Source organism: Neopelma chrysocephalum, unplaced genomic scaffold (assembly GCF_003984885.1).
Source record: "Neopelma chrysocephalum unplaced genomic scaffold, ASM398488v2 Primary Assembly neopelma1_96814, whole genome shotgun sequence".
NCBI classification, from domain to species: Eukaryota; Metazoa; Chordata; class Aves; order Passeriformes; family Pipridae; genus Neopelma; species Neopelma chrysocephalum.
The window spans coordinates 1075811-1216727 of NW_020925458.1; the positions used below are offsets into that span (position 1 = coordinate 1075811).

At 38.2% G+C, this 140917-nt stretch overlaps 2 protein-coding genes and 1 long non-coding RNA gene across 5 annotated transcripts; all 3 read right to left on the reverse strand.

Moving 5' to 3' along the window:
• Positions 1-1107: 1107 nt before the first annotated feature.
• On the reverse strand, positions 1108-11196 carry LOC113981917. Its single transcript, XR_003538565.1, has 3 exons — positions 10881-11196; positions 3259-3390; positions 1108-2679 (listed from the first exon to the last, which is right to left on the reverse strand). It is a non-coding gene; the product is annotated as an uncharacterized LOC113981917 (long non-coding RNA).
• On the reverse strand, positions 4353-5714 carry LOC113981916 (heat shock factor protein 5-like). Of its 2 annotated transcripts, XM_027709616.1 has the most exons (3): positions 5069-5711; positions 4651-4740; positions 4353-4504 (listed from the first exon to the last, which is right to left on the reverse strand). In XM_027709616.1, the coding sequence occupies exons 1-2, from the start codon at positions 5653-5655 to the stop codon at positions 4677-4679; spliced, it is 651 nt and encodes a 216-aa protein (XP_027565417.1). In that variant the 5' UTR covers positions 5656-5711; the 3' UTR covers positions 4353-4504; positions 4651-4676. The 2 variants fall into 2 exon arrangements, with proteins under 2 accessions (XP_027565417.1, XP_027565418.1); XM_027709617.1 differs by lacking the exon at positions 4651-4740 and having other exon boundaries at positions 5069-5714.
• A 4423-nt stretch (positions 11197-15619) lies between the features above and the next one.
• On the reverse strand, positions 15620-121270 carry RFX3 (regulatory factor X3). 2 transcript variants are annotated; one of them, XM_027709576.1, is made up of 17 exons: positions 120978-121270; positions 70263-70387; positions 64292-64389; positions 52617-52875; positions 43783-43857; positions 39564-39745; positions 38886-39005; positions 36551-36672; positions 35220-35332; positions 34364-34479; positions 33609-33763; positions 28738-28835; positions 28302-28451; positions 26629-26837; positions 25500-25653; positions 23398-23440; positions 15620-22472 (listed from the first exon to the last, which is right to left on the reverse strand). In XM_027709576.1, the coding sequence occupies exons 2-17, from the start codon at positions 70377-70379 to the stop codon at positions 22234-22236; spliced, it is 2250 nt and encodes a 749-aa protein (XP_027565377.1). In that variant the 5' UTR covers positions 70380-70387; positions 120978-121270; the 3' UTR covers positions 15620-22233. The 2 variants fall into 2 exon arrangements, with proteins under 2 accessions (XP_027565377.1, XP_027565378.1); XM_027709577.1 differs by lacking the exon at positions 43783-43857.
• Positions 121271-140917: the final 19647 nt, after the last annotated feature.

Sequence of the window (140917 nt, forward strand, 5' to 3'; positions counted from 1 at the left end):
TTGGGATCTACTTTTGGACCTGCCTGTCCAGCATGTCATTTTAAATGCTAGATGACATGGCAATTGGAAAGGCACAGAAAATGACGAGGCACCTAAAGGCTGAATCAAATACAACAGCTCTTCTGCTGTTGGCACCAACGTCAACCAGAGACAAAACAAGTAACCCAGCTGTGGAGTACAGGGAAAGCATTAGTCTTGACATGTGCACCAGGTATCCTCTCTCTGGCCATCTGGATGCTGGGAAAGGCTTGGAGCCTCATAGATGGAGTCAGCCAAAGAGAATACATAAAACCTTGAAAAGGGGCTGGTGGCTGCTGCATGACTTGTAGTGGCTTTTCCAATCTACCTTCACATGGTAGAGTAGCTTTACAGGTGGCAGAGGTAAGGCAGAACAGGCCGAATAATCAAAACACATCCAAATGACTCTGGACAAGCATTCAGCTGGCCCATTGGATAGACTCATAGTCACTGAAGCTCAGCAAAAGGCATACAGCCTCCAGGAACAATTCCAGAGAGAGAGTTTAAGCCCTGTGCCAGCAAGAAGACTGCAGTATGGTAGGAACTACCCCGTCATAAGTACGTACAAGCAACAGTGCAGACTAAGTAAAGGGAGGCAAGAGGAATGCAGACCCTTCAGGCAAGGTGTGCTTCCTCTCAGCATACACAGATCATCTGCACTCTCAACTATTCTCAGTACTGAACTATTAAGGCTCTGATTCTGCTGAACTTAGATGTAAATATCCTCTGAGTAACCTTACTGAAATTATTAAAATTACTCCTGACAGTCCCAGCTCACTGGCAATTCTTAACACAGCCAATGTTTTCAAAGCTTATAATTTGTTATTTATCAGTCTCATCAGTAATCTGTCATTTTGCAGGTGTAACTATTTTGGTCAAGACACAATGTAAGCAGAGAGCTCTAAAAGTTTTAATCCAACTGAATGTGAACTTGAGGCAGTCAATATCAGGAGTCAGTAAATAAATTCAGGAGCTTGCTTTAGCATTCTCAAGCTACCATAATGAATAGGAATCAAAATTCTGCTTTGTTTTGACCGACACTGCTGTAACAATGGGCTGTGCTTTCACTTTCTGCTGAAAAAGAGGATGGATTTGAATTAATCACTTAATAAAATGATTCTGTAGCTTGACGTCATTGTCATAAAGACACTACGGTTGCTTAATTAAACTGCTAGAAACAAAATCAGGGATTCACAAACTGACATTTTATTTCAGGCACATTTTTTACATTTGTACAAAATATTACATAACTTTTCATTTTCTGCAGAATCTAATATATATAGTATAGCTTTTTTCTATAAGCTTATAATAAAATAAGCATTACAAATGAAATATTTGTTGCTTTAAGGGGAAAAGAAACAGTTACAAGAAAACACAAAAATATACCTGTTACAATCCATGATGAAGAAATACACACTTTAAACTGGCTGAATACAATCTTCATACATTAAAGTTTACTACAGCTTGTTAGCCTTTTTTTTCTTTTTTCATCATGTATTTTATCAGAATTTTAAAAATCCCTGTTTTACAGAAAAATGGCAAAGTACTGTAGTCTCATTCCTATTAATGGGTTCTTAAAACCCACAGTAATGTATTTAAGCCTAATTCAAACCTGTAAATATCAGTCAGTCTTTCTTTGATTGTTTTTTTTTAATTACTCCTCATATTTGGTTATCAGTACTGATAAAAAAGAGTGTCCCTCAACATCCACTAAGTGCAAAGTGCAAACTTTCTTTGAAAATGCCTCACCTATTGCTGTAGGCAGTGTTCTAGCGTGGCTGCTTCTAAGAGCAGATTTAAAGCTAATGAACATTTGGAATTCCAAGTATGGAATTCCAAGTGTGTTCTACAGAAACAAAACTGCTGTTGTGATTTTTACATTTCAGGAAAAAAACAAAGATGACAGTGCCATTATGCTTTATTTATTCTAGAGTGGGACAATCAGATCTTGGGGAAATTTACATTCCTTTTGTCAGCAGTAATACTATAACATAGTTATATTCCTTCCATCAGCTGGATTCCATGGTGCTTTTATTAACGCCATGCAGACATGGCAGTGAAAGCACTAAAGGCAGTCCAACAATTTAAAAAGTTGTATTTTATAAATGGCTTATAGATGGTTTACAGATTGAAGGTGAGAATTAACCTTTTTGAGGCTTGTAGCATTTTGGCCACTGACTTTAAGCAGAGCCAAAATGTCACTGAGACAATGCTCTCTGCTCTAAGTCTGACCGTGATGCATGGACCTGCAGCAGACAGCTGGTCAGGTCAGGGACAGACTGTTCCATAAGTCAGAGTATATAACCAATTTCTTTGCTGGCACTTAAGAATGTTCCTCCATATTTCTCTCATCCCTGCTGGCAACTTTGTCTAAACTAAGCAGTCTTGCCTGTTACAGACATCCAGGTGTGAGTTTTGCTTCTGCTTCTTCATAGTGTGGTGCGTAGGTATGTCCCTGATTCTTCCTTTGCAAGCCTGACAACGTCCTCCCAACCTCCCTTCTCTTTCTGTGGTGTTGCTCATCCAACTTCCAGAAAATATGACCACACATCATCTTGGCCACTGGAAATTTCCTGCACAGAGATTATCAAAGTGTCAAGTCCTTTATCCCCATGCATTTGCTACCTACATTTCCGTTCTTGGTCCAGCGAGGTGGAAAACCTGAAACAGTGTAGGCTGTACATTAGCTAGTTTGGGGGTTATAAACATCTTAATTCAAATACAGAATACAGATTAAATGAAGATTAGTTTCCAGGGCAACACCATGACTATCCCATCCATAAGCAAAACCTGAGATTAGCTCAATTGGTTACAGCATGGTGCTAGTAACACCAAGGTTGTGGGTTTGATCCCTGTATGGGCCATTCACCTAAGAGTTGGACTCAATGATCCTTATAGGTCCCTTCCAACTCAGAATATGCTGTGAAAAAAATTAACTGAAGGTTTTATGTTCTCAGATATTTGGGCCTTCCAAATTTCGAAAAGCTGGCAACAGTTTTCTGGCTATATCAACTGTTCATAGTATGCCTCTGTCTACATACAGGCATGCAATTTTCACAGTTGTTGGTGTGCTTGGGTTGTTGTTTTGGTATGCTTTTAAAAAGCTTGGCTGACACAGAACCCTCCCAATTCCTTCCCTCCCTCTTTACCTTAGAATATATGTCTGCATTAAGTACAATTAAGGTATGAGTGCCTCCCACAGAAGAGAAATGTGTGTTTGAGGTATTTAAAATGCCTCACCATGTCAGATGCACATAACTATGGTTCGTGATAATTTCATTCGTTCATCTTCCTCACACAGGGGGTTGCCATGGACACACCAGGCAGAAGGTAGAAAGATGGTGTTGGCTAAAAGTTTTTCATTTATGTCCACTATGAGAATATCCAGAAGGAAAGAAAAAAACAGGTCAGTGACTTACAACTGATGAACTCTGTTGCAACAAGACTTCTAAAGCTATATTTAAAGAATCTCATCCATGTAGTCTTTGGGTCTAATTCATGGGAGCTGAGCCCAGAAATCAGCATTATGATCATCTAGTCTGAACCCCATACAGAATCATACAAGTCACAGAATCTTCTCTAACAGTATCTGTCATGAACACATTAATTTTACTTAATTCGCCCCAGCTTTTCTTTCTGAGTGTGGCACAACAACTGTGAGATCTGGAGGACCCACAGCACCCTTAGGTAACATCAGGACTCAGTGATTTGCAATGGTAAACTCATGGAAGGACATCTCATGCTTGTGAATTAAGTGCCTGTTTGGCTATTGTACTTAAACCTCTAACAAAAGCCTTACAGGTTTGAGGGGCTTACTTAGTTTCATTTGCTCCTCACTATCATGTCTTAGCAGAGAGAGATGACAACATGGACTGAGGACTTTGGGTAGGAACTGTCTACCTGTGTGGAGCAGAGCGCAGTGAGGCGATGCTGGCTGCAGCCAGTCCGTACATACTTCAGAGAAACAGCTCCCCTGATGATGTGAATCACACACAGCCTTTTGCACAAGCTTTACAAAGACTCTTTTGGCTCTCTGAGCTCATTCCCATTCCAAGATCAGGAAAATCTCGTGGACTGCCTCATCTGTTTCCCCCTGTTGTGCCAGCACAGGGCACCAATGTCACATCAGTCTCAGCCCATCCTCAGCCATCCCAGTGCTGGGTCAGGTAACTGTGTTACCATGTGTCACATCCTGGGCTGGGGAACTTTTTGTTGGATGAAAGCTGAAAATAGTCTTTCAGATACTTAAGGCAGGCCACATGTTAGCCTTGTTACTTAATTTAAATTTTAGATAACCAGTATGTGTTGAATAATAGCTCTTAGCATATTGCATTACGCAACATTTTTATTAACTCGTGACTTTTCTTTAAATTTTTTTCCTGAATTTGTTTTGAGTTCGTTGAAAACTAGTGTCTTCCTAAAGTAGATCTCAAAGTCTTCCTTTCTCCTTTCCATTCTTCTCTATGTTGTATACAGTTTCTCACAGCTGAAAATACAAGATGCAAAAAGCAGAACTGTTGCAGAATTTTCTTTTGACTAGCCACTTCTTTTCTTTTTCAAAGCACAATAAACTTGTGCTGCTTTGGGCAACTTTTTTTGAAAAAAAAAAAAAAAAGAAGATTTTCAACATACCGAAGGATGCATGTTGCACCTTTTATCTAGCGACAATTTGGCATGTATATTAGTTTTAGGTCCCTGCTGGTGCTGTAGTCTATGGGCACACTGAAACACACATGAACCATGTCATTTATTGCAGATAAAACAAACAGAACCTGTGAGATATACAGCTATAGCTATACGGATATTCAGATAGATATATTGATATTTGTGTATATATAAAGGCAGTGCATTTGTAGGAATCTATAATTACATTCCCTTTTGCTTACTGGCAGCAGCTCAACCTCCCGTAAGAACGACATTTTTCCTACACCATGTGAATTAAGCAGCCAGCAGCAAGGGCAAGCAAGCCCTTTCCCCCAGGGCAGTGGCGATTTCCTAAGCCCATGCCACCCTCTCACCCACCGCGCCCCGGTGTCCCGCCCGGTCTCACCGCTCCCGTTGGCCTCGCCGAGGGTCGAGGGCGACAGGAACAAGTCCCTTCCCAACAATGTGCTGCAAGTCGTCGAGCAGGCGGCTGGGCACTTTCAGGCCAGCGTCCAGCTTCTCCTTATTGGCCTTCGTGAGTCTCTTGATCCTCACCAGGAGGTCGGGGCGGTTGTGACGAAAGTGGGGGTTCCAGAAGTGGTGCCGGGGCCCATCGGGGCTGTCGGGACTGTCCCCCGCCGCGGCCGGCCCCAGCCTGTGCCCCAGCGCGGGACTAGCCGGCCCCATCGTCAGCTTGTGGAACCCGTACAGGTTGAGCTGGCGGATGATGCTTCCGAAGTTCTTGGTTTTGAAGACCTCCGCCTCCCCGGCAGCGCCGGGGCCCCCGCCCAGCAGCTCCCGCTCGAAGAGAGCCTGGTCGATGAACAGCCCCTCGCCGCGGGCATCCCAGCGCACGGAGCGGACGCGGGGGTTATTCACCAGCAGCCACAGCTTGGCGGGAAAGGTGCAGGGCCGGGAGGCAGCGGGAAACAGGCAGGGCCAGAGGGCGGTGGAGCCGGAGCGGAAGCCAGCGGGCAGCAGCGGCTCCGCCATCGCGCCTGTCGGCAACTGTCGCGACACGCGAGGGCGGGCGCCCAACGCCCCGGCAACGACAACGGCCGCCGCGCGAGGGCGGCTCCGCCACCGCCGCGCCCCGGCACGCGCCGGGTGCACGATGCGCTGCTCGTGCCGGCGCCGGGCCGGCCCCGCCGGGCCCCTCGGCCCCGCGTCCCGCAGTCCCAGATGCCCTCGGTGCCCCTGGTCCCCTCGGCCCCGCGTCCCGCAGTCCCCGGTGCGCTCGGTGCCCCTGATCCCCTCGGCCCCGCGTCCCGTAGTCCCCGGTGCGCTCGGTGCCCCTGATCCCCTCGGCCCCGCGTCCCGCAGTCCTAGGTGCCCTCAGTGCCCCCGGCACCCTCAGCCCCCACCCATCACCCCAGTGCCCCCCGGTCAGTGCCCTCAGTGTCCCCACCCCACACCCCAGTGCCCCCAGTGCCACCAAAATGTCAGGAAGAATAAAACTCTCTAACACTAATTTCAGTATTAGAAGGCAGGCATCACTTTATTTCAGCAAGAATCACTCTTAACATATGCACTCGACGTTTCAAAACTATCATTTATCTAGGCAAACCACATATACATTCGTCTAAATTCCCGGAATTCTCTTCCCCCGTCTCAGGAATCATTTACATAGATAGAGCTGTACACTTTAATAGTTGGGCATGCTCATACAGTTTGGGGAATGGTCTCAAGAGGGTCTCTGGTGGTCATTTGGGGAATAGCCCCCACCTCACTTAATCCTTTCATGGTCACAAGTCGCCTGAGAACATGACTCCGGAGCTGGTTCATGTCCTGCTGGCTTGGTTGAGCAATTTGTCTCCTGGGTCAGGAAACTTTTTTATGGTTTATGAAACTTCAAACAATGGTTCTCAGTTTCTCTTGTCTCAGTTGATACTGCAAACAATATGCCTTTTGAGTATTTATGTCATCAGTTCCCTGCGGTCCCCTCAGCACCCTCAGGCCACACCTCAGTGGCCTCAGCCCCTCCCTCGTCCCCTCAGCCCCTGCCAGCCATCAGTGTCCCCAGCCTTCACCCCAATCCCTTCAGTCCTCCCTTTTGCCCCTGCCATCCCACATCCTCCAGCCTCCACCATCCCACTGAGCTACCTCTCAGCCTCCTCAGCCACCTACCGACCCCTCAGCCTCACCGACCATTCAGTGGCTCCCTTCCCCCTTCAGTCCCAGCGTCCCTGAGGAGGATGGTGCCCTGGTGCCACCAGCAGCTCCCACTGCTCGCATGAGGGGATGGGGGGCACCAGCAGGAAGGGGTTCAGACCTAATGGGACCTGCAGAAAAATTGCTTGGCAGCCCCCGTGTCTGGCATCCCTGAGATGAGGCATCCTTGAGATGAGGCATCCCTGAGAGGGCATCCCTGCCCAGCCGTGGGCATGGCAGGCCAGCTGTGCTCACTCTGGTGAGGCGCTGGGCACTGTGTGGGTCAATGGTAGCACAGCTCATTGACCGCTCCTCAGGCACAAAGGTCACCTATGCCAGGTGCATCAGAGCATCACCTCTGTCTTGAAGCAGTGCTGGTCAATGACTGCAGATCCTCATTACAGCAGGAAAAAAAATCAGCATGGAATCTATTGTGGCAGAACAAAGGGAATAGGAGTGAGGTGGTCACCCTAAAATGGGTTTAAGGGACTTTCATAAAGGCCTCAGACACTTATGGTCTTGACTCAGAATGCAAAAGGGGAGTGGTGAAACATAAATCAGAAGCTGGTTTCAATGTCCAGGGCAGAGTTATCTTAATAAAATGCAACACAACTGCTGGAATGCTGTATGGATGACTAATTGCCTCTGTTACCATGGAATATCTACTTGCTAGGTGCTGCATATTTATCTATCATAAATTACTCTGGAGCCATAATTATGAAATTATAAAGAAAGGCTCATAGACCCCTATTTTAATGCAATTGCTGTGGATTTGATAATCAGAACCTGCTTTTATGCCTTGATCTTTCAGAAGATCTTCTTAAATGGTTTTGGTTTGTTTTGTGGTTGGTGGTTTGCTTTTTGTGTTTTCTTTGGTTTTTCTCGTTGTTGTTGTTTTCTTGTTGTTGCTTGTTTTTTTTTGTTGTTGGAGGGGTTTTTTGTTTGTTTTTGTTTGTTTTTATTGTTATTTAGGGCATTCTGTGTTTTTGTATTTGTTGTTTTCGGGGGTTTTTGTTTGGGTTTTTGTTTGCTTGGGATTTGCTGGGTTTTTGGTGGTGGTTTGTTTGGGTTTTTTTGCATGCATGCTGACTAATTTTGGGATCGAAGGTAAATTCCTTCTATAATACAGGGTATGGAAGAGACTGGCCTTCAGTTAGCAATATGTCAGTGAGACACAGCTGAGCCATTATTAGTCAAAAGAGGAACAGCCCTGCAATATGTGGGCGGTCTCTGGCTGAAATTCAGTAGAACCAAATTAGCCCAGATGGACAAGAAGGTACTGAAGAATGAAGAGTTTAATCCTCTAGTACAGTATTGCATGGACTTTGGGATCACTCTCATTGCAAGCAGTTTGTATTTCCAGCAGAAGAGGTCTATGTGCAAAATGCACATGCAGTGGGGACAGCACATCCACTGCCACCTGCAAATATTGTGGCTGTCTGCTCCATTTAACCTTAGTTATGGATACTTGTAGGGGCTGTGGGATTAAAGCTTACAGAAGAATATCTACCAAACAGTCTGCCTGGGCTAGCACTTTTGCTCTTGCCCTGAAAAAACTGATTATTCCCTGGATTCACAGCAGGAAAATCAGACAAACCTGCATAAACACTGCTGACTGCTGCCCTCTGCCCTGGTTCCAGCCGGAGAGGGTGGAGGTGGGATAAACTCACAGACGGATGCTGGGCCAAGTGTGTGTGATGCTTTTGCCTGCAGATGTGGAGCAGGAGGTACAGGGGCTCTGCAGCTGGCGGGAGTGAAGCAGAGCAGCAGCCAGCACCAGTTCCAGCAGTGAAATTTTACTAAGAACAATTGCTCTGAGTTTACAAACAGGTGGTCTGGCACCAGGCCAGTGCAGAAATGCAGCTTTGCTGTCTTTCCTCTAAGCCATATGTGGCTTGCAAATTAGAGCCCTATTGATGATTTCTGCAAAGTTCGTCAGGGAAAAGGGTTCAACTTGCTTTGTAAGAAACAGGCCTAACAAATTGTCAGAGGTCTCAATATGCTATTTTGTCATGCTGGAGTTCTCACACATGAGGGGTCTTTTATCTTTAACAAACTACTCACTTAAACAAAATAAGCAGACCAAGCATGCTCAGTCTGCTCAGCCACACACTGACATCTTCAAAGGCACTGAGGTGTCCATTACAATCAGCTGGAAGCAATGTCTGAGACTTTTTCTAAGGGCTAATCAAAAATCCCTGATTTGCAAACTGTCTCGAGCAAATTGCTGCTTACTCAGGCAAATGCTTGCAAACTGATTGCACATTACTATGATATAGCTTCATTCAGATTTATGTGTGGAGGTCATTTATCACCTCAAATAGCTGCAGAATCAGAACAGATGTCTGGAATGCTAATGTCAGGTTAATTTTACTTATATTGTACTTTGCAGCCTTTCAACAGTTCTTTCTTCTCATTTGCCCTGCTGCCCCTTCTTTGTCATTTCACAAGCAAAATCAGAGTCACTAGTCTAATGGCAGAAGCTACTAGACTAAAAGCTAAACCCAAGCTTTTTGTCATAATGAGTAGTTAGCCATAGCTGTGCCATCCTTCAGTTTCTCCTATAAACCAGAGATGATTGCATTTTCTTATTTATTAAGGCCGTTAAGATGAACACAGGAAGGGGTGGAAGCACTCAACTGTTTTCATGAGGCTTCACAAGACAAATATATTTTCTTGCTGCTGCACCAGTCTACATTTCAGAAGTCTGAAAACATCTGAAAACCCCTCACTTCCATGACGAGCTTCCACTCTGAAAGTCTTTGTGGCTATCCACATGTGCTCTACATGACATAAAAACTCATAAAGATATGATATCGACAAACTTTAAGAGGTCATGATAATGCCTACAGGAATGAGATCTAGTTACTGAGATTCATTTTGAAAAACCAAAGCCACAACAAGCATTGCATGTCTAGAACAGCTCAGGATTGGACTCATATTCGCTCACCTCACTGAAAGCATTTCTAATTACTTTCTATACATGCAGCAATTTCAGGTGGTTTTTTTTCACACTCCTAGAGTCCAGCAGTTTGTTTTATTTTAAAATGTCAGCTATTCTAATACCCTGTAAAGACAGAAATCTGAAAGAATGATTGCTTTTAAGAAAGCCCGTAAAGGTATGCATGCCGACATCACCTGTGCAACTTAACAGAGCCTATCTACAAATAGTAGAGCCAGAGAGGATTACTTCAGGGCTAAAAGCACTATCCTTCCGGACCTGTTTGGACTTTGCCAGCAGAACAGCGCATCCCAAGGCACCGCCGCGCTCTGCTGCCCTCCCAGCACAGCGGTCCAACCGGCAGCCTCAGAGCAAAACAAACGCAATTCTGTTCATACAGCTACAGACTGGCTTCCATTACCTCCTTCCCTTTCCGCTTGGTTAGTCTGTCTTTCCCATTTGTCTCCACAGGAAGAAATCAATACTCGGTCTTTCAGGTGAGGGGGAAAGACCTCTTCTGACCACCCCTGGCTGAAGTTTCAAACTCAGGAACGGGAGGAGAAACGACCCTGACACTCCAGTCTTGTACTCTCCCCGATGGAGCAGTTTCCGACAGCGGAGCGGCGCCTTTCCGCCGGGCTCGCCCGTATTCAGTACAGCCGTGCCGGGACAGCGCCTGGCAGCGCCGCGCTCCCCGCCTAACTCTCCTCTGCAGTCCCAGATGGCTCCTCGCCACCGCTTTAGCGCCGTCACATTCCCACGGCCCCCCGCGGAGCCCGGCGTGCCCGAGGGGAGACCCCGCTCCAAGGGCCGGACCGACCCCGAGGGGGCCGGGGCTGCCGCTCCGAGCCCGGCACTCCTCGGGGCGGTGCCGCGCCGCAGAACAGCGCACACCGGGAGAGACGCGGCCCATTCCCCCCGGCCCCGCTCACGGCCGCCGGCGGCACCTGGAGAAGGCGAGGGAAGGCGGCGGGAGCCTCTGGCACCGCGCCGGGGCTGCGAGCGGCGCTGGCAGCCCGGCGAGACACGGCGGCCCTTCCCCGCCGAGCCGTCAGCGAGAAGTGCCCGGTGCACTCCGGGACCAGCTGCTTCCCGGCGGGAAAAGCCGAGGGGCTGCGGTGCTTACCCGCGTGTCACAGTCATCTTCAGCTTCAGGGCGCTCTGGCCAGGGCTGGAGACCTGCAGCCCTGCCGGCAGCCCCTCCCTGGCGAGGAGCATCCTCACCCTTCAACGTTGCGGCGTCCTCTGTCCTCCCTGTTCGTGTCGCTCCGCCCTGGAAAAGCAGCGGGGCTCGTGTGGCGGGGAGGCGGTGACGCCGTGACACCCTCCCTTCGTCCCTGCTGAGCCCCCGCGGCCAGTGGGGATGGGCCGTGCGCGGGCTTAAGGGCATCCCTCTGCTGGGACGGGAACGAGAGGTTGGTGGCAGCGATAGGAGGAGGAGGTTCGCGAACCCCTTGAGCTTGGCTTCTCCCTCCGTGGCGTTTCCCCTTCTGCTTTATTTTCGAAGAGCGTAAGGGTGTAACTGTGATATCCAGCAGTGGGTGTCGCTATTTTGCTACAGAAGTTTTCCCTGGATTATTTGCTTGTTGTTGGGATTAGGTCGTGCTCCCCCCGTCATGGTAAAAGTTAAAAAAACCCATACTTTGGTATGTATGCCTCTGTGTTAAAAAGACACTAAGAAGGTTAATTAATCAGTATTTGGAAGTGCTCTTGTGTTTAAAGGTACCATGTGACGTTTAAACTGGCCTCAGCTCATTCTGTTTCCAGACTTTTTTGTAGGATGTATGCCAGTGCTCTCTGGACCCAAATGGTGACTTGGGCTATACTGTCTAGCTTTCTGGAAAGAAAGCAGATTCACCCCCCCCGACTGTGTTCAAAGGACTGTATGGTTGTGCAAAGAGAGGATTTCCCAGCTACACTGAGCCAGCTACGTGAATTGGTGATTACAATTAAGGTTGGGTGCCTATGGGCAAAGACCACAGGGAAGGTCAGCAGGGTGGATGTCATATTGGTGGTCTGTTACAAACCACCCAACTACGAACAGACAGGTGAGGCACTCTACAAGCAGCTGGGAGAAGTCTCACATTCACTTTTGAGCAACTTCAACTTGCCAGATGTCTGCTGGAAATACAACACAGCAGAGAGGAAGAAGTTCAGGAGGTTCCAGGAGTGTGTGGAACTCAACTTGCTAAGACAACTGGTGAAAGAGCCCACCAGAGGAGGTGCCCTGCCAGACCTGCTGTTTGTGAATGGGCTGGTTTTGGCTGCACTAGAGTTAACTTTCTTCACAGAGGTTGTGTAGACTGTGTTTTGGCTGAACACAGGGTTGATAACATAGAGATGTTTCTGTTGTTGCTGAGCAGTGCTTGTGCAGAGCCAAAGCCAGAGCCAGAGCCAAAGCCAAACCCAAAGCCAAAGCCTGTTCTGCTTTCCCTACTCCCACACTGGTGAGGAAGTTGGGGGTGCAGGGAAAGCTGAGAGGAGACACAGCCTGGACAGATGACCCAAACTGACCAAAGGGATATTCCAGACCATATGGCATCATGCTTACTATATAAAGTGAGGGGAAGAGGGAAGAGTGATGGTGTTTGTGTTCCCAGGTCACCGTTATATGTGATGGTGCCCTGCTCTCCTGGAGATGACTAAACACCTTCCTGCCCATGGGAAGCAGTGAATGGATTCCTTGCATTGCTTTGCTTGTGTGTGCAGCTTTTACTTTCCCTATGAAACTGTCTTTATCTCAACCCATGAACTTTTACCCTTCTGATTCTCTTCCCGATCCTTCTGGTGGAGGAGTGAGTGAGTGGCTCCATGGGGGTTGGTGGCTGGCTGAGGTTAAACCACGACAGTGAACAAAGAAGGACTAGTGGGTGATGTGGTGGTCAGTGGCCGTCTTGGGCAGAGTGACCACAAAAGGTTAGTTTTCAATGCTGGGTGAAGTAAGGAGGGGCACCAGCCCCCACTTCCAGTGGGCAGACTTTGGCTGTTTAGGACATTGATTGACAGAGTCCCTTGGGAGTCAGTCGTGAAGGGCAAAGGTGTCTAGGAAGGCTCAATGTTCTTTAAGAAGGAATGGTTAAATTTTCAGGAGCAGGCTGCCCCCACGTGTAGAAAGACAAGTCATTGTGGAAGAAGACTGGCCTGATTAAACAGAGAACTCAGGCTGGAACTTAGGGCAAAAAAGAGAATCTATTGTCTCTGGAAGGAGGGCCAGGTAACTTGGGAGGACTATAAGAATGTTGCAAGATCACGTAGGGAGAAAATTAGGAGGGCCAAAGCCAAACTAGACCTTGATTTGGCCACTGCAGTTAAAGACAACAAGAAAAATTTGTATAAATACACTGGCAGCAAAAGGAGGGTCAAGGAGTGTCTCCATCATCTGTTGAATGCAGAGTGTAGTGTAGTGGCAGGGGATGAGGAAAGGTTAGTGACCTGCTATGCCAATTAGACACTCACAAGTCCATGGGCCCTGGGGGGATCCAGCCCAGACTAATGAAGGAGCTGGCAAAAGAACTTGCCAAAGCACACTCAATCCCCTACCAGCAGTCCTGGTTAACTGGAGAAGTTCCAGATGACTGCAATTAGCAAATGTGACACCCATTTACAAGAAGGGTTGAAAGGATGATCCGGTGAACTAGAGGCCTGTCAGCCTTACCTCAATTCCAGGCAAGGTTGTGGAACAAATCCATAACCCACATTACACAGCATGCAGGACAACCAGGGAATCAAACCCATCCAATATGGATTTATGAAAGGAAGGTCCTGCTTGACCAATCTGATCTCCTTCTATAAAAAAGTGACCCACTTAGTAGATGAGTGGAAGGGTGTGGAAGTTTCTACCTGGACTGCAGTAAAACCTTTGATACCGTTTCCCACAACATCCTCCTAGAAAATTTGACTGCTCGCAGCTTGGATGGGTAGACTCTTAGATGGGTAAAAAAGTGGCTGTATGGCTGGGCCTAGAGAGGGGTGGTGAACGGAACTAAATCCAGTTGGTGGAAGGTCATCAGTGGTGTTCTCCAGGGCTCAGTATTGGGCCTGTGTCTTGGGTTCTGTTTGACATCTTTATTGATTATCTGGATGTGGGAATTGAGTGCACCCTCAGTAAATTTGCAGATGACACCAAGTTGGGCGGCAGTGTTGATCTGCTGGAGGGTAGGAAGGCTCTGCAGAGGGATTTGGACAGACTTGATGGTCTGAGGTTCAACAAGGCCAAGTGCCCCATCCTGCACTTGGTCACAGCAACCCCAGGCAGCGCTACAGGCTGAGGGAGGAGTGCCTTGAGAGCTGTTCATCAGAAAGGGACTGGGGGGTGCCGGTCAAAAGCAGCTGAACATGAGCCAGCAGTGCCCAGGTGGCCAAGAAGGCCAGTGGCATCATGGCCTGTATCAGAAATAGTGTGACCATCAGAACTAGGGCAGTGATCGTTCCCCTGTATGCAGCATTGGTGAGGCTGCACCTTGAGTATTGCTTTCAGGTTTTGGCCCTTCACTTCAAAAAAGACATGGAGGTGCTGGAGCATGTCCAGGGAAGGGCAACAAAGTTTGTGAAAGGTTTAGATAACATATCTTATGAGAAACAGCTGAGGGAGTTGGGTTTGTTTAGTCTTGAGGAGGCTCAGTGGGGACCTCATTGCTCTCTACAAGTACGGGAAAGGAGGTTGTAGTGAGGTGGGGGCCAGTCACTTCTACCGTGCCTGCAGTGAGAGGACAAGAGGAAATGGCCTTAAGCTGACAGGGGAGATTCAGATTCGATATTAGAAACATTTTTTCACCATTAGGGTGGTCAGGCATTGGAATAGGTTGCCCAGGAAGGTGGTGGAATCACCATCCCTGGTGGTGTTTAAGAGGTGTCTGGATCTGGCACTAGGTGATGGTTTAGTGGTTCAGGGGTTTCAGTGTTAGTGCTGGGTGGATGGTTGGATTGGATGACCTTAAAGGTTTCTTCCAGCCTTGATGATTCCATGATTCTATGATTCTATAGCTGTGACTGGTCACTGCTGAAGTTGTAGTCTTCTTTGGCAGGATGCATTGCAGGGACCAGTACTGTACTAAGCTTTTGGTCTTTATTTGAAATTAAAGAACAGGCAATAACTGGACCATAACTTACAGCTGAACTTCCTGAGAAAAGTGAGCTTGAGGATGCAATTTTTCTACTTTTACCATACTTTCATGTGAAATACCTGTTTTAAGCTTGGTATGCAATAGTTATTTTGATGTTCTAGCATCTATTACTCAGTAAGTCCTCCCCAGTTAAAATTCTGCATTTCTTTATATAAAACAGTACCTGCAACTAGAGCCCCGTAAGATACATGACCCAGTAAGATTAGGCCTTCATCTATGTTTTGTGAAACTGTCAAAATGTCTAACACATTAACGTATTGCAGAATATGTAGTGCATAAATTGCAGAACATTCAGAGCAAAAATTGCAGAAGTAGGTTCCACTGGTAACAAACTCACACCACTAATTCCCAGAGACCAAAGTCTGTGTACCCCTCACTAATAGCTGTTAACTAGCTAAATCCATAATGGGAAATTACTGTTAATATTGAAATTAATAAGAATATTACAGTCTCTATTTACTGGGAATGTGACAGCTACTTAATTGAACTGACATTTCTTAGGTGACCCTGTCTTGGCAGGAGGGCTGGACTAGATGATCTCCTGAGATCCCTTCCAATCCTAACAACTCTTAACTGTTTCTTTTGCCATCTGAGACACATTTGTTACTTAGTTCTGTTGCTGCGAAATAAAAAAATGTGATCTTATTTAGAAGGCGTAAGTTGAAATAATTTTTCTCTTAAAATCAGTAGTACAACAATCCAAAATATCTGGCTACATAAAAACTGAAGCAATTCAGATATGTTTGTAACAAGAAAACAAATTTATTGATTTTAAAAGACAAGACACAATTTTGTTTTGAAAAACACAAGAAAGCTAGCCTGAGTTCAAGTCTGAAATATTCAGAAAAATCCTACTGTCTTTAGTATGTTCCAGTCATTTTTTTAAACAACACACTAAAAGTTAATATATATTTTTATAATTATAAAAGGTCCCCAGTTATTGTACAGTACACAATACAAATTGCCCATAAACTATTATTTAGCTCCTGCCAGTTTTGAGAGGACATTATATACTAAAAGATTTAGCATTTGTCACAAAAATCACATCAGGAAATACGTATTTACAAAATCAAATACATTATACAAAAAAAACCATCACGTTATTCTGTAAAGATGTCTTCTTTAAATAATTAAAAAGTATATTCAACTGTAGCCCAAAAACTGGAAAAGAACATTACATTATCTCACACATACAATCTACAAAAAGTTGCTTACCTCATTTACATAATATATTCAGTCAACTGGAAAATAAGAGTTTGAATATGTCCTAGTCTTATGATGTTTCTGTGCTGTGGGATTGGATAATGTAATCTGCCACTTACTAAGTGAAATTTAAATGATGGCACTTAAAAAAAATACAGTATAAAATAAATGCAACAAAAGAAGTTTCCTAGAAGGTAAGAAAGCCCTGAGTGATGATAAAATTACTGATTGGTAGCTCTAGAATTAACCTAATTAAAGTTTACCACCTCAGGCACAATTTTCCAAGTTTTTGAAAGGCACTCAAAGTTTCTTTAACAGCCTCATTGGTTATTAACTGTAAATCCAAATTTTCAGTGGGGATGAGTGGAGATGGGCAACTTGCTTTGGTACAAAGTGGTATTTTCCTAACATATTTTAAATTGCTTAACTGCGTTACTCTAAGATGGATATTTAATGTTTAAATAAAAGGCAATCACTTTAATATTGTATGGAAGGAAACTTTAATTGGGGAACCCATTAAGTATTCTTTGTGTAAAAAGATTTCGCTGGTATCAGTAAGTAAAAAAAAAATTGAACTGAGTTCCTGGTAAATACCAATCCATGCAACATTGTTCCTCTGAACTCTAAATTCCTCTTACAAAGACATTTATTATTTCAGAGTAAAATTAATCCAGAATTAAAAATCCTGTAAGATGTTTGCACCATAATCAAAAAAGTGCTTAAGAACAGACAAAGAACATTTTCCTGAATTAGTGTTAAGTGAGGCTCATTTGATGCCCATAGGCTTGTTCTGGGCCTTGTTTTCTACAGTGAATTTCAGCCTTAATGAGCAATCTCCAAGAACAATTCTTACCAAATATTTAATGACTCAGGGCTTCCAGTTCCAAAATGCCAATTTATTTTTTCAACAGGAAAAGGAAAAAAAAAAATCAGAATAAAACAAGAGTTAAAATGATCATTTTCAAACTAAGGCATATTTTACTTCAAACAAACACTAGGCAGTCACTTTGTAAGTGGCTTTTACTATTTCTTAGTTAAACTGGTAAATTAAACTCAGGTCTACTGGCACATAAAATCACTAGCAGCAATGATCAAGGCATGCAAACTCAGAAGCATTTACAGTAAATTATGAATAAAAAAAGTTGTTAAATTAAAACCCTTTGAGTATTGCATTTGTTATTTAAGTATGCATTAATTTGCATTAACTGACTAAAAATGTTTACAACTCACTTGCACTATACTACTGACGTAATTCCCTTAAATAATTTAAAACTATACCCTTTCTCTTTGCCCTCAGCTAGACTTAAATAAGTACAGCTGCTTTAGTGTTTGCTGACTGATATTGCAAGAAACCAGTAGAAAATGTACTCTCACTTAGTAAGGTGGCATCAGTATCTCTAAGTTAAAAGAATCTTTACTTGCTGCTATGCTTGTTCCCTTGTTCTTGTAAGCAGTAATTGTAAGAACATAGGGCTTTCTGAAATATTTGCTCGTGCAATTTCTAGGTTGCTCTTAAAATTCTGACATTCAGTAAGGGCCATCCAAACTGTACCCCTGTATGTGAAATTTAATACAATACCTTCATCTTTTAGCTAGTCATTATTGCAGTGACTGAGTTTTAAGAGGAATATCAATATAATTGTGCACTTTTTGTTCCTGTTTCTCAAAAACACTGCCAAGAATTTCAATGCAAACACATTTATTCTGCAAAATTTATTATTACTAAGCCTTCTTTTAAGCCTAAAGATTCTCTTTTACAGTACCAGAGTATTCCAATACTAACCTACCTCAGGAGATTTTAAAAAAAGCTGAATATATTTTCTAAACCTTTATCTTCTAAAGGCATCTTAAAGTAGACAACTTCTTATTTGTAGAATCATATGTTTGATTTTCTTTATAAATATATGCAACTATGAAAACCAGGGAGCTGAAGTACTGTTTTCTATTAGACAGTACACATCAGTGGCAGTGAATATTTTGCCTACATCTATTCAGCCTCCTAGTAATAAAAAACATCCCCATATAGTATGCAAGTATTTACTTACACATAATTAAAAAAAGTTTACAACACTATCAGCTATTTCAAAGTATATGTTCAATGGACTAATTAAATTATCTAAAAATCTTTGTTCCCATCATGTTACTTACAATGCTCAAAGGGTTAATGCAAGGCATTTTATCAAATTAATTTTCTAATACTAGAACTAAGCACTGTGTGTTTATGCTTCTATTCCAGTTTTTACTGTCTCTGTTAAATCACCAAACCAATTAGCAGAGATACTAGAATTCCATGTATTGATTTGTTTTAAACCATATGCAAAGACCATGTCCTGTTAGCGTGACAAGGGCCCAATTTTCAGAAATTCACACTGCTCTCTCAAATTAATATTTTAAACTCTGAAATTATTGTTGTATACTTATATTACTAATAAATATTTTTTTTTGTCAGCATGTTTATGGCTCTCAGTGGTTGGTTTTGTTTTGTAAAAACATTCTGAATTAAACTGGACTGCAGTGCATCTCTAACATAAAACTTCCTAAACAGTGCAGACGTCAATTGGTGGGAATGACGATATCAGATCATTTCTCCTATGAAAACAAGGTGAAAAAAATAAGTGTTTCAGATATTTAAAAATACCTTGCTTTAAATTAAATTTCTATATAGGCCTATGCCTTTCTGAATGACAGAACATTATCTCTTTTTTTTTTGACCTAAAGACATTAATGCTGTAAATCATCATTTTATAGGCAAATAATTTAACATCTATTTTCCAAATTTTTATGGAACTTTTTTAAAATGAAGGTGCTTAGAGCATGCTACAGTACAAGAAAAAAAAACTGAAAAAAAGAGAAGCTTTAAAACTAATTTACCATGAGAAAGATGGAAATGTACCAACAAATTTTAATAAATGTAAAACTTTTGAAAATTGGGCCCTACTTTTGAAAAGGTAGTTCAACAAGACCTCTTCCCCCACACTGTTCACTGCGCTATTTGTGCTAATGGGGGAAATGCCTCTAAAATAATTATTCTGGATTCCATTTCAAGAGCAGATAAAACACATAAATCATGTCAGCTCTCATAATGTCCACCCTGTGGACACATGCTACACCTCTCCATAGCACTGACAATGGACTCCAGAGCTGGTGTGGCAGTGCAACCACACGCTACACATTACAGAAGACAGACTGAGGTATTGGTATCTCTCTAATTCAGTGAGTACTAAAACCCAACTATTAAATAGCAAGAGTGTGCAAAATGTTTTATCTGTTTGATTAAATTTTCAGTAAAAATAAAACAGGAAACCCCCAAATCTGTAAGTATACAATGCAGTTTACAGTAAGACAGTTGCTCTAAAAAAATCAGGTAAAATCCTTCAGAATTTAAGCATAAGAATACAGACTCCAGTCAGTTTTCCAAACCTGGGATAGTTCAAATTTGTTTTGATAACACATTGTTTTTAGAAGCTATGAAATACATTCCCTTTTTTTGTATTCAGATTTATGTTCAGTTTTGTTTTTCACTTTGTGACAGTGAACAACTGAATGGAGTGGGGAGCTAAATAATGAAGATACTCAAGTCCCATCATATTTAGCAATCTAGATTTACCTTTTACAATCTCTTTCCTCAGCAACAACAAATTCAACATTAAACCAAGAAAGGTTAATAATAAGAAAACACAAACCAACACAAAAATTTAAACAAGTACTATAGTATTAAAAAAAAAGCTGAAAATGAAAAAAAGTGTTGAATTATTTCACTTTATTTTACTTGTAAACATCTTATAATGCACAATGAAGGGGAGTAAATATTTATCACAGCTTAGTTTTAGCATTTTTGGTGAAGGGTACAGATGTGCTGATTTCTAAGGAAAAATCAGGACACACTGAGTGATATATGTGGCAACAAAATCTATAATGAGATTCAGTGCATTTATGAGTTTAGAAATAATGAATATAAACCTCATGTTTACTTTTTACTGAGGCAAAAGCCATCTACTGACATTAGTAGGAATTATGCCTACACAGAATGAGCTGTATGGGTTCACAATTCTGCAAAGGAATTAAAATTTATTTTTGTGCACCAATAATGTTAGGACATTTCCACTTATGTGCAGCTGTATTTGGAGCACATGTAAACTCTAGCAACAAACTTGTTTGCTATAAATACACTGTTCCATTTTACATGCTCTTCTCCTATTTGGTATATATGATTTTAAAGTCATTGTCAGACACAGTAGTTAACTAGAATAAAAGAATCCTAATTTTCTTACACAGTCTTTTCTGTAAAATTGATCTTTTTGTGTTCTTCTTTACTTTTTGGCTTTTTTTCTTATTTAATTCCACTATTTTAGTGTAGCAAATTCATGTGTCTGCTTAATGAAATGTTTATGAAGAAAAACTTGAGTTCTTTAATGTCAATTAATATGGTCTCTATAAACTGTTATTATTTAACAATTAAAATGTAATATCTGGCTGATACCCCACAAAATATAGAAATTGAAAACATGCACTGCATTATGTACCTGCTCATTTATTTCTTTTCAGTTTTTAAAATTAAAAGTAGGCAAGGATTTAGAAAATATATAATCATGCTTGGGACTATGGTCAATCTATTTTGACATTTGAAGTTGGTATTAAAGCTAGTTTTGCTTTCCAAATTCCCAAGCAAATTTTATTTGTATTAAAGTGAAATCCAGCTAGAAACAAGAAAAAATAGGTTTATTGTCATTCTAAGAGGGATATTAAAATCATTTAATAATAATAAAAAAATTCTTTTATTCTTTTGAAGGCTATGTAACCTGTCCTTACTTTTAGGGAATTTGAAAATGACAGGCACACCTTGTTGAATTAATTTAAGAGTTAAGAATAACAGAAAGTACTAAGTCTTAGCTTCAGTTCTGTTTAAGGCACCATGTAATAGCCGAGGTACAATGATCCCTGATGTACATTCTTAAATGGCAATGGTCCATCTAGCCACCTATTCAAATTCTACACAATTGGGAATAAGTACAAGTGAGGTGTGCCAGTTACACTGCCTTGTCTAATTTTTGTAAAAATTTAAATCCACTTTAACAACAAGGAAATGTTTTTGAAAGGAAAATGATGCAGGTTGCTACATTCCTTGCATTCTATAAATCATCTTTTCTAAGAGCAGCAGATTGAACCACTAGTAGGAAAAGACCTGGAATAGAAGAAAGTCATCCAAATGGAATGTTTTCCTGTATGTCCAGTTCAGTATAAGTAGCACATACACTTAAAATTAATAATAATCAAGTCACTTCTTTTTTAGCTTCAGTTTCTAACAACTACAGTGTCACTGAACAGCCAAAAGCATCTGTTCAGTGGCCTCACATATAGAATCAGTAGTCTTCAAAAGAGAGGAACTGGTATGCAAATAGTATCTGGAACTGTTGATTTTAAAGGAAGCTTGCATTGTTTACATCATGGTCAGATAATTAGGTACATTTATGCCATACAGATTACCACATTCTTTACGTTTCTGTCATTTAAGCACGCTTCTTCCTCACAGAAAGAAACGAGATCTTCTCAACCCTCCAGCATTATTACAAAAAAATCCCCCTGAATACTCACAATTTTATCAAAATAGTGTCTTCTCGTAGTACGATGAAAAGCACCTTTTATAACAAATTTGATACATCTGCTGTCAAATAAGTATGCCTCCAGTGTAAATCAAAGAAAATAGTTCCTTTGATATTTCACAGAAGTACATCTAATTAAAAACCTATCTATATGAAATCAGCATCATAACTAATAATTAACATTAAAATATTCTTTAAAAACTATGAAAAAATTAAATTATTATAAGAGGACAAAACATTAACATTAGGCTTTGCAAAAATCTTGCATTTGATAAGAAGAAAACCCTCGCTACTGAGTGGCCAATGTAAAATGAATCTGTTTACAAAAAAAATTTTTTTTTTTTAAACAGATCTGGCAAAATACATACACCCATTCCATTTAACAACTCCAACAAAATAATGATCAGAACAGCTAAATTTGACAACAGTCAACCTTCAGACTTATTATCTTTTTTCTTCTTTTTTTTTTTTTTTTTTTTTTTTTAGTTTTTTCATATTAAACCTAAAGGACTAATGCAATGGGGTGTGTGTTGGAGGCGAGGGAGGTTTCACATTAGACTGCAGTATATGTATTTCCAGTAGCACTGCATTGTCTGATAGTCTGAGTAGTTGCAACAATGTGCTCATTATGAATTGGGTTCAGGAGGTTCTGCTGTACTCCACTCTCGAGCACTGGCTGCATGCAGCCCACCTGGAACGCCTGGCTTAGCTCAGTTTTCTCTCTCTTGGCTTGTGGCTCTCCACTTTCATCCAGCTCTTCATCTATTTCACTTTCAACTTCACTGCCCTCATCTGCACAAACAAACCACCATGTAAATAGCACAAAGGGAAAAATTCTAATACAAGGATCTTTATTTTGCAAATAATAGTTGAAATACAAAAATACAAGGAAGACTAGCAATCTGTGATATAGCAGAAATTGAAAATTTTAAATTTTAATGGAAAAAGTCAACTATTATCTCAAATAGGTAAATGGACTCAGCTTTGATCACGTGAGTTACATGTTATTGATACAGTATGTGAAAAAAACAACTGCAACCTCAAAGAAAAGCTCTACAAAGTGTTAAGTTCATATTGCAAAATGTCTCATTTCTAAGACAGGATAAACAAAAGAGTTGTTACTCTTAGTTAGAGACAGGGAAACTGAGGCAAGAAGATTTGTGGTGACTCGATCCCTAATTTTGACATTCATTCTTATACTCATTAGTTGAATGTTCTGAGGTTAAGTCACCCCAAATCACTCAAGAATCAGCATAAGAATGTATGTCAAAATATGGCATGAAAAGGTTATAAGGAACTCATTGCTTTTTAAATACTTGGATACAATTCTGCCTTCTTTGCTTAGTAAAACATTCACTACAGTTAAATATACAAAAGCATACTCTTGTCTTTCTTCCCACAGCTGTTACTCTCCGTCCTACCAGATATAAAAAAATTCTGAACAAGAACTAGATTTTTTTTGGTGACAATAATGAACATCTTTAAAATAAGGTTCTTATTTTAAAAGAAACCTACAATATTCTAGTCAGTGACATGTGACATATTACATAGATAGCTATCATATCCACATAATAACATATCCATATAACACACGCATGCACTTTAGAGGATGATGCAGCTCTAAATTTGGTTTTACTGCGTTTTTAAAACATAACGTCTTCTTTTGCTCACATTACCTCTACAAAGAATTATACACTGGAGATATTAAAATGCTTACCTTTATCCATATTTCCAGGGGACACAGCATTTAAATCACCAAACTGTGAAATAAACAATAAAAAAACTGGACACAGTCTTAAGCAAATGTGAACTTAGCATATCTATGCTCCACTGTGCTCCACTGGTTTCACACTAGCATTCAAACACATGATCTTAGCTGCAACCACATCCACAGCAGAGCAATTCTTTTCCCATTCCATCTCAGTCTGGCGCTTATTAAGACAATTATCACTAAGTAAACCCTCAAAAATTAAAACAGAGAAGTACAAACATTTTAAAAGACTGCTTCATGAGGGCCTTTGTTGCTTGAAGCAAGCTATTTCTCTGCTTTATAAAGCCATAAATTATGATGGATATACATTCTGAACTGCCAATATTTTAACAAAACCTTTTTTTAAAATTTTCCAGAGACAACTTTATTATGCTGGAACAAAAATGAAGGTTTGTCACAGTTGCTAATCTACCTGTAAGGCAGATGAAAGGCACTGCTGAGAAAGGGTTTATAACCTGACAACTGATTTACATCAAAATCCAGACCTCTTAAAACAAGTTGCTCATAAGCTAGGAGCCGCGCAAAATGCCACCAATGAATCTCAAATGAAAGGAGCACACTATTTAGATAAACACATTTCTAACCAGAAATGATGACACCAGTCTTTTTCAGAAGAATTTTGCCAATACCTGTGTCCAAAAGTGGGAGAAGAGGAAGGGAGAAATATGTGAGTGCTTTTCTCAGCTGCAACACTATACTGTCTTACATTGTTTGTTGGGACTGTAGTCCTCCTCTTTTATTTCAGCCACACAGCCACTGAATACACAGAAATACACAGTAATGCATTTAATGCATTACTTCTATTTTGCTCCTCACCTCACCTCTAAAAGTTCTGGAACACTTACTTCCTTATTGTATTTCCATCTTCAGTCCCATAAACTTTTTAGAAGACCTTATGCTACATTTATGTCTAACACATAAAAGTCTGTTAAGGCAACAAGAATGTAGTAACTGTATACTTGTGTAGTACTTACTGCAAAGTGAAAGTAGGCAAAAAATGTAGGAGCATGTATACTGATGGTGGTTACTAAGCAGAAATGTTATTTAGTTTTTCTGAAACATGACACACAATATAAAATCATTTGACAAATAAAGCTGAGACATTTTCCAATTTCTTTTGAAAGTATATAGTCTACTTATAGTATTAAATGAAGCTATCAATATATCCTGAGGGAAGAATGATAACTGATGCCAAATCAACTAGCAAAATGACTTGCAATTTATTGGTAACATAGAATAGGATAGTGACTCCCAAGTGTAAAAATGTAACAAATCCATCCTATTAACTACCATATTTTTAAATATATCAATTTTCCAGTACTTTGGATACATAATTCTTTGGTAACAATTCATGCATTCCTCAATAGCCCACTCAAAATGAAAGGTTAGATGAACTACTGGAAAGAAGAGGGATAAAATAAACTTTCCCTTGCAGATGCCATAGATGAGTAAAAAAATTGTTATGAATTGAGGCTATAGTTCTGTTTTTTAAATCAGTAATCTCTGAAACACATGTATGAAAATCAGATGTGTTGCAAACCCCTATGTGTCTGCGCTGGTTTCATTACGTGTATGTGAACAGTATTGTACAAGACAAAATTCTGCACGTAAACCATCCTTCTTAAGTCAATATGTTTTGTGTGGGAATTCAAAACATGTGCAAATGCATTTAAACAGATTCACAGAAGTAACATTTTCCTATTGCTCTGCTCTTTTTTATTTCCACATAAAATATTCAGTTCTCAAAAACTGGAAAAAGGTTGTACATTGATCAACATTTTTCAATCTGTGCACATGAATCTGTGTGCAGATATGTAAAAGAGCAAGTTCATTTAGAAAGAATTGGTTTTTACAATTCAATGTGGTTTTAGTACTCTGTCAATGAACTGGTGAAATAAGTTTGAAACTATTGCATATATTTGTAACCCAATCTATTGTTAAACTGCAGAACATCCTACCACTCCACAAAAATGTTTAAAAATTTGCAAAGACACTTTCCTAAATTAATCACTAAATCTATCAGTCTAGTCTCTTACATATTATCTTACCTCTCCCATAACTGCAATAGGTGTCTCTCCTGTTGCCTGAGCAACACGATGTTCTACTAAGTAAAACATGTATTCATCGTAAAGCAAGCGGATCAGATGAAAAGAGCCAAAGCTAGCAGCACTGCGCAAGGTTAAATCTCGAATCACCATTGAGCTATTCAAAAATAAAAAAAATATATATTTATGTATTATATATCACAGCCATTTTAACATTTATCCATATACACATTTCACCTAGAAACAAACATTCTCAAAAGTAACATTATCCACAAATGTCTCATTTATGGTATCTTTGGAAAGAGATGACCAGAAAAGTCAATAATTTGTTTTTCTCTTTCTCTGAAGGTACTGTTGGATATCAAACCACGCAAGAAATAACCAAACTGGTTTGTTTTCTATGCATAACTACCAATACTTGAGCAAGTGTAAAACTTAACTTGAAAGAAACTTTGTTGAAAACATAAACAGCTAAAATAGTAAAAAAAATATTTGATTTAAAAACCAAACTATTGCTTAACTAGTGTCTGTTGTGTCCACCTTCCCAGGATAAAGGTTTTAATTGCCACAACTACTTTGAAACTTAAAACTATAAGAAATAGACTTGCATCCTAATATTATATGGACAAATTCAGATATCTTCAGCAAGCAGTTGCTACAGTCATGTTCAAAGAACAAAGTTTACTCTGATAACTGTTTCAATAAGCAGCTAACATTGAATGCTTCTCTTAATGTTCTTTTCATACATTAAAAGCAGGTTTTGTCTTCTTCCTTACCTAATAAACATAGATGCCACAATGTTTTAATAAATAATACTAAAACCAGTGGCTTAATAATTGCATAGTTATTCAATCAAAAAATTTTATATTATGTTTCTAACTCTGGACAAAATTCCACCTGCACTCCTTTGCAGATGCCCTTTAAAACAATAAACAAGGGCCATTTAAGTCCCTGCTCATTTGCAGACAGACTCGAGTTCAAGGTTAACAACAATAATACTCTAAAAAAACCCCCATGTTTTTCACAATGTACTAAGCCACTGTTTAATATTACATTTGTCAACCTTACTGCAGTGCACAATTAGGCAAATAATAAAACATTCAGAATGTTTTAGAAGTCTATTAAATACTACCTGTAGAAAGACCATTTTAACAGAAATTGCCGTGCGGCTTTAGGAAAGCTGGGTCTTCCTTCGTATGGTTTCAACGCTTGCATCATTACATTATCAAGCCAGGCAGCCCACTGCTCCAGAGTGCTCTGCTGTTGAAGAGTCATCTTGAAATCTGTTTCTAGTCTCTGAACCATGTTGTCATCACACTGGCACACCCAGGAAGCCTGCTCCTGTTACAGCACATGGCAACTCTTGAATTGACAATACATAAGCCAAAGCACAGAATGTAATTATATCTCAAAGATTAAGCTATTCAATGGGCGAAAAGGACAAAATCCACTTACTAGACAAACTAAGGAGTTTTTATTTTTATGTCTGTTGTAACTTTGTTGGAAGTAAATGGGTAGGAAAAGCGTAGCATGTAAGAGCAGACATCAAATACAGAAATTAGAAACAACAATGGAAGCAACACAAGTTTGTTGTAGTTTTCCACACTCATTTGCAAAAAAGACTTCTACTTTCCTCATTTTTCTACTGAAATATTCTTGATTTGTCATTCTTTTCTGGTACTTCAGGCAGGAAGAAGAGTCAAATGGGGGGGGCTAAAGTAATAAAAGAAGTAGTGAGAAATCAAGTGCAAGGTTCCTTTAGTTCTGAAGAAGCTAAGCCTAAAGATAAATTCTGTATTATAAAAGTAACTTCATATGAAAACAAGGCCTGTTCTGTTTGCTGACTTTCGGCAGTAATAGATCACATGTTACTTGAAGTACAACATAAACTGCACACAAATGGAGAAACACACTAGCGTCCAATAATCAGCAATTTAGTCAGCGTTACCAGGTTTAAATAAAGTTAGCTGATCAATTCAGAAACTGAGACAAAAATGAGGGCTAGCTAATGGCAAGTCATCTTAAGCTCTAGCTATCATGAGCCAAGTTAACACGTCATTCACAGGCTCTGCATCCATGTCCATCTATATTTAATATATTTTGTCTTTAGTCAAGAACTCTTGACTGACTTCTGTTAAGTCTATTAACAAGTACCAAAACACTCCTTCACAAAGAAAAGAGAGAAACAGAGCACTACCAGGAGTATCAAACCCTTCACTTTGCTGGCTAAAAGGATGAAAGTATTTTTTCTCAGAGGAGCAGAAACACGTAGAGAAATCAAGCTTAGTAAAAATATAAACTTCTGTTCTACAGATTCACATCTGTACTAATCTAATCCATTATTCAGGAGATCTTGTAATTTTAAGCATAGGCACTTAGATAAAATATACTAATGGTATGGGTTTTTAAATAATGGAGGCAGTCTCTACTGAAAATGTTGTACATGTAATAGCTTTAAGAGACATTCAGAAGATATGCTACTGAGATCTAATCCTAAAATATAAGTTTTGCTATTATTATGACATCATTCATGGTACCCATTCTAAGAATGTATTTGCTTTACATTTGCATAGAAGTTGGAAGAATATGTGTGTTTCAAGACAGTAAATGAAAACAGAAAATGGTTTTGAGCTCTTACTTTCCTAAAGTGTAAGCCATCGCACTTGGACTGAATCACTACATATATGAATGAGCAAAATGTTTCCACTTTACTTTCTTGATAGAATGATAGCTAACAATAAAGTCCAAAGTCACAGAGGAAATAACACTTAAAAAAAAAGCCTGTTATTTAAAATTACATTTTACCTGAACATTGGCAAAATCAACACGGTTAAGATCATTGAGCATCTGGTTGATTTGAGAAGTATTTTGAAGCACAGCACGAGCTGCTTGAGCCAGGTGATTAAGAGATGTGTATCTTCGCAGAGTCTGGGCAAAGGCACTTACAGCGGCAACCTATGAAGAAATTTATTTGTTTTTAAATACTGTATTCTGTATCTGTAGATTAATTCTACAGATTGAATCTTTACTTTCGTTTTAATAGTCTTTATTAATGAGTCCTCATATTTGAATTATGTCCATGTAGCAAATCAAATAATGTTATTTCCTCTCACATTATTTGATGCTTGATGCTAAACATGAAATTTAGCATTAAAGTTAAAATTCTACTGCTTTTAAGTTAAGATGCTACTGCCCACTTGGTTTGCCATTGCAAGAATCATATTGCAACAGTTTTGTCTACCTTGGTTTGTATCATCCTCTGTGGAATATTGTTCATGGCATTTGAAAGCCAACCTTCAAGGCTTTTTGCAAAATTGCGAATGGCTTGGGTCAAGGCACCTGTGCATTAGAGAATAAAAACAGAATGAAAAGAAAGCAGTGCACGTGTCTTGGAATGTTTTGCATCCTCAGAACTCCCGTATTCAACTTTCAGGTCCACTGCTCTTATTTATTAAAAGACAAATCTAGTTCAGGTTCAAAATGCCTCACTGAGATAAAGATTATGCAATAATGATTTTAATTTTGGTTTAATAAGCGGTTCTAACTTCTTCACCAACAATCTTTCAAGAAGTTTGTGACCAGCAGTATTGCTTTGGGCACTGCTATAGAAGAACAACAGTAACTGCAGCAGATGTGACGGAAATTTCCATCAGTAACTTTCAGCTTTCCATTTCATCTAAGCACCTCTTTTAAAAAGCAAAACTATGGGGAAAAATCCAGACAATGGAATTCTGCAGTTTCCTCAAGAAAGTCCGAAGTAACCTTAAGCCATGTCACAGTGCTGTTTATTTCAGTTTTAAAGAACAAATTCCAATATGCAATGCTTAATGATATCATCAATAAGCAAGATACAGGAGAGTGTTTCACTGACAGAAAGTGAGATTATTCAAATGACTATGGAATTCGTATGCATTTTTGTTTCTTTTCTATAGCACCCATAGAAATGCTGCGAGGCTGACAGAGATTTAGAGAGAAATCAAAGAAGCCCCTACAGCAGTCTGCACTACTAAAACCAGAAGTTTTAATTTTTTTAAAGGAGAAGGACAGAAAGTATTGTCCCAAGGAGCTGTGCCTGGAAAAAAGAAAATCACATTGTCTTAGTTGTAGAAACCTTGCTTTCCCACACCTAACACCTGCACATTGACAAAATAGTATCCACTCAAACTGTTGCAAAAAACAGGAGACAAAAAGAAAAACTACAGGTTTCTGAAGACTAGTAGAGAATGAATGCAACTACAAAAGTGAAGAGGAAAAACCCAAAGGAAATAAGACCTGTTATAATAAAGCCTTTTTTAATAATACCTTTTTTAATAAAGCTTTAACAGAAAAGTAAATTTACTAAAATAAAATCTGTATTCTTTGTGATCTCTTTTTCACACGTCTTCAGATTTGCAGTGATAAGCAGTAGAATCCATACTGGTAATTTACATAACTCACCACACATTTGGATGCTTAGCTGACCACAATTTGATCTTACAAAGCATCTGTATTAGCTGAGCCCTCTTATGGCATTAGGTTTTTTTCTCCTTTGAGGTTTACACATGAAGAACAAGCTTTTTAACTCAAGCCTGTCAATCACCTAGCTCACTTGTGCTGCTTTGTAAATTATTTCTGTGCACTTACTAATTGACTATGTATTCACTCACATTTTCTTACCTACAAGACAAGAAAATGCAAAGTGGAAGTAATAATGTAACTACTGCATAAATGGTGCTTAGTTAAGAAAAATATTTCTCCTTTTTCACTTCTAATGCGCTTATTACTCTTTTTCACCTGAGAATATATATTACAAAATCATTTGCATCACTGATGCTGATGTCCTTTAAAAATAAATATGAAAAAGCAGCTCAGGCCTTAAGAAAGGCCTTTAACTAGGAAGAAAAATGAACAAATGAAAGGATTTCTAAGTTCTGAAGAAATAAAATGGCTCAAATAGATAATCAGGCGTCAGTATCGTATAGAAAAATCACAAATTTCTAATGAGCTCTGGAGATGTATTAAATACAGAATTTTTCTCATACTCTCTCCTTAAGAACACATCTTGCCATTACCAAAACCCAAACTACCTATGTCCTCGAGTCCTTCTTCTAAGTTCATCTGGCTATCATAGAAAACCAAGAAAACTCTGTTTCAAAGAATCTTTGCATGAGGAGTGTGGTGCAAAGTAAATTGTTAAATGTTACTAGACACATACTAAATGATGTGGCAATGGCAGTTACTGGAAGTTTGATTTGCATAAGCACCTAAAAAGCTTGACTTGTGAACCAAAAACCCTGACATGTACAAAACTAGGCTTTACAGTCTTTCTAGTACTTTAAATTTTTGTCTGTCTGGAATTGTGTAATATGGTGTGGAAGTACGTTTTGCATAAATTCTTGACCTATCACAGAAACTGACTCACAAGCAAATTTGTTACTGTCCATTCTGTCACTTGTGAAGATGCAAAAATTTCACACTAAAACATAATACCTCTGGTCTACCTTGCCAAAGACATTAGATAATTATGGTCTTTATTCCTGACTCAAATGGAAAGTATTTCACTTTTCTTAGGAAAAGGAATTTTGCTGTTTTATACACAGCAATTCTTCATTCATTCTGTGGGTGTTAAATATTTCAGCTGACAAATTTAACATAGAGGTTAAAAATAAAACCATTTTATTCCTCAATGGTCTTTCTTTTCTATTCTAGTAATATGCATTTCACAGCTGAGTAGCACAGTATCTAAAAGAAAAAACACTGAAAATCCAGATTAAAAACCCTCAAACTTGAAAAAATCAAATGCTTTCTTCAAGCCCTTTCCAAATTAATATTTTTCCCTATTTTGAGCAGCTGCTGCTGCTATCTTTCCATCTATTCAGGAAAAAAAAGCCATGTCTTTAACGAAGCATTTACAGTCCCAGCTCCTCTATACAGTCCAAACTTTTCTATCAACTGCTATTTTCCCACACAGGATGATGAATTTATCTACTTCACCCAGCTCCATTACTGTCATAGTCAACCTTAAGCCATCCTTTCTGTCTCTTGTAATGACTGGAGACGCTTTTACGCTAAGGAAGGAGTTAAAAAAAATAATATTTTATACATTTAACAGTGAAGAGGAAACTTGGATGGACCATCATGACATGAAAGCAGACTGGAAAAAGTCATTTAGTTAGCTGGTCCTAAAGACTGGCTAAAGTAAGAAAATACATTAGCTGTCTTCCAAAAGTAGCTCAGTAGTGGACTTCTGAGCAAAAAACTACTGGACTGTTTACAAAACAGCGGCAGAAATCGCTTGGGAAATATTTGTCCTGGGATGTGTTTGCATGAAACAGTCTGATAATCATCCCCAAAACAGGAATGTCAAACCCAGTAGGTATCAATTATTCAAATATGACTGGTAATTCTAGAAAGAAAGAAAACAGCATGGAAAGGACATGATGCCTGTAGTTATTGATATGACATGATTGTGTCTCGTTTTCTTGAAATCCTCTACTGGCAATGCCCAGTGCGTCTTGTGAAACAAAGCAGGAAGACACCAGAAGCCATACAGCTGTCATTTAAACACTTCCGTAGAGACTGCCAGGCTGTGCAGGACAAGCAAGTGAGAAGGAAGATGAAAAGCAGGTTCGATGAAAAAACGTGTTTGCATCACCATTGTATTCAGAAATTAATATGCTTTTGCAAGTCTGAGTTTTAATTCTACCTATTAAATGTTGCAATTAAATTTGTGCAGTTTTTATCATTGCCTAATTGTTTGTAATACAGTATATTACTCAAAAATCCTACCTACTGGCATTGTCATTAGAGAAGTAAATCATTAAATATAAACCAATACAAAATAAATTATACAAGTAAAGGTTGTCAATAAGTGCATGTATTTGAGAAAACATTTTTCCTTTATTCTGCTATACAGATGCACAGATAAATTATGTCACTCTCTACAAAGAACTTACCCTTTCCTTAAAAAAAGGTAAAACTAGCTTTGTAAATGGCAAACTTTCAGATTTTATACATGTCAAGTTTAAAAAAAATTTTCCATCATACATAATTTGCTAAAACCTAAATTCCACTGACAAAAAAGGAGTCAATCAAACTTTTTTGCAAGGCAGTACCTGCAAATATTCTTATGGAGTGCTTATACTGCTGGAGTCAATATAGAAGAAGAGGTGTTCACAGCATGACAAAATAGCTTTTTTAGCTGCAGTACCACTTCAGGCTATAATTTTTAAAATAATATTAATCCAACTTTATAAAGTGAATACCGTTTTTTCATGGAAAGGAAACAATATGTAGGGGTTATGAGGTTTATAGTGAGTTGTTAACACGATTTCGTTATAATATTTAGGAGAGCATATGGGAGACAATAAATACTTTAAGGAGTTTAACTTTCTTAACATAAATTTGGTTTCTACCAAAAATAGCCATAAAAATACACTGCTGGAGCAACAATGGATTCTAGTAAAATTAAATTTGAAAAGAAAGCTGTACTTTTGGTAATGGTAGAATGACTGGACAACTACTGACTCTTTCATGCAGGATGTGTGAGAGAAAGAACAATAGGTTGGAATAATAAATTGGATTAAAAATTTATGAGCTAATTTTTCATTGCTTTAACAGACATTAGAACTGATTTCAGCAGTCACTGATAAGGACCAGAAGACTATTGTCCAAACATGAAATCACAAAAACCACTTTTTTTTTCCCAGACTAATCAAAATTTAATATGTGATACTTAAACTGAAAACTACTCAATGTAGTAGAATGACTGACTTAGTGCACATGGTCTCAGGGCCACAGGACTTCTATCAGGTAGCCTAGAGCCAGGGTAAAAGGAACACATTTTTACCTGAAGATATAACACACACAGAAAGAAGGACGTTCTAATATGAAACTGTATCTTGAAAACTAGATCTTCCACCTGCACTAAAATCCTCATGTACGTTTAAAATACAAAACACATGTCAATTCTCAGCATAACTTCTTACAAAACAAAATTAGGGGAAATGACACAAAGTACTTTTGTAACTTTCAAACTTCTTCCTTAAGTTGCCCTGTGAGGCATAAGGACACCTCCACCATACACATGCTTGCAGAAGAATCCTTACAGAATGTTTTAAGTGTTCAACTTACTAGGAATAGGTCTAAGGACGTCAGGAATGAGAATCTCCACCAAAGCCTGGTACATCACATGGTCACAGTTACACATCCATTTCAGAATAGACTCATTCTTGCACAGAGTAATCAGCTTTGCTTTTGGAAGTCGACTTTCTATTTCACTCAGATTGCTGGTGTTAAAAAAAATGAATAAATGATAATGCATATATGGCACCTCGGGACATGGTTTAGTGGTTAACATGGCAGTGCAAGGTAAACAGTTGAATTAGAAGATCTTACAGGTCCTTTCCAACCTTAAAGTTTCTATGATTCCATGATTTACAGTAGGTAAAAATCTGAAATGGGTGTTAAAATGTATTTTTTCCTAAAGACGTCATAGATTTCTCAGCTACACCCAGTATAACTTCTTTAGACATTGTGTCACATGGAAATGGATTTAAGAAATGCTCCATAGTTCTCCTATAGCTCATAAATTGTGCAGACATACGGATGATACTTTTGGCTTAAAAGAAGTGGATTGAATACTGGTAAGAGACACCGTTATTGTAGTTCTCGATGCAAAAAACCCAATGGATGGCACAACTGTTCCAAGACTGACCTTTGGCATACACCCCAGCTATACAAAAATGCCACACAACATAAATTTAACTTGGAAGATTATCATAGGAGAAAAAATTATTACTACTCAAGTAAAACTAATAAGGTTTTTTTTTCCACACTTGTATTATATTATCATGAGACACAGTAAACAAAGAGAAACATTGACTGACCTTGGTTCAGTGACAGGAGTGTCATCAGGTGGAGCAGAGGGAGAATAGCGCCAGAAAGTTTGCCACAATTTTTCTATCAGGCTGAATTGAAGATTAACAACCACATCCAGTATTGCCTGAGAAAATAAAACATGAGATCATATTGTCTTGTACCCAGCTTCCCCCCCACTCCTAACTCCAACTGGATCTATAGCTTTTTTCCTTCACCACGTAGTGGAGCAAAGACAAACTGTACATTTCTCAAGTTGTAAATGGCATCTGTTTTAATACCTTTGATATCCACAAATTATCCAGCACTATAAACTGCTGCACACAGAGACTTGAATAAGGCTAAGTGCACAAGCATGGAAGACTCCAGAAATTAGTATGGCCTATGTAAACATATCAGAGGAATTTTACCACAGAAAATATTTACTGCTACTGCAAAAAAAGAAGGAAACCTCACACTTTATTCACTTCCATAATTCCATATAGGTTTGAAAACACCTTAAAATAATTTTAAAAGACATACTGTTCAGTATCAAATGTGGCTTAAATTTCTCAATGTTTCTTCAAAATGAGAAAAGTTATTGCTTTTAATGTAAAAAAAATAATTATAATTCGACCTGATTTACATTTCCTATTGACTAAACCAAAGATCTGCATCTACAATCTACAGTCTAGTTTCTCTAACATTCTGAAAACATACACATAACAATATTTCAAAAGATACCCTCCAGAAAAACCTTTTTGCCATCCTTCTCAATGAAATAAATAAAATATCCTGGGGGAAAGTCACATGCCACTATCATGGCTACAGTATTTGGCTTTATTGTCTTGTATTGGCTTTAAGAAAGAAATTGTTTATAGGAAATACCTCACAGTGCTCTCGATAAAGACTCTGTAGTGATTTGATGTCCTCAAAGGTAGTACCATCTGGCAGAGAAGAGATTTCAACTTCTCCAAACTCTGGCAGTACTCGAGATGCATCTGTTGTCATGACAACATAATGAAAGAGGGCTGTTGTGAACAGTGCCAGTTACAGTACAATTAAGAAAAAACTTAGGGATTATACAAAGAAATAAATTCCAAAAGGTCATAGTACACAAAGAGGAAAGTCCTTCATACCTGTTGTATGCTAAAATCATAAATAAATTCAGCCAGCACTTTTTAATAAAAAAGAAATACAAAATTATTCTTGAAGACATTAAAAAGATGTAATGTACATACTACACCTATATAGAGAAGCTAACACACACTTTTTCAAATTATTACAGGATGAAGGAAAATATCTAAGCCAGAGCATGAAAAATTAATCACTGAATTATTTTTTTTTTGTTCAACTGAAGAGTTTCTATGTAGCCAGGTGTCATGGGGCTTAATAGACTCAATATATATTTTTACCTGACATTTACTAGACTTTCAAGTAGAGCCATTGTTTGCTTTTACTATTTGTCACAAATGTTTCCGAGAGACAAGTTGATAAGATAAAAATGCTGGGCTGAAAGGTACCCGGAAAGGAAGACTCAAAACACTTTAATGCTACCCTTATGTACCAAATGGTTAAGCGAAAGGATTTGGTCCCTGAAACTCCCAGCCAAATAAAACTATACCTTCTCTAATAACACAGCCAAGGACACTTCTTTACATAAACAATTAAGTAAATTACAATTTGTTTCCATTACCGAAATACATGCTTAACTGGATCAATGAATGCACGATTTAGATATTTTTAAACATGACTTTGGGGTTCCAGTTGAAACAATTTGTTTCTTTCCACTTACAACGCTAGAACACTTCCAAAGCAGCCCACGGGATGGCTAACCTGCAATAGTAATGCAATGCCATCCCTCTACCCCACCTTTCATAAAATAAAATGCACTGTAATGCACATGCAGGAAACAACTTTCATAGCAGGAATTTCAATATGCACATTTAATATAACTTTGCAAAGCAACTGCATTTATGTAATATTAAATATATCTCACAAATATAGAATTTGCATATTTTTCCTTTTATACTTATATGATGTATATTAAATATTACATAAAGCTCATGTGTAATTTAAGTGCCTTTTTGTTCAGCTGTAAGGATTTTAAAGAGGGTATGATAACCTTGGAAGCAACTACTGTACTTGTGTGAGTTGATATTCACAGTGATAATGAAGCTCATCTTATTTATATAGTAGTATAAAACCTGCTTTCATACCTAGAAACTGTTGATGATGTTGACTTTGGGCAATTACAGTTTGTTCAACAGATGTGCCTGTCTGTTGACCACTTCCTGTGAAGCCATCTGCAACTCCATCCACTTTCTGCATAGGCTTATACCTACAAAAATATCAAGTACAAAATTATCCTTTCTATTCACTTCTTCATAAATGGATCATAGAGTCTGATTTCTCCACCTCAAAATAAAATTTTGAGGAAAAGCAACAAAAGAATTTAGAGATTTTTATTTATTTTGCCAATAACAGAAGACACAACCACAAAGGGAAGCTATAGTATTAATAATGCATTACAGAATTCATAAAGGTGATATCACAGCACCACTAGCACTTTCTGATGGAATTTAGCTTACTAACAGCATACCATAAGACCAGTAAATTTACACCAAAAGGAATCAAATCCTTCCCTTTCCAAATAGCTTGGCTTCCCAGTAATTTTGTAATTCAAAAATAATGTTTCATTACCTTAAGAAGAAATGACATTACTGTCTGAGGATAACGAAAGACTTCAAATCGAATAAGAGGACTTTGGGATATTGAGGTTACCCAAGTAAAAAAGGTGCAAGTAAAAAATCAAGAAAAGGAATGAAGAAAAATGATCTGCAGCATACACTCAGTCTACAGCCTTTGCCAAAAAGGATTAGAAGTGTCAATCCAGTGAGATGTGTCTGACAGAGATGGTAGAATTGGTGTAACTACAGAAAAAAATATATTGACTTCAATTTACCACCAATTTAAAAGACAAAAGAACCACTAGAAATATTAATAAAGCTGATGAAAGAGCAACGTTACCATAATCATGCAAATTACAATATCCAGTCCTTTAGTATAAATGTAAGTGTGTGTACGTGCAAAACATGGGTTTAAAGGAGAAGTATGCACTAACTGCTACACAGTGCCATATGTGTCATTTCATTCAAATATAATCAAGGAACATATTGACATAAAGTTAAGAAAATGCCACCAAACATATCTAGGTAAGGAAAACAAAGTAAGTATGTAAGCAAATAACACAAAAAGAAATATCCACTCCTAACAGTTACATAATGAAATCTCAAAATCACTTTGTCATTGTGAATTAAGAAGATGACAAGAGATGTGACAATGTTTAGATAACTGGCATAATTTTTCCAGAAACAATTCTAGTTAGATCATTGTGGTATATGTCTTGGTGCATACATGTGATTTCTGAATGAGATTAAGTAAGCTAAAATTTGCTTGGTTGGAGATTTTGTAAATATCTATCGTCATTTCTTACTGTATTATCCTGTGATGATTTTTGTAACAGAATTTTCCACATGATAATATTGTGAGACATCTCATGCTCCCGTATGATCTAAATAAAAGATAGTTAAGATCATATACCTTACTATGAATTTGCATTTAGTGCTGTAACTACCTCTGGAAATGACAGTAAAATAATTTCAGATCAAAGTGATCTCTGTGTTTGAAGTTAAAGTTTGATGTTGTGTTTTCCATATCTCAGTTGTGTCCAAGGCCACAAAATATGCTCAGTACACTGTACCAAACTGTTAATTCAATTGGATTTTTGGGGGGTAATAGCTCTAAAGGTGTCTTGCTTGATATGCCGCTCTTCTACCTTTGAGTTTCATGAAATTATGCATCTTACATATTTTACTTTAGGGTAATATGGGAGGCTAGTGACATCAGTCAAATAAAAATTAATTTCAAAGAAATTTATCAATTTCCATTTTCCCCCCTAAAATTCCATGTTCAACATAGTTTCTAATATACATATTCACACATTCTTTCACCACCAGTAGAGCCTTGTGCCACTGCTTTTAAATACTTCTGAGTTTCACAGGTTCCTCAGAACAACAGATACTGAGGAAAAATACTTAAATCAACTTACAAGCAGATCATTATGGTCACATTAATTCTTCACAGGAAGAGGAAACAAATACCAAGCATTTAATAATTAGCTCTCTGATAAGAAGTGTGTACATAAAATGATGTAACAATGAAAACAAACAGGAATACTTGAAATTCAAGCTCTTACTGCTTTTCTTCAGCTTGTGGGACAAGAACTCAAGACAGTTGAGTCTGTTAATATTATAGATCATTTTATTACTATTTTCTTTTTGCAAATTTATGACAATTTCTAGATAAATATTCTTTCACATTGACTGGTACCTAAATTCATTGACATCAACTTGATACCCAGCAAAGTTTTATTTTCACAGCAGAGAAGCTGAACAAAAGTTACATCAGAAATTCAACTTTTCCATGTAAGGAAAAGTAAGATTTTATGAATTAGAAATATTAGTAAGTAGTTATGTTCATTTCACACTTTACCTCTGTTTCTGCTGCATGGGCTGTTGTCTCATTGCCATATATTGCATGTCCTCTTGTAGGCGATTAAGAGGAGAGTCTGGCTTGACACGAATCCCATAGTAATGATATTTGGAGTTTCCCCTTTATGAAAGAGCAAGAATTAAAAGAACAGTAACACCAGTTTTATGCATTTACATTACATTTACATTACAATTTACACTGACTGGAAAAGAATAAACACAAATCAGGCCTGACTCTCCTGTCACACCTATTTTACATGGGTGTCATTTTTACCACCTTTTGGAAATAAATTCACTTTCTTAAACAAATATTATCAGCATTTTAACTTTTCTTACTCCGTTTGAGTAAGAAAAAAAATGCAAATAAAACCAACTTATCTGGTTATGGACAGACAGTATTCTTAGTGATTTCCAAATAGCAAGCCATGTTTTATTTGTGATGCTAAAAATCTGCAGTGTAGTTACCAAAAACTAAACACATAAACTGTCAAAACCAGAAGAAATAAAACTATAAAGCATCTTGACAATGCATAAAACTGTTTAACGTTAAGAAATAGAACTGACAGAAAAACACTGTAAAATTTAAATGCAGGTTTTGTTTATTCTTTTCCCTAGCAGGCAAGTTTCCTACTGATTACATATATTTTCTATTATAATTCCAGATTTCAATAACACAAACCTAGTTCCAAGTCTTCTGGTCCGTAGTCCCATGAAGATTGACCGTATGAGTTTTCCAAAGGAGGCAGCATTGACTGGATCCAATTTGTGTTCCTGACAATGCCGTAAGTAATGGTTGTAAAGGGTACTTCTTGGAAGGCTCACTCCTTCTGCAGTTTCATAGTTGTCTAAAAGCCACTGAAGCTATATCACATACAAAACAGAAAAAAGATTTTTTATTATATACTTTATTAAAAATACCATAGCCATGCAACATTAACTTCTTACAGTCCTGGAACCACTCTTCAGGTCTATTAAACAATTACTTCCTTCTTCAGAGAGTCCTTAAAGGTTAGCTATATCATAGGGCTATAGGATCTTCAGATTACCAGGGAATAGCAGAACTCATTGCACTTGTGACCTCAGGAGTGCCCATTTCCTAAAATATTTTTGATTCAGTACCACACACCAATACTTGATAAAGGTATCTATGCTTTGGAGACAAACTGTTAGTACCACAAAAAAATAAAGTAATCAGGAATATAATTCACATAAATTGCAGAAAACAAACTCCTTAGACTAATAATAGGTAATTAATGTATTTGTAAACCTGGAATATCATACTGTTTCTCTTTGCCTGTTATTAAAAAAACATAAGAAAAAAGCTACCGCATTTAAGTCAAAGAGCAACCTAGGTAACACGTTGAAAATAACTGGTACATCTAGAAATTATTAAGGGTACCAACCCTTTCAGCTATTGCCTGCTTGCCTTTGACTACCAGGAGGAAAAGAAATGAGTTTCTTGGAAAAATAGTAATCTTTTCATGTAATTGTGGTAGGTAATTAGATACATGCAAGAAGAGACTTTATGTAATATCACTGGGTGTTCTAAGTAGAGCACATTCATAAAACACCTCTAGCTGTTTCTAATATACAAAAAAAGGGAAAAGGACAATTTAATACTCCCAGATTTAATATTACAGGAAAATGACAAAATAGATCAAAACCAATAAAGTTCGAGAATGCATTTAAATTCCACTGCTTTAGTTTTCTGACAAGCTAACATTTTCCTTTTTTTTCCCAGTACTTGTCATGGTTTTAGATCCCTGAAATTTTCTAAGCTCTAGAAAAATACAAAAGTAAGATGCAAATGCTTCCAACACATAAAATTTTTAGCTCAGTTTGCAGGTAATTTTGCATTTCAAACAAACAAACTTAGAAAGTACAGTCAATCATCAGTTATCATACCATTATTTTATGTTTTAACATTCAAAAGTGCTTCCAAACTGAGCATCTGTCCTTTTGAAATAAAGCTGAAGAAGAAGTATAATTGACTTTTGTCTGTCTGTATTAAACTTATCTCACTAATGACCTGACGTAAGCCTGTCTAGGCTTAGAAACAAAGGTAATTATATCTTTCAATGGTTGCAATCTATCTATATTTAAAATATGTTATTTCATCTATATTTCTATTAATACATTTATATAACATTTGTCATATATTACTACATCTAGAATTTAATCAGAACAGATACAGAATGTGAAGTATTTCTGTTTTCCCTAAAGGGAAAAACTCTGTCAATCCCAAAAGACAGACTGACAAAAAATAACTATTTTGCAATTAAGTTCTGTATGTAGCATTAAAGATATTTTCACCAGATGGTTTCTAACCTAGTATTAATCACTTCAAGAGCACTTCATTAATTATATGAATTTCTAACATGTTATTTCAAACATAACTTGCATTATTCAACGCACAAAAAAACTAAATCAAAAGTTAAGTGCAATATAAGAACTTTTGCTTGGGAGGCATTACTTAGTAGCAAGGGTTTGAAATTATTACTTGATGGATTATAGCCTGGAAAAAAATGCAGTTAATACGTGATTTTAAAAGAAAAGTATTTTCAAACATTATTGTAAACAATTTTTTAAAGAACCCAAACATTTTTCTACCAAATTCAAATATAATTCTAAAATTGTTCAGGTTTGAATCATGGCTTTTAAATTTACTAAATAAACTGACTACGCTGTATAGGTAGGATGGGGAAAGGTATGAAATATTTACAGAGCCAGAACTGTTAAATTGAGTGCAAATTCAACTAGGCTGCAATGTTTATAAAACACTGAACTATCAATTAATTAAATAAGTCGATCTCATGCAGAAATAAATCAAGAAAGAAAAGAAAACAGAGGAGAAATGACAAATTCCTTAAAATGAGCACTCATGTATTTAGGAAAAAAAATCCTATAAAACCTCATTGAGGTATCATAGGAGGAGGACTGAAATTTCAATCTCGAAAAAAAATTTCCCCACAAATTAATTTATCATCAGCAAAGTGCAAGTTAATTAAACACAAAATGTAGAATTCTACTTTTAAAATCTATTATGCCAATTTTTTTAATAAATGCCAAACCAAACCATCAGAAGTCAAAATCAAGAAAAGGTTAAAGAGACAAAGACTAAACCTACACTTAAATTTCCTCCATACTGTCCTTGAGTTTAAAGACAATAAACATTGTTTTTAAAACAGCCAAAACATCAAATACACTTGATCTAGATCTAAAACTTATTCCAAAATGACCAAAAACTAGGAAATACTTATTGCCACAAAAATGTGTACAAGGGTTTGTTTTTTGGGGTTTTTTTCCCCCATAGAGTCAAAGATACATCCCTATCAGAATAATTTGGAAAAACCTTCACACTCAAGAAAGAAATATCATGATAAGTCTTAACGGCTGGATGCAAATCTCATTATTTAGGGACACATTGTGAATACTGCCTAGAACTAAAAATGAGTGAAACACAGTTTACTGAGGCACTGCAGCTTATCTTGTAATTTTTCGTGATTTTATACCAAGACTGTGGACTTCATAACAGGATACACACAAACTTATCAATAGTTCTAGTGTTCCAAGTCTTAATGCAGATTTCTAAAACTATGCCAAAAAAAGGTATGGTACCTTTAAAAATGACATTTAAACAATGATTTTGATATTATCTGTCTATTACTGTTATTATTTTAATAATAATTTTTACACTGTCTTATCTTCAAAACAATTATTTTGTAAACACAAGGTGGAATATAAAAGTATATACTCTGTACATAGTGTTCCAATTTTAGATTTTCTAAAGAAATAAAAAATTTGCCTATGTTTTCCACAAAACATTTCTAGTTTTGACTTTGACATAACCAGACCCCTAGAGAAACAAAAAACCACCAACCCTGCTAAAATATACGTTTTTAATTTGATTTCTGAGGGACAGTCTCTACCATCATATTCTACATTAAGACTGCAAACTCAATTTAAATTTCTTCTGCAAAACAATAAAGGAATTTGAATTTACATAGTAAGTAAAGCTGAGAAGGAAAAAAGTAGTAAGATGAATAGAAACCAGTCAACATGGCAAAAAATACAAAATGCAAACCCACAAATATCAACAGAAAAAAAAACATTTTAGGAAAGACTAACAACTTAAAAATTAATTTTATTATTTATATAATAAGTTTAAAATTAACTTTGGGCCTTTTTCCTCTATTTTAACATTACACATCACTGTAAAGAAACTTATCACTATATTTGGAGATCATGTTTTTTCCCAAATATCTTTTAGCTTTGTTTATGGAAATTCTTAACTGTAAGACTTGCAGAGTAAGAATAAAGTAAAAGGCAGATGAACAAGCCATTTCTGTGTACTTCAAATTAAGGCAATGTTTTCAATTTTTCCCAGGTCATCATAAGGATCTTTAAGATTCTTATGTAAATAAATTCATAATAAACTCTCTAGTCAGAACAAATGAAAAAACATCCAGAAATAACTTAGATATATTATTTAGGTGTGCTGTTTGTTCCTTCTCTTCCTCTTCACATGCCCCAAAATTAGTATAGGATACACAGATCTTACTTTGCAGACAACTTTATTTAAAATGGTAAAAGCCAGCTACTTTAGAATTAATTGAACCTTAGCTTGACATTTACACTACAACCCGCAGAACAGTCAAATGTGTTAACTTGTCTTAACACAGGTGTAGAGCATAGGAAACAGGTAACACTCTGCTATATACCATAAAGACATTTAATCTGACAAAATAAAGCCATGGGAGGTGTAGTAGAAGATTACAAGCAACTAAGATGGGAAGATTAAGAGCAAAAAGTAGTAATAAAATAAAACAAACATTTAGAGGCAGGCTAAGCATGCAGAACAAGCAAGAGAGAGTGTATGTGAAGAAGAGACAACTTACATGGCTGTTGAGAAGAGAGCTTCTGTGAGTGGACAGACCATCAGACTTTTGCAGTGTCTCAATCGCCATTTCAATCTGATAATAGATGTCATTAAAAAAAGGACTCAAGACGGGATAGTAAAAAAGCCTGATCAGAGAAGTTTTGACAGACTGCTAACAGATCAATAGAAATGCCTGCTTTATTCCTGGCTAGGGCATATATTCTACTAAAAGGCCTCATTCCAGAGTCCCAGTGAAGACAAACCTCTTCAAGGAGGTCAGAAAGTCATTTTGCTCACATATATACTGCAGGATCATAGCCTCAATGTCCATTTTACCTTCCAAGCTACTCAGAATGAGCTCAAAGGAGTAGAACTATTGGTGAGCTGCATTGAAACAAAAATAACCCTGACTGAACAAAAATATCATTAATAAAGTAAAAATAAAAATTAAAAAAAAAAACCTAAATAATTTTAAGAAAGGCCTCCATATGTGTTCCCTTCAATTAGATCAGGAAGAGACATGCAGAGTTTGCAATAGGAATTGAATTAGAAACAGAACTTTAACTCTCTGAAATCACAGAATCAAATCCCAATCCAAAGTAATTCAATAGGTTTTACACCATTAACTTCACTGGGACAGGACATCAACCCTTACTGCTGCCAGCACCCTCTGAATATTCCCAGCTGTCAAAGTAAATGGAAAGTCAGGAGTTACACAGACTGCAGGATCCAGCCTTTGGAAAAGCAGATTTGTTCACAATAATTTTGTTTTTAAAAGGAAAAGAAAACACAGTACAACTAAAACACAAAATATAATTTCTTGAAATGCAAATGTACAAATATTCTCACACCCATTCCCTTTCTCTTCTTTTTTAGTAACAATAGATATTTTGATTTTTATCAGTTTGGTAACAACAACATTAAAGAAAAAAATAAGAACCTAAGTGTAATTTAACTGGGGGCTAGAAGAGCAAAAACAACAATGAAAATGACAGTGACAATGTGATGCACAGTAAGAAAAGGCATACAGTTAATTAGCTACATTAAATGGCCAAAGTGAAAGCAATGGAAACCACCATTATACTTTTCAAAAACAATTATAATTCTCTGTGTAGATATTTTTAATGAACTCTCTCTACCCTCCTTCAAATATCACAATATCCTTCAAATTTTAGTGAAATAATTTATCCCCATTGCCTGAACTCTCTGTATAGCAAGAAATTAACTGAAAAATACTATAGTTGGTATTTGAATTTACCATACATATAAAATTAGCTTCTTTTTTTACAGGGCAACTGAAAAGTATTTTATCGTAATAATGTGAGGAGTCTTTTCTTTTAACTGTTTAATATTAGCTTTGCAAGTTTTTTTTTTTAAAGTACATTATTAAAAATACACAGTTATTATGAAGAAAACATACTCTTACTTGGCAATAATGCTTTTTCTTTAAATAGTCTGACTTCTTCACTGACTTGCTTCAATAGAAACTACTATGAGGTCAAAGTATTCAATCACACAGGAAAGATCAAATTTTAAAAGCATGACACATAATAAAAACTACAAGCTGAAAAGATCATCATAGTAAGGTCAACTTGCTATGTGCTGTAGCCACAGAATTTCCCTTCCTAACATAATCCTAAAATACAACAATGAAGACCATACAGACATTCAAACCCTAAATCTGAATTTTAGGTTACTTGTTCCACAATTCTCAATCCACAGCAGTACTGTACACCGAGGTTACACTGCCTGATGCTCATTCCCACTACTGCACAACTCTCATTTTGTTGCTGCAACTTCTGGTCCTGTTTGTTCAGAGAACCAGTCTGTTAAACAGAAGTAACTGCACTTAAAAAGTAAAGTGGCATTACAGACAACATTCTTTCCTCACTGCCATATTGATTCCATGGGTTTTGGTGCTAATCTTCCATCTTTTTGATGGTTTTTTTTGTCATTTGAGAAATTTTTGTTGCTGGAATTTCTTTAGTAGATTTCACCAGTATGGCCATTGAAGACAATGAATCTCTGTTTACTTTTACTGCATAATGTAAGCCAAGCAGTACTGGTTACCACTAAACATGTTAATTACTGTAATATATGTGATCTACATTTAAAATGAGTCTTCATCATATTCTAGTAGGACAAGCTTCAAGAGAAATTGTTCTCACTACCAATTATTTTTTTCACCATTGCTAGTCTAAATTTTGATAAAATGAACTTTAACCTTTATCTGACAGATACATATCTCTTTAATGACAGAAACCTTCTTCCTAGGTAGGTTATACAATCGCTTCTTAACTATTTTTGAGCATATAATATGATTGAAGACAGATTTTCTAGACACTAAATCATTCACTTGTCCTTTCTGAAAACTTGCAGCTACCTCTTGGTTTACTTTATTGGTGCCCTGCTGGGCTCAATTCTAGGGCCAGTTCTGTTCATACTTTTATCAATGATCTGAACACAGGAGTTGAATGCACCATTAGTAAGTTTGCTGACGAGACCAAACTGTAAGGTGCTGTTGACTCTCCTGCTGGACAAGAGTTCTTGCAGAGGGGTCTGAATAGAGTGGACCACTGGGCAATCAGCAATGACATGAAAGCGACAGGTCGAAATGGATTCTGCATCTGGGATTGAGAAGGGCGACACACAAGTCTAAACTGGGACAGGTTTGTCTGGAGAGCAACCTTCAAGAGAGGGCTTTGGGGTCCTGATCAGAAGCAGGTCCTGTAGCAGCAGCAGTGTGTCCTGGCAGCAACAGATAGTCTGCAGGTACCTAAGGCATGCATACTGACTATTTAATATAGCATGTTCTCTAGAGATTACAAAAGAATATATTGAGTCAATCTAGAGAGAAAATGCACACCTAACAGTCACAGACTGGAGGAACAAAAAATGCTTGGAGTTAAGTCAGATTACCTTCTCCTTCTCAAATTTTCAAACGAAACATTGATGCCCAGGTCCCAAAGGACCAGGTCTGAAGGGACCTTGACATGATTGAGGTCGGCTGATGCAAACCTCATGAAGTTCAACAAAGGTCCTACACCTGGATTATGGCAGTCCCAGGCAACACTTACAGGTTGGGCAGAGAAGTGACTGAGAGCAGCCCTGCAGAGAAAGACTTGGAAGAGTGACAGTTGACAATAAAACTCAACATGAATCATCCACTGCACTCACAGCCCAGAAAGCGAACGAAATCCTGGGCTGCATCAAAAGGAGCATGGCCAACAGGCCAAAGGAGGTGATTCTGCCCCTCTCCTCTGCTCTCGTGAGACCTCACCTGGAGTGCCGTGTCCAGGTCTGTGGCCCCCACAACAAAAAGGGCACAGCATTGTTGAAGGAGGGCCATGAAGTTGGTAAAAGGACTAGAATGCCTCCCCTATGAAGACAGGCTGAGAAGGTTGGGGCTGTTCAACCTGGAGAAGGTTGCATGGAGACCTCATAGCAACCTTCCAGTGTCTGAAGGCAGTCTACAGGGAAGCTGGAGAGGGGCTCTTCATCAGGAACTGCAGTGATAGGACAAGGAGTAATGGGTAAAAATTTAAAGAGGGGAAATTTAGGCTAGATATTAGCAAAAAATTCATTACTGTGAGGGTGGTGAGACAGTGGAACAGGTTGCCCAGGGAGGATGTGGTTGTCCCAACCTTGGCAGTGTTCAAGGCCAGGTTAGATAAGGCCTTGAGCAACCTGGTCTAGTGCAAGGTGTCCCTGCACATGGCAGGGAGGGTTGGGACTAGATGACCAGTAAGGTCTTTTTCAACCCTTAAAATTCTATGATTCTGTGTTTACTTTCTTTTCTGTAAGTTCTCAAACATAGGGTCAAACTGATCAATTTACTATTTCTCCCCAGGATCATCAAGTTATTTGTAGACTTCATATCCATTATACATATCTTTAAACATATTCTAAACTTTTTTACTTTGTGGTCATTGCCCCCATGTTTGGAAAATAAAACAAAAAGATCGCTTTTCAAGTTTATCGTAACAACTTTTAGAATATATACATTCCACCTAACACTGAAAAACACTTATAAACACATCAGAGTTATGCCAGAAAATCAAAATAGAGAAACTAAAAAGAAAGTTCAATTCAGATTCCTATTAAAAGTAAATTTGAAAACGTTTATGGCATGACAGCCTTAGACAAAGGTAGAGTGGTCATATTAGAACAAGTGTGTATTTAATAAGAAACAAAAAAAACCCTAGTCCTTTAGAAACATGATGCATCTATGCCACTGATAATCAGATTGTTATGAGAAGATCATGGCAAGTCTTCTGGCATCCAGCTTATTATGTATTTTTAAATAAAAATAATTAGCAGAAATTCTTCTTATGGATTCAAAGACACCTATTTTTAATATCTTATTAACATCTTATTAAAAATTGTGTTTCTTAAAATCTTTTTAATTTGGTAACTGGAATGCTACATTGGAATAAACTGAGTTTCCAACAACCAAAGTACTAGAATAAATATTAAACTGCCAAAACTGGAAACAACCTATAGTTGTTAGAGGGGTTTCACGCAGAAAACACACTAAAAGCCAATGAAGCCAGCCTGTATCATAAAAGAAGCAAGGAGCATAGGCAGATAAAGCCAGAATGCAGTGAGGGTAGGTGAGGCTGACCTTAGCAGGGTCATTCCCCCTTTCCTCCACATTCCTTGTCTTGTGAAAAGGGCACAGTCTCAATGCAAGACTTTACAGTGGAGCAGCAAGGCACTCAAAGGGAGAAAAATATAAGTTATTTTGGGGACATTGCTACACTGAAACCTCTGCAAGAGAGAGGCAGAAGCGATGATGAAGATCCACAGCTCTGAAGTAGAAACCATAAGAAGAGTAAAAGCCTTGAATACAGAGGTGTATAAAGGCCCATGATCTATGGGCTATCTTTTTTTTTTCCCCACAAAAGATGTCACTGTGCTCAGTTGAAGAAATCGTAAGTAAACAACTCACGTGAATAACATGTCAGACCAAATGATCTAATAATCCCTTTAGTATAAAAATCTGTGCATCTTTGATTTCATCAGAAATGTTTTGTTTTATGCTAAGATGGATCCCGCTAAATGAAAATTACCAGAAAAGTTCTTTCTACCAAGAAAGAGATCAGTAAATAAAATCTCATCTCAAACTGTTTTCCAAATGATAACTCCTCTGCCTTTAATGGAACATTTAAACATTTGTTAGTTTTTCTGAAAATAATTATAATACTTCCACTAAAATGGTATTATCAGGATATGATATTTCCACTTGGCCTTCTTACTTCTTGTTGTTGTTGTTCTCTCTCCAATAATTACAACACATTTTTGGCAGGTACCGTTCTTCTTTTAAAGCTAACAGCAACTTTTGTACACTGTGCTTACTACCAGAACTAATAATTTGTGGTGATACATTACATCAATATTAATGTTGCTCTTATTTTCATGCACATTTAGATTTGCACTGAAATATGATGAATTTCTGTAACAGCACGACTGGAGACCTCCTATAGTTGGCGACAACTGAGGAATGACAACTGTAAATTGAAGAACAGTTGTAAAGCTCACTTGAAAACAAGACTAATAGATGGGAGCCTCTCACTGACTGACAAGCATAACAACACATTTATTGCTAGAAACTGTATGAATTTTTTAACCTTGTGATATTATGAAATATGTTGATTAGATCACCCTGTTTCATCACAAGAACACTCTTCAGATGTTTACATATGGGGAAAAAAATTGGAAGGTGATTTATATTTCATTATTAACATGGCAATCCAATTTTCTGGAGAGTCTCTTAAATGTAGCTGCTCCTTCTTTAATGAGAGCTGCCAGTAAACCAGATGACTCTTTCGTCCAGCTTTCAACATGCAAATTCATTTCAAATAGACATCCAGCTAGGGTAAATCAGTTCTTGTTCAATGCAATGACAGTCTAGTCATGACCAATCCACATATACTCATATGAAAATGATCACTTTGGAAAGCTGTTTATCTACTCAGCATCTTATACAGAAGGTCTTGTAATCTAAAGTCCTTTTTCTAGTGAAAAAGTCCTTTCTGGCAGGTAGTTTAGAAGTAGTTTATTAGGCCAGCAAAGAATATAATAGGAAGAAGCAATGAAATCAATGGAAACGAAAAAAGAAAAAGCTAGCAAATATTCTTCACATATGCTAACGTAAACCACTACTGTATATATGTTGGAATAGTTTTAATAGTGCACAAGTCCTGATATTTTAGCTATAAAAACAGTGCTACTGCCTGTCCTAGCTTAAGCAGGACAGTTTCCTGTTGAAATGTTAAATGACAAAAATTAAAATTAATTAAATACCACAACCAAAATATCAGCTCTTTATTAAACCTGAAGGAGAACTCAGAATTACATTAAACCATAACGAAAATAAAGTGAAAATAAACTTAAGGTAAAAAGTCTCTGAGTATCTTTTACTGAATTCTGCATAAACCAAACAGCATACCTGGTGAAAAGTAAATTAGAATTTTAATTTAATTTATCTAAAAGACAGTTAATAAAATTGACTTGTTTTATACATTTGACTTTTAACCTGAAACTGTTTTGTTTCTTTCTTTCTTTTAACTTATCAGAAAGAGATAATATCAATTATACAATTAATTTGCTTGTTACAGAATGTAATGGTTTGATCAGTGAGGGTGATAAACGACAAAACAAATGAAGTTACCAGCTGAAAAGAGTAAACAGAACTAGTACCTCTATAGCAAAATAAAGAGAACTTGTGATGACCACATGTATTAATAAATAAATTCTCATTAATTTCTATATCCTTTTTTTCCATATGAAAATTTTCCAAACTAATTCAAAATTTGGAAATTTTTTCTGCATATTATGCTAGCAAATCAGTCTGGACAGAGGTTATTTTGATGATTCCAATAAATTCTCTATACGAGAATGAAAAAAGTTATGATGGTAAAGACCAAATGAGGATCACAAGTGAAACAAGCTCTACCTATCTAAAGTGCAATCCAATTAAAATATTACATAGCTCTATTTTACATAGTTTGATTATGCCCCCTAGTAAAATTACAACAGACTTGGTGCTTTAAAGTAAGTTTCAACTGAAGCTTTAGTGTTTCAATTAAGTCTTGGATATTTCAGCTGAAACATATACACCGAACCTAAGATAGTAAAATTTAAAATCACTTTATGTCCCACTTCCTTAGGAAGAAATGTACTTCTAATATACTCCAACGTATCATACCTTCAGAATATTATACAGAATAAATACCATCCTAAAAAAACAGAAGAAACTATTTTAGTGTCAAAATGCAATTTAATAATTGTCATTTAATTAGAAGTATTTTTTTCTATTCTTAAAAATGAGTTGATAGAACAGTACAGAACTTATCTTAAGAAACTAAACCAGGCTGTTTTATTGACCCATCAAGCAAGAAAAAGATGTTGCTGAAGTCACGAACTTTAGATTTTGTTCAGTGTTGGCAAATTTTCTAATTTTGGCAAAAAAATCAAAACAGTTTCTAATTTGCAAAATATAGCATTGAGTTTTGATATTCAAGTCATTCTAGGATTTCCAATTTCAAAGTAAATCTACTACCCTTCACTTTTGTTTACTGAATACATTTAAGCCTCACTTGTTTTCACATTCAGTTAAGCATCTGAAATCTGAAAGAGGAATTATGCTTCTTTCAGAAACTCTGTTCCTCTACTAAAGTCATGTAAAATACAGGCAAATGTTAATATACATTCTTTTTTTGTAATTCAAATATAAAATTCTTTGTTGCTAGCTGAAAGCTCCCACTATGTTTTAGTGGGATACTATACTACTCATGAATTCATTTTTACAATTCTTGTTCTGAGAAAATAATACTGCATAGGTTTTTGGATGAAATAATAATTTCTTCCATGGTACAGGAACTTTGTCTATATCAATCACCTTAAGAATCAAAATAGAGAGAATTTATCAGATCATCTAAATTATCCAATGCTATTAGATTGGTTACTAAAAATAAGGTCCCGTAATTTCATTGTCTTTTTGAATACTGGTGAATCTATATTATTAATGATGTTTTATCTCCTTTCTATATTATTCAACTCTTGCTACCCTATGTTTCACAATTCTCTTCCCCATTACTTCCAAATCTCTAAATCCAGACCAGAATACCCAGAAGGATGAGGTAAAAGTACTCATTAGGGCTGTGCAGCAAAGTTAGACACAGTATAAACACGTTTTCCTAACCGAAATATGAGCTGATTGAGTAAGCTCTTTAGGGAAGGATCTGTGCTTATGTTTACATATCTGCAATATTATCTACCATAGTTATAACAGAATGCACCTTCCCATAGCACTGTCAGCCATTTTCACAATGAGCTTCTAATCTGGAACAGACTTTGGAGACATACCATAGATAAGTAAATAAAGTATTAAAATGTAGTATCTCAGAATTCTGAACAACTGGAAATATTTTGAAATAAGCTACCAAAACTATACTAATATCAGGCAAACAAACTGAAAAAACACAGGGAAGTTACAGATACTGATCTGTAGCTTACATTATTTAACACGTACATCTAACGTAGTTATCCTCAACAACACTGTATTTTTCCTATGTTTTCAGAAAAACTAAAAATGTTAAAATTTAAGGTATGAAATGTAAATATTTGCAAGCTATCAAGGGAAAGGTATGTCTTTAAGTTTTCATAGTATTCTTACGTCTGTATCTTAAACATATATAGCGCTTTTTTTACAAAAAGTACTATGTAGTACTTATTCTGACAACATAATACTGCTATACATTTTGTCACAAAAACTGTGTCAGTCTGCAAGAATATCTGAGTGACTAAGAAACTAGTCTCAAAGATTTTGCATCAGTCTGAAATACTTACTGTCGCTGGGGAGGCCCGTGTAGTGTGAGTCACTGTATGACCAGAATTTTCCATTGAATTCCCAATCAGATAGGTCCCTCCTGAGCTGCTAATGAGTTGTCCTCCTGTTACGCCCATCTGAATCCCTCCAGTGCCCACCATGCTATGAGACGAGACCACTGTTGTCACCTGTGCAGAACTTCCTTGAGTATCAAAATAATTTCCCCCAGTGTTTTGAGTGTACATCTGGGTTTCTGTGTAAGGGTAAGTTGTTGATCGGCTTCAAGAAAAGAAAACAAAAGCAAAATAGATTATTTGTATTTCATTTAGATGAAGGAAATGTTATAATTCTAGAAATATATTTACAATAGCTAAAACCAAATCAAGTAAGATTGGCAAACAAGCCCTGCCTCCTCAGAGAATAACATTTAATCAAGTCAAAGCATTAAATAATCAATTCAGTGTCAATATCAAACCAAGTATCCACCAAACATTATAGAAAAACTGTCAGTCTTACATGAAGAGAGAAAGGAAGTACAATAAAAATTGAAGATGGGCAGACAGAGCTCATCCAATTTATAAGCAATTTATAAAGCTCCATCTGTATCAAATTTTTTAAAATCTGACAATAAAACTTTGATTTTCAGTCAGATGTTATATATTTTAAATAATGTGCAGGTTGGAAAATTACAAACGATTCATACAAATGTCAGCTAACAGAGTCCAATGTTCAAGAATCCTATGTTATCTATTGTTTTTAAATTTATTGAAACTCTTGAATGAAGCTTGAAACTCTGAGTGTTTTGGGAAATCCACTTATCTTTAAAGGGCAGATCAAAATTGGACACGAATTCACGTTGTGATAAAAAACTGTATTTAAGAAATAAAACCAAAACAGAACTATGACTTGTAAAAAGGTCAAAAACATGAAAGAAGTTAAAATTATACAACAGTAACATTTTTAAAATCACTTTCAAGTGTGAAACATTTATGCCTAATTAACCAGTTTACCCTAACAAACTATTCAGCTACTGAAAGCTTCTATCATGTTTCATGTTCTTATTTACTTATCTTGAATCATTACTCTTCATGTTATAATCTATTTATAATTTTAGAATGTGGATTTGTTCCCATGTATTAAATTTGATCTTTAAATCACTGTATTTCATAATTTTTAAGTAAATATCGTTCATTATTTCAAAGACTGAGCTTTGTATCTTGGCAAGCATGACAACAGGTAAAAAACAGTCTGTTTACCCAATCATTAATTTTCTTATTTAAGCACAAAAATCTGTAACATTTCTTGCAATCCACAGGCAATACTATTTTGAAATTCAAAGTTCTCCATTAACACAGAGTTGCATATGCTGAGGTGCACTTAGTCCATGTAAATGAATTTCAAAAGTATTAAGATTCAGAGAAAACAATCTCTGCCTAAGTCTCCAATTTGGTTAGTACAACCAAACAAACACAAAGTCATGCAACATCACGCAACTAAACAAGTTAAAAACCCACCAAAACAAACAAAAAAAAACAACCAAACAACAAAGCCCCAGATACTTTTGTCCAGAAACACAAGAGGTGGAAGCAGCACCCATGTTTCATGCAGTAAGCTGGTGATTAATACACTTATCCAGGAACCTGAAGTCAGGCTTTTCTTCCCCTTTATCTGTACAATGTCTAGTTTTTTATCAATATATAGTAAAGGTCAAGGCAATTTGCTGGTTTTTGTTGGTTTGTTTTGTTCTGTTTTTTTTTTTTTAATTATGAAAGCCTACATAAGATGAATTAATTGATAAACAACAAAACCAGAGATGATGATTTCTTCTTTACCTTCAGAAAACCATTACTTTTAAATATCTGAAGAATGTATAGCACCTTATCAACAACCAAAGTCAGAACTTCTGCTGTATTAATTATGGGCACAACAGTTTCTCCTTTCCTCTTCGGAGACTTTCAAAAACTCCAAAACTTTGGTTTTAGAATCCAAAATGTTTCATAACCCTTATACTACATTTTTCACTCTCATCCCTCTTTAAGCTTAAGTATTTCAAAAGCCTCAAGATCTTTCAAAAGCTGCAAGAAACTTAAGTTATTCTAAAAGAAATTCCTTGCAGTGTGCTGAAAGCAAAGCAAAATAGTTCTTTTAGGGACTAATGCTCAAATAGACATTTGCTCTATCACCCTTTCTTCTGGAGATTAAAATCAGTTGACCTTTGCATTGCAATAATCTATGTATGCATATAGGTGCTGTGGAGGTCCTGATTTATCTGTTCTCTCAAGTCAAGGTATCACAGTGATACCTTGTGATAACATAGTGATGCTGTTTATCTGAAAACCAGAGATAAGAATCACTGAATTGTTAAGGTTGGAAAAAAACATCAAGTCCAACCATTAACCGAACACTGCCATGTTCACCCCTAAGTCATGTCCGCACGTGCATCTAGATGTTTTGTGAACACTTCCAGGGATGGTCTCTGCCACTTCCCCAGACTGCCTGTGCTTGATCACTCCTGGCAGTGAAGAAGTTTTTCCTATTATCCAACCTAATCTCCCCAGGTGCACCCTGAGGTCATTTATCTTGTAATATGCACAATAACCACTACCAGACCGGATGCTGTATCTGTTTTTACACAAGGAGAACAGTGCCATGCAGCAGAGGACAAATTTAGGGAAATGCTGTGATGCAGGCTCAGGGGAACTAGTTCATGGAAATGATCACTGAGTGACTGAACACTGTAATTTCTCCCAAAATAGGAAAGAAAAACTTCATATCAGTTGTCAGTAAGGAAGGGAATGAAAGTTTAAGACCATTGTTGACAGCAAAAATAGACATGGCTAGAGGAAATACACTGTACAAAAGATGTCAGGAGAACAAATGTGATTTACAAAAGTGGAATTGAATCTTTGAAGCAATGAAAACCCTAGAGAGTGTTCCAAATTTCAAAGAAAATTAAGTCATGGACTTGGTGTGGCATAGGGAGAGTAAATGAAATGTTTGTTTGCTTTTGCCTTGTTTAGGCATACCTGCATATCATACATAAGGCATACCTGTATATTACACATATAATCTATAAAGCTGTGTGTCACGCATAGTCTCTAAATAAGGATTCATTGTAACACAGCACCTATTTCTACTTATAGTGGTACTGTGTATCAATGGATCAGTGTATCAGTGGGATACATCAATGGGCCACACTCCAAAATAAACACACTCTTCCCTTTGTTCCAACAACCAGCAGGTTCTTCTAGAAGAGCAAGTTCTAGATTTGGTGATGATTTAGCAAACCTTTCACAGCTGAGATCAACTGGATCATTAAAAGTGAGATAAAACCATTATTATTACATGCAATAATAATTGCAACTTAGCGAAGAACCATTTAAATTACCCAAAACATAAACCACTTTATGTGGGATTTAAAAATGCAGCTTGATGAGATGACATTTTGAAAGCAGTTTAGAGAAATTATGTTTTTAGAAAGCAGACTTGAAAGTTTTAAGGCCCTTGCCCATGGTAACATGACTCTTTAAAATTGTAGCAAAGAGGAAAATATGGTGTTATATCCTTTAGACAGACTTGAGGAATAACTCCAAATAAGGAAGTGATCTTCTACTTCTCCACAGCACTTGTAGCACAAATATGTAATACCTCCTCAAATAGCCTGACACATATAATAGTCAATTCTTTCGCATTCCAAAGACAGTAAAAGCATTCTCTCCTTCAACAGCAGCATATAAAGATCATACAGGGACTAACCCCAGTGTAACTAAAGTCATCTTGTTCTTTATGAGAAAACATGGATGATATACTCTTGCTTGAGATACAAGGTAAGCAACAGAACCTAACAGTTCTTCCTATTGAAACACTGTGAAATCCGATGTTTACTAGAATGTGGCATTAGAAAAATCATCAGTTACAAATAAATCTAAAGTCTAAGTAGTTAGGCTGCAGAATCCTGGTTTCCAGAAGGCTTTGCAAATTAGATCATGTTTACCCTGAGAGCAAGTGACACAGACAGTGCACGAATTTAGAACAGGTATCTGATGTAAAGATCCCACACCAGCAAGAGTTGGACCAGGATTGCAAAGTACAAGAATTCCAGGCATTACCTATTATTCCTTATTGCTTGTTTATGTACATTTCATAATGACTTACAAAATATAATGCCATAAAGTAAAACAGATGGAGTTGTGGTATAAAGTTAAGAAAACTATTTTTTTTGCACATGCAAACAAAAATAACTAATTTCTACATTCAGTAAGCCCCAGCATTACCACACAAATTAAGTGCAATGTCTTGCATTAGATTATGGACACTAATACAGTGTTACTGAGCCTAACTTTACAAACACTTTTGTCTCTTCAAAGACACTGACATTCTGAAGAAAGGAGACAATAAAAGCAATGACACGGAGAGAGTAAACTTGTTGTCCTCCCTTAGTTTTCAGTGTGTACGTGCACACATGGGAAATGATTTATTCCCAACTGAATCTATGACTTGAGTATACGTTAATATCAAGAACCTGATCTACTGACTACTATGAATCAGTGTTCAAGCCATCCCATCATGTCTCAGCGATTTACATTGGCTGATCATGGTGCCAAATTTTTTTCAAATTATATTCCAGTAACTTCCATGTCTTGCAAAACAATTAATTACAAAATTCTTATCACAAGCTGCAGGCGCCAGCTTGGAAAATTCAAGTGTGCTAAAATGCACACCCAATTTTTTACTTGAAGACTGTACTGGGTCCGGCTGAGATGAATACCTTTCCCCACAGCAGCCTTTACAGTGCTGTGCACTGCACTGGTAGCTAGAAAGGTGCTGATAACACACCAGTGTTTTGGCTACTGTTGAGCAGTGCTGGCACAGCATCAGCGCTGTCTCTCAACATTCATCCCCCTGCCCAGGTCGAGGGCATGATGCTGGAAGAGGAAAAAACCAGGCCACCTGACCCGAACTTACCAAATGGATATTCCATACCATATGACATCAGCTCAGATATAAAAGCTAAGGAACGGAGGAGGAGGTTGGGGGGCATTCATTGTTTCCAATGGCTGCCTATTAAGAAACCATTACGTGTGCTGACGTCCTGCTTCCTGGGATGTGACTGGACATTGCTGCTAATGGGAAGTAGAGAATAAACCTTGTAATTTTCGTCTTGATTTTTGTGTGTGCAAACTTTCCCTTTTGCTTTAGTAAACTGCTGTATCTCAACCTACGAGTTGTTTTCCATCTCATTCTCTCTCCCCTGTCTGGTTGGGAAGGAGAGAGATAGAGCAGCTTGGTGTCCAGCCAAGGTCAACCCACCACAAAGACACAGACCTTTTATACTGCAACTTGAAATACCAATATCCCTTCAGAGTGTCTGTACAAGAACAGAATCCTAATTCAAACAAGAAAACCACTCTTTACTTTGTTTTTCTGTAATTCTAATTCAAACAAACAAGTAACTTAATAATTATTATCTTACTCAGCAACTAACAGCCTCAGAATTACTCCTATGGGTTTTGGTATGGTTTACTTACACAGCTTAGCAGTTAGGTATGCAAATATTTTTTTTCACTGTCATCTCTGTGAGTTTTTTATGGTACTTAATAACCTAAAGTATTATTTCCTGGGATAGAAATATGATAAACTCTGGATGAAAATAAATATTTCAAGATAAAGCTATTTATATGCAGATTAGCTAATGCTCATGATAATGCTATGGTATTGCAACATGTTAGAAAACCTCCATGCACAAAAGCCAAGAAATTCTTTCATGGCAGAACAATATCCTTAAACTCTTTTAAGTTTTTAGGATAATCCTGTGCTCCTTAAAATAACAGCGAGCTTTGTAGAAAATAAAGAGAACAGAATCCTTTGTCTAATACTGAGGGAAGGCATTATCACAGCCAGTGCACTGGTGTAGACTCTGGAGGTGATGTATCCTAAGCAGTGGGAAGAAAAGGAAGTGCCACATATCCTGACACTGTCACAACAGCACCCGATACAGCAATCAAATGATAATGGAGAGAGCTAAATTATCTATCCCACCCTGTCTCATATAACTTCCTTCCCACAAAGAAATTTACTCCTGTAACCAGAATATTGATTCACTGCTTTTTAACAACAAATCAAATCCCAATAAAGCAACAAGCTTCTTCCACAAGACTCCCCAATTGATCTAAACTGTTAAGACAGGAAGTTATTATTTTCTTTCATCCTTCCCCTTTATCAAGTAAAACTGCTAAACACAAATATCAAAACTTATGCCATGAAAGGACAATTAGTGCATCTATAACCAGAGAATGAAAACTCAAAATAAGTGATTTCCTCTGTAATAGTGTATGATTGACCTGCTTTATTCATGTACATTTTCTCTTGTATGGGCAATTTAAAATGTATCAGTCAGAAAAAGCTTTATAAAATTTAGCTAAAATAGAGTTGCAATATTGCATATAAAAAACAAAGTAAATATGTCACTGACAGGCATTTATGAGCCATAAAAAAGAACTGAGATATTCAACACTCAGTCCAAGATCATTTTCCACGTGAAAACAAACCAGTGAAAGCACACACAATGCACAACTACAGAAAACTCCGTAAACCAGGGACCACAGTAAATGAAAACAGAGGAGCAATTCTATATATTATTTTCTCGGGACCTGTAAGTTAGACAGATAAGGAAACCTTAATTTTCAGATTTCTAAAAATTCCCATGAATTACTGCAGACTTATAGTTGAAGAAATATGGTATTGTTAGGAACATGTCACAGGGCTTGCACTAAATTTGCAAGACCTCAAGAGTTGGGTTTGTCAGGCTTCCTTTGTTTAGACCTGTCTGTGCTAGCCTAAAGCTTTGTTCTAGCAGTAACTGTCAAACAATCAGATAACTGTTACTTAATCTGTTTTCAATTTAGCTTAGCTTTCTAAGACTGCGTGGTATAAAATGTATAATTAAAATGCTCATGCATTATTCTATCTAACAGACAGTAACAGCAAATAGCTGTTCTGTACGGAATAAACAATCCATGACCCCAGATTAAAAATGTAGCAAAGAGGATCATGGGATAACAGTCTTCAAGAAGTATCCAGCAAATGTAGAACATATAAAGCACATTCAGATGTAATATGGACATGCAAACCAGTGAAGAACCAATAAGGTGTAGACTATGCTAGAACACATTAAAAATAGCTGCAAGTAGACACAGAGTGAATAGAGAACCCCACCACCCATCATACTTGTCCAGACGTAACACCTGTGATAGTGCTAAATTGCTGCAACTCTCTGTAACTCATTCTCAGACAGAAGCCATTCACCTTAGTATGCAGAAGGGTAGTAAAAGGGTACAGACAAATGCCGGAGAAAAATGGATAGATACTATTAAGTACTAGGAAAATAACAACTTTAACTATATTAGTAATAATAATTTTTTTGACAGTTCAGATTTCAATTAAGAGTACTGTGGTGGGTTGACCCTCGCTGGATGCCAGGTACCCAGTGAAGCCTCTCTCTCACTCCCCTCCACAACTGGACAGAGAGAGAAAAAAAAAAAACCAACAAAGGATTCCTGAGTCAAGATAAGAGCTGGGAGAGGTCAGTTACTGACCCCCATCAGGGGCAAAACATACTCAGAGTAGGGATATTACTAACAGGGTCAGAGCAAAAGAGTGAGAAGTAAAATAATCTTAAAAACGCATTCCCCCCCATCCCTCCTTCCTTCCAAGTTCTACCTCCTCCCCTGCAGTAGTGCAGGGGGACGGGGAATGGGGGTTATGGTCAGTTGTTTTTTCTGTCACTGCTCAGAGCAAGTTCTTCCCCTGCTCCTGTGGGGTCCCTCCCATGGGAGACAGTCCTTTGCAAGACCCTCCAGTGTGAGTCCACAGGCAACAATTCTTCACAAAACTGCTGCAACGCGTGTCACTCTTCCATGGGGTGCAGCCCTTTGGGAATGAGCTGCTCCAGCATGGGTCCCCCACACAGCCAGAAGTCCTACCAGGGAAAAATCTGCTCCAGTGTGGACTCATCTCTCCATGGGCTGCAGGCCCCTGCCAGGACTCTGCTCCATCTTGGGCCTCCCACAGAGTCACAGCCTCCTTCAAGCATCCATCTGCTCTGGTGTGGGTCTCCTCCACTGGCTGCAGGTGGGTCTTTGCACCCCGATGTTCCTCCATGGGCTGCAGAGGCACAGCTGCTCCACCATGGTCTGCACCACGGGCTGCAGGGGCCACAGCTCTGGCACCTGGAGCACCTCCTGCCCCTCCTTCTGCACTGACCTTGGTGTCCGCATTTTTGTTCCCATGTTCTCACTCTGCTCTTCCCTTGCTGCAATTTTCAACTGCGTAATAACTTTCTTTCCATTCCTAAATATGTTATCACAGAGGTCTTACTATCACTCCTGACGGGCTTGGCCTTGGCCAGCAGCAGGAAGCCCATCCTGGAGCAGGCTGGCATTGGCTCCACCAGACGCAGGGTAAGCTTCTAGCAGCTTCTAACAGAAGCCACCCCTGTAGCCTCCCCCGCTGCCAAAACCCAGCCACAGAAACCCAATACAAGTAATAATAAATTCTTGGGTGTGCATACACAGTGTGTCTGGTCAATATAAACCACACAAATTGTTGTACAACAAATTTGTAAAGAATGAGGTTTCAATGCAACTGCAATTCTTGGACAATTCCAGCAACTAAAGCCCCCTTTGTCACATCAGAATTAGCAGGTATATGGCTATAGTTGATTAATATATCACAATCTACGTAGGAAGAAAGTTTATGTCTGATATGTGGAACCAACTGGCTTCTTACTATAGGTGCAGCCATAATAGTCTTAATATATTTTAAACAGCCAGGTAAGCCTGAATCTGTCACTGTAACAACAATATATTTTTGTTTCAGGATAGAGTGACATGCTTGACAAGCAAAACTGTTGTTAACTAGAGGCAAATGTAGATAATATAGTTCAAATATTCTCATATCATACAACGTATGTGACAAGTTGGGGGTTACAGCCCTTGTATTATCATATTGCCTCCAACTATAATAAAATCAAATAACTTTTAAGTATAGACAAATCATGATACAAAATGTGTAGGAAGAACTGTGTTACAAGAATAAAACAGTTACACATGACAAAGACTGTGAAACCTGACAAAATTCTTACTTTTATAATGAAAAGAATCAGGTAACTTTCTCCTCATATATATTCTAACTAATAGCAACTTTGTTGCTATTGCATATGGATTTAAATCAATGCTGTTTTGCGAGTGACTTATTTTAAAATGAAGGATAATTCTTTCATAAAATCATAGAATGGTTTGGGTTGGAAGGGACCTTAGAGATCATCTAGTCCAGCCCCCATGCCACAGGCAGGGACACCTTCCACTAGACCAGGTTGCTGAGCGCCCCATCCAATCTGGCCTTGAACACTTCTGGGGATGGAGTATCACAGCTTCTCTGGACAACCTGTTCCTGTGCCTCACCACCCACTGAGCAAAGATCTTCTTCCTAATACCTGATCTAATCTAATCTAGATCTCTCCTCTTTTAGTTTAAAACTGTTCCCCCTTGTCCTATCACTATCTGCCCACATAGGAAGTCCCTCTCCCTCCTACTTGTAAGCTCCCTTAAAGGGATTGGAAGGTCACAATGAAATCTCTCAGCCTGTCTTCGTAGGAGAGGTGCTCCAGCCCCCTGGTCATCTTTGTGGCCTCCTCTGAACCTGCTGTAACAGCTCCAGGTCTTTCCTATCCCAAGGACCCCAGAACTGGACATAGCACTCCAGGTGGGCAGAGTAGTACAGACACGCTGTAACATTTATTCCAGAGATGTCTGTACACTGAATTAATGTCTTCACCCTAACTATGGTTTGCAGACTTCTTATTCCATTGTAAAAGCAGTACTGTTACTTGATAGATTATGGAAGTGTCCTATATCTGATTTTGAGTTAGAATTAAGATTTTGATTTAGCACAGTCATAAAATATATCAAACATATAATCATAGGAAGACAACACAAAATCTGGAGTATAAAAGCATATGGGAAATGTGCTTTGCAATACATATAATATAGATACACATTCTCCACCAATAAAAATACAATCTTTAGAAAGGCTAATATTCCTAAAAGTATTGAACAACAAATTGACTGTCCACAGTTGCTGCTCACAACAACATGAGTAAAATCTTCTTTTATAGGAGGTAAAGACAATCTAGATTAGGCTCACATGCTAAGGAGAGCTTTCTTCTCTTATATCCCACTGACTGATTTTGCAGGGATTCAGACCTAGAAACACCATAAAATAATAGAAACCTGAAGATTCGTAAAAAGGAGTTAGTCACATCTGCTTCTGTTTTTCCCTAGGACTGTAATCAGTAATGTAGTATGCTTCCTATACACTGCCAAAAGTGCCAATAGCACACAGAAGAATTTTAAAGTAATAAATGAAAAGAGAAGCTTGAAAAAGAGGTTATTTAACAATGCCCTCTTTTGGAGGCTAACAGTAGGCTGTCATGGTCGCAATGAAGTTATCATGGCACTGAGTGCTGCTGTACGGGTATGCTGGTTTTGGCTGGGGAACAATACTTTCTTCACAGTAGATAGTATCAATGATGTTTGTAGCACAAGTCCAAAACACAGCTCCATATTATCTACTATGAAGAAAATTAATCTATCCCAGACAAAACCAGTACAACAGGGAAATCTAATACATATTTAAAATACATTGTTTAGAATTTACAAATGAGAAGAAAATGGACAAGACAATACATGAAAAATTATTCACTGAAATAAGTTAGTAGAAATGACCAAAGAATGCTGTCAGTGTTAACATCATAAGTCTCTGATCCAAATAATATTGCTCTTTTGGACCACTTTTGGATTACCATCAACAAATAAGTATACTTTCAGACACTAAAAAAAACTTTCCAAATTATAGTGCTTTTAAAGCCAGTTACACAGCAAACATGGTAAATGAAAATTGAGGTAGAGAAGCTCCTTCCTAAGCAACACAATCCTACTCTGAAGTCTGAGCCAACTTCAAAACTGGTGCTGCTCCAAGTCAGAGATTAGACTAGGCAACATCCAGAGGTCACATCAAATCTAGATTATTTTTTTCTATCTTTCTGAGCTCGTGTATTAAAGAAGCTTGATGATAGAAAAGCATGTTCATGGCAGCAGGAAATGCACAACTGTGCAGAAAAGAGGTTGAAGAAGCACCTTCCTCTGCTTCTCCTCATTCCTTTGGAAAAAAATGCCAATCTCATTTTATGAAACACAGGAATGAAATTACATTACTACTTTCTTTAGATAATAACTACCGCTACTGCACCTTTATATCAAATGCCACCAGGATTGCAGCCAGGAAGACACAAGGCCCTGCCTTCTGTCCTGAGGACAGAAGTTACACAATATATCTTTTGGACAGAACTTACCCATGAACTAGATACTTTCACAAACAACACTATGCTGTACAGGTAATTTCAGATAAGTGCAACTAAAACAATCACAAGAATTCTACTTATACAAACCTTCTGCCTTAAAAAAAACAGTGTGAATTCAGTTTTTCATCCAAAAAACTACTTTGACACTAGGAAAACTTTGATTGAATAATTTTTCTTTCCATCTCAATATACAGTAGTTGATAGAATCTGACTGGAAATATGTATTTAACTTCACATTTTAATAAACATTCAAATTCTGAACATTTGCCAACTTACATAGCTCCATTAGTGTAGACTGTGTCACTTCCCTCCACATACTGAACCTGGGCTGGGTAGACATGCTGTACCTGTTGCACAGTCTGCACTTGCTGTACCTGAAAACAAGAAAACAAGAAGTTTGGGATACCATAAAGAAGGACCAATGTTTCAGTGCACCTAATGGCTTCTAATCAATATGGGATATCTCTGCTCTCATAATTACTGAAGGTATATCAAAGCACTAGCAAAAAAAGTTATTGTTTCTACACAATATTCGTGCTGTAAGTTTGGTAAACGAAGCCCTAACATTGAAGATGCACATTCATGGAGCATACATATCTTCAGTGCCAAAGACATAACCAATTGGAGAACATAAGTATGAAATGAAGTGTAACTATGCTTGGCACCAAGCTGAAGAATCACATTTACTACAGAAGAAAGTATAATTTGGTCATATTTATGTTTTTTCTTATTCCATTTCAGTCCTAAGTAACACAAGCCTTAAAATCCCAGCTCAAATCTGTTGCAGTAAGTTTAGAAATAAAAGTTCACATTAAGATGCTTTAGCTCTTGTTTAATGAGTTAAATTACAGTGACAGAAGTTTTTTTCCCAGTAGTGCTTTGACCCACTGTACAATTATGGACCAAACACCCTAGTCTGAGTAACCCCTTTCCTGGAATATAATCAGCTACAACAAACTCCAACAAAATCTGGTTTTACATCAATGGGCTGAACGACAAGAGGCAGTAAGGCATGGACTATCTTCACATATATTGCTGGGGACAGTCACATGTCAATTCCTTTGATTCATATACTATGTAGAAAAGTTTCAGGTTATGCAAATTTCCTCTCCAGTTTTAATTTTTTGTCTTCTGCCACAGTAAAGATGAAGAATTCCATATTTTACACCTGCCACCATTCAGAGAAGCCATAATTTGGTCCAAGAGCTCTCCAGAATCTAAAATACGCAAAAAGACTTAAGAGATTTCACAGATTGACACAATTTTACCCATGGAATCAAATACAGAAAATGACAATGCACTTATTTAGGAAACTGATGTAACATTAAGCGACTGTAATTTTTCTTGGGTTTATTGTTATAAGGCAACTTCAGCCTAATCCAGTTGGTTCCAAGGACTGCATACACCATAACCTCAGATCAGTCTTGGTTTCATGCATTTGATAAATCACCTCCAAGAGCTCTTTGAGAATATCCTAGTCTAATACCTTCCCGTCTAGTGTTTTTTAAAAAGTTCTGTAAATAAGCACATTTCGTATTTTATAATATTGACTCTGACTGTGAAAGGAAAAATTAGATTTTTACAGAAACCTTCCCTTAGGTTGACATTAAAACCCAAATTCTGAAACGAGAAAAAACAGCCAAAGTTTTGAATGCATATTAGCATGATGGAAAATCAGATGTTTCTGTCCATTAACAGTAATGAGACAGAACCTGTACACTGATAAAATGGAATTCTACATAATGTACAAACACAGCACTAAAACACAGAGGTCACACTCCCTTTCTATACAAGGTATTATATTTTCCCATTATTCTTGGACGCAAGCTGCTACCATTTCAAAAACGTCAGACTCAGCACAGTGCAAGACCTTTACCACAGAACTGAGATGATACTGCAGGGATAAAGTGTATAGAGCGCATCAAAGCTCAGTGCCTATTGGACAGGAAACTGAAAAATTCCAAAATGTGTTTATCTTCTGATTTGGAATAACAACAATAAAAATATAATTTACCATAAAACAAAATATCAAAACTTGTTAAAATTACAATTTTCATTGCTTCATTTCAAATTTTTGACCAATTTTTATATAAATCAAAATAAATTATATTCTTAATTATACTACCTCATAGAGATAAATTAAGTTATATTTTATCTCTAAAAAAAGTTATACTTTATCTATGAAACTTTGTCATACTGAAATGCAGAAATTACACTGAAGTATAAAACAAAATATAAGAGAGAACTTTGACTTCCAAGAAAAAGTGCTTATGTACTAAGCAAAGAGCAGAACAATAGGGCAAAATATATATATATGGATTTTTAAATTACATTTAAAAAAGTACATAAAATTATCTACCGTGTCTACACAAACAGTTTGGTTGTTCAACATTTTCTGTCCTCGGAGATAAAAACAGTTTTTGTCCTTCATTAGTATGAATTACTTTTGGCAAGTAACATACAAATACCACATTCTGTAGCATTCTAAGCACATTCATATTTATATCAGGCTAATGTCAGTTCATGATTATGCTTTTCATATGCTAAACATGATTTTGCATTAAGAGCAATTTTGATTAGCAGAAGTCTGCATCTCTAGTTAGTGATACAATGCTTTGAGAATGTGATAGCCACTGTGTATGTGGAAGAAACGCTTTGCACAACTTCTAATGCATGGATACTTTTATAAAATAGCTTATATGACTATTTTCAGTTTTATTTCTCCTGTCCTTCCACACAGCATGGCATAAAATACAAAGTGAGTTTAATTTTGAATCCTTAAAAGCTTACTGCACTATGTTGAAGAGTGCCTGTTGCAAAAGCAATGATGCATTAATCAAAAATCCCTGTATTTGAGGAAACAAGACGAAGAAAATTCCTCAGGCTATTTAAACAGAATTTAATTACACTCTCACATTTTTGGTCTTTTGCTTACCACTCCTCTCTATCCCATCTCAGGAGTGACTGCTGCTGTGTTGTATGAAACCAGCTGCAACTAATGCCACTTTTGAAAGTGGAAGAATCTAGGTTTTCACTAATGGTACCTCCTTTGTTCCTATTTTTGGAGCATCACAGCAGACTTCTACAAGCTCCGTATTCATACCAGCTATATGGAAATTAGGGATTTGTTTTAGCTGAAAATATTACAAGTTACTCTTTTGCTGTTTCCTCAAAAGACAGGATGCTTCAATATAAACACAGCTGAAAAGAAAGGCTCTTAGTCCACCCTTCCACTTTTTCAGCTTGCTCTTCCTCAGGGCAAAAATCTTTCACCTTGAAAAAGATACATATTTTGTGTGCATAAAAGAAACACTGATGCTATGAAAACAACCCCAAATTAATGCATTTAGGAGATGCCATTTAAACACAGTCTATATACAGGAACAGAAACATTGGAAAAAAAGACCTCCTTAGGAAAAATGAAATGTTATACACTGCTTTAATATTAACTAAAAGTAAATTCATGTAAAATTGCATTATTCACTAGAAAGTACCAGTAAATTACTGCAAATGATAATACAGGTTTCAGCTTACACCAAATGTTGCATATACACACTCATGTCACAGTATTCTTTAACAAAATCCTAGAAGTGTCTTATTGCTTTTAGCAATTTATATTCACAACATAATATAATCCAAATGTGAATATTCCCACATAATTTGGATACAGCTCATATTACTAAGCATGTCCCTTATAAACCATAGAAAAAACAAAACCACATCTTACAGACTGTGCATCTAAAACCTTCTCTCCAGCTTTCAACATTAAATGTGCAGAAATAATAAGCCCACCCTGTGCCATCAAAAGAATGGTTTTATTAAAATAGCACTCTTTCTCCACATTTTCTTTAGACAAACTGGCCCATTCCTACCAAATGTACATAGAGACAGCATTAACTTTAGGCAAATGTGACCTATACACAGATAATTCCTCAAGACAAATCGCACCTGCAACCCTACAACTGAAATTATCTATCACATCTAAATTCTTTATCACATTTCCTGCTGGCATACCATATTCACATTTTCACTCTTTTTTTTCTCCTCACTACTCATTTTCTTCCATAATCAGGATTAGATCTCTCTATACAAATCTCCCAAACATAGGTTTTAATCATTGCAATACTGCTTGCACTGAATTTCCACACATTCTTGTTGTATCTTCAAACCCTGACTCTTTAGCTTTCCTTTCTGAAATATTATGCTGATGATACAGTCAGCGTTAAACCAGATAAACATAATTCAATATCCCCACAGGAAAAAATAATCCAATATAATGATGGTGTATTCAATGCAAGGGAACACCCAGAAGTAGCAGTACTAAAGGAGATGTATGTAAAGTTTATCAGGGACAGCTTTATATACTCAGGTAGTACAACAAAAAATTCTGTTTGCTGTTCTTATTAAGATATAATCAAAGAAGGAAAAATCCAGTCTGCTCCTGGGGTTCTATGCTTTGACATGAGTGTTACATTATTAAGGGACAACTGGAATAACTTCAGGAAAAATATCGACTTAGTGACAAAGATTAACGCATTATTTATGCGGGAAAATATGTTAAGGAAAGTTCCCAGGCTGACCCTTCACAAGATTCTCTGGCAGTCACACTCACAACGCCAAAGACTTTAACTCTTGGGCCTGAGGCCCCCTCACAGTGGGCATCTCCAGTCAGCAAATAAGGATCCCATTCTATCCTAAAAGTTTTCAAAAAGGTAGAAACTTTGCACAAGCAAATTTAACAAACCAAAGTCCTACTCATTTTTCATTTTGCTGTGACAAAAATGCATAGAACTTGTCCTTAGAGTTCAATAAAGACAATTATTAGAACTGCAACACTATAAAGTATCCTATATGCCACTAACTGGCTACCAGTCTTCAATCCCTCACGTTGATCAGTACTTCACAAGTTCAGTATGTAATATTAGACCATTGTATGTAAATCTTAGATGCTGAAAACAAGCAACCACGTAGCACTACCAAATTGCCATCTTGTATCTGAAAGGCTGAATAAGAACAAGTAATATAAATTACATCAATTAAACATCTGTTATCATACAGATATCACATGATAACAATTGTTATCATTTAGAAAATAAAAACCAAACAAATCATCCAGACTGTATTTCACAAAGAAAAAAAGGCTTGCACTACACAAACCCTACAAAAGGGTTACAGACAAAATCTCCTACAAAGGCTAGCTAAGTTCATACAATTGTAATGGAACTATGAGGTATTAGAAACTGAGTCTGTGCATCACGAAAAAAATATTAGCGAAATGTTTGAGACTCTGGAACACATACCTGAAAATGCACTGGAATTTGAGAACTCAAAAAATGCTGAAGAATTTGATTTAGAGAAAAGTGTTCCACTGGCACAGAAATAAATGCCAGTATTTAATAATTTATGTCTAGTTCTTATTTTATTGATTTTGAAACTGTAAAGTCAGTTTTTGATGAAAAACAACAACAGATGTCACCCAGAGTACCCATCACATGGACAGCTAATTTCTGTGTATTCTGGAAAAGTCTTGGACAGCCATAATGGCTATCACACTGAGTCCCCATTTTGTACCTCCATACTTTTCCTTTTTAGCTCCCCATTTTCTTCTGCCACCACTCCTTCCAAAGCTCATGGGTGCTCCATAGGAGTGACCATTTCATGTAATAGAAGAGTGCACTGTGCTGGCTGCTACAAAAGTATTCTTCCTTCCCTGGCAAATGCTCATTATGAATTACTGTTTGTCCTACCACCAATACTTTCATGACACTGTGCATAGATCTGTGGGGAGTCAAGCCTAGAGATGCAAAGGACAATGCTTTCCATTTTTACATTTGTATTGTAAATTTGTATTTGTTATTTGTATTCCACTTACTTGGAAATCCAAATGGATGGAGAAATGATACAGTCAATAATATCAGACACATATCTATTATTTAATGAAAAAAATGTAAATATTCAGTAACATACAGTACATTTCTATGAGCTACTGCATGAAGTCCATAACAAACTACAGTTAGAATCATGTATGTGTACTACTAGAGCTTGTCAGGTGCTCTAGTTAAGGAACAGATCCTGAAAACAGCTTGCCTTTCTCCAGTTATTTTAATTCCAGCAAAACAAAATCGATAAAACCAGAGCAAGAGTCCATTTAGCAGTCTTGTACAAAACCAAGTTCTTCACTGCATTGTAAAGAACTATCATTCTGAATTTTTGTTTTTTAATCTTCCCAAAACTAACAGCCACATACCTGTTGCTGAACTGGTACTTGCTGTACTACCTGTGTGGGCACTGCTGCCTGGCCAGCCACAGATGTCTGTAAAGTCACAGTCGAACTTGTATCCGCCCCAGTCTCTGATGTCTGCATTGTGATCTCTGAATAAAATTAAGACACAAAATTAAAACATTAGTACACTGATGTTTTTATTCTGTCACTTATATTAGCATACTAATTTGTCCCTTATTTCTACTTAGATTTTAAAATTATCTAACACCAATCTTGGTATGAGTTAAAATTTTTTCCACCTACTAGCATATGAGTTAGTATAAATGGGTTTTTATATTATTTTTATCTTACATTCAAAATATCTTTTGTTTAAATATGAAGAAACATATATCACTTATCTGAGTTTTGTCACTTTAGGAATAACTCAGAAAAATCAGCAGCAAATCTTCTCTCAGCTTGAAAATAATTGGTCGTCATTCAAAACCACTTTTAATCTGGCTTATTGAATTACACTAAAATCTCTATAGATTCACATTCAAAGTCAAACTTCCAGGAGGCCACAGAATGAAGGGGTCTAATTTAGAAAGCCAACTCTGAAAAGCATTTAATAAGTCATAGAGAAAAAGGAACTCAAATAACCTTCAGTGGAAAGCATTAAAGCAATCACTGTATTTAAAATATGAGAAGAAACTTTTTGACACTAATATCATAGAGAAATACATACACAGTGGACAAGGGCCTATGATCACGGCCCTGACATTTAAAGGGAACAACAGAAATTTGGGTAGAACACAGAAATGGTTCAAGAATCAAGGAAAATGCCTGATAAAGAAAACTTATCAGGAAGACAACCAAGGATGACATGCTCTCACAGGAAATACAGACTGTGAGCTGCAGATTCCTGAATTTTGCACAGCAAGAATGACAATACAATTGACTGGTGACAAGCCAAAATGAATTCAAAATTGTGAATCAGCCTTTTCCCCCCCCTTTTTTATATTTCTCTTAAGTAGTGGATGATTAACTAGTGAAAATAATAACCAGATGAGGCAGGTTCTTCTTCACCTGGTACCTTCAAAACAGAAGACAGTACGCGTCTGTGAAGAATCACAGTGAGCAAACACAACTACTATCTGTAAACCAAATGTTCTGTGATATAAAATTTTACTGCCCTTAATCTCTATTAATCTGTATTAGCTACAAAATTGACTAGCATTATCAGCATAATAAGAGATTTATATGCAAAAAAAATAAATCTATAAATATTTAGAATTACCTATGCGAGTGATTTTTTTTTTTTTAGTTTAACTCATGAGACCCATATGGCTGACAGGAAGAGACCAGACTTTAATCCCTACCACCATCACCAAATAACAACCTCCCCCAAAAAACCCTACAATATTTTTTTGAGACAAAATCATAGTAAAAAATTCAGGTATATACTATATAATATACCATTATATAGTAGGAGAAATTAATTATTGTACCAAAAAATTTTCTATCTTCTCCTTGCTTGACAACAAAACTGGCTGTCAACAGCAGACTCTCTTTTCAGAGCTAGGTTCCACAGCAGTTTAAACTGATTTAAGGCTGGGTTTCTGCACTTCCTTCCTCCAACTATCTCTAATTCACTTTGCATTGAAATGTATCCAGCGCAAAGAACTAAACAGGTACCTAACTATGGGATGGGGTCAGGGAGATAAGGTCAGGACCTTGCCAACTAGGACCATTCTTGGTTTAAACTCCAGGTTTGGCCTATGGCACCTGACAGATTTAACTGCTTCTTCTGAAGTATTCAGAAAGACTGATAAATTCTTGATCAAACCTTTTTCAGATTAATCAACAGATTGTCAGAGTTTTGTGAAAGCTACACCCTATATTTTTAAGCAGTGGATGCACTTCAGGACTCACCACACCTGACAAAAATCAGGATACAAAAGTAAAATAAAAGAATAGAACTTCACAGATAACATTTACATGTTAAAGATTATAACAATTAAAACGGATGCCCACAGGATAAATATGTCTACAGGAGAAGTTGGAAGCCTCCATGCTACTAGAAGGCTACAATCTAGTTCCATTACTGAAAGTTGGTGAGCCGACCCCTATGACTCAAGTGCAGCCATCAATGGCTACAGGCTGTTCAGAAAGGACAGGCCAGAGCGGAGGGGTGGGTGTATTGGGTTTGTGTGGCAAGGTTTAGGGTGCAGGTGATGGGGACTATACAGGTGACTCCTCTGAGAAGCTGTCAGAAGCTTTCCCTATGTTTGATGAAGACAGTGCCAGTTGCATCCAAGATGGAATCACTGCTGACCAAGGCTGAGCCCATCAGTGACAGTGGTAGTGCCTCTAGGATAACATATTTAAGAAAGGAAAAAACAAGTTATTGGGCAGAAGCAAATTGCAGTCACAGAAGAAAGGAGGGAGAATATGTGAGAAAAATAGCCCTGCAGACACATCAGTGGACAAGGAGGCACAGAAGCTGCCCCAGGTGCCCAAGCAGAGATTCCCCAGAAGCCCATGGTGAAGACCATAGTAAGGCAGGATGTCCCCCTGCAGCCCATGGAGGTCCGCAGGGGTGCATATATCCACCTGTAGCCTGTGGAGGACCTCACAGCAGACCACGCGGATGCCTAAGGGAGGCTGTGACCCCATGGGAAGCCCTGGAGCAGGGTTCTGGTAGGACCTGTCAGACCCATGGAGACAGGAACCCATGCTGAAGCAGGTTTGCTGACAGGACTTGTGACCCTGAGGGGTCACATGCTGGAGCATTCTGAAGTTTCTGAAGGCCTGCACACCACTGAAGGGACCCACACTGGAGCAGTCTGTGGAAGAACTGTAGCCCATGGGAAGGACTCATGGACAAATTAATGAAGATTGTCTCTTGGGGGAGGGAGGGACCCCACAGTGGAGTAGGGAAAGAGTGTGAGGAGTTGTCCCCCTGAGAAAGAACAGCAGCAAGAACAACGTGTAATGAACTGATGTTAATCCCCATTCCTAATCCCCCTGCACCGCTGGAGGGGAGGAAGTAGAGAATTGATTGGCAATAGATCAAATAATTTTCCTCAAGTTGAGTCCATTTTGCCTGTGATGATAACTGGTGAGTCATCTTTCCCTGTTCTTCTCTTGACCAATGAGCTTTTGGTTATATTTTCTCTCCTTTGTCCAGCTGAGGAGGGGAGTGATAGAGATGCTTTGGTGGGCACCTGGCATCCAACCAAGGACTGCTTCCATTATTCTGGTCTAAGTCTCTATCCTAAATGCAAAACTTTATTATAGCTCAGTACACAAGACATAATATGTTGACAGTCAACCTTAAATATCTTCCTATTCGCTGGAAGTCTTTCTAGCACCATGTTAGTGACACAGTCACCGCAATTCTTTTACATCACAGCAATACTGAGAAGTTACAAGAACACATTTTTATAATTGTGCTGGTTTTGGCTGGGGTAGAAATAATTTTTTTCACAGTGGCTAGTATGGCGTGTTTTGGATTTCTGCTTAACAGAGGGTTGATAATGCAAAGATATTTTTGTTATTGCTGAGCAGTGCTTGCACAGAGCCAAGGCCTTTTCTGCTTTCCATACTGCCACGCTGGCAAGGAAGCTGAGGGTGCATGGGAGGGTGGGAGGAGACACAATCTGGACAGGTGACCCCAACTGACCAAAAGGGTATTCCATAACATATGGAATCGTTATATAAAGAGAGGAGAAGAGGGAGGGAGGGGGCATATTTGGAGTGACGGTGTTTATCCTCCCAAGTCACCACTACATCAGATGGAGCCCTGCCCTTCTGGAGATGGCTCAACACCTTCCTGCCCATGGGAAGCAGTGAATTAATTCCTTGTTTTGCTTTGCTTGTGTGTGCAGCTTTGGCTGTCCCTATTAAACTGTCTTTATCTCAACCCATGAGTTTTCTGGCTTTTATCCTTCCGATTCTCTCCCCAGTCCTACTAGTGGAGGAGTGAGCAAGCTGCTGTCTAGAGCTTGGTTGCAGGCTGGGGTGAAGCCATGACAATAAATGCAGTGTCTCCATTTTTTCACTGACACTACATTTAAGTAAAAGAACTGCACATTGCAAGCAGAAAAGACGTCATTCTTGCCTAATTGGGCCGTCAGGTGTATCACAAGAAACAGATGAATGTTTGACAAAGTCCATTTTATTCTGTCTAATTAAGCAGTTGGACACACCCGTCTGTTAATGGTATTGCTTTGTACAGCCGGTGCTTGTTGCAGGATGTGAATGTAAGCTAAACAGGCAACTTCTGAAAAACGACTAATTAACCCCTCCAAGTAGGAAAAAGATACTGTCGGGACCCAGCTGCTGAATGCAACCAGAACAGTATTTCCTCACTCTAATAGGCAGAATTTAGGCAAAGCTACTATGCTGAAAATTACTTCTTTTCTGTATATTCTGTGCAGTTTCATGTTGTCTGTTAAATTCCCTAAAGATTCTTTAAGATACCGAAATTCTCAATTTGAATACTTCTGCTTTCTAGACTTGAAATATCAAGACAGAATGAGTCTAAGTTGTTCTATGATTTATCAAATGAGATTTTATGATAAAATATGTCAGATAACTGTTCATTTTATTCCTGGACTACTTCACATTGAACTAATTTACTTTTTAAAGCTACCAGAGTTTGCAAAGTTTTGTTCAGCTACATATGCTTTATTGTCTAGATCAAATAATGTAGCAGGCTTTAATTCGATGCAGAAAATGAAAGCCTGTAATTTACTTTCAAGTGCAGCAGGAAATTTCTTTTTTCTCCTCTAGAAGGCTAAACAAAACATCACAGAAGGTAAACTGAACTAGATCTCGTAATCACATGCAGTAATGGCAGGCTTTTAATAGTTGGAATAAAAGGCTAATCTTAAGATCTTATCTATTAATAATGATGAATAGCCAATATACTAATTAAGAATTTGCGGCAACATAATATGTTTCACAATAAAGGAAAACTTCTCAGAACATTAAGTTTCAACAAGTAATTAAGAATGATTGGTTCCTGAACAACAGTATAAATGGAAATAATTTTCAATAATACACTAGCTTTACATAAGCATTCCAATTTTTGTACAAACAAAAATGTTGTGAATAATTGCCTTCAAACAAGCAATGTTATGAATTTGAAGGAACCATTTCTGTGAGTTAACCACAGAGTGGAAAAGGGGTTATACATGCTATTCATGGGGGAAAAACAGAACATTACAAATAGTTTCTAGATACTAATGTATTTTCATGGTAGAACACCAGTTTCTTACTAAGCATTATTTGATTGATTGTTGTCTCCCAAGGGAATGCCAAAGTAGGCAGGCGGACTCTGCCTGATACTAGAACCACTTGCTAAATATTTCTGTTAGCAACGTGAATTTCATTAGTCTTTTTCCAGATTTCTTTAGATCTATGGGAGGAATAATAGTTAACTGAATGGCACAGAAAGAAGTTTAGAAGCTAATTCTCTGGATTCACATATACTGCCCAATAGTAAAACCCCATAATAGCAGAATAACACACAGAAGGGTGAAGTACAGAGAGATACACACTGGAATTTACCTGTGCAACCAGAAACTCCCGGTAACTGCTTCCAAGAAAGTTTGTAAGATCAAAAAGAAATGTCTTGACAGTTTATTAAGTACCTAAGAACAGTACTGGTCAACAACGGTCATAATGAAATTCCATATTTCCAGCATCACAGACAGCACGTGGATGCCTAGGCTGAATGACTATTCACAACTCTCTCACTTTAGTCTACCTACTAATTTTCCCTGCAAAAACCTAAAAATTGTATTTACTCTTGGTGGACAATATATCAGTATTACTCAGCAGCCCTACACAACAATACATATCAGCAAAAAGATTACATTCAAAAACAGACCAAAATTTCTCAAGAGTTTTTGTTGTGACAAAACTAGCATGTAAAACTGTTAAAAGAAACAAAATTGGTAAACCATCAATTACATTTATGCTGTTCTAAAGCATTAGTCTGTCCACTGGAGATTCTGTGAATGGAAGAGTCCAAGTGATGTTTTCCTTCCCCCTGGAGGGCACTGATACTGCATGTCAACAGTTGGTTGTGGAACTGGCACTGGAAACAGGGCTTTGGTTTCTATGACTTTAAGACTTTCTTTGAGGGTAACAACTGATTAGGAGAGATGGGATCTGTGAGACACTGGATTACTATATTAATTATTGGCTCAGACCAACTCAATTGTGTGTGGAGGGGGAAGGGACAGATTGAATTTCAGGAATGTGGTGTGTGGAGGGGGAAGGGACAGGTTGAATTTCAGGAATGTGAGGTGATGCCCTCTTTCCCACACTCCAGCCCCTGCAAGCCTCTGTAGGCAGCCCCAGAGCAGCTGTCAGTCAAAAGTAGGATGGGAGCACTCCCCCAACAACAACTACTTTTCTCCAGAAACAAGCCTCAGAATGGATAACACAACGGGAGCACTGCCCCTTACTCTAACCCAGAGCTCCAGAGTGGCCCCTGGGCCGGAAGTCCTGCCTGGAAACAGAGGTGTGGCCACAAGGGGGCCAAAGCAAATAAAAGCAGCAACATGTGCTGGCCATGCTGTTTGAACCCTCCATCTTCTGAACTCCTGTAGCTGCATCTGTGCTGGATCTAGGGGTGGTAGCTATAATTCTCTTTTTCTCTCTCTTTTTTTACTTCTTCTTCTCCTAATCTCCTTTCTTGATATTTTGGGTAACTTAGTACCAGACAGGTTGGATTTTGCTAAGCTGCATGGGTTGTTCCCTTATTTTCAAAAGTTTACCAGCAAAAGTTCCTCCTGAGAATACATGTCCTGCTTTTCTCCTTTGCACACTCTCTTAAGATTTTACAAGAACTGAAGGATCTTCTAATAAATTTGGTGGGTGAATTTTTGGCACCTTGTATATTTTTATATACACCTTTGGTGGGTTTGTAGCTTGGGTATTGGAGTCTTACATTTTCTGGCGTAGTTAGCAGGTATTTTTGCCAGGAGGATGGCTGACCAGATAAAAAAGGACTTGAACAAGGAATGATATGGGAAGGGAGTTACCAGCAGCCCTGTGAAGGAGTGGTGAGAAGTTTTAATAAGCAGTGGGTCTGGGGTGATATGAATGAAAGGCAACACATAATCAAAAAATGAGGCTTAAGCACGGTCACCTCAAGCATTTGCATGGGAGCAAGGGAGTGGCTACAAGGCATCTTTAAGAAGAAACCACACAGACCTTCTTTTGGAAATTAGTATGCTCAAGTGCCTCTCTGAAGAACTTCTACACCAAAGGGTGTACAACGGCCCCTATGAGTAGGGGTGGGGAAGTTAAAAAAACCCCCAACAATGAACCAACAAAAAACCTGAGAGAATGGTACAAGTAGAGGGAGACACATAGGTTTCACCAATAACAACTTCACCACACTGTGTTCATGTTGCCATCAATACCATTTGCCAAACTAGAATTTATAACCACTGGATAGTAAAGAGGGCTCAGAAAGATAAAAACTGATGAAAGCTCTTGAAGGGCTTTAGGCACAGCTATTGAAAGCTTTCAGGAAACTAAAAGCAGTCCAATATTAAAATATCTTTAAATTTAGGAATATTTACAGAATGAAAAACATCATGTTCCTGTCTTGTTACATGATATTAAAGAACAACAGATCTAATGTGAAATTATGCATCTAAGGGAAAAAGAGACCTTTTCCTTTGTTCTGAACTACATTAAAGTTTGCTTCAAAGTCCATACATTGCAAAATTATCAGGTTCCAAATGGCTAAAGTTTGGCATGTTAGGGATACATAAATCTCAATACTTCTTGAGAAGTTGAAGCAGTTCAAAACATTGGAAATGGTGTTAAAGGCTAACACTTACTTCCCATGATTTTCATGTAGACAGCATTGATATTGATATATAATCTTAATCCAGACAACATTTAATTGAAGTATCTAGTGTATGTACTGCAGTAACTGGATAACTATGTGATGACATCCTGAGTACACAACATCTTTGAAGTAGGTGAAATACTAAATTCCATTTTTGCTGGAAGAAGTGCATTACAGTGCAATGAAAATTTTACATTCTTAAAAAAAAAATAAATGTTTTGGTAGTAGCACCCAACAAAACTAAGTTTATGCTAGAAAATTTTACTAATATGTTTATGTCAAATAGAACTGTTTAAAGAAAAAAAGTATTACATCTGAAAGTATTACACCAGTTTTTGGATACTTACTCCCTACAGCTCCTATTTTTACTACATGATGCTCTTCTCTTGACTAAGATACAGAATACTGATCTTTGAGAATCTTAGTGAAAAAGATTGTTGACACACTGGAAGTTATTTGGAGAAGTATGTTCTAAACATATCAGGTTTCAGTTCTGAAAAACAGAAACGATGTTCAATTATCACAGAATCATAGACTCATTAATGTTGGAAAAGACAACCAAGATCACTTCCAGCCTTTGACGGAAGACCACCATGCGCACTTATAATGGCCAGTCTTCGCGAACGAAGATTTGGGGAAAGGTCTTTTAACCTTTCCAGCCTGCGCAATGGATTTTTTAGGTGAGACACAGCCTGCGCTGAACTGAGCCCACCCTTTAATCCTAAGGTTCATCTGCCGGGGCCAAGCAAGCTTGGACAATGGCAGTGAGGTCCTCAGGACGCAGGTTTGTTTAGAGTGACCTTCTCATAGATGGATGGCCTTACAGGGCTAACGGGCTCCATCTGCCCGGGGGACTGGCTGGATTCGAACCTGGGTTGCAGCAGTGAGAGTCCTGCACGCTAACCACTAGGCCACCAGGGGTCCATGCCCACTTAATCATAACTCAAACATCTGCTTGGTTTTTGAACACTTCCAGAGCCGGTGACTCCAACACTTCCCCAGGCACCCTGTCCTAATGCTTAACCATTCTTTCAGTCAAGTAATTTTTCCTAATATCCAGCTTGAACACCCCTTGGCACAACTTGAGGCAATTTCCCCTTGTCCTGTTGTTTTAGTTGCCTGGGAGAAGAGGCCGATCCCCATCTCACCACAACCTCCTTTCAGGTAGTTGTAGAGAGCAATAAGGTCACCCTTCAGCCTCCTTTTCTCCAGGCTAAACAACCCCAGCTCCCTCAGCCGCTCCACATAAGATTTGTGCTTCAGACCCTTCATCAGCTCCACTGTCTTTGGACAGGACGTGCTCCAGCACCTCAATGTCTTTCTTGGAGTGAGGGGCCCAACACTGAACACAGGATTCACTCACCAGTGCTGAGTAAAGAGGGACAATCACTTCCTAATCCTGTTAGCCACACTACTGCTGATACAGGCCAGGATGCCACTGGCCTTCTTAGCTAAATATGAAATCCATTCAGTTACTGAATACAGAAGTTCCAGCTGTTTTCATCTATGTTAGTAACAAGGAAGGAGATTTCAACAAGAATACAATAACTCTGACACTAGTAAAGAAATATATTGGCTTAAAACAAGCAAGCTAAGACAAATCCTTTCTCTGTTGACTTGGGAAACATGCAAATAGGCTTATAACTGGGGTATCTGCAGGCTTACCACAGGAATAACTATGTGTAATCTACTTAAACAATGAGGGGAGCGGATGTAATCTCACCAGTTTCTCCAATTCCTGTCTTGCTCAACCTGCAATGTTATTCTGTAGGAGAAGGATATGTATCATGCATATCAGGGGATGAGGTAGTGACTATTCTACTCTGCTAGGGATGGGGGCACTGGCTATGTCTTTCCTTGGAGCTTTTCTTCCATGTGAAGGTCTATTTGTGACACATAACATTTTATTCTTGCTCTGAGACATAAAACTGCTTGCCTTAGAACAGAAAAATGAAATAAATTCTTGTTCACCTTATACCCAGACACCTAAAAAGAATGAATTAGAATTTGAAGCACAATATTTTATCACACTGGCTTGTGTGGCACAGTTTGCAACTATTTGAAGGAAACAGATGCCTGGAAAGATGTCTGCAAATAGGTATTACCCCTCTAAAAAAAAACAGAAAACCAACACCTATGAGACTGCCTTTGGTCAGACTGGTCTTCGTCCACAGAGAAGTGTTTAAATGCTAGTGACACCAAGAGGACCCTGAGAAAAGATGGAAAATGCCATTTCATTACAGTTTTCTGCATCAAAGAGCCCAAAAGCCTGGTCATCTTGATCTCAGAGACTAAGAACCATCAAAGACTATGGCCAGTGGAGCCAACAATAGCCATCAGACTTAGGGTACTGGAAGCCTATGGCTTAATTAATGTAGTTGATTAATTTTTTATTCTTAGCTTGTAACAGACCAATCCACTAGCAGTAGAGGATAAATAACTGTTTGCCTGAAATTTGGAGATTTGACCAGTGTCTCTCAGAATATTCCCATTACAGCAGTTCCCAATTATCCAGTCATAATAGCTGCAACAATTCACACCATAGCTGCACCTGGGAATCTGCCTGGTATGGCAGAGGAAGGCACTAGGAGTGCAAGGCAATTCTGAAATACAATGCAACTAAATCAGAATTAAGATGTCAACAGGCATGGAACATAGAAGAGGATAAGGACACAGGATATCCAGACACAACTTCATCATACTCATTTATATCTGCCATTCTGCCCCCGGCAGCTGTGTAGCCAAACAAGCCTCGCTTATCCTTATACCTTCCTCACAAATTACACTTCTAACCTAAGTTACCCTTACCCTTGCTTATGTTTTCTGCTGAAACAGCATTAAAAAAAAAGGGAAAAAAAAAGAAAGCTATAGTCATCATGCAATTTTGGCTGGAATAATTTTCTTGACAGTGGCTGGTATGAGGTTGTGTTTTGGATTTTTGCTGAACACAGGGTTGATAATATAGAGATGCTTTTCTTATTGCTGAGCAGTGCTTGCACAGAATTAAAGTCCTGTCTGCTTTTCATACTGCCATGTGGGGGGAGATGGCAGGCCCATAGAACCCCCAAGCCCCCTGGAAGTAGAGGAGCTTGAAGTTTTGCAGGGTGTCAGGCCTTTCCCTTGAGAAAAGTAAGGCTAATCGCATGTTCCCATAGATACAGCCTTGGGTGTTAGGCAGTACAAGGCCAAAGCCGTTTGATAATGTGCAGGTGTTAAATTCCTGTGTGTTTTGTGGGAATACGTTTATGTTCTGAGTGTGAGAAAGTAGAAGTTAGTTAACTCAATAAAAGGCTGCCTGCTGCACTGAGCAGGCAGACATCTCTTTGTCTCACCATCCTCGTGTGTCTCGTGTGTCTTTCTTCCCCCCTCAGATCAAGACTTCACGACAGGTACCCTGCGACACTGCCACTCAGGCAAAGAGGCTGGGGGTGTATAGGAAGCTGGGAGGAGATACAGCCAACACAGCCAGAACATCATGCTCAGCATATAAAGTGGTGGGAAGAAGGGGGAAAGGGGGGATGCTTGGAGTGATGACATTTGTCTTCCCAAGTCACAGTTAACACATGATGGGTCCCTGCTCTCCTGGAGATGGCTGAACACCTGCCTGCCCATGGAAAGCAGTGAATGAATTCCTTGTTTTGCTTTGCTTGTGTGTGCAGCTTTGGCTGTCCCTATTAAACTGTCTTTACCTCAGCCCACAAGTTTTCTCACTTTTACTCTTCCGACTCTCTTCCCCATCCCACTGGCAGGGGAGTGAGTGAATAGCTGCATGAGGCTTAGTTGCCACCTGGAGTTAAACCGTGACAGTTCTTTTCGGCACCCAGTGTGAAGCAGAAGGGTTTGAGATAATAACAGATTTGACTGGAATGTAACAAACTGAATTTTTAGCTGTTAGTGCTGTTTAGCTGGTAATGAGAAGGCTCCTGTGCTTGCTGTGCTGGTTTAAAAGTTAACCAGCAAGGGAAAATGAACTCAATTCAAAAGAGAGATTTATAAGTCAGAATAACAATTTATTAAAATAATCCAATAAGTACAATTATACAGACAGACAATTGGTTTTAACCCACAAAACCCAAATGTACAACCCAGCACCCTGGGGTATGAACAAGAGTGGTGTACCTTGGCCCACCCCCGAGTCCAAAGCAAAGGGAGAGGGGATAAACCTGCTGGTGGGAGAGCTGCTGCAGTCTGGTCAGAAGTGGTGATTGCAGTCCAGTCGAGGGTGGTGGTCTCAGTCTGGTTGAACGCGGTGGTCTGCAGTATTCCTCTAGATCCCACGAGAGGTGGCAAGGCTCTGAAACTCCCAGTTATATACTCTCCAGTTCAGGCGGGAGTGCTCAGTCCCTCCCTCAGAGTAGGGAATTCCATAAAAGGGCATGCGGATGCTCAGTCCCTCTTCCATATAAGGGTATCAGAGTGGGGAATTCCATATAAGGGTATCAGAGCGGGGAATTCCATAAAAGGGTACAGGAACATCTTCCCACCTTGCAGGCCTCTACTGACAGCAGTTTTTGGGAAATGGCATGGAGGCTATAGAATACACAGTTCTGGGTTACACCCATCCAGGGATGAATTGGTCCCAGCCGTTCTAACCAGGACACTTGTCATGGGGCTCACTTGCCTGACTGTATAGTAGAGTCCTGTGCTTGTCAGTAGCTGCCTTTTGCTTTTGCTGCTCGCTGCAGTGCTGTGCTGCTGGGATGTGACACTGTGCTGTGCCTGGGAACATTCTGATGGCAGCCATGGCAATGTGCCTGGACTGGCACATGCTCAGGTTGTTGCTGCTGTTTCTGTGTGGCTGTACTGGACAGGCTGGAATGCCAGTGTGAACTTGAGTAGAAGGATGAGTCCATGCAGAAGCAGGTATCCACTTGCAGTCAATGGAGGACCTCACAGTGCAGTAGCCAGATGCCTGAAGGCAGATGTGACCGTGTTAGAAGCCTGCGTGAGGCAGGCTCCTGGCAGGACCTGTGGCCCCATGGAGAGAAGAGCCCACACTGAAGCAGGTTTGGTGGCAGGACTTAAAATCCTGTGAGTGACCCATGCTGGAGCAGTCTGTTCCTGAAGGACATGCCATGGAAGGGACTCAGGCTGGAGCAGTTCATGAAGAACTGCAGCCTGTAAGAAGGACTCATACTGGAAAACTGCCATGGAGAACTGTCTTCTGTGGGTGGGACCCTATGATGGAGGAGGGGAAGCAGAGGTTCCCTCTGCAGCCTGTAGTGAGGCAGGCTGTCTCTCTGCAGCCCATGGAGATAAATGGTGGACCAGAACAGGCACTCCTGGTTGCTAGGCAGGGTGGGAACAAATGTGTTAAACCCTACAACCTGCCCCAAAAGGACCAGGGATAGAGATTGTAATAGATATACCTTTAAATTGTGGTAAGGCATGATCTGAATTGTATGTTATAGGAATTACCATGACAGTAACCACCCAAACCAGTGGAGGACAAGCCATGCAAGCAGCAGTTGCAGAGCAGCAGTAACTCGATCTGAGTTGGCTTTGGTGCCCAGTAACTCCATGCAACACATCACCTCCTGCCCTGAGTGATCCCCAGAACAGACTGAGCCCGAAGTCATAGACTAAATTAATTCAATGGACATTTTGCAGGGGTAGTCCATAGACTAAGGGAATAATATCTGTGTATTATATCAAAGGATGTGAAGAGGGTGGTGATTAGTGAGGTCATACTGAATAGTATGGAACCTCAGTATGATGTAGATAGAAGGACATAAGGGATAGAATGTGCTGGTTTTGCCTGAGGTAATTTTCTTCACAGGAGCTAGTATGGGGCTGTATTTTGAATTTGTACTGAAAACAGGGTTGATGAGATAGAGATGTTTTTGTTATTGCTGAGCAGTGCTAACACAGAGCCAAGACCTTTTCTGCTTCTTGTACCACCCCACCAGTGAGGATGCTGGGGCTGTGCAAGAAGCTGGGAGGGGACACAGCCAGGACTGACAGCAGGGATATCCTTTCTGATTCTTTCCCCCATCCCGCTGGCAAGAGAGTGACTGAACATTGGGTTTAGGTGCCAGATGGGTTTAAACCACATTTAAAATTAAAAATATACCAAAGGATGTAAGTGCATTCTGCTCAGAAGCACTGACTAAAAAGAATGAAAAAATGAAGCCGTGAAGAATGAGCCAAAGTTTTGTGAACTGAAATCACTTCAGTGCAAAGCTTCTTTACTGATCACATTTAGACACAAATTCTGTGGAATGCTCTAGGCAGCCCTGAACACTAGCATAGCTTGCTCATCACAACATCCTGTAGATGTACGCTCTGAATTACCAAAACTGAAAATAATTTTTAAAATTATTTCCAGGAAATTAAAGTTTCAGGTGTAAAGAGCTGACCAAATAATTCAGATGAAAGTGTGGAATCTGAAAGTACAGAAAATTTTTTTAAAAGTAGTATTTTGAATAACTTCGTGTGCTAGACAAATCAAAAATCGGTGGCTTAGTATTTCTGACGTATCAGAAGGCTTGTATGTTCTTAAGCCATAATCTGATATATCTTATATACGAATGGACAATGTCTCTCTCTCTTCTTAACACTATTTAAGACTGTCCACTGTCTTGCAAGAATTTGCTATAGTAGAACATTTGTCTTTCAAGATAGTTTGACAGCTTTATTTTATATTGCAAAGAAAATCTGCAAGGACTGAACTGTTTAAAGGACTGACAGTGGAATATATATTAATTTATTTCTATGATTTTTAAAAGGTACAAAAGGTAAAAGCATATTATGTGCTGTGTATTCTAATTATAATAATTGGAAAAATATTCTCATATGCTTTATTTGTGCTGATAGTTTTAATTATGCATGATATTAACTTGCTTCACATAAGTCTTTCTGATCTCCCTAAACAACAATACATTATAACATGTATTAAGTGTTGACATGTTAAAAATTACTAAGTATTTTGACACAACTTGTGTGGAGAAAATGGGAACTGTAGATAGATATATCCTTGCAGGAAAGACAACCAACAGCAGCCTTGACTGTAATAGGAAGGGTATAGCCAGCAAGTGCCTCAGTTCCACACTTGAGACCCCATCTGGAATGCTCTATTCAGGTTTGGAAGCCCCAGTAGGAAAAAAAAAAAAAGGCAATTAAATCCAGCTGAGAGTCACCAACATGATCAGAGGCCAAGTATACTTCAGCCTTAATAAAAGAAGTTTACATATAAACAAATTCCTGAAGAAAGATGCAAAGGTAAATTGCTTGCCTTCTGAATTTTATTACATACTTTTATAACTTCAGAAATATTCAAGTACTTGTAGTGGTAAATAAGATTATTTCATTACCAGAGTTTCTCTGAGATAGCCTCCCCATATACTCAGTCTTAGATGAGGCCGAATTTCCAGATGATGCTTATGCTATAGCACAGTGACTATAATTCTCAAATAAATCAGTAATCCAGTGGTTTTGCTAAGACAACCTAGGCCTTGATTAAAACAGGCAGAGACACTTAAGCAGAGTGCCTAGATTTCTTAATCCAACCTAAAAAATTCTAACAACCTTCTTTTCATAACTCATTTATCTCTTCTTAATTTATCTAACATCTTGGGGAAAAAAACAAGTAAATCAGTAGCTACTGAATAATTAACCTATATTCAGGTTAACTAGCTGCTCTTGCTTAGCTATTACCATTTTCCACATGTCAAAAGAGCAGAGATTTTGTTGGAAAAGCTAGAATATTTTAGTTCTTACAGGTAGGTTCACCTACATTTATGAAGTCTGTACACAGAAGAGTGAAAAAAAAACCTGTCTGGCTGCAGCAACAGACAAACTGGTTACAGAGAGAATGGACTCCAAATCAAACTAAGAAAAGTTATTGACATTATGGTTCCAGATTCTACTGGGTTTTAAGAGTGAAAACAGTTTGCATCTGATCCACTGTGGTTGGATTGCGGGACCCAAAAATGAATGGAAGCAGACTGGAATATTAAGTCTGAAACACCATACATAAGAGAAAGACATGAGTTTCTGAGGTAAGAAAATTTCCTTTAAAGAATGAGCTTGGATCTGTACATCATCTTCATGAATTCGAGACAAAAAGAAAGCTCTTAGATAAAAATAGAAACATGTCAAATTTCTCTACCATCCGACAGGTGGAAATAATAAGACTTAGTTCAAAAACAGTTGGTTAGGTGTAAGAAATAACTTAGCATACCTCCTAGTTCATGTAACTTTGCCTTATTAAGAATGAACTTCACCATCCACTACATTATCATTTGCCTTGCTTGGATTACAGCATGATACCTTCCTGTCTTCAGCTAAGAGACATGAGAATTATTTGTTCTTTCACTGATCAGATTCTTGCAGCATTACAGCAGCAGGCCTGTTATCCTTACTGAAAACAACAGTTTGATCCCTACTGCAACTTTCTCACAGCTTTTGTTCCATAAGAAAGCTTCCTCCCGCATTTTGAGTCTTCCTTAGTTTCCAAAAATGACAGTGATGCTACTATGCTGGTTTCCTTCCACATGGAAAGAGAGCAAACATCCTGATGCCAACATTTGGAACTTGCACTGAATAAACAAACGTGTATGGACTTTCAGTACAAAAAAAATTAGTTTTATTGGTATAGAGCTAATATTCCAAGCCTCCAGTTTCACAGCAAGTAGTTCTTACTTTACCCAAAACACAAATCAGTATGGATATTTTTATTGTAAATTTAGGAGGACAACTGTAGCATGAAGAGCTGAAAGCCTGAGCTACTCTCAACTCTTCATTTAGCATATAGAGAAACATGACAGGCAGTTCAATGAAGCATGCAAAAACTATCAATCATTATAAGGCGAGTTTCTTGACTGCAAAAGAAAACTTGCCTGTCAGACCCCACATAATTAGCTATGTGTTTTAAACAAGTTTGCCAAAGTGTTACTGCTCACAGCATATACGCCGAAGCAGCTATTGTATTTACATTTAATATATGAGATCAGTTGACAGGTATCGAACTGACTACATCATGCTTAGATAAGTGCTGATTTTTTACTTCTTGTAAGGAGCAACTTTCCTTTAATTCTGTGGATTGTGATTTAAGTTTCTACTACAAAGTAGAATAATGTGCCAAGGTACTGTAAGATTTATTTTAAGCTTAAGTTAGTCAACATTGATTTAGAGATTTGACATTTGCATAAGTGAAACCTGGGGTGATGAGACGTGTAACTGGAGTGCCCTGCTGGATGGTACAGGCTCCTCAGGAGGGATAGGCACGGCAGAAGAGGCAGAGGGGTGGCACTGCATGTAATACAAGGGTTAGAATGTATGGAGCTCACAGCTGGCAATGGCACAGTTGAGAGCCTCTGGGTAAGAATCAAGGGGCAAACAATCATCGTGGGAGTCTGCTACAGACCTCCTAGCCAGGACAATGACACCAATTAATTATTCTTTGAGGAACTAAGGCACACTTCCAAATCAACTGCTCTTGTCCATATGGAGGACTTCAACTTGCTAGAAATAAACTGGGAGCATCACACATCTGGTACAACCTGGACAAGAAGATTCCTGAAAAACCTGGATGACAACTTTATGGAACAGCAATGGTGATAGTGCCCACCTCTACATACTCCAGAGAGGTTAACAAAAGACATGCAACAGCAGCTGAGAAAGAGAAGCAACCCAGCAGATACCAAGGTCAGTGAAGAAGGAGGGGGAGAAAGTGGTCCAGGTGCTGGAGCTGAGATTCCTGCAGCCCACAGTGAAAACCATGGTGATAGAAGTTGACCCCCTGCAACCCACAGAGGTGCACGGTGCAGCAGATATCCATTCTGCAGCCTGTGAGAGAAATACAGGAGGTTCTCACTGAACATCAGAAAAAACTTTTACTATGAGGTTGAAAAAAAACACTGGAGCAGCTTGTGGCATCTCTATCCTGGAGATCTGCAAAAGCCACCTGAATATGGGTGTGGGAAACTGACTCTAAGTGGCCCTGTTTGAGCAGGGTTTTGGAAGAGATCACCTCCAGAGTTTACTTCCCACTGCTGCGGTTTTCTTACCACAAGCAAGGAGTGAGTCCTTCTCCCCTGACAGCTCTTGGAAGAGCCAAGTCACGGTGTTCCAATGGCACCAAGACAGTCTGCCCACATTGCTGCACTGCTTGTTGCTGAGTCCTTGTGCCCAGGGGCAATAGTTTCTCATCACAGGATCTGATGAGACTGAGGTTAATCTCAGCCCACAGAGCCACTAAAACATGCCAAACATCCTGTGAACGAAAGGCTTTCCCCCTTTGGGTGTGTTTGCTGTCCTCCCTTAATGATGGTTATGGTCAGGCACAGAGCCTTCTGTAGTATCATTTGGGGGCAAAAAGTTCCAAACTCACTGCACTTCTTCAGTAGCCAGTGCATTTGGTCCTGGCTCCTGTGAGTGCACAGGGGCACTCAGCATCGAGGGCTCACACTCAGTTCCTCCTTCCCTGACTGCCTCCTGCAGGTACCCTGTGCCAGCCTGAGTCCAGCTGGGCAGTGCAGAGTGGGGGGTTTGTCCTGGAATGGGGGCAGCGTGCCTGGGGCAGTGGAGGGGGCAGGCACACGTGGAAGGCAGCTGTGGGGCTGGCGGTCACTTTTGGGCCTGCAAGGAGACCCTGTGAGAGGCCTTTGTCTCCTTGTGGCAGCACTTCGGCCGCATCCTGCACACAGTGAGAGCGGATGACGACTACCAGGAGTACGTGGTTGCCTCGTCCTCCCGCCAGCAGAGTCCCGCAGCCGGACAGAGGGTGCACAGCAGAATCCCCACAGTGGCGCTACCACCTGCGCTCACAGCCCAACAACAATCCCACTGCTGGGAGAAGGGGGCCGGCAGAGAGGGACCATGGGAGGGCTCCAAGGAACTCCGACACCTCTGCCCCATAGACTGCAGGGGAACGCTCATCCAGCCCTGCTGATGGACCTGTCATCCACTTGGACTTGCTGAGAGCATGGCTTATGGCCTTCATGCAACATGAATGAACATCCAGAAACTTCCCAGAGCGTGCATCTTTCAAAACCACTTGGTACACTGCACATGAACCTACTAATTAGGGGGAGGTGTAATTTTATCTCTGTCTCTCTTTTTCATTGCTAGTAGTAGTAGTAAATTATATTTTGGTTAAATTACTAGTGTTCTCACCTCAACTCATGACGTTTATGTTTTCTTTCCAATTCCCCCCTGCACCGGCTGAGTGGGGGTAGGTGGGCATTGGGGGAGGCAGTGAGCAAGAGGCTTTATAGTGCTTACTTGCCAGCTGGGATTAAACCACTACACCCTGCACCTTTTAAAATGAGTCATGGTGGCTCCAAGGGGCAAAAAGAAGGGGTGGGATAAAACGGTATGATAGTTTCTAGAGGGCATATTAATATTTGGCAAGAATTTCAGCCTGTCTTTGGAAAAGAACTTCCTATGGACTGCAGATAGTGAAACGAATTGCACTTAAAGTACAATATTTTTTTTTTACCACAAATTTCCTTGCCTTGTATTAGATTACTGCATGCAGATAATTTGCACAGGTTAACAAGCAGATGGATTTTGTTGTTTTCTGTTTTTATTAAGTTTCCAACAAATGCCAATAAGTTTCTAGGTAAATCTAAGAAAGAAAAAAGAGAAAAAAAAACCAAGACAAAAACCCCAAGAGATATCACTGAGGAAATGAGTGATTTTAACAGAAAGCTTGTACACAAGTAGTATAAAAAGTACAAAAATAAAATGTGACCTCAATCAAATAAGGATATACTTCCTTTAGCAAGCTATCAAAAATTAAATTGTTACTGTTATCATACTCTGCAATAAATGTCAGATAAAAATACATTTAGGAGCTAATATATTACAAAGTCACAATATATTAGCATTTTATCATTTCAGTCTTAAGAGTTATTATCTAACTTTTGCAAGAAGATTGATGTATATTCATGATAATCAAATTATTAAAAACTTCTGTTGTGTATTTACGATAAGCAGTACGTTACTTGAAGCATTACTGTATTAGAGTCAGAAGGCAGACTGAGCGAATGGAAAGACAAGGTGATAACTAACAACAGAGACACTGAAACTGGCAAGTAGCAACTGTATCCTCGTGCAGCTGTCTCATGGACTAGAGAACCAGTAGTGATCTTTACTCAGATTCTTCCAGACTGTACAGGAAGAACAAAAGCACAATGTAATATATTAGCTTAAGAGCTGATTCTATCATCAAGTTTATAGGATGTTTGGTCATTACCAGCAATTCATTGGGACACAGTTCTTTTCAAAGCTTAGATCCCATCTAAATTTGCAATTTACTCCAACATAATGTAGTGAGAGCTTTAAAATAAAAATAAGGAAGGTTGAGAAGATTTTAAGTAAATGAGAAAATTAGCTAGTAATTAACACAATAAAAAGCAGAGGGGAAAATACTACTACTGATGAAAGCATAAGCAAGGAAAGTGAAAACTAATGAAAGGATTGTGTCTAATCTGATTACAAAATGGATTTGGATAACTACAGTCTTGTGTGTCAAAAAAAAAATCAAAATTTAGTACTCTCCCCTCACTTCCTGCTTAAAAAGGAAATTGAGTTACTTTGGGGAAGCAACTGAAACTTGGTACTATTATGTTATTATTATGTTATCAGGAACACAGTTAGCCATCATTACAGCAAAGGAAAAAATAGTGCTAAAATATGAGATTTGCAAAAAGACAGCAATGAAGATTATAACATTATGTCAGCAATTGTATTGCACAGATAAAAGGTGCTTGGAAAAAAAAGCATGACGTTAAGAACTGTTATGAATAAATAAATCTGTGGCATTTAACAGACATAAATGTTACTGGAAAAGTTTATGATAAGAGGAGACTAATTTTTGACTTGTAGCTCAGAAACTTCTGTTACAAATTACAGGTAAGTTTCAGATATTCATGCCTATCATAACTCCCACATTTCTTTACTAAGCACTCCTAAATCTGCTTGAAGCATCTCACGCTACAGTCCCTAATGGCTGCGCACTATCCTGTTTCATGCCACTGAGGGTGAAAATAGTTCATTAGCAGATTCAGCCTAACATGTGTTGTAAGAATTTGACAGAGATGCCTGTCATGTAACCCTTATGAACCAGTCAGTGAACCAGGGCACACACAACTTCAAGTATCCCCTGTGAGTGACATAGGGTATGCATACACATACCTGTACAACATAAAGGCCCAAGAGAGAATCTTGTGACTTTGTAGGACTAGAAAGCATGCATAGTCAAGTCTGAAAAGTTCTGAAATATGCATTTGGTGATACCGATATTTCAAAAGAAGAACTGTGAATGGAATTTAACGAAGAGCTGTCATCAGTGGCACAAAGTTCAGCAGGCAGCCAGTCATCAGGTGAGTACCTGCAAGGATTGATGCTAGGTACAGTACTGTCTAATGTCTTCGTTAGTGACTTAGATGGTGGAACACAGCATGTCAGAAAGCTTGTGAATGATACAAAACTGCGAGGACTGGTTTATAGACAGAGGTTGGTAGTGACTAAAAGCCATCATGCAATCAATCTTCTTTGATTGACTTTAGCAATTTACATTCTTGCATTCACAAACAATGATAAGAATGAATAAATGGATATGATTTAAAAAAACCCCAATACTTGACTTCGAAACCATTTTTTGGAGACTGATATATGCTAAACAATTTTAGCCCTCAATTTAGCGTCGCTTCTTCTCTGTTGATTAGGATATTGTCATTTTTGTACCAATATACTATTTTCCTCAGATGGAAGCTCTTCAGTCTGATTGAGCAAAATACTCCATGCAAGAAGGATGGTAAGCCAAGACTTGCATCCCTTAAATCCTAGCCATTTCCTTCTAAATTCCACAACAAAATCAAGATGCTAAACCACAGTGTGTAAAGTGTACTGACACACTCAGAAAACCCAAATTTTTGAGGAAAAAAAAGAAAAAAACCCCACAACCAAAAAAACCCTAATACTTAAAAACTCTGACTAAGGATCAGCTAAGAGGAATTAAGATTTCTAAATGGCTTTAGGTATGTAGGCCTAAACAATTTGTCCTGGACAACACATACAGAATAAGCAACACAAACTGCAAGTTTCTAGACTAACACTCTTATTTCAGAATCTTTTTTCATCTTCAGTAGACACAAGAGTTACTAGAGCTAAGCCTACAATTTATGAAAATACATCAATGTAAATCATAACCATCTCTCACAAAATAAAACTGCCAAGTCCTAAATTATTTTGTTTCAAAACAATAGGTTCTTAATATATCAATTAATTTTCCTGTTTCTTCTGCTGTACTTATTTGGATTAGTTTTGGCATTGTTATTTGGTCTACTTCAAATGGGGTAAAAATATTATTTCAGATTATAAAATACATGCTCTTTTCCTGTAATTTCCATTACTGATAGAGCTGACAAATTTAAAAAAAAAAAATCCCAAACCTAATTTTCATAGTAATATTTCAACAATTATTGTTTCCGTACTAAAAGCAACCAAAGTAATAATCAATTTTTGAAGTTAACTTCTGAAACTTGAAATGTTAAGGTTTATACATTTAGGACACATTGCCACACAACGGGTTTTTTTGTAGGGAGGAATGTAGCTGTCAATCATGCTTTCTCTTGCAACACAAATGTTTTGCAGCTTTTACTTGTCACTCCCATTACATGTAATATAGGCAGCTTAGCACTAAAAACAATTTAAGAACCTGCGTAAGTTAAATACATAAATTATTATTAGGGTGACAGAAAAGGTAACGAGTGCCTTGCGACTCCATTTGCTTTGTTTGTTAAGGAAGAGAAAGCTAATAACCTGCAGATGTCAACCACGAAGACCCTAGACCTGTTACGTCAATATAAGCTTTGGACAAGCTAAAATATTTTTCACATTTAAAATCCATTCCCCTCTGCCCCATTGTTTTTCTGCAAAGCAGGATGTTTTCATAAAACAGTAAATCCCTAAAAGAGAGTGAACAAAAAACACATCAGGCACAAAAGCTAGAATAATTTCCTTTTTTTTTTAATAAACAATTCCTTGTTTTATTTTAAAGATTCATAAGCTATATGAAATAAAAATATTCATTTTTTCATTATCACATCTTGAATTTTAATAGTTGTAAAGAATCTCTATGTATAAAAAATTTAGAAGTCATGGCAAGAGTTTTTGCAAATTTAAACTTTATGTAGCACTGTTCAATTTTAGACTAGAAAGATCAAGTATTTCACAAAAAAAATGGAAAATACTGCAATTTTTATTTAATTTCAGACTTCAAAGAGAAACTTAAAGTCTTGTTAAAGTATGAAATTACGCAGAACACTTCCTTTACAAAATTTTAAGGATGTTCACCCAATGTGTGAGCTTTTAAACTCTCTTCTCTTACTGTCTTCTTCTATCACAGTTTCTGGTCTGGAAAACCATAAAAAAAGGAAAAAAGCAGAAAGTGGCAGAAAGGAAAGGAAGAGGAAGGAGGAGGGGGCGGTGGACAGACAGAGAGAAAAGGATGGAGTGTGTAGTTTCTGTCCTCACTTTTCTAACTGGTTAAAGGAGAGAAGTCACTGCATCTAGAGCTTTCAGGAAATCTTACTTATTTTTTACTACATTAGTCAAAAACTAAAAATTACTATCCTTTGTAGAAATTCATTTATGCCACAGCAGTTATCAAACTTTTCCTTCCCTACTCTTATACAGAATGTCTTTCCTGCCTACATCTTAGCACGTACTTATCACAACATGCCTTCTCAATCCTCCATGCTGTATTCAAAGTCTGACCAATTGGCCTCGCCTTCCTTCATGTCTACTTCCACAAACTCATCGATTTCCCTGTCCAAAACTTGATTTTTCACCAAGATCTTCCTTTACAAACTGCTGTAAATAGTCACCTATCCATACAGAAAGTTGTCCAAGTGGAGGACAACAAATGAACAGACCGCACTGTCAATCTGAAAAGTGAAACTCTTGGCCACTTTTAAACCTTTGTTCTTAAATTGACAGCATGTGCTACTAAGTTAGCTGACGAAAAAACATGTTGGTAGAATACTTACAAATTCCAGACATTGATACTTTCATACTATTTCAGATGTTGGCAAACATGGCACAAACAAAAAATACAGCACACTTCCTCAATTCCATCTTGAAAATAACCCATTCTGGCACATTCTTACCACCGTCAAGGAATGTTCACTAAAGGTCTTTTGCCTGACATCTTTGTGCTAAAATATTCACCATTTATTTCTATACTTTTTTCCAGCCAGTTTATCAGCAACACAGTCCTGAAACCTCACAGTTCAAGATCACAATGAACTGTCCTTGCAATGGCATAGAGATTCAAAGTTATTTTAAACAACTACCATGCAAAGAATTTTTAAACTTCTGAAATCCATAACAGGAGAATGTTAATTAAAATCTTGATGTCTCCAGATGAAAAAAATTATGAGGAGGGATAAAAATTAACAACTAGATGATTATTAAGTGCATTGTAGATTAGTTTATTTCAGCAGATAGAGAGCATGTTAGTTTCACCAAATGCAAACGCAAGAGAGTTGAGAGACCCACTGGAACATATACAGAAATAAAATTTCAATGCTTTTGCAGGACAGTAACATGATTTCAGAACAGATGGCTCAAAATAAACCCCTGTGTTTTTTCACCTTCTAAAATGACACACATACTTAAATTACATACATACATACATAAACTGACAGGATTAATTCCTGTTAGAACCCGTGGTCTTCACAGGCGTCAAGAGGAACACAGCTAAAATGTTTAATTCTACAGGGGATGAAAGGGAGGCAAACAGTATAAGCAAACTAAGTCGTTCTTTTATCCAAGAATTTTATGACTACAGAGTATTTACAGTCAGAAGTCAAAATTCATTCCTCTATTATGTCTGCATATTCTTCTGCTAAGACTTGCATACCTTCTTGATTTGCTTTTCAAGAAGTTAAAGTAACATTATTTGTATAAATTAATTGAACAACATAATTCTGCTATCTTGAAGTGTATATAATAAGAACAGTAATTAAAAGTTGTGTCTTTCCCTTGTTGATCTGCTTACAAAAATTCAGGAAAAAAAAAAGGATAAAGATAAGGTCATAGAAATTGAAGTGATCAGCTTCCCAGGACACTTTTTCCAGATTTAAAACATGAGGAGGTGTTTTATTCAACTTCAGCACTAAAACCAAAAATTATTAGAAAACAACTGCAGAAAAATCCATGTAAGAAAAAATACAACTGTTCTTCTGCAGGAAATAGAGGAAGAATTCATCCTAGAAAAAAAAATAAATTGGCCCACAGGGTGGCAGAAAAGACACACACACACAAATCCAAGAAAAATTTCTAAATCACATTTGAAGAAAAATATCTAGCTTCAGTAGCACTTCAAATAATAGCCTCACACACACACACAAAATGAAAAAAAGGTTATGGACAATGGATTGAGGTGAGGTAAGGTAAGGCACCAGTTTATTCATCTGGCTTCCTTACACATTCATTATAGTGTGAAAAACCAAGTAAGCAGTTTATTATAATGTCGTAACCACAGAATTTCAGAGTATTTCCTATACTGTTTCTAGAAGAGCTAGTATCTAGAGATGTTATTTAGTAAGCACAGCTCTTTCCAGAAATCTGTTCTGTCTTAGCCTTAAAGTAAAAACACGTTTATGTACTCCAGGGTTTCTAATAAATCTTCATTACAATGAATGCTGTCTAGTTTTAGTTCTAGCTCAGCACTTGGTATAGTGCTATTCCAGTTCAGCCTAAAAAAAATAAACAGGACTAAAGTCTAAATGTTTTCAAGCAAAGGCAAAGAAAAAAACACAAACAAACATATAATTTAACACTTCCTAACTAAAATGGCCATCACTGCTATTGCCATGGTATCTAAATTATATAACTACAGAAGCAGCAAAAAGAAAGCCAAAGTTATTCACACAGCCATCCTTAAACAGTTAATGGCATTAAAGTTCAAAAGAAGTCTTTAAGCTCCCTGAAACCATAAACATGAAGTCCACAAAAATACAATAAGCTAGTGGAAAGATATTTGAGAACAGGCCAATACACCAATCTTTATTTTTATGATAAGCACCTACTAGAAGTACTACACACACCCAGTAGTTTTTAACTTCAAATGCATACCTGTATGAAATCTATCAAACATCTGATTTTTTTCCCACCTTCTCATGATTACCAATTGTGACAAATTGCACATATACATGAAAAATATTTTTTTTACTTTGACTATTTTTGGATTTTTCTTGTGGTAGTATGTAGAAATTTCTTTAAAACAAGAATCATCTGAAATTAATGAAACATGATGGAAGATTAATTTAAAATATAATCACTGTTATGTTCTTTCTTACCCACATGCCATTTTAAATGCTTTGTGTAGTTATCTTTCTCCAACTAGACCACATTGATAAATCAGTTATCTGATCATCAAGTAAAACTACTACATTAAATGTTCCCCTACAGTGACTGAGCATATGAAACTTCCTTCTTAAAATTCAGTTAATGAAGATGTTAACTCCAACAGTATCACTGAAGACAAACTGATAAACCAATGTAACTCTATTATGTTATAATCATGGCTAAACATAAACTTCAAAAATTTCCTTAATTACATTAGCTTCTGAAATTTAATTATGAACATGTGAATTACACAGACCTAAATACACTAAGAATGTTGCTAAGCTGCAGCTAATCCTGGAAGTTCTAGTCCATGGAAACTCTACTTTGGCTGCTTACTAACTTCATTTTAGGACAAATTGTGGTGGCCTATTATGCTGTTTCGGTAGATTTGCTGATTTAGACAACTACAAGATCATTACAAAAGGGGTGCACTGTTTTACATGATAAAAATATATATCTCAGATGATGTTAACCAATTTGTTTAAAATGAAACTCTTACTAATCTCTTTGCCTTTCTCACTGCTTTTTATAATGTTTAGAATTCAACCCTCAAATGGTTGATACATAAGATTATATTCATCTGAATTCAGAGCTAGCAGCAGAAGTGAGTCCCTTCAGCTCTAGACTCTAATAATATACACACCAATGAACATCTGTCTGCATATATCCATTTAGAGGTTTGCATGTTATATGTATTTCACCAAATTTAGGGTAGAAAAAGAATTCTAGACATTTAATTCTCTGTGTAACTTCTAGACTTCTCAGGAGTCCTGGCTCATGCAGTAAAGATCCTTGACTAAGAGTTGAGAATGTTTAAATTCAGTATCCTGCTTTCCCACATTCCTTTTCATGATCTTTGATATGTCTCTTTGCCTGAGTTTCAACCTTCCCATCTTCAAAATTGAGGCAACTGTATTTTTCTGTCTCACACACATGTGAGAAGAGGAAATACACTGACATATCCTATCCATTAAGATCCATGGCAGTAAACGGCACAAAGTAGATTATTCTCAGATTTGTAAGAATCTGTTGACTGTTAACAATTGAGTCCTGATAGATATTTCCTATTGAAATATGATCTGGTTAATGTTTATAGCCAATAAATCAATTCCCAAGTACCTCATAATTTAAATTCAAATATTCCCACACGAACAAAAGACAGTAATAGCAACTGTATAACCTGCAAAATATAGATTTCCCATTTAAAAGCAGATCAGCATGAGGGATAAGCTCACTGCTAAAGAGTAGATCACACGTTAAGTTATGCAATAACAAAGCCACAAGTATGTTGACAAGTGATCTTTTCCATCAAAACAGCATAAATGAAAAGCAAGGAATTGTTCTGTGCAACTTACTTTAGACTATCTAGACTATCACGATGCTCTGGCATTCAGTTCAGATTTAACTCAATAGGTTTTTAAGTTGATTAAGCTATTTAACTGACTAAATTAATGAAATCTAACCCATCGTGGACAATTCTATTGCTTTATTTACTTCCTTAAATTAGTCTTTTACTAGCAGAGTCTAAAGTGTCATAAAGCATCTCTAATAAACCAGAACCAAATAGCAAAATATCATTGAAAGCATTTTAACTAAATCATATCATGTTGCATTCAGAATGAATTTTCTGAAACTGGTAACTGAAAAGCTCAACAATCCAATGCCAATACCTCTCTTTAGTCAGTATGGTACCAAAAAAGGAAATATGATCCTAAACAAAAGTGAACACTAGATAGATATCTATCAATTAAGAAAAAAAAGGTTCAATAAAATGAAGTTATGTGTGTGAAAGAGCAAGATTCAGGATGGGAACAGTTCCAGGCGTGGAGAAAAGCATACAGCAATTGGCAGGACTTTATTATATGGACCTTACAATTATCATATGGACTTTACTGTTATTATGTGGTTTCATTGTATTCACACTACACAGTGCACAACCTGGTCATGCCCAGGCTTGCCATGAGTTTGCCTGCTGCCTGCTCCCTGTTTCCCCCACTCCTCCCCCTTTTGCCCGTGTCCCTATCCTGCTTTGTTCCCCTGCTTGTCTGTCTCATGCTCCGCCCTGTGTTTGGCCCTTTCCCTCCGGAGCTGATAAATCCCCGCGCGCGCGCTGAAATAAACACTGTACCTGCATCCCACCTTTGTGTCCCTGACCCGTGCTGTGTCGCGGCCCCATTCCCCTCCCCCCTTTCAGACCGCGGCATATGTGGAAAAAGATATTGTTATTTTTAATGAGAAAACAATTATTTTTCTGTGGTAATTGACTACAAACAGAAGCATGGATCAAAAATGCAGCTAAAACATATATTCCCAGCCCCACATTGCATGTTTTGTGAATTCATCAACCTGAAGATGCTGACAAAATGGTACATTAGTGTTTTACACCAACTGCAGCTGTTTGACATTATACGTCTAAGTATCAATCCCTGTGGCACACTATTGGTGACCGTCTTCAAAGCTGGCCTTTGTGACACTGACCACAACCCTGTGAGCGTAGCAGTTCAGCCAGTTTCCAGTCCTCCTCAGTGTCCACTTATCTAACTCATACTTCAGCAGTTTGTCTATGAGGATGTTGTGTGACAGTGTCAATTGCTACAATGTAAACAAAGAAGATTCCCTGCTCTCTCCTAACCCACCAAGTCAGTAACCCCATGTAGGAGGCTATCAGATATGGTTATTGCTCAGCTATGGTTACTTCCCAGTGACCCTCTTTTTCTTTATACAGTTTAGAAATTGTTTCCAGGATTACTTACTCTATCAGCTTCTCTGTGATTAAGGTGAGGATGCTCTGTCTTTGAAGACAGAATACCTCTGTTTTCATGCAGTGCTCGGGAACCTCCCCTGACCACCATGACCTTTTAAACATAAGCAAGAGTGACCTCTCAGTGACATCAGCTAGCTCCATCAGCATTCTTCTTTTACCAGAACCAATGGATTTTTGTATGTTGCGTTTGTTTAAATAGTCATAACTATGACCCCCACAGAGGGCAACCTTCTGTCATCCAAGCTTTTCCACTGGTATCTGCAACTCCCGAAGGTAGATCTTGCCAATAAAGAACAAGGTGAAGAAAGCATTGGGTACCTTGGCCTTCAACATGTCTTTTTCCATCAGATCTGCCCCAGATTGCACCTAGAGAACTCATCTTCAATTAATGTCTGGACATTTCGTTCTCTGTCCTCCTTTCCACATATTTCTGTATTTAAATAATCCCTGAAGAAAGTGTTAAAAGCAACTTTTTCACAATGATCTGCTGTCCTTCTCATCAAACTCACTGCAACATATGCAAGACTGTGACATCACAATTGTTTTAGTCATACAGCTTCAGTTTGAATGATATTTTCCTTATTCAACTCAAAATTAAACTACTTGCTTTACCCATTTCACATCTGTCTCACATACTGAAGAAGAAATACAGAATGAAAGTGGAAAGTGCAGGAAAGAACTGTATTGTGCAGCCAGAAGTGACTAATGGCACAATTTGGGAGCCAAACACTAAACATTTAAGGCATCATTAGCTGGTAAAACATATTTTTTCAATACTACAGTGGTTTTTTTTCAGACATTAAAAACAGCAATATCAAAGAAAGCTGAAATAGTACTGGAACTTATTTTGGGGGGGGGGGAACCGTGCAAACTCAAACACATGGCCCAATTGACATGTTAATAAATTTTGACAAAATAATCTAGTTAAACATATTACGGAAGTCAAATTGTTTAAAACAACTGACCTATGTCTCAACCTACAACATTATTTTTTTATACTGAGCACTACTGCAGTTATAAATTATTTTGAAATAATAACACTAGATACATCCTATGTTCACCACTTTATTTTATAAGAGCACTGGCATGTCAATTAATTATTCCAAGGAACTACACTAATTTTTGTGTCACATTTGTCATGTCAAAACAACCTTCAAGTTCAAGAAGGACTGTCTTCTATAGAAAAGGGTTAAACAGGCCTAGCTACTGACATTTCAATTAATTACAATATTATTTATCTAATGATTAGAGACAATCTTTTTTATTTCAATGATGTAAATAACTGTAAGGTGGTATCAATTCTATTCTCATATCCACATAAGAACTCAATGGCATATTATCTTAAGGCATCAATAACTTCGTATTACTAACTGATTTTGGCTTGGTCAAAGAGAAAATTAAAATAAGGTTTGCTTTATAGGTCAGCACCTTCAATGACTGCAATAGAAAATACTGCAGTTCTAGAAAGACCTAGAAATCACCCAACTTCTAAACATAGGACTTTTTGTTCTAGTATGCTTCAAAAATCAAATAATGAAAGACAGCAATTCATGTACTGTATCTGGAAAATTCTTCAGAGAGAACTCCTTAATGACAGCTTTCTCATCAATACACTAATCGAAAATAGGTAGCACCAAGAGTTACATTTAACATCGTATGATCATGGTCACCTTTTTCAGAATAGTCAAAAATTCTATTACAAACATGAAAAAAAAATTAAACACAAAGAATTAGCACATGAAAGTATGAATGTAAGGATATATGAAATATTTAGCAATACTATTTAGATACTCTTATAGTTATTACAGTATAAAATGCATTTGGAAGCAAAATGGCAAAAGAATATTTTTAATCTCTGAATCCTACAGAAATCTTAGCTTCCCAATTGCCAGAAATATAGGAAAATACCAAAGCAAATATGTAAAGCTTAGACAATTCAGAATTTTCCAATACTGAAACCCTTGCAATAAAATGAACATTCTGAAGAATTACTTTCCAAAAATATAAATCTGGACATAAATCTCACAACCTGCAAATTCTATCTACCTCTTCAAAAGTTCACCATCAAAGATGGTCCTCCCTAAATAAAAGCAGGGCTGATTCAGAACAATTGTGGATTCCCACACCTACCTTTCCCATACAAGTCACTTTAAGATCTTCAAGGGCATATCAAGAATAGAGATACTGAATACACAAATATAGCTCCAATGCACGAACAGCATTGTACTTTTGTACTTTATCTGATTAAATCCTATGTTTATGTGAAGTAGATCTATTAGGTTGGATCTTCAGTTTTTAATTAAGCAGATAAACCTCTCATTGACATTCTTCACTCTTCTTGGCAGATAAATGTGCCGTAAGTAACAGTATACGATCAAACAGTGAATACTGTACATTGGTAAACTCATTCAAGAAGAATATCATGATCTGGTAGCATATAAATAGCAGTTAGGTCCCCAAAACTTAATTAGATCTTGAAGTCATTCACACAACAATTACATTTAATGCTAATATAGTATTCATTATTTAACCCTCTTTCTTTACTCATTAAAAAACTTTTGCATTTTTAAGTATCTTGTAATTTTATACAGCATTTCATTAACACTACATAAACTAACATTACTGTTTGTATTTGTTATTTTAGTCATGGCTAGTGTATTGAAAAAAGGAAGACATCACCACAAAAAAAACCCGGAAGCAGATTAAATGTTTGTTTCAGAATTGATAACTGGTCAATTATTTCAAACTATGCTTTTCAATTTACGGACATTAAATAAAAAAATAATTGTTTCAACTTCTTACACGAAATTGTACTGTAATTGTTCTTACACTAAATCAGTACAAGAATAGAATGTGTTTACATTAAATGGAAAATGCTGGAAACAAATTTATGTATCAACAGCAATAATTAAAAAAAAATTATGAGTAAACACATAATGTGATGCCACAATACATTATGCTGCATGGCCATTCAGTAGGATGGATAGAGATACAGCAAATAGACTACACAGAATTTTTGTCAAACTTCTTGTTTTCTATTGTCCTTTAATTCTCAACGACCCACTTCCTTCCTAGCCTTTTTCTTACATTTCCAAACACTTCAATGAATTTCCTAAACTTACATATTCTTATAGTTAAAAATAAGTAAATAAAATCAGGAATAAGTCTATTTTATTTTCACTTTTGCTCACCTTCCTTTCTTGTTCCTCATTCCTGAAGATTTTCCAATGTTACACACTATAACTATCCACAATTGTTTTTCTGACCTCTCAGTTTTTAGTTACTATCCTAAACAATTTTTTTCTCTTACAAAAATGGTAAAGTTCTAAGAAGTGCAAAGTATCCTTTCAGATGCAAGTTTCACTTGAACTCCATTAAAAACACAGGAAGCAAAGAAACACTCATTACCATCATATTTGGCACAGTGCCAAATATCTAATCTCTGCTTTTCTGGTTTGAATGAGAATGGGGATTTTTTTGTTTTTTAAATCATTAAACACGCAGTCCAATAGGTTAGGTCTGGATAAAATAGAAGCATTAAGCTGCAAATCCAGGTATTCGAATGTAAGAACAACATTAGAAGGTAACTATTCTAAGCAATATCTCTGGTTTAGAAATAAAAACAAGCACCAATGCAACATACAGAAATCCAGCTGTGTGGGAGAAGAGGCAGAAGGAGCTGAACAAAGTTAATGACTGCAGTTCTGGAAAGTAAATTACATCCCTACAGAAATTCTGAATGTAATCTACATGATTTAGGAATATGTATTTGCCTTAATAGATACTGGATACTATTTCTTATGTAAGGTTAAAACATTTTCAACACCTCTGAAAATATCACAACTGTACCATATAAAACACCTCTCAGTAAAAACACCTCTAAAAGTTATCATCTATTAATTGAACACTGTGAAAGGTATGTTGCTGTATTTTTAAATTTCTTCTTCTTTATATTACCTATTATTTCTTTATCAGATTTTAAACTTTTTCTAATTTTCCTAAATTTTTCAAACTCTCCTAGCTCTCCAGCTGTGGCAGAAGTAGCTACCTTACTGAATAAATACCTCCATAGTGCACAAAATTAGTTAGCAATCCACTAATGCTAGTCAAACATTTTTCAGTAGATATCATACTCAAACTAGATCACACTCCTAAACAATTTTTAAGTTTTAAATTACAAGTTAAGTTTTAACTACAAACATGATAAGAATTCAGAATGTTGCTCAGACCAGCACTTAAATTCAAATAACAGAACTCAATTTTTAAAAACAATCCCATAAATCCACCTTGTTCTACTGAATATTTCCAAAATAGCTCTCTGTCACCATAGTAATACACTTTTCAGTAAGAGTTCTAGTGTTAAATGAGGAAAGACTTAGGAAGAAACTCTTAAGGGTGAGGGTGGTGGGACACTGGAACAGGTTGCCCAAAGACGTTATGGCTGCCCTGTCCCTGGAAGAGTTCAAGATCAGGCTGGATAAGGCCCTGAGCAATCTGGTCTAATGGGAGGTGTCCCTTCCCATAGCAGGGGGGCTGGACTAGATGACCTTTAAGGTCCCTTCCAAGCTCTTAAAATTCTGTGATTCTATGAAAACAGTTAAGCTGGAAAATACTACCTACACAAGTAGACCAAAGAGCGAGGTCCATTTAAAAGAAAAGCTTTTTTCAGAAATAAGTTTTTAAAATTCCTGTGACAAAACATTACTGATAAATATCTGAACATACTGAAATGTCAAAATCCAGTGAAACTTCTCAAGTCTGTAACATCTAATTCTTTACATTTTTTTTCTTCTATACTGTGTAGCCCTTAAGGGTTGTCCCTTTTATCAGTCTCTAAACACACACTTTTTATAGTCTTAGAACAGTTTTCCTCTATTCAGAAAAAAAAAAGGTGTCATCTTAACGGAATATCGCAAGTCACAAATAACTAACTTGGGCTTTACTATAGTGACAATTCAACAACATTCCAAAAGCAGACACAGGAACTGAAGAGGGGTGTTTATCTAGTGTCAATCTACATCTTTATTCAACAACCAGTGTTTTCAGTGTTTTAATTTTCAGCTGTTAGCCAGGTCAAAAACTGAAATGTAACCATCCAAAATTACAACTATTACTATTTTGTAAGATAATTTCTGTCTCTCATCCCAAGTCACCTGCTTACCAAACACATAACAGGTCATGAAAATACAAAATACTAACAGATTACTGACATAAAATAAACTTGTCTGGCAGTTACTCAGTTTTATTCATTACCCTTTTTACAATATCTTCACAAGATATTTCCAAACTTTTCTAAACAACACATATACCTGTATAGCTAGGGACTTCTGTGAAGGTCCAGTACAGATCAATTTATAAAAGAAGTTGAGATTTAAAAGCAATTTAGAGTGGTTACTAATACCCCTTTTCCTTAACAACTCATTCAATGTTTCTTTGTTTTCTCCAGTGTTTGAAACTACTAGACTTCAAAGTCATTCATTCTAAGCAGCTTTGTCAGGGTTTCAGTACCACAATTTTCAAAATTACCTTCATTTTGCAAAGAGGTTCGCCACTTTGAGAAACAGAATCTCCCTAAATTCAACACTAGTTTATTATGAAAAGAAAACCATGACAACTGTTTGTACTCTTGCTTTATTATTACATCCGGCCTGGTCACTATTGGAAATTCAATCTATTATTGTTGCTAGGAGCCTGTTGCTATGCAACCTAAAAGGGTTATGCAGCGCTTTCAGGCTGAGAAGCCTTGAAAACACCACAGGTCTCCTATGGCTCTAACCAGTTTATTTAAATAGATTAACACTCTCCTCAATCAACCCCCAATTCCAGGCATATGCTTAAAAAAAGTCACAATAACAGATTTGAACACTGTAAACAAACAAAACCAGAAAAAAATTACACAGAAGCAATATATCTGACTTATACGGCATCCTACAGCAAAGCAAACAACATTTCCCCTAATCTCTCATTTAAGTTAGGAAAGTTAGAGTCTGTAAACTCCAAACCCCTCAAAGTTTAACTTCCATATACTAACAAGCTAGTATAATGGAGCTGCTCACATGCTCTGCAAAGTTATTTTATAATAAACTTTTGACAGATAGATACACTAAGTTTCATATTCTAGATCGCTGAGTGAGACCTTGGGGGAAAAAGAAAGGCCTAAAATAACTTTAAAATGGCAGAATAATACTTGGTATTTATATTCTATATCAAAAGATGTCCAATAAGCCTGTAAGCTGGTTCCAAGATTTGCAGTCAAACTGAGTTCTCCCTTTTTGTGTCTTTGTCATGTTACACATTATGCAATTGATATTAGATACCTATGTAGATCTCTGCAGATTCATTTCTTTCAGCAACATTTTTGCAAATCTGCTGGAGAATGGCTAAGAAATGACCCGCAAAAGAGCTGATTACTATGGCTTTTCATTCTAATAATCTGAGGCTGTTCCAGCCTGCACCAAAGAACAAGTTGTTCTACAGCACCAGAATTAAGAAAGCTGCATTTCTTCCAGCTTGGTCCCTTAAATGGATCCATACTACAACAAACTAGCACGGACTGTGAGTGCTGACTGACTCTCCAGGATGCTGGGAGTGCAAAATGAGTTGCAACTGCCTCTTCTTCAGTGGTAGTATCCATTTTTGCTTACGTTTTCAAACAAATTATTTTGTTGGTATCTGTTTTTCTGAAACTTCTAGCCCTCTTTTGAGTAAGATGGACAGACATAGCAGAAAAGACCCAAACCAAACCTGTTTCCTTAAGAGTACAAATTTAAGAAAGAAACACACTGTCCCAAAAGTTATTGCAAATGTTAAGAATGATTGTCTATACAACAGACTTAACAGCCAGCACCACAAAATGGACTACAGCAGTCAGATAAGGAAATGCTAGGATTTATCCTTCCCAAAATGCTTTGTACTAAGCGGCTGATATTTTCTAGAGAAAAGTTGAAAACAATGACACATATGAACACTGTTCTGAAGACAAAAATCTCAGAGCGTTGTGGGTAAAATAGCAATTATCAGCAGAATGCATTCATTAATTCAAAGTCTTCTAACTCGAACTTTGCTGCTTCTCCAGAATTTAAAGGTTGCAGAATCTTCTTCTAAAGCAAAACTAAACTTTTTACCTGTGTTAGAGTAACAATCAAACCACAAAGGACTTGCCTTATCCCCTGTAATTGAGGGATTTAGCCTAGAACAGTTGACAGCTGCTAATCTAGCAGGGTCTACAACCAAGTACCAGAATCAAACACCTTCCATTGACTTCTACAGCCAAACCCATAAACAAAGAATTGCTGTGTATAATCACCATTGCTAATCTGCTTTTTATAATTCTATAAAGAAAAGATCACTGCAATATTAAGTTATCCTAGTGGTTGTGAGCTCAAAGATGACAGGTTGCTTGGACAACAGCTAGATATAGGCTAGAGGTACAGCTAGAACAATATAGCATGTTATGCTATAAACTACCTACAGGTTTAGAATTAAAAACTAGGTATTGCTTATCTGAATTGTTTTACAGTCAACATTTCATTAGAGCTTGTTAAGTACTTTGGTATTGTCCAAGAACTTATTAGAGACAAGAAAGATTTTGACAGAGACAGTAGATCCAAAGCTATGTCCATCTACCATTTTTCCTTAAATTATCTTCTGTAAGTATGACATTTGCTTTAATGTCATTGAGGCAAATGAAACTTGCAGACATCAGTGGTTTCTTTACACAAAACAGAATAAGGCCTTGATTTTTTTCAATCTGGTGAGACACTCTGGTTGTCTTCACTGACACTTTAATAAAAGAAATTTGACCAGAATCTGGCTATAATGAGCTTAAGGACATGCTTAGGATTCCTCCATCCTTTATCATAGAAGATAACTCAGAACTGGCCATTCAAGGAAGCTACAAAAGCTGAATGTTCCCTTGGTTTTAGGAGACTGTTCCACATTACTAAGATGACTTAAGAAGGTAACATTTTTCCGGTAATTCTAGAATCCTGTTCTTAGGATTCTTCTTAGGATTCACCACCTCCACAATTACACCAGACCAAATGCAAGTGTTCTCCTGAGTTCCCTGAAACATCAACAACAAATACACCCCATCACCAAAAACTCCAAACACTTCAAGATCTCATTTTAAGATATCCTTGGAGAATTCCACTTCTCAATATGTGGGGCTATTTTCCCCAGAGTCTGGGGATTTACCTCTTCTCAGGTAGCTGGTAAAAGAAACAGATTCTGAATTTCTCAATAAAAGTTCTTTCCAGTTACATCAAACAAGTTCTTTCCAATTGCATCAAATAATGTTCCACAGAATATATTTTTTAAGGTTCAATTTTGTATACACTGCCATGAAGCAGGGTGAAGAACCCTGAGAGAAAGCTAGAGGTTAGCACACAGGAAAGCAAAGTGGTTGCTGGCAAAGAAAGATCAGGCAGTCCCTCAAAGCAGACCTCAGTACCTTAGGCTATCCCTACAACCAGCTGTGTGTGATGTTTAGCAGCCTTGTCACACCTCACTGTCTCAGGTAAACTGTTAAATATTAAACCACATGTAAGCCAGGCATCCAACATGGAACAGGAAAAAAACCCCAAAAACCAGTAGATACTGTGCTGCAGAGCTTAATAACTAAAAACAAGAGCAAAAAATATATTATATAATCAAATATATAGTAAAATATAATTGTAATCACAAAATATATGCAAGCAGATATCACTGTCATCAATGATAATATAATAAGGCAGCAAAAAAGGACAATCATAAACTGCAAAGGAAGAAAAAACTGCTGACATAAATGAAGATTTAAAGAGTGGCATACACTTTAATTTGAAAGAAAAAAAAGAAATATTTAGAAATTTAGAAACATTCAGAAATTCAGAAACACACTTATAAAATCTACCTTATTTTAAAATACCGCTTTATGTCCTGAAGACATCCTTCACTCTGGCCTGTCATCTGAATTTTAAGTATCTTTGAAATCTGCTGCTTTGCTTTGTATCCACATATTTGAAGAACAGTAACTATAGATTTAAAGTACAGTAACTGTAACGAGGTGACTAATATTTCACTATATTTTTTTTTTATTTAAGAAATTTATTCTCAAGAGCAAATGCAGCAACAGCAATCCTACAGGAAATACACTAAAAATTATGTTGGAAGAAATGACAAAGAAACACCCCCACTCTACAAAAATTATTTTACCAAACATGCTTGAAATTTACTATTAGACTGGAAAACATTATTTAGATATTGATTTTAACCTCCTTTGGTTTTCTGTGTGACTTTTTCCAATACATTGGCTTTCACAAGCACATATTTATTCAAGAAAATACCACAAATGTTGATTTTGATGTCTCATGGAATGATTAAATGCATTTTTTTATTCAAAATATATACAAAGCCATACACACAAAATTAAACCAAAAAAACCTCTGTAAGCCAAACATACAGAAAAACTACCACCTGGCTTTTTGTTCACCTTACAGTAAAAGACACTCAGTTCCAAACACGGCATTCTGTTCTGCTTTTCCAACCTAACAGTACTGACCACTTTAAAAGACAGTGATTTGAACAAGCCACAGCTTATATTTCTTGGATAGATATCAATATTTTAATTTTTGTTCCATGTGTGATTTAGAACAAACCACTTTAACTTATATTTTTAGCTTACAGGCATATATTTATAAACAATATTCTAAAATTATTAAATCCTCCTTACTTATCAGTACACTTCTCTTAAAGAAACCGCTCTCTAAGCTCTTAGCTAAGATTGACTTTAGAAAGCATGTGAAAACATGAAATCGTAAAATGAATATATGCATAATGTTTCTTATTAGCTAGGTTTATCTAGCATGGGGTCTTTTGCCCTCAAAGAAAAAACACTGAGATAGAAAAAATATGAAGTACAATGCAAAACCCAAATGCAGTGAAGAATAATGAAAAACATCAGCAGACAGAAATGGGAATTAAAAAAAAAAAGGGGGGAACTCTATTAATTATACAAAAAAGAATTTCATTAATCAAGCTGGTACTGTACAATAGGAAATACTTAGCAAATCTCAATGTTTACAGTAATTGTACTTACAATACAAATGGACTATTAAGAATGGCACAATTGGATCCAAGGGATCTTTGTTTCTTTGTTGGCTTCTAAGGTTACAAAACATTCTCAACAAATTTTCATATTACCTGACAAAAAGCTTCATGCTTAGGAGGTTTAAGTAATATTACTTTCAAAAAATGGCTTAATGAAAGGTAATGGTAACTTATTTTTATAATTACTTGGTAAGATTTGTTTTATTAGGTTCCAACCTACTGCCCTGACAGAGAATAAAAACCCAATTCAAATATAAAGAACATTCAGTGACAATATTTATTCAAGATTTATTTCATGAACAGCAGAAACTGAATTTGATTTCTGAGTCTTAAAATAAAGCCTTATGACTATGTAACATATCATTGCATTATTTTCCATAATTGCTAAGTAACAGGAAAATAACATCAAATTGATACCATTGGCTATCTCATTTACATTATGGGAATGTAAAAATCTAAACTGTGAGACATACAACACCAACACAGAGTACTATTTATATAATTTTTGAGATATGCTGACATTTATTCCATTTGTTTTCCTTATGGCAGCTCTTTGTCTTGCTCAGCATGATTTATAGCACTTTAATTTCCTGACATTCATTTTAATCGTTGACTTGTAAAAGTCAGATGAGACTTGACAGGAACATTCTAAAAGACATGGACAGTAAAACAGAGGTACTTGGAAAAGGTACTAACTGTGTTATAGTGTTAGATCTTTTAGGACACTTAAAGTTTCACTGTGCATTCACTTATTTAGTTCTACCAGAAAAAGGACTTTTCCTTGGAAAAGATTCCTGGAAACATTATGGAAATCCTGCATCCCTTGTCCACTTAAAATCTCAAATTTGACAGAAGTAAGTTTAGCAAATTATGACTAAAATAAAAACACAGGTCTCAGCAATCTATTTGCTTATCCGTGCTTTAATCATTCAACTCAGTTTATTAACGAATATGAAACATTTGCATTTAAATAAAGGGATTACTTTCTAATACTGCCTTGAATATCAAAACTATATTTATCATCATTAGTAATGTATACTTATGTTTTTGCTTATCCCTCAAGCAGTGCTAAACAAGAGTAAGAGATACAATAATTTTGCTATGGACTTTGATATCTGAATGACACACCATGATCAAACCTCAGCCAAAACAAACAAAACACCCCCAAACAGAACCACTTCAGTCAATAGAAGCATTGATTATGAAACTATTTTTCTGACTTTACCAATAGCAGTTACTGCAATATGCACTTCCTTAGACCCTTGCTCTTGATCTCCATTATTCATTTTATATTTGCAGCTATATGATAAAGCAAACTTTTTTTTTAAACAAACATCTCTTTATAGAGGCTCAAAAACAATCATCCTTGCTTCCCAAATTCTTTTTTGGACCCAATCCAATTCTTATCAAAATAAGCAGGGATATAGGTGTGTTATACAAAAATATTTCAGACATCCTCATAACAAAAAAACTCCTCTTCAGATTCCTGGCTTTTATATATCGTGAACACCACTTAAAAATCACCAGGCAGTTAGCCAAATATACAATGTTTCACCAAAACCCCTGTATTTGTTTCACCAAAGACAGAAAATTATCCAATTTATTTCAAAAGTCTAAATAATTTCCAATAAAAATGGTGTTTGCAGTTTTTCCTCTTTTCATTTATTTTTCTCTTTTGCTGCAACAAAAAACCTGCAAATGCAGTCAGTTGCAACAGAACTGGCCAACAAGAAGACAAACTAGATCCCATCTAGGAACTTCTGCTGTAGAGCAAATATCACAAGTAAAACCATAGCTCCCAAGTCCAACTTGCTTTTCGAACCAGACTCAGACTTGGTATCAGACCAGCTCCTTAGGGCTTTATCCTATCAGAGCTTGAAAATCTCCAAAGGCAGAGATGGGAAAACTTTGCTGCATTGCTGGGTTGTCCTCATGGGGAAAAATATTTTCCTTAACTCCAGTCTTGTGTTTCAACTAAGAACTTTTTTTCAGTGACTGCTTTTGCTCTACATTTCACTAAGTAGCACAAAATTGCTGTGTTCATAACAGGCAATCTGTATGGTTGCTGTAAGAAAAGATGTGCTTTCTGATATCCTGTGAAGGACAGTTAACAGACTATTCCAGAAAATATACTCAATACAGAAATGACATACCAGTCAGTGATGTGAAAACCACCAGTTTTACCCACTGCCCTAAAACACGTAACTCCATTTGACAAGGTTGAACCACCTAGGTCATCATACAATGCCCTGCTAGATGATTGTTATTCCTGGGAAATTATCTGCCACATTTCTTTCACTCTCCAAGGGAATAAAAGCCCAACGAGCCAAATACAAATAAACCACAAACTGCCCACCATACTGCACTGAGTACCCTAAGCATCTTCTGTTCCTTACTAAACAGAACCATTTCCATACCAGCAGGTTAAACGCTGTAATGAGAGTACATAAAAAGCTTTTGAACCAGTACGTGAAAGGCAGAAGCACTTCATGTGAAATGAACATATTTTTAAAAACAAAATATAAATATTAGCTGATGAGAAAAGATCACTAGGAGTTCAGAAGCACAGCTATAAAACAAAGTTACATTTGTGACCAGGCAGCTTGTTTTACGGAGATGATACAGCTAATTTTATTAGAGGACTTAACATATTATGAATCAACATCTCAATCCCCACTATTAACACCCAATTACATCTTGGCCATTTTTAATGGCCAAACCCTGTTATGCTGCCTGCCATTTCTACGCTATAGACTCTGGGACAAGTACTATAGCATTTCTGATCAAAACTTTCACACACACACACCTCCCTTCCTCTATCACAGATTACCAAAACAGAACTTCCATTTTCCTATCTGCCACTTAGATCTGTTTTCCTCCCTTGGACACTCTCTCTTTTCCCATATAATAAAATGTGGGAAGAAAATGTTATATTTTTTAAAAATATTAGTATTTCAACTTGAAATCAAGCAGTGGGAACCCTTAAAAGGCAATCTTCCATGTGCAAAGTAATCCTAAAACTCCTCTTCATCTCGGTTGCCTGAAATATGCTTGTGATTAACTTGTAACTTGTGATTTGAGGCCACATGAAGAATCTGTCCACATTAGGTCAAGAAAGTTGGTCTCTGCATTGAAGTCACGACCCTGCATCTAGCTTTTCCCTAAAGTCAAGAAATGTCAGTTTCTTCAGGATTCAATAAGAAGAAATAAATACTGAAGTAAGGACAAGCAGTGAAGATACTGAATACCTTCAAACCTGTTAACCTTCCTGTTAAAGACAGGAAACTTGACTTAGTGGCTCATATCAGGATCGTGGCAGGTAATTTTAATATCTGAAATTTAAATCTTAGTAGGATCTGACTCCACTAACAACTTTAGATATAATACACTACTGAAATCTGGATATCCCAGACCACACAAGTTCATAAGGTTCTACTGTTTAACTACTAACTACTGAAACAGCAGCATTAAAAAAACCACCACACCAAACAGATGCAACTGAACCAGCATAAACTCACAACTTTTAAAACACTAGGAGATCTGTTCCATAAGACAGTCACTATTTGCATGATAAATTATGCTATTGCTTTGTAGGACCAACTCTAATTCTCAGTCTACTAAAAATAAACCTTTCCTCGGTTTGACAAAAGTGTGCCAACAAAGGGTGCTTCACAAAACCTAAATTTTGTAAACCAGCCCGAGGTTTGCAAAATCTTAAGCCTCTTTCATCTTCATATTACCACAGACCCAGTGCACCAAATCTCTACACATTTATCTGCCCACTATTGCCCCTTGAAATACCCTGTCAGGACTGTGCTCCTTACAGTACAAAAGAGTCTCAGAACCGGAGAAAACCTGAGCAACTCGGGACAATCATCAGTCAGAAAGGACCTGGAAAGGGACAACACCATGAAGAGCTATGCTTTTATCTTAAGTCATTCACTCACTTCAAAACCCAGAATCTGAGCACAAAAGTATTTCCACAAAATAAGGGAATGGAATCTGCGTTTCTGTGCTACTTAGCTCCATTTACGATTAAATAATAATTACATTAAATTATGTTAAATCTGTGATTTAATACTAAGCATGTTTTGCTCCTTAAAACAACAGAAGAGCTTCCACGACTTTCAGAAACTCCAACAAATAATCTTCCTAGAAGTCACAGGGAATTGCTATTACTATTACACAGAATCAACTCTGAGGAACTAAAAACATACCAGATTCTACATTTGTCTGTTTACTAAATTTGGCAGGAAGACAATACAATGAATGTAGAAGAGTTACTTATCAACTCCTTTGCAAACTGCAACTCAGATGAAGTGGTTTAACACACAGTGGATAAAATAAAATAGGTTTTTAAATGGTGATTATAGAATAATTATTTTTCTAAAAACACTTCCAAAGCAGGTATGGGTTTTCAATTAAAGCAAGTAGTTCTAAGGCAAGTTTTTTTCTTTACTGTCTTCCAAATTTGCTGAGATACAAAGTAATTAACATTGAATCACAATAATAAACACAGTATGTAAAACCTTAACTAGAAAGGCAAATTTACAATCCTTTGAATATAGCCACATAATGGAAGAACTACAGTATGCATATCATCAGCAAAAATGGGAAGGAGGAAACATTCTTCCTGCATTAAATCTCTAACTCTATTGTCTCTCTTCTCAAGCCACAGCACAATAAAGAGGTAAGAATACAGCACACATCTTATTGGAATAAAAAGTTAGGGTTTTAGATGGACAATCATGAATACTTTTTGCAGCAGTTAAATAGAAAATGAATCTTCATATTTATGAGACATTTAACATATGAAAGAAATCCTAACCTTCATCACTGATTCCAGTGGCAAGAGAACTATAGTTATTTTGTTATTTTTCCCTTCACCTACCAATAGTGAGTAGACTTAGTCCTCCCTCGTAAATACGAGTTACTTTTTGCAGTTCAACTCTTAGACTTGGCTGTCAATTTCACGCTCAGCTGTTTGCAATGCAGAATGCTACCATGAGATAAGGAAGCAGCAGCTCAGGTGATAGAATCTAGTTTTGTTTAGATGAAGCTACACAGTCCAACAGCAACATTTTAAAATGCTTTATGGATTATTTGCAACAGATCACATCAAAAGACAATAGTTCAAATTGACAACCCCGGTCATCTAACCCACGAGCAAGTAAATCCTTCAGAAATCCTGTAGACATCCAATATCACTGTCAGATTAAGGGAGATACATAAGCAAGACTGCTCTCCCTTCTCCCCATCCCAGATTTAGGTACATTTGGGGAGAGGAGCGGGGAGAGAAAACCAGACTAAAGTTATTAGAGAAAAAATATACAATGCATCACCTGAAAATTCAGCAAACATGAACTAGGTCATTGGACCCAAAAATGTATTTTCGAATTTCAGCTCCACAGAAGCATAATAAATAGCCTCTATAGCCTTAGTAACTGTCTTGTAAGCAGTTCTGGCTCAGAATCCTATTACACTTCTCCAATTCTTTGCAAGGGAAGTATGGTTAACAGCACAGAAAAAAAAAAGTTACCACACACACCTCCACACACAAAAAACAAACAAATAACAAACAAACAAAACCAACCAAAACAAAACACAACCAAAAAAACCCAAAAACATAAATCCAAAACACCTTAACTGAGGTAAAATAATCTGACTCAATGGCAGCTGCAAAGTGACATACTACACATTTTAACAGATTTGCTTGTTTCTGTTTCTACTTTGCAATGTTGCAGGATTTAACTACACTGAGTTTAAGTGTTTAGAAAACATCCCTGAGGTGGTATGTAAGAGAAAGCACTGTTAGATTAATTATAATGAGGTAGTAAAACAGAAGAGAGAATCCATTTACTTGGTAGACAAACAGTAAACACAGCTTTGAGTTATTAGTTGTAGAGGCAGCATCCAAAGCCTGAACAAAATCTAAATCCATGGCTCTTGCCTTATTAGAAATCAGACTTCGATAAGAAGAAAATGGAAGAACTAAATATATTGTTTACTCAGAGATGGTCTAAGAAGCTGAGATACAGTCAATGTACTGGGTCCATGGGTGAATGAAATGACCTGTAAAAATAGTGTTAAATATCTTTTTTCCTCTCTTTAATGAATAAATGTCATAAATATTACAAGTACACTCATATTCAGTTACTGGTATACAACATTTGACATTCTCAGAGCATTGCTATGGATGTCATCCAAGAATTTAAACAAGAACGGTTAGAAATAAGATAGGTGTTTACACAGGAAGTCTGAATTGCTAGAAATTAAACTTCCAAGTCTCATTAAAATTTATATTGTAAATCAGGAAATTTCTTTATCAAACAGAACTTACATATAGTCTAACCACCACTTCTGGATTTTAGGTCACTAAAACTGAAGTCAGGGGATCAAAACCAAACAATTTGCCATAGTGGAACATGAAAAACAACTAAAGGTAGTGCGCAAAAATCAAGCAATTCAAGGTGTATTACCCAAACTCCAGCCTGTACATTTTCACATGCTTCCAAAGGGAAATTACACTGAACTAGACACACTATCCATGACACATACAAAAACAATATTACCTTATTAATCTTACAGTGTGTGATTAAAAAATAGCTATTACTAAACTACAGAACTTACTACAACTAAATTCTAATCTGTGAGATCCTTATATCCACAGAGAAATTTTTGAAATAAAACATAGTGGTACTTGTAAAGTGCTAGAGGCTGGGGCTGTTTGGGGTTTGGTTTGTTTTTTGTTTGGTTGGTTTTTGGTTTTGTTTTGAGTAGAAGGGGGTTGGTGGTTTTCTTTCCCAGAACTAATGATTGATGGAGAAAAATATCCCATCTCATTTGCAATTCAGAAGTATGCGAGTATGGCTCAACCTCAGTTTCTTCCAGGGAGAGTTGCAGTGAGAAAGAAAGAAAGAAAGAAAGAAAATCTATATATAGCAATGCATTTTTTAAAAAGCGTTCAGGTATAAATGAACAAGTTACATAAAATGTGAATATGAACTTATAAATGAAAAATATAACATACAATTAAAGTAACTCCAAAATACATACGTCTCTTGGGCAAGTTCATGCAGTACTTCAATAAGTATAGGCTGTTTGAGCTATATGTGATAAAGACAATTTACATACAAATCTTTGTTCTCTTTCAATGAACAGAGATTGTACTTTAAGTGTGTGTGTATATCTACACACACAGACATAATCAGATATCAAGCAGCCAATTTCCTCTATGATTTTTAGCATAATATTGTCAACACATTAAGTTTGCTATATTGCACTGCAAAGAGGAAAGTGGGAAAATTTCAGTAAGGTTTATTCAAATCCCACATGCATTATCAATGTATTTCAATGAAAGAATTTTTAGGATTTGCTTTCGGTTTTGTATTTCAAATAGCATAGCACCCTCTGGTGCATCTACTTGAAAGAAAACAACTAACAATAAACACCAGTCATTGTCACAAAAAAGACAACATTAAAAAAAAGAAAAAAGAAACCCTTAGAAACAAAAATGCCAAGGAATTATCAGAAAACAAACTTCTTTTTCATGCTTTCTTATTAAAATCTTTTGTAACTGAGGAAATTTTAAGTACTGAATAAAAAAAAATTTAAAAGAAAGAAAACTGCAGATGTGCTAATACAGAAGGGTACCAGAAAAAAAATTCTAAAAAAAGACAGAAGTTCTTAATAATTGGTCATTTTTATTAAAAAATATTCTAAAGTGGAATATTCTTTAAGCAAAAAAAGGTAAGTAAGTTAATGAAACAAAATGTTACACCAAGCAACATATCTGCTCTTGGACTTGCAAGAATGACAATTATTAGGACTACGTCTATCCACACATTCAAAAACTGCTAAATTTCACACCCAAATAATCTCTTTTCAAAGTCCAATGAGAAAAGAATTTAAAAAAATGACGATTATACTGCATGGAACACTCCATACTCTGATATATCAGACATGGAACACTCCATACTCTGATATATCAGACATTTTAACTATTAAAACACAAACTCTCATAAGACACATCAAACTATTAAATACACCTAGACACCAGGAAAATAATCTCTTACAAAAGTACATTTTGCTAATGACGGAAGTGGAGATCACCATCTGCTTTAGGCAGCTCTTTTGTAAACCTCTGGAAGACTCAACACAAGGCAAAAGAAATGAAAGTGACACCTGTTTAAATCAGCCATCTGTCTCTAACAAACTAGATTTAGCCAAATCAGTGTATGTACTGATCCTTAAATTTCCAAAATATGGGTATAATAGCATCTGTGAGAAAAGAGAAGTATTGTTATGATTGACAACCAACTGTAGGCGAAATACATAAATAATAAATTTGTGGCTAAAGAAAAAAAGTCTTAAACATTAGCCTATTCATTTTAAAAGCCTCACTATTTTTTTCAGCCCTAATTCTTAATAAAAAAATAAGCATTTTCATTGATAATTTCAAAACATTCTGCTTTTTTGTTCTAACACATTCATTTGACAAGGAGTTTGATTTTGAAATTGAATTCCCACTACATGCATATTACATTGCCACTGAAAGCTTATTTTTTATTCTGTTTGTATTTGTAGGGCATTCACAACATGTCTTTTCAACCAAAAATTATTTTTAAAAAGTATTTTAATAGTAACACGTATTTTTTAAAGCCTATTCATTTTTTAAGCATTCCTCATGACACATACCTGCAGATGGTAAGCTTTTGGAGACTGCAGGTAAAAATACAACTATCAGAGAATTTTTTAAGAGGTAAGAAAGCCTCTCAAAATAAAGCATGAAAATCAGAAACACTAGCTCGAACACTAAAAGGAACTGCAATTATAAAGCCTTCCTTCTCAATATAAAGTTTAGTAAATGGAAAGAAACTGCAATATTTATTTCTGTAGGCAGTTTTGTGATTAACAAACTACCCTATCAGGCAGGAACAAGAAATGGGATAGTGCTAACAAAGCTGAACCTAATTATCAAATAAAGCACCGTGACTTTGAACTCTTTAACGGCATTGTACCTTTGATTCCCATTTCATTTACCTACACTACATTACTGAAAGGGTTTCTCCACAGTAGCACAACATAGGTTTAGCTCACTAGTAACACAACAGAGCATAAAATCCTGACTGGCTCATTTGGATACACTGAAAAACCATTAGGTGGTTACACCACATAAGTCATGACAACCTATGTGTTAAAAAAAAATAATCACAAGCCAACTGATTTTCAAACACTGGTTAGCATCACAAACACCAACTATTTTGTTAGCTGTGGGCATTAGGGAATCAGAATGCATAATGAGGATCTCATTTGTGGTCATTACAGTATCTCAGTGATAACAAGGAGTCAGTACTTTTCTCAGTAAAATCCATAATACTAAAAGAGACAATTATACCTAAAGTATTATTTTCCAAATTGCAGTCACTGGCTAAAGAAAATGCAGCTAAATAGTACTACAAAGGTTGCTGGTTTTAGACAAAATCATGTTCTTTTAATATCATTTTTAAGACCTGTACGCCTCCTCACAGAGTTAAAACAGAAAGTTTGTCTCACAGACATGCACACACTTTCCTTTGCTACCCAGCGGCCTGGATACATGTTCTGCAAAGAGATTTCAATACCCAGGGAATGACCCAATCCTGAGTAGTATTCTGTCCCACTACAAGAGGACTGCTCAAGAAGGATATGGTGCAGAGCTGACATCTTCTCTTTTCAGCAACAGTAGATTCCAGAAATTATTTAAAAACCAATGAACCAAGAAAATAACAACAAACGCATCAAGATTTAAGTGTGCCATATAACTGATACCATACTAGAACTCGCACTAAAAATTATTAATGTCTTTAACATATTTGACAGCAGGACCTAGAAAATCAGCATGCAGTGGTTTAATCTTTCAGTAAAATAATAAAATAATGATGACGTAAAGACTTTTGATCATTAGCCAAAATCATTTATTTCCTAAGTCATTGTTGGCCCATGAAATATACATTAAAAAGAAAAGACAGATCTAATGTGCCTTACCTCAAGAAATATTAGTATCAACAATGCACTAACTACTTAGCAGATTTTGTAGTCAATACTCGCTTTAAAAAATTGCCACATTCGTTGGTAGTTCCAATGTGATACAAAATGAGCATCTTGTAGCTGAAACTGTAATGAGAAATCCTGCATTTTACACAGGGTTCTAAAGATAAAAAAATGGAAAACATGTATATACAATAAAAATGTAGGTTTTAGATTAAAAACAAGAATATAATTTTTTCTAATTATTTTACTAAATAAATAAGTTATCACTTCAAAAGTAAAAAAGCTTGCCACAACAAAACATGATTTGACAAGTCAAAGGGGAAAGTGCAACTAGATATGGAGATGTTAACAGAATTTCACTGCCATAAAAGATGCCTAAAATTTAGTTCATCCAAAGAATTCAAAAAGTATAATGAAGTATGATTTGACATTACTGACAACACAAATCTTTAGATCCTAATAAGCAATCACAATAAGGATGAAGAAAACAAGCATTTTGGATTGAAAATACAAAGCAAACCATACTCATTAATAATACGATTTCTATTACATCTCCTTGAGAGGTAAAAAGCTGCCTCTTCCTGCTTTTCCAAACACATTCTTGAAATACAACAGCAATAGCAAAATCACAGAGACTTTGTTTTAATACTATTTCTTGTTTTCTCCTTTCTTTGATCCTCAGCACTGAAACTTGCAGTCAGGATCTTGAATTGCCATCATTGTGGAGAGTTTAAGGAAACTGAAATGGATTCTCTCCACATGAATGTAACTCGTGCAATACACTAGACGTACACATGCACAGTTCCATACTACACTGGCAGCATGAAAGCACTATCTAAAAAACAATTCCCTGCAAAAGGAGTGCAACAAGAAAAAAACCAACCTGCTACTCAGTGTGTGTATGGGTGGGGGTATGAATAAACAAAAACGCACTTCACAATACAAAGAAAACGTAGCCTGTACTAAAATAAACAGCAAGACTAATTATGAATAAAAGAAAAAAATTCATACTGAAAGCACACACAAAAAAAAGAGTAGCTGATATGATCGACAGTAGGAGACTATCATTAAAAGATACAGCAAGTTCACAAAAACCTGCAGCATTTAGTAGTCACATTAAATCAGAACAAGGCCCCTGTACGTGAAAAGGGAAAAACAACCCCTGCTCTTGCTGTGCTACAGGATCCGTCTCCGGCTGCATCTTTCCTCCCAACCCCAACTGGCTTTTTTTCGGGTTTAAAGCCAGTAGTCTTCGCCTGCGGCCGATTTCTCCATCTCTCGACCCGTACGATCGAGAGACCCGAGCCGGACGCACACCCACCGCATCCTAGCGATTGTCCCAGAGGTCCCGCAGCATCGCCCAGCCTGTGCTGCCGCTCACCCGCGCGGGGCCGGCCCCGCTCCCCGCTGCCCGCCCCGGCACCTCCGGCCGTGCCCGCACCCCGCTCCCACCCCTTGCCTCGCTCCCGGGGCCAGGGGAGACCGGGGGGGAGTCCGGGGGTGCCCCGCGCGCCCCGGGAGCACGGGAGAGTCGCGAGGGCGCATCCCGGGCCTGGATGCCGCGCGGAGGAGGAGGAGGAAGAAGAGAAGGAGAAGGGAGGGCCGGGGAGCGCCCGCCGAGCGCATTCACCTGTGCCGGGGCGGGCTGCGGCGGCGCTCCCGCTGTCGCTGCTGGTGCTGGCGGCGGCTGCGGTTGTTGTTGTTGTTGTTGTGGTGGGTGACGGTGAGGCGGGGGGTGCAGAGCAGCGGCAGGAGGAGGAGGAGCAGGAGCGGGCGCGGAGCGGCTGTTGTTGATGGGTAACAGTCGCCAGGACTACGGTGACTATGGCGCTCGACTCACAAGGCAACGGTTGCTATAACTCACAAAAGGGAGAGCGGGAGCGGAGGGAGGGACCGGCAGGCGGACGGAGGGAGGCGGGGGCGGTGGCGCGGCCGCGCGCCCCGGAAGGGGCGGAGCCTGCGGTAACGGCTGGCGCGCGCGGCCGTGGGCGGCGCCCCTCTCTCGCCCGGCCTGGGGCGCGCGCCCACCCGGCTCTGTGCCCGCGCGGGGGTGCGCGCGCGGGAGTGCGGCGGGGGGAGCAGAGGGGAGCGCAGCGGCGGCGCGGGGCCCGCGCGGAGGGCGGGGCCGAGCGGGGCCCGATGACGCCACTTCCGGTGGAGGCCCGGCGGGAGGGGCCCGGCGGCGCAGTCCCGCCCGCCCCAAGATGGCGGCGGTGCCGACGCTCTCCCTCTGCCCGCGGGCCCGTGCTGCCATCTTCCAGGGGCGAGAGGAGGAGGAGGAGGAGGAGGAGGAGGAGGAGGAGGAGGGCGAAGGGGAAGGAGAAGGAGAACGGGAACGGGTCGCCGGCGATAGGCGGCGGTGGTGGAAGGGGGAGTGCGGCCGCCGCTGCGCCTGTCCCGCCGGTCGCCGGGCTTCTGCAGGGGGCCCACCTAAGGCCCCGGCGTGCCCAGTGGCCGCTCTCGGCCCACGTGGCCTTTGCGACCTGAGTGCGGGCGATGGGGCCGCGGGTGCCCTGCTGGCACAAAGTCACAGGATCAACTGGGTTGGGAAAGACCTCTGAGATCACCCAGTCCGACCTGTGACCGAACACCACCGTGTTAACTAGACCGTGGCACTGAGTGCCACATCCAGTCTTTACTTAAACACCGCCAGGGAGGTTAGCACTTAGGTGTGGTAGTCGGCTGCGTTCCTGGCAGGCTGTGTCCGCTTGTTTCAGGAGTATACAAAATTGTTAGGGTTGAGAGGGACTTCTGGAGATCATCTAGTCCAACCCCCCTTCCAAGGAAGGGTCACCTGGAGCAGGTGATGCAGGAACACGTCCGGGTAGGTTTTGAATGTCACTAGAGAGGGAGACTGTACAACATTCCTGGGCAGCCTGTTCGAGAGCTCTGCCACACTCACTGTATACATTAAGAAATTCTTACCTATGTTGAGGTGAAGTATACTTGGGGGATAGGAACACCTTGAGGCTGTTTGTGTACACCGTGCCCACACATCTAGTGGCCAGAGCTTTGTATTGCTAGTCCCAGTGCATCCCTGTCTGCAGCCCTTTACTACCCAGCAAAGTATCTTTGAAGCTCTATGCACAGCTGCTGCAGCCAGTGCAGCCAGTAATGCTTACCTGTAATCTGTGTAAACCATGGCATTCCCTCATAACCGTTCCTTGTGTACTGGTCTGTATCCTCAAATATTCCACCAACAAGTTTTACCAGTCTTGACATCTTTCTCATACCTTTTGCTGCAAGAACCTGAGATTTGTGTGGCATGCCCTGCAACCACCCCACTTCACCTGTCCCTACAGGAACAAACTGAAATTGCTTTTACATATCACAGAAGCATTTTCAAAACGTTGATCGATTTACTCTGATTTCCAGGACTCTGTGTAACCGTTATAGCTGTGAAAACTATTTACTAGAAAATATTGAGAAAGATATTAAGTATATAGGAACAACAGCTTAACTGACAGAGATTTAAGTCTATAACACAACAATCTTGAATTAATAAAACTTGCATCACTAGCCTTTTCAATCAGAAACACTCAAATGGGACACAGGTGTGAACAATCTAATAACAATACATAGCAATGCATTTAATTGATTTGATAGTAAAAGATACTTTTATAAGCATCTTTCATTCTGTCTATCCAGTCAATATGGGTACGTTTATTTAGCTGGTATGCTAGTACATGGAAATGTTTGAGTATTTGTGTTTTCATTGAATTTTGAATTTCATATGAACAAGGTAAAAGACCTAAAAGGGGTGTTGGACACTGAGTAGTTTTACCAGAAAAATTGCCAGAGTGATGTGACCCAGTTCCCTGGTAAAGCTTTAGCAACATTCATGTCATCCATGTTGCTAAAGAAAGCATTGACTTAAAAGTGTTTTACTTCTGGATGTCTTTTCTGTTGTGTCAGTTGTCACTTGCATGGTTATGTGCTTGGCAACATGAGCAGGGTGAGCTGTTGTAAATGCCATAAAGTTGGAGGATAAAACCACTGGGCGGTTAATTTTTTTTTCTCAAACCATGAAACTTCTTTGTCTGTATGTGTGGAAAGAACAAATCAAGGCCTTGGCAGAAATTTAAAATATAGGCTTATAAATATCAGTAAACATTTTCCTCGAGCCAGTATATTTGCAAAATATTTTAGTCTATACCAGCATTTCAGTCTATAAATACATGATCAATTGCTGTGTCAAAGGCAAGTAGCTAATTTTGTTACAGGAAAATTATTTAATCATTTCAATGTTCTCATGTTTCCATCTATAAAATTATTTTGCAGAGGTACTCAGGATCTAATGGAAACTCTTTCAAATAATTTCAAATAAATTTCTACAGTTTTTTGTTGCAACATTTTATCAATTTGATCTTGAGTAAAGAACATGTCTCAATTTTTTGAGAGAGTATCTCCTTTTTTTGAATTTGTCAACATGGAAAGATAATCACTAAAATATTCAGTCACTTCATAGAACTTTTGTAACAGTATTAAACAATGTGCCAAATTGAAATATGAAAGCACTATTGATTAAAAGTGGTTGTATTGCTAAAAGCCTTGTGGTTTATATTTAGATACAGAATATGCTGCATATCTCAATTAAATTTGTACCTTCTTATGTGGATAAGGAATAATCAGAATCTAATCAAAGTTTTTCCCCAGTTGACTAACAGAGGGCTGGAACAGAAGTTCGTCATGGACTGCAAAATTGTTGCTTTTTGTTGTCAGAATCAAAACTTCTAACACCTCTGGAAAAAAGAATTGGCATCATATGCAGGAATTTCTACTGCAATTTCTGATGTTGAGAATGGTAGTGGAAGAAAGACTATTCCAATGGATAACCTTTTTTCTGATACTGGATTTATAATGCTTCAAGTTTTTGTTTTTAAACAGAGTTACATATGGATATTTCTTATAAAGTCATAATTAGCTGTCTAGTAATTTCATACAACATTGCCCTTTTTTAAATTTATTTTGTTAGGTCCACTTCATAGGTTGTTTGCATTTCCCAGTGGTTTTTAGATACACTCTGTCATTTGTAGCATATCTGAAATGTACCATAATGCATTCCTGTCAGCCATGTTGTACAGAACACAGTAGCTATATATCTTACAAAACAGTACAGAGACAACACAAAATACTGAAGTAAAGTGTGTGAAAGCAATCAAACTGATTTGGTACATCAAATCCAGTATTTTTACTGGTCCAGATGGTATAAGTTAATGCCTAGAGAAGTGCAAGAGCAAGCATATATGTGCATTTTACTTGTTTAACTTTGCCACCCTATGACCATTTTCAGCTTACTGATTTTCTGAACCCTGCATGATTAGTCTTTTTTCTGTAAACATCAGAGAATCTTTTCCAAGAATTTGTGCAATCACACCGTAAAGTCATGTATAAGTATCATTTTTTGCAACATCTTTCGCAAAATCTTTTGTCAAGAAGACCCAACTGTCTGGCAGATATTATACAAAGAAACAAGCCCTTTTGCATTCTTGGAAGTCTAGTCCCATTAATTTCTGTGTTTTTCATTCCTATGAGTGCTCGTGATGAGAGGGAAAAAGGCAAAGGAGATACGTACAGATGTTGATGTTAAGGGATAGGCAACTTAGTGCAGATCTAGACGCTGCAACGTCTGATTGCTTGCCGTGGTTCTTTTGGATACTGTAGTAAATGCACAGATGACCAAACAGTTCTACTTAGGTCAGTTGTTTATTACTTATCTAATGGTAAATACTAGTACACAAAACAGTCTTACACTTAGGCTATCTTATAGCCATAACAAGTCCTTCACTAGCGTCTTGAGTACTTTTTACTTATCCCCCTTATGGTGTGGATGTCCCCTCTTAACTGATGATCTGCATACCTGTAGTCCAGCTATATGTGGTACCTGTTCCCCAAATGCCTACTAATATTTGGGTGTCGTTTAGGATTAGGTGAAGCTGACTTGGTCCATTGGCTAGGGTCAATCCCTTGCTGTTTGCATGAATAGTATGTGCTTTATTATGTTGGCTTTTCTTCTTCAGTTAGCATCCCAGAGTGTCATTGAATCATGGAGTCATAAAATAGTTTGAGTTGGAAAGGGCCTTCAAAGGTCACCCAGTCCAATCCCTTTACAGAGAGCAGGGACATTTCCAAGCAGATCAAGTTGCCCAGATCCCTGTCCAACTTGACCTTGAATGGTTCCAGGGATGAAGCATCCACCACCACTCTGGGAAACTTGTGCCAGTGTTTTACCATTCTCATTGTAAAAAATTTCTTCCTTATATCTAGTCTGGATCTACCCTTTATAAGCTTAAAAACATTGCCCCTTATCCTATCACTACAGGCCCTACTAAAAAGTGTGTGTTAATCTTTCTTGTAAGCCCCCTGTGAGTACTAAAAGGCTGCATTAAGATCTACAAAGAGCCGTTTCTTGTCCAGACTGTTCAACTCCAACTCTCTCAGCCTTTCCTCATAGCAGAGGGACTCCAGCCCTAAACCCTGTGGCCCTCCTCTGGACCTGCTCCAACAAGTCCATGTCTTTCCTGTACTGAGGATTCCGGAGCTAGATGCAGTGCTCCAGGTAGAGCGTCACTAGAGCAGGGTAGAGAGGTACAGTCACTCATTCAGGAACACACACTCTATCAATCTGTACCAGACAGTTGAGGAACTGAGATGCCTTTTCTTCTGCTGACTCAACTACCTGTGCAGTCTGCATGTTTGGCCTTGGGGATGGGAACAGATGGCTGCACTGCTTTGCTGGGCAGGAGGTGCAGTAGTGCACACATTTCGTGGTTGCCTAGGCCTTCTGTTATGTGAATAGTAGTGCTATGCTACTTTGGAAGGCCTGGATTCTGCTGAAGATAAGTTTATATCTTTTCCACATAGAAAATACTTTATTTTCTTAATTTATATTCTTAAAAATATTATTTATTGTATTTATATTTTACCCTAGATGCTGGTTGGCTCATCAGTTGTTCATGAGACAGATTGTCTATTGTCAGGGGGTTTCCAAGTGAACTGTTCGCCTCTCTCTTGTACTCTCTGTCATTAGTATTGTCGCTCTTACTGTTTGCTTTCTTATCTCATTGCTATTTCCACTAAGTTGTACTCATCTCAACCTGTGATCTTTACCTTTTGTGGCTCTGTTATAGGTTATAATCTGAGAGAGGAATTTTTCTTTCCCTGCTTCCCTGTAAGAGAAACAGAGTTCAAACAGGGAAGGGGGAAGGGGAGGTCATTAGCTTTACAAAAGATTTAGCCCTCCGAGCTACATTCTTAGCTAATGGCCCATTTTGGAGGGCTGGCTCTGCTCGGAGGGGAGACAGGCAGTCGGCTGGGTTCTCTTTCGAGGAGGGAGACAGGGTCTGTGTGCGGAGCATTTGGAGAGAAGGCCTGGAAGCCTGTTTGTCTGACTGCCTGTCCTGGTCAGCCCGGACTGCTGACTTCAGCTTGGCCTGGGAGCTGTCTCTTGTCTCCGGCCCGGATCTGCTGTGTTTCGTCAGAGAGTCTCTGTGCTCGCTGGGAGAAAAGGAGGAGCTTTTGGGGCACCATCAACTGAGAACCACAGTGAGTCCTGTTGGGGGTGAACTGCCTTCCTTACCCCTTCCTTCCATTGGGCGTAGGGTGCCCCATCTTCTTTTCGGCTCCTCCTGTGACCCAAGACCACCCCCCAGACCCCACTCCCCGCGTGGTGACCGCCAGAGCCCAACCGCGCCCCCTGCAGGCCACCACGGTGAACTGCAGGCCCTGCACCTCCAGAGCCCAACAGCGCCCCCTGCAGGCCACAATTAGGACTGCGATAAAGGACAGAGAAGTATTCACCCAGCCCTTTTTTTTTTTCTAGGACTACTGCTTAGTTTTTTTGTGTTCTGTTACTGTTTTTGCTAACATACTTATATATTTTAATAAAGGGTTGTTATCTCTTCTGTTTTCCACACTTCCTCGATTAAAGCCCCGTAATTTTCAATTCACAATTGCTGAGAGAGAGGAGTTTTTGTCCCATGACTCATCCTCTTTAGCAAACCTTCCAGTCTCTTCAAACTGAGACAGGCTCCAATTCTCTACTCCAACCACCTGCAGGAGGAGGAGGAGGGGGAGCAAGTGAGCAGCAGCCTGATTTGGAGAGTCTCATTGGGAGCACTAAACTGGGGACCACCATTCCTAAACGACAACAGCTGTACATAATGAGAGCTTTCTGCCTCTACCTCTATGCTTGCTATGCACTGGAGGATTTTTAAGGGGCTGCAGCCTGATCACTGGGTTATCTTGCATCCACATTAGCAACTGAAACATATTATGTGCACTCATGGAATCCATCTTTCAGTTTGGTTATGTTAGAAAGTGCATTGCAAAGATGGCATTGTGAGGAGAGTCAAAGCATGATAAGTGAGGGCAGTAGATTTGCCTTGATAATGCACTGTTGATATGCACCAAAATGCTGTAGTAGCATATCCAAAGACAACTCAGAAGCTTGACCTGTTAATCACTATGTTCAGTATAACAGGAACTCAGAGCAAAAAAAGAGGGTTTATCATCTCTGGAAGAAGGGACAGGCAACTCAGTAAGAGTGCAAGGATCTCATTAGGTCATGTAGAGAGAAAATTAGAAAGGAAAAGCTCAACTAGAACTTAATCTTGCTGCCACTGTGAAAGACAATAAAAAGTGGTTTTATAAATACATCAACAACAAAAGGAGGGCCAAGAAAAATCTCCATCCTTTATTGAACACAGAGAGGAACACTGTCACTAGGGATGAAGAAAAGGCTGAGGTACTTAATATCTTCTTTGTTTCAATTTTTTACAGTAAGACTGGTTATGCTCAGGAAAACCAGTCTTGTGAGCTGGTAGACAGGCACAGGGAGCAGAATGGATTCCCTGCAATGCAGGAGCAAGTAATTAATGGCCTGCTGAGCCATTTAGACATTCAGAAGTCTATGAGACTGGATGGGATTCACCCAAGGGTACTGAGGGAGTTGGAGAAAGAGCTCACCAAGATGCTTTCCATAATTTATCACCAGTCCTAGCTAACTGAGGAGGTCCCAGAGGACTGGAGGTTGACCAGTGTGGTGCTCATCTGTGAGAAGGATCTGAAGGAGGATCCAGAAGACTACAGGCCTGCCAGCCTGACCTTGGTGCCAGGGAAGGTTGTGGAACAGAGGATCTTGAGCGTGATAACACAGCATATGCAGGAAACTGGGGCATCAGACCCTGCCAGCAGGGGTTTGTGAAAGGCAGATCCTGCTTCACCAATCTGATCTCCCTCTGCGACAGGGTGACCTGCCTAATGGATGCGAGAATGGCTGTGGATGTTGTCACCTGGACTTCAGCAAAGCCTTTGATACTGTCTCCCGTGGCATTCTCCTGGAAAAGCTGGCAGCCCATAGCTTGGACAGGTGCACTCTGTGCTGGTTTAACGACTGGCTGGATGGTCAGGCCCAGAGAGGGGTAGTGAATGGTGGCATATCCAGCTGGTAACCTGCCACCAGTGCTGTTCCCCAGAACTTGGTTTTGGGGCCAGTTCTGTTTACTAGCTTTATTGATGATCTGAATGAGAGGATTGAGTGTACGGTTGATAAGTTTGTGGACGACACCAAATTGGGGGGTAGTGTTGATCTGCTGGAGGGTAGGAAAGCTCTGCAGAGGAATCTGGACAGGCTGGATCAATGGGCCGAAGCCAATGGTGTGAGATTCAATAAGGCAAAGTGCTGGGTCCTGGCCTTGGATCACAACAGCCCCAGGCAGTGCTACAGGCTGGAGAAAGAGTGGCTGGAAAGCTGCCTGGTGGAAAAGGACCTGCGTATGCTAGTTGACAGTGGCTAAACATGAGCCAGCCATGTGCTCAGGTGGCCGAGAAGGCCAGTGGCATCCTGGCTTGTATTAGGCAGCAAGACAAGGGCAGTCATTGTCCCTCTGTACTCGGCACTGGTGAGGCCACACCTCAAGTCCAGTTCTGGGCCCTTCAATTCAGGAAGGACATTGAGGTGCTGGAGCAAGTCGAGAGGACAGTGGAGCTGGGGAAGGGTCTAGAGAGTAAGTCATATGAGGAACGGCTGAGGGAGCTGGGGTTGTTTATCTGAGGGGAGACCTCATCATTCTCTACAACTACCTGAAAGGAGGTCGTAGCAAGGTGGGGGTCGGCCTCTTTTCCCAGGCAAATAACGACAGGGCGAGAGGACATCATAGCCTCAAACTGTACCAGGGGAGGTTCAGGCTTGACATCAGTAGGAATTTCTTCACAGAAAGGGTTGTTGACTATTGGACTGCCCATGGAGGTGGTGGAGTCACCATTCCTGGAGGTGTGTTCAAGAAACAACTAGATGTGGCACTAAGTGCCACAGTGTGATTGATAAGGTGGCGATTGGTCAAAGGTTGGACTTGATGATCTTAGAGGTCTTTTCCAACCCAAACAATTCTGTGCTTCTGTGATTTAATGTTTCTTAGAGTTTGGCTACACTGTGTGTGTAATAAACAAGTATCATATACAGAAATATCAGTAATTATTTTTAAAATTATATTAAGATATGTTCCTAGAGCAGCTTTCTTATATAATGGTTATATAATAATCCAGTATAAAAGAAATCTGTTGTTCTTCAGTACTTAAAATAACAAATGTAAAATACACTTTCTGGACATATATTATGCCACATTGTACGTTAAATAAACAAATACAGATTTGTTTGGGTACCATACAAAATCTGACATTATAGAAGCCACTGAGAATCCACATTTCTTTTTGGAAAATTGCTAAAATTTTCAGCCCTAATCCTGAAAGAAATTCCTTTAATTACTGAATTCAGGGTTTTTAGTTGTTTAACCAGAGTTAGGATAATTATTTAAACAATTTCTGCATAAATAATTTTGCTCCAACTTTCTGATGTCAGGGAATGGTGCCTAAATGATGATCTTTCTAGGTGTGGCAATATCAGAAGTTCCTGAGTCTAAGCATGGGGTTTTGTAGAAACACCAGAGAAGGTGTTCAGCTGTCTGGCTGACCACACATTAGGCTTTAAAATTTCTCCCTTATGCTTAAAGATGATGGCAGAAAAGTCTTTGGTTTGGATGGAATTATCTTCTTGATCTGTTCTGATTAAATCAATCAACTCCAGACAGCAACAAAGGATAATGTAATCAATTGTTACTTTCTGCAGTCTTGTGTCTGGCAGAGTTAGTGCAAGTCCTTGCCTTTATCAAAGTGTAGCTGGACTTTGTAACTGCTGTGAAGACCAAGTGAGCATTGTCCTTTCCAGAAAAGAGAAGTTCAGACACTTGAAGTAGTAAATGAATGCAACACACTGTACTGGTTGTGAGAACTGTACTGCCTACTCCATGAGCGGGTAATATTTCAGATGAACTTTAAAAATCTAATGGAGACTTTCTCTAATAGAAATATCAACCCTGAAGAACATATGCCTAGTAGATCTAATTTAAATTCAGCATATAATTATAAACCAAATCATCCACTTATTTACATAGATTTGGCTTCTTTGTTGAAGTCAAATGGGGATACTTCATCACTAGGCTGGGGTAGAGTAGACCAATTTAGGGTCTTCTAGTAGACTTGGCTTTGTAAACAACAGCCTTTGTTTGTGATATAATGCTTTGTATATTGGGTCAGTGAGCCAAACACATACAAATTTGCAGTGGGAGCTGTGGTATACAGTCAAGGGCATTGTGGCCTGCCTTTGGTATAAATATGTACAGTTTTGCGCTACACTTTTTCACCCATTGCAGTGAGCCTAGAGAAAACATTTATTCAAGCCTCTTACGTATATTTTCATTTCTTTCCTAATTTGTACAATCAAATCTGTCAGATTCAAAACCTGCTACATACTACAGCTTAAAATCTGTTGCTATTTTGGGAATTATTTTTTTCCTTCTTGGTAGCATCTAAGATTAAAAGCATGTAAAAAGACTCAAAAAGTGCACGTCCCCCTCTGCACAGGCAGAGTTCCATTTACTTGACTGAGGCTCTCTGGAGTTCTCCATTTTCAGAGTCCTGTGATACCTCTCCTGGAGGCTGATCCTACAATCAAACAGTGCTGGCTGTGCACATTGGTGGTGGCTGCAGGGCTCTGAAATGAAGACGTGTCTGTCCTGGCAACAGTGGTCAAGCAGGGTGGGCTGCAAGTGCCAGAAAGGCCTGCCCTGGCAGGCTGACTGGGGAACTTGGGCTGCTGGACTGCAACAAGCCTCGTGCTTGTTTAAAGCAGCAGGAGGCAGGAAGAGGAGCAGTACTATTTCGAAAAGCTTGATAATCACGGCAAGTGAGAGTGTTGCCAGAAGTCTACTCCATAACCTTGGCTCATCAACTGAGGGGTGAAACAAGCTCCAGTTCTTTGAAAAACATGGGTGTGAACTCCTTCCTTGCTAAGAGCATAGCATAGCATGAGCTTCCTCAGCAAGGGACCCTGGCTGTGCAGTACCAACCACATGGGTAACAGTGGGCCAGGATAAGCAGTGGCATCCTGGGTGTGCAGACCTTCCTCATGAGGCTGCTGGTCACCAGACTGACAAGCCTGAGCTTGGGGTGGTAGCACGGCACATAAGTCAGCACAGGACATCATGTCCCCTGCAAACAGCAACTAGGAAAGGCAAAGGCCAAGACTCAAGGCAAAAAGTGAATGGTCAAAAAAGTGGTGCAGGCTGCATTTAGAAGACAGAAGCAGAAACAAATTTTAGTTTCATCCCTCTTCAGGTTAACTGCCTTTTTTTTAGTTCTCAAGTGCTATCTTGAGTTTTCTAAAAGTACATGATACACAGAATGAAAGATCTATATTCCACATGCTCCTTATACTTTCTAAATACAAATTCAGATCCTGTTCTTCCTTCCTGAGAGCATATTGGCAGCAGCACAGTGTGTCCAGTCTTTGTTCCTGTGACTGCACTGTGCAACCAGTAGGTCTCACTGAGGTTCCAGCTACATGTAGAAGCATCAAAGCTGCCTGGCACCTCTGGAGAGCACACAGTCCCACCCCTGCCCAGAACAAGTCAGCCACAGCAGATTGCTCAGGGCTGCGTGTCCAATCAAGCTGGAGTATTTCCAGGAATGGAGACTTCACAACTTCTCTGAGCAACCTGTTCACAGCCACCCTCATAGAAAAAAAAAAACATTCTTCTTACATTTAAATGAAATCTTGTGTATTTTGACTTTTGTCCATTGCTGTTTCTGCTGTCACTGGGACCATTGAGAGGAGTCTTGCTCTGTCTTTACTTTGGTCATCGGATATTTATATACAGTGATAAGATCTTCCTGAGCTTTCTTTTCTCTAGGCTAGACTCACAGCTCTCTCAGCCTTTCCTTCTATGAGAGGTGCTTTAGTCTCTTAATCATTGTTATCCTTTGCTGGACTTACTCCGGTATGTTCATGTCTCGCTTGTGCTGGAGAGCCCAGGAGTGCACTCAGTACTCCAGATGTCTCTCCCCAGGGCCAGCAGAGAGAAAGGATGACATCTCCCTGCCTGCTGGCAACACTCTTCTTTGTGCAGACAAGGAGGCTGTCAGCCTTTGCTGCAAGTGCATGTTGTTAGCTCATGGTCTACTCATCTTCCAGGGCCTCCAGGTCTTTTTTTGTCAAAGCTGCTTTCCAGCTGCTCAGTCCTCAGCCTGTGCTGGTGTGGAGGGTTATTTCCCTCCAGCTGCAGAATTTGGCATTTTCTTGTAACGCTTCTGTTGGCTCATTTCTCCAGCCTGTTCAGATCTGCCTGTATAGCAACACTCATCTTGGTTTTGTATTATCTGCAATTTTGCTAAGGTTGCAGTCTTGTCCCACCACTTCTAGGTGCTTAATGAAATTGTTAAACTGGACTCAGTCTCAATCCCTGAAGCATGCCAGTAGTGACCACCCCACACCAGCTGGTGTTTGTGTGAGTGACCAAAACCCTTTGAGCCTGACAGTTCAACCAGTTTTCAATCCACCTTCATTTTTGTAGTCCATGCTTCATTAGTTTGTAGGAGGGTGTTACAGACGACAGTGTCAAAACCCTTGCTGAAGTTGAAATAAACAACAGCCACTATTTTCCACTAATCCATTGAGCCAGTTATTTCATGTTTGGTTATCAGGTTGGTCACACATAATCTAGGATTCATAAATCTATGCTGACTACTCCAAATCACCTTCATTTGCTTAAAATGTCTGGAAACAGTGTTCTGGATTACTTGCTCCCAGTTACCTACTGGGATTGATGTGAGAATGATTAGTCTGTAGTTTTCTGGATCCTCCTTTGTGCCTTTCTTGAAGCTGGGGATAGCATTTGCTTTTTGCCAGTCTTCAGGAACCTCTTCAAGTTGCAGTGACATTTCAAAATTACTTGAGAGTGGCCTCACAAGGGCAAGGGCCAACTCTCTCAGCACTCGAGTGCAACCTATCAGGTCCCGTGAATGTATGAATGCCCAGTCTTGCTTGAAAGTTCTCTAACCTGATCCTCCTCCACCGAGGATAAATATTCTTTCCCCTGATCTTTCTTGCTGGTCTTAGTGACCTGAGACTGCTTTATCTCTAAAGACTGAGATGAAGAAAGTATAGGCTACTTGAGCCTTCCCCAACTCCCTTACTTCTTGATCCCTGACCATTCAGCAGTAGGCCCAGATTTTCCCTCGCCTTCCTTTTTCCAAAGATGTATCTGTAGAAAGCTTTCTTTTTGTCTCCATATCTCTCACCAGAGTCAACTTTCCTAACCCTTCATAAATGCCTCTTCAAACATTAGGATTTGCCCACTAATCCTTAGCCATCAGCATCCTGCCACCTCAACATCCATCCCAAGGCAGGGACCCAGGTATCCCTATTGCTCTCTCACATAAGAGATGATATCACCTCCTCACCTTCCCAACCTGAATTTCACAGACCCTACATCTGCCCATTGCAGCACTCCAGTTGTGTGACCTATCCTGACATTCTCTCTGATCACCAAATCTTGTTTCAGGCCTTCATGTTATTCCGTATTGGTGCTTTTAAGCATTAAGTAAATGTTGCTCTCATGATGACTGACACATTTTCTCAGTCTTTGTGAATAGAAATCCTATTGCACTTCAGTACTTGGACTATATTTCACAAAAATCTAAATACAATATATGTGGTAAGAATGCAGTCTTACTTTACATTGCTTTTAAGAAAAATCAGGGGTATAATTTTTGAATTTAGATATCCCTGCTGCAGAATTTCATGTAAGGTTTTAGATAAATGCGTTTTTAAATGACCATGATTAAGTGGATGTATCACAAATTAGAAGTTATTTCAAGTAACTGTAGCATGTTTTATCTTTTATTTTTGGCAAGATGTAGGGGGAACAGTAAGATCTAGATTGTGTAAGTTGCTTACTGCCAACTTCAGTGTCTATTCAAATACAATGTTATCATCCAAAGAAGTACAAACACAGTTTTTGAAGACAGGAGAACAGAAACATGAAGAAGTGTGAAGATTTTTTTGGAATCACACACTGAACCAACGGAAGATAAAAAAATTTGGATATTTGTACTCTACACCTTGGTACAAATATTTTACTTCACTGTAACTACAATTATTACACAAGTTCGTAAGTCACAACTTAAAAGCAGGAATTTCATGGCACTGTTATTGTCTCTATGCCCATTCACAGAGTACAATCTGCGAGTTTTATTCAGTGGCTGCAGAAAGACAAGAAGCAATTTTAGCGTGCAGTGCAAAAAGTGTACTCTCATAGTCTCACTGTGGGCAGAAGGGAAAGAATTTGGCTAAGATTGTGTGTAGGTCTTGTCCAGGCAATGGAAAGGGAGTTGTGGTGGAAGGACAGTTGTTTTCAGGTCAATACCCCTAGGAACATAATCATTGCAAGAGTGACTATACAGTATCTACCAAAGGTCGAAGATGGGTCCTGGCATGCTTATCTTAAGCTGCCCATGAAGCTCATAGGAGGGATTCACTGTCCCTGATGAAGGTCAAGACCCATGCAAGTGTCAGCCTACCCACAGTGCGACCATTAAATTACACTGTCAAGTCCACCACTAAACTTGTCCCTAAGTAGCACATCTACACACCTTCTAAATCCCTCCAGAGATGGTGACTCAACAACTTTCCTGGACAACCTGTTCCAATGCTTTGTAACCCTTTTGGTGAAGAAATTTTTCCAGTCTTTTATGGCAGTAGTTAGATTAAGTTCTAGTTGGTCTTTGGCCCTTTTAATTTTCTCTCTGCATAACCTCACAACATCCTTGTAGTCTTCCTGATTTGCCTGCCCCTTCTTCCAAAGGTCATAAACTCTCCTGTTTTTTTCCTGAGTTCCAGCCAAAGCTCTCTGTTCAGCCAGGCCAGTCTTCTTCCCCATCTTTTGGCCCATGGGGACAGCCTGCTTCTTTAAGATTTCCTTCTTGAAGAATGTACAGCCTTCCTGGACACCTTTGCCTTTCAGGACTCCCTCACAAGGGAGTCTGTCAATCAGTGTCCTGAATATGCCAAAGTCTGCCCTCTGGAATTCCAAAGTCACAGTTCTGCTGAGGCCCATTCTTATTTCTGTGAGAATCAAAAACTGTCATTTCATAATTGCTGTGCCCTAGACAGCCTCCAACCATCACATCATCCACCAATCTTTCTTGATTTACAAACAATAGTTCCAGCAAATGCCTTCCCTAGTTTGCTCACTCGCTGTTGTGTCGAGACATTCTCTGCCACACACTCCAGGAACCTCCTAGGCTGTTGTATTTTTGTCAGACACCTAGTAAGTTTAAGTCCCTCGCAAGAACAAGATCTAATGCTTGTGAGACTTCTCCCAGCTGTTTACAGAATATTTCATCTGCTTCTTCACCTTGGTTGTGTGGTCTGTAACACACTCTCACCAGGATATCTGCTCTGTTGTCTTCCCCTTGAGTCTTACCCATAAACACTCAACTCTATCATCACGATTATTAAGCACTAGATAATCAAAACACTCCTTAACACACAGGGTTACAACATCTCCTCTTCTTCCTTGCCTGTCCCATCTGATGAGTTTATAGCCATCCAATGCATCAGTCCAGTTGTGCAAGTCATGCCACCATGATTTTGTAATGTTAACTATGTCATAGTATTCCTGCTGCACAATGGCTTCCAGTTCCTCCTGTTTCTTGCCCATCCTGCATGCATTGGTGTTCATGCACTTCAGCTGGGATATTGATCCTACCACCTTTCTGGTGGGAGAAGCCCTAATCCTTATGTCACCATTCTCAGGCACATCTGTGGTTCCTCAGGCACATCTGTGGTTCAACACTCCTCACATCTTTGCTACTGCATGATTTCCATCCCCGTCTCTACAGAGACAGCAGAGTGAGGGACCTTGCTAGCATACCAATCCCTCAGACAGTGGCATGCTGCCACCAGTCTTATCTCTAGCAGGCCTGGTTTTATCCCTTTTCCCTTCAAATCTAGTCTAAAGATCTCCTAATGAGTCCTATTAACTCCTGTGCAGACTCCTTTTCCTTTAAGACAGCAAGCCTGGTGTGCTGTAAACTAACCCATGATCAAAGAACCCAAAATTTTGCTGGTGACACCAAGCTCAGAGCCAGGTATTGTTCTGCTGATCTTCCTGTTTCTTTTCTCATCATTCCCTCCCTACTGGCAGGACAGAAGAGAATACCAGCTATGTTCCTGATTCCTTAATCAGTCATCCCAAGGCCCTAAAATCTCTCTTATTTCCCTTGGACAGAGACCAGCAGAGCTGTGAGGCACTTGACTGATTCCCTCTGCTCGCCATTACTAATTGGGTATTGGAGAGCAAAATCCTGAGAGGGTGAGAAAAAGCAACATGAAGGTACCAGTTTCTGTAAATCAGAATGAAGAGGCCTGTAAAAGGAGGGAGATAATATGTTGCAAAAGAAGGCCAAAAGGCAGACAGAAAGAAATAATCTCAGCAGCAGCAGTTGAGGATTTTGGCAGATGAAATACCTGCTTTTTTTAGCAGGTTCAGGGATAGTAAAAGAAGAAATAAAAGACTAACATTTGTTAAATGTTACATGGGTTTTTTTGTCTATCGTAGCTTGTTGTCCTTTGCCTCTTTTGATATGTCATGCTATTTTGCTGTGTTACACTTATTTGCAGGATGCTGCCATTGCATGTAGCTGTCGATGCAAACAGCAAAAACACTTGGTGATTGTAAGTGATGGGATGTGGAGGTGTTCCTCTATCCTTGCCCTCACCTTTTGTATGTAAAGATTTTGGTATAATAGATGAGCTACTGACACAACTGTAAGTTTAAAATTCAAGTTTGATTCTGGCATTTCTGGGATTCAAAGCATAACTTCACAAATTTAATATTCTTTCAACCTGGTTTTTTTTTTAGGGAATGTCAGAAAAATCAGCATTAGAGATAATTCTGTTGTTGTGTATATTCTAATACATATCTAATGTAGACCATTAGACTTTCTTTAACTTTTATAATACTATGTACTTCTCTGTCTGCAAACCCAAAGAGCCAGGAGGTTGCTTTCAGAAAAATTTTGTTTACTTCTTTATTCTTTTCCAGTAGTTGAAGGAGTGGGTTTCTAGAATAAAACTATTGTAAAATTATATATTAATTCTAATGTGTACTTTCTTATAAATGTAAGGTATCATATTTTTAATACTAGAACATTTTATTTTTACAAGTTCTCAGTCAATAACGCTTCCTATATAATTACTTGGCTTTTTTTTTTTCCCCTTCTCACTCAATTTTTTTGGGGGGAAGGTGAATTCCTTAGAGATCTTGGGATTATTTCAGCCCTATTTTTTACACATTTTGTATTTTTTTAATATAATACATGATGCAAAATCAATGGTATTCTATTGGATTCTTCCCTCAATATATATTGCACTTTCCTTGTCTGGGTTCAAATAGATTTAATCAAAACATGAAAAGTAATTTTACTGGTGTTGGCCCTTTTGATTGTCTCTAGGCTCTATGCTTATGAAATCCATGAAGTTATTAGTTTACTTAGCATGATAGTTAATTTCAAAGTCTGATCTTTCCACTTTACATAAAATAAAGTTCCCATTTATGCTAATAATTGAAGTACAACCCTATCAGAAAGCAACTACCTTATATGGCACCTCTTTTATTAGACAAGGACTCTGTATATACAGACAAGACACAGAATTGATGTGAACCCCGAAGATCTCATAAGCAGTATGAGAGACAGAGGAAGAGAAATGAGAGAGAAGGAAAAGCCAATCTTCAGAGATGCATATAAGCACTGTAGGAGTTCCTGTCCTTCTACTGAGAGAAGAGCCCAGTGATTGCTGCTCCAAAAGAAAAAAAGGATTAAAGGAAGAGCCCAAGGTTTTGCAGTGTTTGCTTGTTTTTATGCCTCAAGAGGAAGCAAATGTCTTAGGGGCCAGCTTGGGATGCATTTAACCTTTGCAGAAGGTAGCGTGCCAGGCATTGACTTTCTCCTCTACCCTTTGGCTTTCTGTTCATTCTGGCATGTATTTATGCCTTCTTAGGAAACATTCTGACAACAGCAACTAAAACATGAGTGACTGCAGTGGTAGGAAGGCAGAGGCTGAGTAGCATTTAAGAACTACCAGACATAATTAAAAGCAGAAGAGGAAAGTACCTGTGTGGTGCTGGGGGACTAAGCCGATACACTGTGGATGCTGTTATTATTGAAGTCTGCTAGTTTAGTGTCATTTTCTTAGCCCTGTCCTTCATTGCCCAAGTAAGTCTGCCTGGCAGTGCCTGGAAGTAAAAAAGTTGCACTGAGATTTTGAATGCTGGAGGTAGCCTGAATAGTCTTTTTTTTCTTTTTTTTTTTTCCTGTAAGATGGGTTTGTGACAGTCATTCTCTACAATGACTGCAACCTGGCTCACAAGTTCTTTTCTAATCGGTCATTTTAGGAATACTAAAGGAAGAACAGGGAAGCCAGCTTAGCACTTTTAGCTTCAAAACCTCCCCAGGGGACTCTAATATTGTCTCAAAAGTCATTCTGAGATTTGAAAGTGAATTTTCAGATATGAGAAAATTGGAGTTCTTAGATCAGTCCCAAGCAAACTAAGCATAAAACTGTCAAGCTTTCTGTACCAAACTTCCATTGCATATGAAGATTTAATTCTGGAAAACTGCCCTTAAGGACATCGTTCTGCCAGTCCTGCCTCTGCCGTTTCTAAAACATTGGAAAGCTCACCCCTTCCCACCTCAACTCAGACTGTAACATCTCTGTGCAGGTTAGGAAGGAAATAATTGATCTAATTTTCTGTTATTTTAAAATATTTATGTGTATGCAACCAGCAAGTGTCAGTACTATATAGACACTAAGGAAATGATAGAGCTGAACACCAGTTAGTGCCATGCAGGGAGGGTGTAAGAAAGCATTTTGAGTTATTCTAATTGCAATTTTGCCAAGTTGTCAGTTTCCCGAAAAAGCTGGGCAAAGAAATACTCAAATGACAGAGCAGGGAAAAAGTCAAAACAAGTAGGTTGCTAATGGCTCTTTTAGTCTCCAAAAATGGATGTACAGATTCTACTGTGCCCCCTGCTGGGAAAAATTATAGGAAACTCAGTCCTGACTCTTCCCATTTCCCAGGGCCAGAAGCTATGAAGCACCAGTTGCCTGGCAGGTTGGTGATTATACAGCCCTACAGCCCCCTGTTTGTCCCTAATAGCTGCATTTATAGGACCTAGAGTCAAAAAATTATATGCCAGTCTTATGAGCAAAAAAATAACTAGTGGCAGAATGTTTAAGAGACTTCCAGCAAAACTATGTCTGAAACTAAACTTCAGTAGTCCTGATGCTGCTAGAACAATTTTATCTATTTTTACCTTTGGAAAGCTAATGTAGGAAGAAATATTTAACAGCATGACAGTGTATCATCATGTTTTCCTTAATAGGTCTACCAGTCAGAAGGTGTCTACTGTAGGAGAACATTAATTTAGTAGTAGTATTTCCACTTTCAGAGGAGTAAAAGCAGTCACAAACTGCAAAGAAGAAGTTAAATGAAAGAAACAAATGTTAAGAAAATGCTTTTTCAGTCTTATCCCTATAATGGCAGTCGTGGGTGTTGATTTAAAAAAACAATACTGCCAAACTAGCCAAGAGAAAATAGCTACTCAGTACTCTCAGAAAAGACTGGGTTGGAAATTTGTAAGATTTTTAAAGAGATTGCACAGCCTTTATTTACCTGGGCAAATATTCTTCCTGAGTCACATGTTCTGTAAAATAAAGTAACTTCCAAAGTTCAAAATCCAGCCTTAAATGCATGTGAAATATATCCTATAGTTGCTGAAGGAAAATCTTTTAATCCCCAGCCTTTTCAAGACAAAGAACCTGACTTTTCATCCTCCTAAAAATGATTAATGTCTTGCAACATTTTACTTGGTGTTGCCTCTAGTTACTTTGCAGTCTATTCTTCTTTGTATCCCTGTATCTCATTTACTTACCTTTTCTTCTCACTTCATGCTCCCAGTGTACATTTTTCCAACATTTCTTTTGCTTCTCACACCTTCTATCTCTTAGCATCATTTCACAGTGCCCTGTTCAGATCCTCTATCTTCCCCATACACAGATTGACAACAAGTGCTGATAACTCTGGTCTTCATTTCAAAAAGAAAAGAAAAGAAGAGAAAAAAAAGAAGAGAAGAGAAGAGAAGAGAAGAGAAGAGAAGAGAAGAGAAGAG

What these genes read in the sequence shown, in the direction of transcription:
- LOC113981916 (XM_027709616.1), bottom strand. Translation starts at nt 5,655, where the DNA reads ATGGCGGAGCCGCTGCTGCCCGCTGGCTTCCGCTCCGGCTCCACCGCC. An exon ending in CGGCGAGGCCAACGGGAGCG is followed by an intron (nt 4,741 to 5,068) that starts GTGAGACCGGGC and finishes TGTGTGTTTCAG; the next exon opens with TGTGCCCATAGACTACAGCA.
- RFX3 (XM_027709576.1), bottom strand. Translation starts at nt 70,379, where the DNA reads ATGCAGACATCAGAGACTGGGGCGGATACAAGTTCGACTGTGACTTTA. An exon ending in GCTCTCTTCTCAACAGCCAT is followed by an intron (nt 39,746 to 43,782) that starts GTAAGTTGTCTC and finishes TATGTGATATAG; the next exon opens with CTTCAGTGGCTTTTAGACAA. An exon ending in AGAGGATGATACAAACCAAG is followed by an intron (nt 28,452 to 28,737) that starts GTAGACAAAACT and finishes ATTTCTTCATAG; the next exon opens with GTTGCCGCTGTAAGTGCCTT.